The sequence below is a fragment of the Osmerus eperlanus genome, chromosome 4 (genome assembly GCF_963692335.1).
Source record: "Osmerus eperlanus chromosome 4, fOsmEpe2.1, whole genome shotgun sequence".
Lineage (NCBI taxonomy): Eukaryota > Metazoa > Chordata > Actinopteri > Osmeriformes > Osmeridae > Osmerus > Osmerus eperlanus.
Window position 1 is genome coordinate 3,532,488 of NC_085021.1, and position 144,137 is coordinate 3,676,624.

General features: G+C 41.7%; 2 protein-coding genes across 4 annotated transcripts; both read left to right on the forward strand.

Moving 5' to 3' along the window:
* The first annotated feature begins 9,753 nt into the window (after positions 1-9,753).
* On the forward strand, positions 9,754-109,927 carry LOC134018191 (presenilin-associated rhomboid-like protein, mitochondrial). 3 transcript variants are annotated; one of them, XM_062458074.1, is made up of 10 exons: positions 9,754-9,810; positions 70,872-71,091; positions 71,256-71,396; positions 71,498-71,546; positions 72,237-72,332; positions 87,443-87,592; positions 87,691-87,761; positions 109,300-109,401; positions 109,528-109,625; positions 109,715-109,927. In XM_062458074.1, exons 1-10 carry the CDS (start codon positions 9,761-9,763, stop codon positions 109,833-109,835), a joined length of 1,098 nt encoding a protein of 365 aa, XP_062314058.1. In that variant the 5' UTR covers positions 9,754-9,760; the 3' UTR covers positions 109,836-109,927. The 3 variants fall into 3 exon arrangements, with proteins under 3 accessions (XP_062314058.1, XP_062314059.1, XP_062314057.1); XM_062458073.1 differs by lacking the exon at positions 9,754-9,810 and having other exon boundaries at positions 70,197-71,091; XM_062458075.1 differs by lacking the exons at positions 9,754-9,810; positions 109,528-109,625 and having other exon boundaries at positions 69,346-71,091; positions 109,715-109,870.
* Positions 109,928-120,178: 10,251 nt separating this feature from the next.
* Positions 120,179-128,818, forward strand: LOC134018336 (uncharacterized). Its single transcript, XM_062458226.1, has 5 exons — positions 120,179-121,836; positions 126,021-127,034; positions 127,148-127,300; positions 127,383-127,475; positions 128,188-128,818. Exons 2-5 carry the CDS (start codon positions 126,870-126,872, stop codon positions 128,461-128,463), a joined length of 687 nt encoding a protein of 228 aa, XP_062314210.1. The 5' UTR covers positions 120,179-121,836; positions 126,021-126,869; the 3' UTR covers positions 128,464-128,818.
* The last annotated feature ends 15,319 nt before the right edge of the window (positions 128,819-144,137 follow it).

A 144,137-nucleotide genomic window follows, 5' to 3' on the forward strand; every position in this document is an offset into this window, starting at 1 on the left:
GTGGATCTCACCATCCTCGAGTCTGTTGCATCCTCTGTTGAACTCTGTTGAGCAGGCCTCTGCATGACCCTCCAGACCTGTCAAAGTGAAGAAAGGGTCCATGTCAGTTGTGAAAAATGAAGCTTTTCCCATCTACACTTGATACAGACTTCAGTTTTGACTGTGAAATGCAGTGTCATTACTTGAACTTGAATCCAAATGTGTTGACGTCATGGAGACCCATGCAGTCACTCAAAACACAGGTTCGATTCCAGGCTCTGGCAAGAGTATTTACCTCTAAACTGGTCAATATATACACATCTGACAAAAGACCAGCTCGACCTTTGCTTGTAAACAGTGATTCTGACTGTAAGAGACCTTTAAATAGCCTGACTTACCGAAATTGGCAAAACTAGCCTGGCTAACGTAGGTCGCTTTCTCAGGGCATATGACGAATGAAACAGGCTCGCCTTGAAAAAGTCTCCCTGCCGCATAGGCTTATTACAAAGACTTTCACGCCAAAAATCACCATTATGAGCCGACAGGTCTGTGGGGAATTGCTTTTTCTCCTAAAGGCTGCTCTCCTCGACCTTTTTGATGAACAATTCGCCGAGATGCAAAATGACTCACTAATTAAAAACACAGAGGAAAAAAGCTAGAGCTACAGTAGCTACTTTTCGAGTTTGGTTTTCCGTCACTTCAGAATCACGATCTATAAGGTCTAAAAGTGCTAAACCTTCACCATAATTCAAGAGTAGTGTACTTTCACAAACCCAATCATTAATTCTAGCTTAAAATGTGTAAAACCAGGACTTACCGAAAGTGGCTGCCTCCAACACGGCTTTCACGGGAGACGACTTTCACGGGACACGGGAAACAACAATGGCCGCCGAAAAATAATTTGTATTCGTAACAGCGAGCTGCGATTGGAAGCGAAATGAAACAGGGGCTAAAAAACGAGGGTGGGGGCTTGGTCAGCACACATTTTCAAGAAAGCATGCGTGTGTCAAGGGGCTCTGGCCCCTTGTGTGTGAGAGAATGTGGAGCACGCGCGCACAGGAGCAAAGGGAGAGAGGATTTGGGGAAACAGCCCTAGAAATTAGCCAAGCATGCATGTTTCAAATATTCACTAAAAATCGAGTTTTCATGTTACAGTCAACTTTTTCTCAGATTTGTGTACTCAACATTCTCAAGAGTCTTCATATGAACTAGTGATTGAATCAGAGTATCAGTTTTTGGCCGGCGGATGTGTAAAGCATTATTTTAGCATTAGCAATAAATTCAATTTGCTTTATATCAATCATTTTTAGAGGTATGAAGTTGCCTTTGCACATGGTAACATGTTGTAGTGTCTTCCACGTGACATACCAAGTTTGGTGTTGATATCTCAAAGATTTGCTGAGATTTGACCAAACGTCCTGTTTGGTTGCTTTGTTGCAGATTTTGATTGGCTCTACCGGACAAACGGTTTTGAAAATCAGAAATCCCTACGATAACTTTTGTGAGGCTCAGTCTGGATATCATCTATGGCAATTTTGAAGAAAATTCGACCAAAAATGTAGGAGGAGTAGGGAAAAAACGCGTTTCCTTAATCTTTATTGTACAGACAAATCCAATATGGCGGCCGTTATAGCTTCTTGAGGCTTTTTTATTCCTCATGAGAAATAAGGCATATGTAATGAATTTCAGAATTTTGGGACTTATGGCCTGCAAATGGCATCAATTTGAAAATTGACATATTGGGGCGTGGCCTGTAGCGCCACCTATTGTCTCACATGGCCCATGTTTGGTATGGTAGTTACTAATGGTCTGCAGTTTCAACATGCCAAATTTCACAACTTTTTACGGTACTGGTCTAGGGGCTGCCATTGACTCCCATGGGTAAAAAATAATAATACCACCAATAACAATAGGGTTCTCCTACCGGAGGAACCCTAATAACAATAGGGTTCTCCTACCGGAGGAACCCTAATAATAATACTAACAATAACAATAGGGGCCTCGCAGCTTCGCTGCTTGGCCCCTAATAATAATACTAACAATAACAATAGGTGCCTCGCAGCTTGGCCCCTAATAATACTACCAATTACAATAGGTGCCTCGCAGCTTCGCTGCTTGGCCCCTAATAATACTAACAATAACAATAGGTGCCTCGCAGCTTCGCTGCTTGGCCCCTAATAATACTAACAATAACAATAGGTGCCTCGCAGTTTCGCTGATTGGCCCCTAATAATAATACTAACAATAACAATAGGTGCCTCGCAGTTTCGCTGCTTGGCCCCTAATAATACTAACAATAACAATAGGTGCCTCGCAGCTTCGCTGCTTGGCCCCTAATAATACTAACAATAACAATAGGTTTCCTCCTTACGGAGGAATCCTAATAAGTTGAATAAAGATTCAAAGAACAATACTTGTTGGAATGCTGAAGCAGCATTCCAACAACTAGAAAGGGTACAATTTCTGGGGAAATTGTAGGGTGTGCTTGCTTGGGTCGGTTGCACAGGGGTCCGTTTTGTAATGACATTTTTACAACTGATATTTCTGTATATTTTATATAAAAATACATACTTATTATTTAAAGATTACATACATTTAAAAGCATCTTTTTTTTGCTGCTCATTTACAACTCAAAATACGAGTGAAGTGTAGAATGAAATAGATGTCTTCTCATTTACCCTGCAAGAGGCAGCCTCATAGTTGAATAAAAACGAATACATTTGGCAGACCGGTGTAAAAATTGTCCTAATCTCTGACTTAAACGTCCTTTTAAGTTATTCCCTTCTCGTGATATTTTCAGGCATTTGGCCTACTCATATTGCATTCATTCATTAATAAAGAACCCCCTTTGAAGATTATTCTACAACGTTACCGGCAGTAGAAGATGGAATTGCGATTCAAACAGTACCATCTGCTAACTGAAAATATGCCCCCAAAAACGTAAATAAGCTTGACATTTAGTGGAAAATCGCTCATTCATAAAAATCTCACTGGTAGCGATAATTGTCAGTAACAAGGCAAAATGCGATATAGCCCTGTGTGGAGAAGCTGCACCGGTAAATTGTAGGCTACTACTACAGTACAGTACTAGACTACTGCTGTGTTCGTCTTGGTAGCGATTGCGTTGGTTGAATTTGTTTTAATGTTCCATTGTACGGTTTAGGCTGAAATTAATTATTTTCATGAACAGATTGAGACAGTTTAGGCTGTGGCAATCAAGTTCAGGTTAGTAGTCAGATAGTTTCACCCATTGAAAGACTTTTGATTTAAGTAAGGGGAATGCCGAACATGTTCTGTCGCCGTTTGACTTCCTAAACAGCTGTGTAGATGTTTTTGTAGTGTGTCTCGTGTAGGCTACAGCGTTGCAGTGAGCAACACTGGTTTGAAACCACAGGTAATGATAATTTCACCAACAAATCGTTTACTTGTAATGTAATGTCATAATGAATCCTACAACGAAAATGTATTTGTGAGGAATGTTTATTTTAACGATTGAAAACAGATGCATCATAGACCACTGTAGTATGTGTTTCCCGGGCAACAGAGGCTAATGTCATGATGCTAATGCTTCAGTGAAATAGTAGACTACCGTTTCCGAAAGTAGATGTGGGCCTACTTCCTTAATAATATCAGCTAATATTGTACGTTACATAATTGTGTTTCACATCAAAGTAAAATGAGTAAATAGTTATCACCCTGGCCTCTTTGCTTGTCGCGTTTCTGCAGCTGCCTTGCAGTAAAGCTATAGTTAGCCTAGCTATCCCCCAAGTTACAGTTTTTCTCAATTGCTAAGACACATTTCTTGAATGTGTACTGTGTTCTCTAAACTCACATCTTCATACTTACAGTTTTGGCCAAACCCTTGACCCAAAATCAAACACTGTAGTCAAAACTATATTATCTGTCGTATAAACCTAACTTTGCATTCAAAATACACACAAAGCCCTCAAATAAAAACTACCAGCCCTCAAATAAACCAACCTTCTGAATACCCTTTACACACTGCTGGGAGGAATTGAAAACACTTATAAAAAGGTTTTCATGAACCATTGACTATAACGCGTCCCTGAATTTTAGTTACGGTATGTTCCACCTCATGAGTTTGACATGATTCATAAAAATCACAAACATTGCAAATGTTCTTCTTACAGGATGTTTATTAGCAAGTGCATTTTGAGCTCTTGTTTTAGTACTGTAGTGGTCACAGTATACAATACAGTAAATAGTAGTAGGCTACTGTTAGTCAACACAAATGTATTACTTTACTGTAAATTGGAATTTGCAGAACAAAGGCTAGGAAAACAAGGAAATAAACAAAGCATTTTCACTTGGGTAAGTTAGGGCTTGAGTAGGCTACAGTAGGTTACTGTTCATTGTGGGTCAGCATCCTGTCTCAGAGCAGGGTCAGGCCAGAGATTCTCATCCACGTCACAGGCAATGTTTTCTCTAGCTAAACAGCGAGGAAAGAATGCCCTTGAATGTCTGACCCATCCCTGACAAGACTCCACAGCGACCCATCCCTGACAAGACTCCACAGCAATGTCCCCGCAAGCTTCTTCCATGGCTTGGAGAAGGTCGATTTGAACATAGGGATTTCTGTCATAGACCTTCCAACGCCATGCTGAGAAGAACTCCTCTATCGGATTGAGGAAAGGTGAGTATGGTGGGAGGAACACATTTGTGAATCTTGGATCATTCATGAACCAGTTTCGGACAAGAACGTGGTGGAAACGTACGTTGTCCTAAACAACATAACAAGGCTGCACTTCTCTCTGGGCATGTTGAAAAAGAGCGTCCCGTAGGCCATCCAGAAAAGCCAGAAGACGTTGTGTGTTATATGGGCCAAGAGTAGCATGGCGGTGAAGGACTCCATGGTTGCTGATGGCTGCACAGAGTGTAACATTACCTCCACGCTGGCCAGGCCCATCCACCAGAGCACGTTGGCCAATAATGTTTCGCCCTCTTCGTCTGCGCTTTGTGAGGTTGAATCCTGCCTCATCCTGCCTCGTTACATCCACAAATATCAACTCATGCAAGGTGTCACTGGCATCAAGCTGGAGTATTGTCTGTAAGAGATTTGATGACATTACAATTCAGCTAATCCGGTATTGTTACAGTAAGCCATGGAAACTATTACAAAATGTAGTCTACACAGTCCAATAGTTGATATTTACACACAATTTATGGAATATGTAAACACATACCTGGGCATATTGAAAACGCAGCTCTTTTACTCTCTCGGAGTTCCTTTCAAATGGAACTCTGTACACTTGTTTCATGCGCATATGGTTGCGCTGAAGGATACGATCAATTGTTGAAATGCTGACACTATATTTTGGAATGTGTCATTGTCTTCAATTATTCTTGCCTGGATTTCTCTGAGGCGTATGAGGTTGTTTTCCAAAACCATGTTCACGATGGCATTGACTTGGGCATCACTAAACATACTTGGTCTACCACCACCAACTGGTTGTCTTTCAATTCTGCAAACAAACAACAGTGTTTGACATTGTCACACATTGACAATATACTGTAAATACTCAACTTCATGTCAATTTCTTGTATTTTCTACTTCTTTTACTGTAATGCATATAGGTTCATGGTAGATATCGGTAGTACATAAAAGTACAACTTCATAGTATGGTACCTGTTTTCATCCCTGAAAGTCCGGACAATCGACGCAACAGTGAAACGACTCAGGTTTGGCTGAACTCTCGGCCCTGCTTCTCTCATTGTCATTCCGTGTACTAGAACATGGTCCAATACAGTGGCACGAATCTCATTTGAGATGGATGTTCTTCCTCTGCCTCTCCCTCTCCCTTGTCCACCTCCTCTCATTCTGACATTTCTGCCGCGTCTTCTGACATTTGCTTCCATGATTTCAAAGTACAGGTGTGCTTACCTGTTGCCCTTTTTATTCAGTCCAAACCCCTGATTGCTTGTTGAGTACTTTTGCTCGTTAGTGCTTACACAAGGATAATTGGTTGTTAACCCTTGTGCTGCCTTCGGGTCACATGACCCAAAGGTTCATAACGAACCATCGTTGTGTTTACCCAATTTTACCCAATACAAAAACAAATAAAAATAATTTTCTTTTAACCTTTGCAATGTGGGGGGTCTGAGACAACCCGACGGTTAAAAGAAAATGCTTCACTTTGTTTTTGTATGCGGTAAAGTTGTCGCAATACGACGGTGGGTCACAATGACTGATGGGTCAGAATGACCCGAAGATAACACAAGGGTTAAGGGTGTTTGAATTGTGCTGGTTTGAGTTGACTATTCCAACGACAGTGTTTTCTAAATGACATAATGGTGACAATTGTGTCTTAAAGTGAGAGGTGTGTTTAGAGTTTTGCAAAGAAGTGTGAATGAACCTGAGCAATGTGTCAAAAAGGGTAAATTGTGTTTAAAAACTGGGGTGCATGGTCTTTCTGCTGTATGCTATGCTAAGTGTATGCTATGCACACTTTTGATTAGTGGTGGGCATAGATTAATTTTTTTAATCTAGATTAATCTCACTGTAATCTTGGCGTTAATCTAGATTAATCTAGATTAAAATGGCTCATTTGAATTCCGCCGTAGGCATTCAGAATATGTGTGCTAGCCAAATAATGACTAAAAGTAAGTCTTTGAGAACGGGTTTCTCAAGCCAGGTGGCGCATTAGACCAGGAGCTCATCTCCTGTTTCCAAAATGCATCACAAACTGCTTGAGAAAGCTGTTCTACTATGATAATTGGTGATTGGTGAATAAATTATGTTCAATAAGATGTACTTGTGTTTATTAACTGTTTATTAGATTAGTTAGCTTGGCTGATAGAGCTGTGCTGACGGGCTTGTCTCGGTTGCACTCAAACATCGTAGTTTGACGACGACTCTTCCCCTGCGCTACATCAGTGCTTGGCCCGGCATCTTCCGCATTAGGTAAGGGATGCTTTGCGTTTAGGTGGTATTTGAGACTGGAAGAACTCCTACAGTAAACTAATTCCGCATAGCACAAGGTGCAAACAACCTTAGTCTTGTCGAGGTTTCCATTGGGAAGCTTCTTGAAAATACATTTTCCCTGAAGCAAACCAGGCGGCTTCATAGCAGCATCCATGTTAGCACGTCACGTTTGATGTGATAATTTCATACACAAGGCATACACACAGGTTCGAAGACTCGTTCTCGCCCCCTACAGTGCAATTTGGCTACATCCGCGCTAAAATATCAAGGTGAAAGTCATCATAGCTTGCGTAGTATAGACCCAGCTCCCAACCCAACTTTGAGAATAGATTAACGGCGATAACTTTCGGAGCGCATTAACGCGCGTTAACGCCGATAACGGCCCACCACTACTTTTGATATACTTTTAAGTATGCTTTGAAAATAGTTCACTTTTGATATACTTTTAAGGAGTATACTTAGAAAATCATTCACTTTTTATATACTTTTAAGTATGCTTTGAAAATAGTTCACTTTTGTAAGAAGTATACTTAGAAAATAGTTAACTTTTGATATGCTTAGAAACAGAAAATGGTACACATTTCTTCTGGAGTAGGATGTACGTTTTCTATTTTTACACAGCAAAAACAGTCAAAATAATTTAAAAGTACAATACAGGTTACATTTTTTAGATCCATCTCATTCTAATTATTCATGTCTAGGAAAGTCTATTATGCATTGCACATTGAATCTTTTTTGTTACTGAAGCCACAACCTTAATTACTGCCAAAACATTCTGAAACCCTATACTCTTATACTAATAATTATCAATTGGAGTATTAATGGAAAAAACGAAAAAGCTACTTGAGAAAAAAGCAGACAGAAGGGTTGCATTTGAAGGTTATACTGTCAAACTGACTGAAGAATGAAATTACGTGAAAATATGAAGATAGCGTGGCTCATTGGCTGGTCAATTCCCATGATGCAAGGCGGTAAATAGAGTTAAAAATTGCTGATAAGTTTGCCGTTTGTTCGAAATACAAATGTGACTTCATGAATTTAGTTTTTTAAATGTGTCTGCTTAGAATGAAGTGTTTTGTTGAGTGGAAATTGGTCATTGTTGTGCTGGTTTGCCATTGTAGCCATGAGTTAAATGACTGTTACGTTTCATAAGAAGAGCTGGATTATTACACTATTAATGTTTAGGCAGTTATTAGCTTCTTTCAGCTAAGAATCTGCCGTGTCACTTTGTGAGGACCCGCCAAGAGATCATAGTAAATAGACGTTTATTAAGTTTATTCTTTAAGTACTTTCAATAATTCAAAGTGCACTTGAAAGTATTGCGAAGTATACTTCTGAGGCACTAAAGGAAGTATAGTTCATGAACTGAAAGTGCACTACACATATTCCTTTACAGTATTCCAAAGTAAACCTCAAATACACTATAAGTGTACTTTAAAGTGTACTAAATGACCTAAAAAGTGGGCCAATTCAGTTTACTTAGTACATAGTATATAAATAAGTACACTGCTAGTATACTTTAAGTTACATGATAATAATATACTTTTTTATACTAAGTATACTTACAAAATAAACTTGAAGTATACTTCTTTTTTGTAAGGGTTCTGTATTCAGATATTTACAACTCTATCAACTTTCATTCGTCCTACTCTGGAGAGTCTTTGAAAGCCTACAAAAGCCCGGAGCGATATAAATGGACGCAATCAACTGGATTAGTGATGAATATTCAGCTTTGAAGTCTACCGGCTACAAATTGCTATGTGTAACGTTAATGCAGTCAGTTTTATAACTTGTATAGCTAGCTAGCGTTAGCTAGTCTGTAACGTTCGTCAACGGTTAGCTACTAACGTTGGCTAACGTACATTATATCAGTGCACTTTTCATCACAAATATGCCATTACAAATTTATTACAGATAAGTCATTTCAAGAGACTGAATGATCCTCAGTTGAAGCCATGGGTGGTTGTCAGGAATTATGGGGTTCTTCTCTCTGGATCTTAGGAATCCTATAAAATGCTCTCTGTACTGTTCTCTCTACGTGTTGTGCTTCCTAGCGTCAACGTAGATTCAACAGCGAGCCAAACTCCTTTTTCAAGAGCCAGGAAAATGAGCCTTCTTGCTCCTTTATTGACTATTAGTCAAGCTGACAACATTGAAACGGAGTGAAACTACGAAATAAAAATAGAAAGTAGAAAAATGCTTAATTATAAAATACATACATAACTGATATGCAGCGATTGCGTTTGACTATTTACAACATCCAAAATCATCATCAAAGTTACAATATAACACATTGTATTTAGGTAATGTACATATTATGATCGTGTAAAACTTACAGTCATTGCTTTCTTTAAGATTCACACAACAGATTGAAAATACATAAAATTTATATTTTGCTATGTGACAGTTGATAGTTGCTATGTGAACGATGCCTGGTTTGTTTACAAACAGTTCCAAACATGCTTTGCTTCCTGTACACTCATATCAAACACATTAAATCACGTGAACATACAAAAGTTTCAAAAGTAACCCAATACATAAAACATATTATGGACAGAACAAAAACATATTATGGGCAGAACACTCTCCCTTTATCTTTTCCCCGATGGTTCAGGCATCCCAGCGCACAGCAGCTATCCACCATGTTGAATCAACGTTTATTTAAATAGGCAGCAAATTAAACTATGTATAATATGTATGTAGGTGTATATGTATGTACACTCTGGCGCTCCACTTGGCTCCCAACTTTCCTGCAAAAATGGCGATGACCGGTGCATGCTGGGATTGCGTGACGTCAACTCCCGGAGCTCTATTGGACCCTGTTGAAAAATGGCGTTGATGGGATGCATTTTAAGAATGACTACTAATTACATAAATCCAGGAAACAGGTATGTATAACATTTAATGTATAATACAAATATGTATCATTGACGAGTATTTTTTTTGACCGGGTTTATATAAGCAATTCATGTCTACTGAATTAACTAGGTAACAAATTGTCAAATAGTCATAAGAAACACGGACTACTGACGACTGAATCGCTTTGCACAGCCCTCTCAAGTAAATTTATTCTAGTAACTAGCTACAGTACTGTAGCTAATTATAAACCGTTGGCAACAAATAAATACGTGGTGACCTGTCCTGGTATTAAAAAACTGACTACTGGCCTGGCTAATGCTTACATAAGGTGCCTGTAGCCTAAGGGGACCGTACTGATCGGTTAGCTCTCAACCTCATGAAACTACATTTAGCCTACGTTTGATTCATTTATCAGTTGTAAATATCCGACAAAGCCCTACAAATAGTGCATAGAACGTGAATTGCATGAAGGAACTGTACTTCTAACAGTATTTCTGTGCATAGAGTCAAGTTACGGCTGTATACCAGGCATAATAATATCTCAGCTCGTACCAATTTGCAATTTGCTCGATTAGAGTGTGTGAAAGTAGTATTTTACTTAATAATGTATAGAAATAAAGCCATTTATCATTATACACTACCATGGGTAAAGAGTACTACAAAGGGTAAAGGGTGCGACAAAGACAGAATATGTTTATATCGGCAGGAACATGTTCTGGGTGAAATCTTTAAATAGATAAACCAGGGAAGAGAAAGACTTGTCAGACAGAGCTTCATTCTTGCACATATAAACAGAAAACTACATCAACCAATCTACCTGTATAGGACTAAATACATTTCAGTCAAGACACTTGTATTGATTTGACCATTTATTGATAACCATAGACATGGAAATAAGTTTGTCTTTGGTAGAGTGGATGCAAGGAAGCACTCCCTTACAATATGTGACATGCTCTGGTGAAAAGGGGCGGTTGTTGGCCAACTAATTTCTCAGTTTTTATACAGATTGTGAAAGTGCAGATTGTAAGTTTTCAAATGATGTGTCATACATTAAAATCTGAAGATGTTTTTTTTTTACCATGCCAATGTTTGGTATTGCCTAGTGCAAATATAACATATAAAAGGTAAAAATTGAGATACAATCTTACTAGGCATGGGCCAGTATCAGATTTTGACGGTATGATAACCTTAAGAAAAAATACCAGTTTCACGGTACAGTGTTTCCCACAGATTAGAAAGCATTTTGTGGTGGTGGGGGTTCAAAATAATTCCTTCGTTAATAATTTGTTACACAGAACTTTATTATGTTAAATATTAATAAAAAATTATTCACACCTTCACAAAATCCACACGCCCAACCCAAAATTCACACCCCATTCAAATGTCTTTACCTCTACAAAATCCACACGCGGTACCAAAAATCTACACACCTAACACCCTAAGAGAGCGAGACATGGTCCTCAAAACGTGCTTTTTTCAGTCGCAGAAAATACCTTTTAATACTCATCTGGATTGAAGCAGCAAACATTCAGCGTAAGAGTAAAAAAAAAAAGACATAACATTATTTATACGTTTATTTGATTCACAGCTGCTGTGTTTTGACCTCGACAACCCAACTGCATTTTACTGCAAACTTGCGATTAGTTAACTTTCTAAAGAAGGCGCAATCGCTTGTTTGCTAAGGGTCGGGACTCCAACATTAACACACTGACAACATTGTATTCAGAATATAAAATATTTTGTATAGCACTTTTTAATGTGTGATTGTGTAAAGGTGTTAACGAGATACCAACCTTTCGTGAACTTGTGAATTTTGCCAGCCGTCTTCTCTGCACCAAATAGGCCAAGCTTCCACGCTTCCAGGGATGATCTCGTTTTCATGGAGAACGACGCGGTGTGCACAGGGGAGGCGCTGTGTGTTTGTATGCGAGAGAGACGCGTGAATGACAGAGAGACGGAGGGAGAGCAGGGAAAGGAACTGGAGCTGAACGAATTTGCTGCCTGTTTTAAAGGGGTGATTGACTGGGTTTTTGGGGTATTTCACACTTTTCCTTAAGGTCTCCGAATAGGGTGTAAAGTCAATTTCCTAGTCCAGCCTTAGGTTGACGCGCTTTAAGCACTGGATCGACAGTCGGATGGTTCGTGGTTGATAACAGGGATTTATTGCAGCAAAGATTAACATTAATTTTGTACCTTGAATTGAGATGGTTCGAACAACCTGGAGGTGCGAAACAGCAGTGGATCAAACGATTTCCATTGTTTCAGAAACGTAGCGCTTGTTGCGGTCAAAAATCCTTTTGGCTGCATGCCTGCCAACTAGTCTAATGAGTATGGAAGCAAATCGTGACCAAAATTCTAATTAAAATGCATTTGCAGAAATGCTTTTTCATTTTAAGAATGTGTATGCATTATTTGACTCATAAATGAAATTAGTAATCAATCATCCTATTTGCATTTTAATTTTCTTCTTCAAGAGTGCTCAATCTTTCACTTAATTAAAATGAAAAAGAAATAGACATTTGAGATTTAATTTTCAAAACATGCCCCAGCAAATAGATACCAAAATTCAATTTGAAATGTAAAATTTGAAAATTAAAATGCATTTGCAGAAATGCAAAATGAACATACCAAAATTCAATTTGAAATGTAAAATTTGAAAATTTAAATGCATTTGCAGAAATGCAAAATGAACGAAAAAGCATTCTGAGCGGCACAGCAGAGTGACGTCAGTAGCCGCTCTTCTTCAGCTCCCTGCTGACCGAGCTACCCATCTTGTTCGGTAGGGGGCGGTGTGCACATCTGCATTGCATTACATTGCAAATGTGCCGGGAAATTGATTGAATTGCCGGGTCTTTAGAGGACGCATCACAGACTGAGCAACTTGATGTCAAACAATGACTAAAACAGTGGCAGAGCATGTGTAAATCTGTGACAGCAGAGTATGCATCCAAATCTGTGACAGCAGAGTATGCAGCCAAGCTCTCTATGACTTGTTCTACTCGGTCACGGGCATCAGACTCAGATATATTATTAGATTCTACCTGCTCAGCTAATTCTAACAGTGTTTGCACAATTTGAGGGAGCGCCATGATCTGTGATGCGTCCTCTAAAGCAGCGGTCCCCAACCTTTTTTGCGCCACGGACCGCTTTCATATAAGACATGTTTTCACGGACAGGGACGGACTGGGAGGAAAGATAGGCCCTGGACAGCTGCGCTGCTAATGCATGCACATTCTGGGTTTGATGTGATCCTAGTTAGTGACTTCCACACCTAATGTGAGCGCGCGGAGATTGACAAAACCATGTCTAGTGAATATGATGTATTTTTGTATCTTAATTTTTCAGCCCCATATTTAAGTTTCTTAGCCTGGTTTTCCATCGTTATATTGTTACTAGCTAGCTTTCGATGTGTCAGTCCCACTGTTGTGTGTAAACGAGACTATAAGCTACGATAGTGACACCCGAAGTGCGTTCCTTATATCCAGTTTAGGCCTATTCCATAATTTTGTTTGATTGTTTGATTGCTGTCACGGCAGAAAATCCTGCTTGATGTTGGAAATGGAAGCGGGGTTTTCAGTGCTTTAGTGGCAATCTCAGGATAGCCTTCATCCAAAACACCGATAGAGTTGTTGTCTCAAACAGGCTTCATTGAGTGGTAACTATCACTTGTCATGTGTCAAGAGGAAGTCATGAGCATGATACCGCTCAATAAAGCCCACAAACTTGCTAAAAAATGAGTAAACAAACGTCTTTGCAGAGCTTTTTTGCTCATGGGAAAAGGCCCGCGGAGAAGGAGAGAATCCGGTCATTTTTCTGCAAATGCATTTTAATTTTCAAATTTTACATTTGCTGGGCATGTTTTGAAAATTAAATCTCAAATGTCTATTTCTTTTTCATTTTAATTAAGTGAAAGATTGAGCACTCTTGAAGAAGAAAATTGAAATGCAAATAGGATGATTGATTACTAATTTCATTTATGAGTCTATATTTTATGAGTATTTATATTTTATAATACATTGCAACATATTTAACATGAATATATAATATATGTGTTTATATAAATCCCCAAATATATGCAATTTTATATTTACAAATACAACCATAATGTATTCCGATTTATATGGGAAAATGTATTGGTAATATATGTAAAGATATAGTGTCACATGTATGTTTAATATACGGTAGAATATATTTTAAATATATGTAAAAAAAAATATAGCTGCAAGCAGCAATGGTGGATTCCTCCTTCAAAATGGCAAAATGTTGTAAAATTGACATAGATAGTTACACCGGGATTACCCAGAAGACTAGTAACTATTCTGTCAACAACAACAAAAATGCCTGTCTGGAATTGAACCTGCCCTTCGTTTACCAGCAAAACTTCTCATCCTTGAGCCATTCCCAAGTCTGGGTTCAGTAACTGAATAATAAAATAAGACGTTTCTCCTATGGCAAGCATTGCCAGACTTGGTCCAAGCTCAAACAGCTGTAATTCAGTCATATTTTCACATATCAAGGTGAAACTTTGCAGGGTACTTCAGGGGGGTGTACTTTGGGGGCATATTTTCAGTTAGCAGATGGTACTGTTTGAATCGCGATTCCATTTGAAATACTGCCGTTGACAACATTATTGAAATACCTTCTAGATGGCTGAGCGGTTAGGGAATTGGGCTATTAATCAGAAGGTTGCCGGTTCGATTCCCGGCAGCGCAAAAATGACGCTGTGTCCTTGGGCAAGGCAATTCACCCTACTTGCCTCTTGGTATTTCCCTGTGCTTACTGTAACTCGCTCTGGATAAGATTGTCTGCTAAAAGTAAATGTATATATCACTATGTCCGTACATTGTATGTGCATGTTCTCATATATGTACAATATATATTTCCATATCATTTTCCATATATTTAAAATATATTCTACCATATATGAAGCATACATGTGACACTATATATTACCCATACATTTTCCCATATACAGCGGCATACATTATGGTGGTTATTTATAAATACATAATTCAGGGCTCAACATAAAAAAAAATTGGCACTGGCCCCCTCGGGCCAGTGGGTTTGAAACTTACTGGCCCCAAGTTTTTACTGGCCCCCCCTCCAAAAGTTGTAATTTATCATTGTTACAACAAAACCAAAGACTTATAAGTTGTGTTATTCTGTTAACATGTTTAACCATTTATTAAACACATCCTGGATATAAAAAGAACAAAAATGAAATCAGCGATCAGCAAAACAATTGACTTTTAACCTCAAACATGACGTGCTCTCTTCCCTGCTGACAGCCATCTCTGCACAACTGTCTGGCTGAAACTGAAACCTCTTGTCCTTCAATGCTAATATATAAAAGCTTCCATAGCATTTCATCAGTATGATACTAAGTACCCAAGTCGACACCATTCTTCTGCTGCAGTTCAATAGCCTGGGGGAACGAGACGAATGGCTGGCCCGTCTTAATTACGTGATATGCCGTTGTTATAAGTCGTGCAATAACACGATGGGCATCTACATTTAAAATCCTGACCAGCATGGTCAACGGCCTCGAAGATGGATTGTCAACCATCCACTTAGCTGTCACGCAAACCATGTGCTGTCTGCTAGCATGGCTGGTCAGGTATTGTTTTCAAAAATTGTCGGTGCCTGTTGAAAAATATCCACTTTTGTCTGCTTTAGACGGGAAGATACGACAGACGACACAGTGCATCTTCGTTCCATAAAAAAAGTTGCTTCCGTTCGAGCTCGTAGCTCTACTTTGCTGCCATCTTCACTTTATTGTCTCGCGCCAGTCTCGCGCCAGTTGTTAAAAAATGTATCGAGATTAGAGAATTACAATTTGACAACCAGTTGTCACTCACTCTTGATTTTCCAACTGTGCGCCCCACGAGCTGCAAAGTTATTTATTCATTTAGCAGATAGCAAAACATATGAAGGATGTTAACTTTTACAATGCAAATTTTTTTTCCAATCAATAATTTGCAGTGGCCCGATCGGGCCAGTGAGTTGCTAGTTTAACTGTCCCGACGTTACTTTTTTCTGGCCCCGGGCCATCGGGCCATCGTTATTGTCGAGCCCTGTAATTGCATATATTTTGGGATATATAACCACATAAATTATATATTCATGTTCCATATATTGTATTGCAATATATTACGTGAATATATATTATAGTGTATAATATATTTATATATATTTATCATCAATATATTATCCCATGTATTTCCATATATAATATATTGGAATATGTAATAGAAATTAATATATTACAATATATTTCAAGTCATATATTGGTGAATACATTTTCTTTACGTAAGGGATAGGAGTCAGCCAAAATTCTAAACATATCCTTATTGAGATCACACTTCAGGTATTACAGACTTACAACATTCAAATTATTTTTTTTGATAGTTCATCTGATAGTTCAAGTTCATAGTTCAAGTTCATCTCATAGTTCAAGTTCAAAGTCCTTTCAATAATATGTTAAAAAAATCAAAAATCTTCTTATAAAACGCACGCAGTCCATGATGGTATATCAGATGGTAAATCAGTATAGGTGAGGGAGAGAGATACAGAAGTAGAAAAGATGAAAGAGAGAGATCTTCAGTCAGAAGCTTCAAGGAGCAGAGCAAGCTTGGTGATGGGCCTGGTCAAGGTGCTGGTCTTGGTCTGAACTTGCACTTGTTTCACAAATCCTCTTTTGTCAGGCCGGGTTTGTGTGTTTCGGCCCATGACCCATTAGTTTCTGGGAGCAGCGTCATCTATTATGAGGACAATATCGCCAGCAACAAAGTTTCTCATTTTCTTAGTCCACTTTTGCCTTTCTTGCAGTTCTGGCAGGTATTCTCTTGTCCACCTTTTCCAAAAGAGGTCCGCCATGTACTGTACTTGGCGCCATCTTCTTTTGGTGTAGCAGTCCTCCAAGTTGAATACTCCAGGTGGCAATGAAGGCTTTCCTTTAAGGAGAAGGTGATTTGGTGTGAGAGGCTCCAGATCCAGAGGGTCATTGCAAGCTTTAGAGATGGGCCTGTCATTAATTATAGCTTCAACCTCACAAAGCAACATGCTCAATCCCTCTTTGTCCAGAGTCTGTTCCGTGGCTAAAGCTCCAAGAATGCGTCTGACTGTTCTTATTTGCCTCTCCCATATTTCACCGTGGTGTGACCCAGCAGGTTGAATGTCAATGATATGCCTTTCTTACGCAAGGTGGAATGAATCTTGAGATTGTCCAGATCTTGAATAGACTCTCGCAATTCTCGTTCTGCTCTTACAAACGAGGCCACTCAGTTTCTGGATGTTGCAGGAATTCAGGACCTTGAATCCACACTGAACTCAGGAAACGAGTGACTGATATGCCTCTGGACGCACAATCAGCAGGATTCAGTGCCACTGACATAACGCTAATGTGTAACGTCAGATAAAGCACGGATACTGGTCACCCTATTGGCAACAAAAGTGTTAAATCTAGAGGTTTCATTTCTCAGATACTTCAGCACAGATGTGCTATCCGTCCAGTAGACTGAAGGCATCAAAGAAAGTTCAAGTTCTGACTGCAGCATTCTATCCATTTGTACAGCCATGGTAGCTGCTGTGAGCTCAAGCCTTGGGATGGTGATGGGTTTTAATGGCACCACCCTTGCTTTGCCCATAACAAAGGCACAGTGAACTTTGTGCTCATCATGGATAAGAGCGTCTGCTAAATGACTAAATGTAAATGTAATGTCATCATCCTGAAGCCTTAGGTAGGAGACAGTGCCATAACCACTTTTACTCGCATCCAAGAAATTATGGAACTGAGCTGAAGTGAGGGTACCAAAGTTCTCTGGCAAGAGGCATCTCCTAACTTTGAACTTCTCCAGTTGGGACAGGTCAGTTAGTCAGCTTAACCTTAATCTCCTGTGTAGGTTTTCTGGTAGGGAGTTTTTCTGGGAGTTTTTCCTTGTCTTCCTTGAGGGTTTAGGTTGGTTGAGGGGCAGTTCTATGGGCATATGTGAAGCCCTCTGTGACATGCTTGCGTGTAAAAAGGGCTATACAAATACATTTGATTTGATTTAGGTTTTCTGGTATGGGATCGTCCCAAGCAAGCCTTAGTCCACATAATTCCTGTAGTATCTGCTTTGCAGAGAGGATGACTGGTGCCAACATACCCAAAGGATCGTATATGGAACTCACCATAGACAAGATTCCTCTTCTGGTAAGTGGCTTGTCTTGAAGATGGATTTTGAAGACAAACGAATCGGACTGGATACACCATTGCACCCCAAGAGCTCTTTCAATGGGCAATGCGTCTTGATTCAGATCCAGATCTTTTATCTCTTGTGCTAGGACCTGTTCTGGGATGGAGAGAAGCAACGACTTGCTGTTACTGATCCATTTATTCAGCTTAAAATCACCAGTAGTGCACAGCCTGGTGAGATTTATGGCGAGTAGAACGGCCTCTTGCTCAGAATTCATAGACTTTAGGCAGTCGTCCACGTAAAAGTGTCTGAGCAGTCTCTGTGACTTCTGGGTCAAAGTTGGCAATGTTGTCTCTCGCACATTGCTGTAAAGCAAAAGTTGCACAGCTGGGAGATGATGTGGCGCCAAAGATGTGTACCACCATCTTGTAATACTCAAGATCTTTGCACCATTCTCCATCAGACCACCACAAGAACCTTAAAAGATCGGAGTCCTCGTCAGGTACTCGGACTTGGTGAAACATGGCCTCCACATCAGCTATAAAGGCGGCAGTTCCTTGCCGAAACCTTGTGAGGAAACCAGTAAGACTGTTGGTGAGATCTGGGCCTTGTAGAAGCTGAGAATTGAGTGACAGACCTTGGTAAGTAGCTCCACAATCAAACACTACCCTTAACTTGTGCTTTTTTGGGTGATACACCCCATGATAAGGTATGTACCATGTGTTTCCCGTCTTGGTTTTCTTTTGCATCTCCTGTGGTGTTATTTGGATAGCAAAACCTTTCCTTAAATTGTCAGCCATGAATCTTTTGTATTCCTCATGAAATGGTGTGTTCTTTAGCAGTTTTCTTTTCAAGCTTATGGCTCTGCTCAGCCAGACAGCAGTTGTTTGGGAACTCAGCGTTGTCATTTCTCAAAGGCAAACCAATGCTGTAATGCCCTTCATTCAACTGTACTGAGTTAGAAACCTTTTTCAAGAATGCATGTTCTGAAAACAATTCACCGCCAGAAGAGTAGGTGGCGCAACGGTTTTTTGTAAGTCGTCGTTGAGTGTTTTTTTACCTAGGTTATCGAGAAATCGGAGCAAATGTACAAATTAGCCGTTTCATCAATAAAATACGCACATTTTCAGCAACTACACTGCCCATTTCTCGTCACATTTTAATTCAGATGCTGATTTACATGTACTGTTTAGCTGAAATACTAATTGTAAAAACTTACAGCAATGGCGGTCAAAGGATTCTGTTCGTCCTGTTTATCACGGCAACCCCGCCCCTGACGCAAGCGGTTCTTAATATGGACCAATCACAGCCAAGGGGTATCCATAAAATGACGGACGGACAGACGGATAGTCAGGAAAATCAGGAGGTGCACCTAGAGCTCTCAGAGGGGCTCGGAGAGGGCACGGAGAGGGAATTCCTCGTCGGAGAGGGCGTTCCCTGTGTCCGTCTCTGTAAAAACGGAGAAGTATAAATCGTTTACTCATCAATCTTCACCAGAGAGATCCTGTTTTCTGTGATGACCTTGCCAGTGCCCTTTGTGAGCGGCCCGTCGACCGTCCATCCAAGAGTGGTTTTTACTGCGTAAGGACCATTTCCCTGACTGTTAATTATCATCCACGGTTCCAAAGCCTTAGGAACGTTGTTCCCAATCAACATACTGACTTCCGCTTCAATGTGTGGAATTTTCACTTCATGGAGATACGGCCATTGCTTTACATCCTCCTGATATTGAATATTTCAGGTTTCACAGGAATCACAGTGTGGGAGTACACCTCGGGGAGTTCCAGATACTCATTGCTTTCAAGACCACTGATTTGCATACCTCTCACCAGGGACATCTTTACGACCTGTTCCTTGTTCATGGTTCTAAGCAGAATACTTGTTCTGCTTCCTGTGGTCTGCAACTGCCTGAGTCAATTAGGGAGTCTGATACTGTTTCGACGTTTAAAATTAGGTTAAAAATGTTATTGTTTAGTCAATTCTACGACTGTTAAAGGTAAGTATGTTACTAGTTGGAGGCAACGGGGGACGGGTTGTTTCCATCCTTATTCTTTAAGTATAACTTATTTTAGAGTTCTCTTCCCCTGGAACAGATTTCATGTTCCAAATGAGGGGGGCTGTCGCTGTCTTGGTGTGTGGGGTTGCATCAAATTCCCCTTTTTTGCTCTGTTAAATTGCTGCACCAGTCCACACTTGACCGGTGGGGATCTCATTCTATTATGACTGTAACTGTTAGCTGCTCCTGGCATTCTCTAATCCCTGCTCTCCTCTCTCTGTCCCCCCCCACACACATCCCTTGTGGTGTGGGGGGTTTGAGTTGTCAGCACCTGCCTGGTCGTCGGTCAGCCAACGCTGGACCTGGTCGCGAGTCTCCCGGTCCTGTCCTACATCTATAAAGTTGAATAATGGATTTTGGTGTTGGTGGGTGAACCCATCGACACTGTATGACTATGTTTAGCCTGTGTTCTGCTCCTCTCTCCCACCAACCGTCTCTGGAGGAGGGGATCCCTCTCTGAATTGCTCCTCCCAAGGTTTCTTCCATTTTTTTTCTCCTGTTGAGAGTTTTTGGGGAGTTTTTCCTTGTCTTCCTTGAGGGTTTAGGTTGGTTGAGGGGCAGTTCTATGGGCATATGTGAAGCCCTCTGTGACATGCTTGCGTGTAAAAAGGGCTATACAAATACATTTGATTTGATTTGATTTGAGTAAGGACTCTGTGCAGAATGTCGCAGAGCTTCCTGGGTCCATAAAAGCATAGGTATTAATCAACGTATCACCTTTTTTCATTTTGACTTTCACAGGGACAATAGCAAGTTTGCATTCTGAGTTACCGGCCCCAGTATCACTCCACACGTTAGTTTGATTTGCGTATACGTTTTCACAGCCATATCTTTTGAACTTTCACCTTTCTGATTATTGGTCTCTTTTTTGGGTGTGCTTTGCCTTCGGCAAGGGCACAACCTTTGTTCTCTCACATATATAATATTATTATTATTTTTTCCCCCCTAAAACTCAGTCAATATTTGGCCTACATAGACAACCTAGGTGTCAAAAGTTTCGTCTTGGTAGCGATTGAGTTGCTTGAATTTGTATTTACGTTCCGTTGCGCGGTTTAAGTAGAAATTGTTTTTTTGTGGCAAAAAGTGAAGCTAACGGTGGCTTACTTGCCAGCCACAGTCAATGACGCTACTTACGTCACTAACGTCACGAAAACTTGCGTGGCTACCTCTAGCAGAACATACGTTTAGCAGCTCGTTAACTTCTGGGAGATAGCTAGGCTAACTGCTTTACTGCAAGGCAGCTGCAGAAACGCCACAAGCAAAGAGGCCAGGGTGATAACTATTTACTCATTTGACTTTGTGATATGACACACAATTGTTATGTGTAATGTACAATATAAGCTGATATTATTAAGGAAGTACTTACTATAGTATCTATAGTATCTACTTTCGGGAAACGGTAGTCTACTATTTCACTGAAGTATTAGCATCATGACATTAGCCTCTGTTGCCCGGGCAACACATACTACAGTGGTCTATGATGCATCTGTTTTCAATCGTTAAAATAAACATTCTTCACAAATACATTTTCGTTGTAGGATTTATTATGACATTATATTACAAGTAAACGATTTGTTGGTGAAATTATCATTACTATTATCTGTGGTTTCAAACCAGTGTAGCTCACTGCAACGCTGTAGCCTACGCGAGACACACTAGTAGCTAACAAAAACATCTCCACAGCTGTTTAGGAAGTCAAACGGCGACAGAACATGTTCGGCACTCCCCATACTTAAATCAAGTCTTTCAATAGTTGAAACTATCTGACTACTAACCTGAACTTCATTGCCAGAGCCTAAACTTTGTCAATCTGTTCATGAAAATAATTAATTTCAGCCTAAACCGTACAACGGAACGTTAAATCCAATTCAACCAACTCAATTGCTACCAAGACGAACACAGCAGTAGTCTAGTACTGTACTGTAGTAGGCCTAGTACAATTTACCAGGGCAGCTTCTCCACACAGGGCTATATCGCATTTTGCGTTGTTACTGACAATGATTGCTACCAGTGAGCTTTTTATGAATGAGGGATTTTGCCCTTAATAAATGTCAAGCTTATTTACGTTTTTGGTGGCATATTTTCAGTTAACAGATGGTACTGTTTGAATCACGATTCCATCTTCTACTGCTGGTAACGTCGTAGAATAATCTTCAAAGGGGGTTCTTTATTAATGAATGAATGCATATGAGTAGGCTAAATGCCTGAAAATATCAGGAGAAGGGAACATTTTTTTTTCGTTGATTAGGTCAATTTTTACACCGGTCTGCCACCGGTCTGCCAAATGTATTCGTTTTGATTCAACTATGAGGCTGCCTCTTGCAGGGGAAATGAGAAGACATCTATTTCATTGTACACTTCACTCGTATTTTGAGTTGTAAATGAGCAGCAAAAAAATATGCTTTTAAATCTATGTAGCCTAATCTTTATAAATAATAAGTACGCATTTTTATATAAAATATACAGAAATATCATTTGTAAAAATGTCATTCAAAAACTGACCCCTGTGCAGCCGACGCAAGCAAGCACACCCTACCCTCTCTAGTTGTTGATATGTAGGACCGTTGGGTGCTTAAGAGAACACACTTGACAGGTAAGGTCTTTTGACAACCTTTGCTCATGTGACCAACTTCAAAGCATCCAAAACACACTCCCTTTTTTCTTAAGAACTCCTGTTTTTCCTCATGATTTTTCTTTCTCAGCTGCGGACATGAACTGAGATGATGGTCTTCCTTGCAATGCAAACACTCTTTACTCGCCGTTTCCACACTGGTGGCAAACCCACTGTATCCACCTTTGGGCCTCCTGTCCTTGGAGAGGATGGGCTTGCTTGCCTGTGATCAGGGTTCGTACGGTCATGGAAACCTGGTAAAGTCATGGAATTTTAAAATGGTTATTTCCAGGCCTGGAAAAGTGCTTGAAAAAAGAAGTAATGGAAAGTTGTTATAATCATATTTTCATGTTGTTCATTTACGCTGAGTTTGAAATAATTCACATGCTTTTAAAAGAAATACTTTCAAAATATAAGCAGGCATACGCTCTCATACTAACTGAAAAGTTCGATGGCCATAGCAACAGTAACTCAGGGAAGCCTGCGGGATCTTAAAAAATGCCAGGAAAGTGTACATTTAACAATGCTTGGCTAAGAATGGAAAGATATATGTGGGTTACAACAGACAAAGACCCGGGACAAGCTAAATGTCGGTTGTGTGGTGGAAAATCATTTGACATTTCAAACATGGGAGAGGCGGCATGAACTAGCCATTCCAAAGGTATCAAACATCAGAGCACTGCTGCTAGCAGAGCTACAGCAGCACCCATCACCGGCTTTCTCACCACAGCGAGGTCAAGTGCTACGCCTAGCAGCACGTCTCTCTCTTCGGCTACCAAACAGGGGTCGATAACCGATGCCGTGACAAAAAGTCCTAACTGCGGAGGTAATGTGGGCACTGAAGGTGGCTATCCATCCATCCATCATCTGCCGCTTTTCCGGGGGTCGGGTCGCGGGGGCAGCAACCTAAGCAGGGAGGCCCAGACTTCCCTCTCCCTGGCCACTTCCACCAGCTCTTCCTGGGGGACCCCGAGGCGTTCCCAGGCCAGCTGAGAGACATAGTCCCTCCAGCGTGTCCTGGGTTTCCCCGGGGCCTCTTCCCAGTGGGACGTGCCCAGAACACCTCACCAGGGAGGCGTCTAGGAGGCATCCTTATCAGATGCCCGAGCCACCTCAACTGGCCCCTCTCGACGTGGAGGAGCAGCGGTTCTACTCTGAGCCCCTCCCGGATGACCGGGCTTCTCACCCTATCTCTAAGGGAGAGCCCGAACACCGTGCGGAGAAAACTCATTTTGTCCGCTTGTATTCGCAATCTCGTTATTTCGGTCACTACCCACAGTTCGTGACCATAGGTGAGGGTAGGAACGTAGATCGACTGGTAAATAGAGAGCTTCGCCTTTCAACTCAGCTCCTTCTTCATCACGACGGACCGATGCAGAGCCCGCATCACTGCGGACGCCGCACCGATCCGCCTGTTGATCTCGCGCTCCATCCTTCCTTCACTCGTGAACAAGACCCCAAGATACTTGAACTCCTCCGCATGGGACAAGTGGAAGGTGGCTAATTCTCATTATTCTTTTAAATCATCCGAAGATGCCAGCCTGCTCTTTCAAAGAGTGTTCCCAGATAGCCAGAATGCAAAACAATTTGCTTGTGGAGAAAGAAAATGCGTGTATCTCTGCTCGTTCGGACTCGCTCCCCACTTTAAGAGTCTCACGTTGTCCAACGTGATGACTCAAAGGGCCTATGTAATGCTATTTGACGAAAGCCTGAACCACCATTTACAGTCCAAACAGATGGATTAGCATGTGAGGCTATGGGATGGCGCCGATGTGAAGACCAAATACATCGTCTCTGAGTTCATGGGCCATTCATCTGCCCTTGATGTCGTTGGGAAAATGACCAACCTGCTGTCAGAGATTGGATTCAACAACCTTATCCAAATATCTATGGACGGCCCGAATGTGAACTGGAAAGTGTTAGAAATACTCCAAAAGAGTGTGCAAAAGGATGTGGGAAAGTCGCTTGTCAACGTTGGTTCATGTGGGTTGCATACACTACCGTTCAAAAGTTTGGGGTCACCCAGACAATTTCGTGTTTTCCATGAAAACTCACACTTTTATTTATCAAGTAACTTTCAAAATGAATAGAAAATATAGTCAAGACGTTTACAAGGTTAATTATTATTATTAGAAATAATAATTTTTATTTGAAATATAAATTTTGTTCTTCAAACTTTGCTTTCGTCAAATAATGCTCCATTTGCAGCAATTACAACATTGCAGACCTTTGGCATTCTAATTCTACTCCTTCTAATCATCTATTAGTCTTCTAAGGCAATTAGCAAACACAATGTACCATTCGAACACATACAGTAATAGTTGCTGGAAATGGGCCTCTATACACCTATGTAGATATTTCATTAAAAACCAGACGTTTCCACCTAGAATAGTCATTTACCACAGTAACAATGTATAGTGTATTTCTGATTAATTTAACGTTATCTTCATTGAAAAAAACAGAGCTTTTCTTTGAAAAATAAGGACATCTTTAAGTGACCCCAAACTTTTGAACGGTAGTGTATACTCCACAACGCATTCAGAGATGGATGCAAATCTACAGGTTGGGAAGTTGAACACACACTCTCCAGCATTTACTGGCTGTTCCACTGTTCCCTGCTCGTCTCGAAGATTTTGTGACGGCAACTGGTTGCAGCACCAACATGCTTCGATTTTGTAATCACCGATGGATCGAAAATGTCAACGTGTCGGAACGAGGAATGCTGCTCTGGCCGCACGTAAAAGCCTACATTGAGATGGTAGGAAAAGGTGAACTACCCAATCCAAAGGTGAAGTCATTTGAGGTTCTGAAGGACCGCTGTGCAGATCCTCTCTTCACCGTGAAAGTGGCAATCTTAAATAGCGTTGCAAGAGAAGTCACTCCATTCCTCACCACCTACCAAACAGACAAACCCATGCTTCCCTTCCTCAGTGAGGACATGTTCAAACTGATGAAAGGTAAGCATAAACATATTTTGAAGGCATACATGTTCATATTTGTTTTAAGCATTGCAATAGAACAACATTCTATTTTGTCTTTTAAATGTCTTGTAACATTTTGACAATTTCAATTAGTCTTGGAGTAATATGTTGGATAAATGTAATAGGTTAATACAACACCGCCACATAACTTGATGATAAAAACTTATGATAAAAAAGATATTTCTTTGTAGAGCATTTGAACAACTTTAGAACTTTCTCTGTACTGTACCTATTAAAATGTAAAAGGTGGGTTGGGAGGGGCCGTCCCTCTTCTAGTGTAATGAGGGTTAATTTGAGTTAATCTGCATCTAGAAAATTAATTTATGAATTGGGTACTATTCACTTGTTTGGCGTGTCTGATCAGACAGTGTATCATACTCACACTATTAACACTATTATTTTGTGAATTTGACAATTAAGAGTGATCAAAATTAATTATTTAATTATTTTCATGTCAATATTTGAAGGGCTCATGGGACGATTTCTGAAGGAAAACACCCTGAGGGAGGCCATCTCCACACTGAAGCTCCTCCATGTTGCTTTTCAGGACAGCAGTCTGCACAAAGACTCTTCCAAGATTGACATTGGATTTGCAGCAGAAACCACCCTAAACCAACTCAAGTCTTCCAAGAAGATTTCAGAGAGCCAGGTGCTGGAGATCAAGATGGAATGTAAGAAACTCTTGATCACGCTCACTGAGTAGCTGCTAAAAAAGGGTCCAGTGCATCACCAACTGGTGAGAAGCATGCAGTGCCTTGACCCAGACGCATGGCCGTGTCCAAGGATCTGTGCGTGACCCAAATGAGAAGAATGTTGCACACACTTGTTGAGGCCAAACATGTAGACGAGTCAGTGTGCTATGACATCCTCCGAGAGTTCAGTGAGTTTTGTGACTCAGCTGCTCTTCAGGCCAACTTCAGGGAGTTTGACCCCAAGACAGACCAGGTGGACACCCTCCTGTACGAGACAATGGGGTCGAAACCATCATTTTCCAGAGTGTGGGATGTGGTGAAGGTACTGCTTGTCCTGTCTCATGGACAGGCCAGTGTTCAGCGTGGATTCTCAATCAACAAGGAAATGATCGTAGAGAATCAGAAGGAGATGTCCTGGTGGCTCAGAGGCTCATTGTCGACCATGTCAGGTCTGTTGGGGGCGTAAACAAGGTAGAGATCACCAAAGAACTGTTGCTTTTAGCTGCAAGAGCCAGGCAGAAGTACCATGGGTACCTGGATGAAGAGAAGAGAAAGAAGGAGAGGCAAGGAATTGACCTGAAGAGAAAGGCCCTCACAGATGAGCTGGATGACTTGAAAAAGAATAGGGCAAGAATGGAGACTGATATTAGCGCACTTCAGAAATCAGCAGATGAATATGCTGAGAAAGCAGAAGCTACAAGCCAACTGACCTTCATCACCAAATCCATCAGCTTCCGCCGAACTGCAAAAGAGAAGAAGGTATCTCTGCTGGAGATTGAAAAGCAGATAGATGCGAAGCTTACAGAAATGAAACGCTAAGCTGCCAAGTGACTGTTCAATTAAGGTCCCGAGGACAGTAAGAAAGCACTTTTTTTCTCTCATTACAACTTGGTCAGGTTGCCACCAGCTATTCTCTATCACTAACCTCTCAAGGGGACAGAAGTGTGTGTGTGTGTCAGTCAAACACAAAAAGAAAGCACTTGTTATGCAAATGTTGTTTTATAAACCTGTTTAAATGTGAAATTGTTTTTGTTGATTAATGGTCAGAGTTAGTTGCCAACTCAACATTTTGTTAAATTTTGCACTAAAAAAGAGAAAGCAATGTGTGCACTAGCTGGATGCTACTACATACTAAAGCTCTTATTGATGTGTCAGTGTTATGAATGCCTGTCAACCAGAGTACATTTATAAATGTTAATTTTTTTAATCAACTGTTGTCTCTCATTCATTTGTGTCATTTAAGGTATACTGTATGCTTTGGAATTCTCATTGTTTGTTTAAATACTACATTTGATAACTTTTTAACGTATACACCAAGATTTCACAAAAAGTTTGGTCATGGAAATTTGGTTTAAAGTCATTGAAAAGGGATGGAAAAGTGTCAGGAATATTAATCTATCAAGCATTGCACAGTCAGTCGGTGAACAAGTTTAAGAAAGCTTTATTGCTTGCGGCCGGCCCACAAGGAGACAAAAACATCACACGCCATTGTGCTACAAAGTTTGTCTGGTTCACAAGTCTTCAGGTAAGACCATTTATTGGTGAGAAGTCTCCTCCCCTGCATATCAGCTGTCAATATGATCGATCCCAGAGACAGAGTGCGCGTGCACGTGGAAACTTACAGAGTTCTCCGACCCTAGGCTTGACCATATGATTCACTCAACACAGATAAGGTTTATTGCACCTCTAGTATGATAATGGTCAACCTAGGTCAGTTTGTTTACGTAAGCCTAGTGTCATCTATAGGTCATGTGGGGAGAGGGCTCTCTACTGACAAAGGAATGCTAGCACCAGTATTTTCAGAATATAACCTTACATTCTAAATTTCTCCGACAGCTCCCCCCTGAATATACTGAAACATACAGGTGATAACATGAAACCATGGTTAATAAAAAGTAAAACATAGGTAAAAGAAATAAAGTCATCCAGTTAAATGGCAAGAATGCTTTCAGACATACCTGGAAAACTCTATATCACTTAATCCAGTGGTCATTCGACGTCTATGCACCTTATAGCAACCATATTTCAGATGTCTTTTAACAACACAACTATGCCTGAAGTCAAGCTTTAAACAAAGAAATGACTACAGAAAAGTAACATAATATAAGAATGTAAAATAAGTATGAAACTAAACTCACATCATCATAAAAAAAATGTTTGTACTTCTTCAAGCCTGTCGGCAATATAATTGTTTAACACTGTCAGATTTTCATTAAACGAATCATGGTGAATTCACTCAACATTTTTGATCTTCATACATAGGCATCATCATAGGTATCATGAGCATGATCATTCATCTTGTCATAGTCATCATCAGCACGGTTCCTGCAATTGCTGATACATGGTCATCATTAAAACAATCAACCATTCAGTAAACTGTCAGTCAGGTTATTCTAGAGTCATAAACCTCGGTTAACCAAACAAAAACCTGTTTAACCCTTAAGTCACCCCAGATTTTGTCGCCAGATGTACTCCCCTGCAACTTATCTCCATTTTATAGATGGCAAAAGAAGCTCACCCTCCTCCGAAGGTGATCTCCTACAGAGCGGTCAGGACTTTAGATCAACAGACATTTCTCTCCGGCCTGTTGCTAACTCTTTTACGACCTCTGCATGATAAGACACATCACTTTGGCACAAATCCTGAAATCTCAGTACATATTCTCAATTTCTGTTTCTTTTCAAATTAATATCAACTTTCTGTAGTACAAACCGGTTTCTCAAAAAACAAAACATTAAGCTTTAATGCAACTCCCAAATAATACTTCATCAAGTCACATAAATGAAACAGTATTGTTATCTCCTCTTCCGACAGTCTATAACTGTTCTCAAAACATTCAAACTTCTGCCCTGGAACATAACAAATCAACTGGAACATCTTTACGTTACTGGTAGAACGTATCATGATAGGAGTGTTTGTACCTAAATTGTATTCCACAGACAACGTTGTTTACTTATATCGAGATTAAAGCTTCACTTCTGGATCTATTTACCATTTGCATTGTTACCAATGAAACAGTTAAATCATTACATCCGGAATCATAGCACCATTTAGACCATACGTATTTCAACATACAAAACAGAATGTCTTCCCAAGACAATTCCCATTGTTATCACAAAGTCTAATTTGCTGAAACGGATGCCATGATTGTGTGTGCATGGTGATCTCCTCATAGAAAATGTAGTCTAGTTGATTAAAACGGCAACCTCAACGCAATGTACTATAGGCACAGCGCTGAGTTTTCCTTGCTTTAACGCCATCAAACAAAGTGCACGCTTTGCAATGAATCACGTGTACCATGCCATCTCCTCGATTATCACCTCTGAAACTAGCTAGGAATGACCCCGTTCACCTCGGGTCATTTCCAGGACTTTGTGTCCAATCTGTCACCACAATCCAGTCTCCTTAGGTCAGCAGACCTCTCACTGGATTGAGAGAGCATCTCTCGCCTGTCTGTGAATTTCAGAATGAAGTAGACTACACAGTAATTAAAATTACATTCTCACAGAGGTCAGTTGAAAGCAACTGACTCGTCGTCGCCCATTCCTGAATCTTTACAACATTTCTTCAGCTCAATAAAGTTCATGCATATTATGTTTTTTCTCAAATAGGGTATGCTAAAAAAAAAAATTCTTAAAGTTTTTCTTGAATAGTTTGTAAATCTATGTGCTGTAAACACTCTTTCATTATCTCCATCCCTCCTGTTTGAGACATGATTCATCCCATGGCTCAAATCAATACATAACGAAATAGATTCTTAAGTAACATAAGTTCCTCCTGTTAATTTACATAACCCATCATTTTGGTGATACTTCTTGCATATCTCTGAAGACAGTCTCATCCACATTTCCTAATGTTAAGACATCCTGTATGGCTGCCTCTTTTGCCCCCACATCTGCTGTAGCATTCCCAGAAAAATAAAATCAATGTTATCAGTATGAACTTCTAATAGAGAAAACTAATTCTTTATAATCAATATCTTCCCTTGTAGCTCATTATTAGCCTTATTCATCATGCAAGACCAATTCCCTTTTCAAACCATAGTATAGGGAAGACTATTATGAATATTAGCAACAGTAACCTACATATGGTACCACGGATGTCACAATACTACGGACAAGGAAATAGGTCATCCATCTTTTCTACCTTTCCCTGCTTACTGTCTCCTATCTTTTTAGCCTATTTAGTCTACACCCTATGTCTCTGTTGGCCGTTGGTTTCTTCACTGAGGTTGAGACGAGCCTCTCAATTTAAAGAAAGACTCCCCTTTGTAGTCAGACTTGTGCCTCAAGACTGTGGTGAGTAACTAATCTGTCCCTGTATCAATGTCCCTTACTTTCTTACAATGTGACAAGCGTCTCCAAAATGTCCTCTCTGCTATTTTGACTCCAGTGGGTGTGGTGATTAGTACCTGATATGGTCCTTCCCAACTTGGGCTGGACCAGTTCTTTCCTTTGATAACTTTAATCAATACCCAATCTCCTGATTTGACTCCTCCACTCTTTGGTTTACTGCTTCACCTGGAACAGAATTTAGCAGAAGATATCTCTTTTCTAGTTAGCATTTTTTTATAGAATTGGTTAACGTTTTATCCGCCTCTTCAGGAATTTTGACTACTTCTAGTAGAGCCAACACAAGTTCTTCATAATTCTTATCTTTCCAGGTGATCATTGCCCTATTTATCCATTGTTGAGCAAACACATGTAGAACAAGACAATACATCATCATTTGATACTAAACTCCTACATTAGTCATGCCTAGAAATCATGACAATATTTCTTTGTTCCCTTATTTAAACAAAATCAACTGTTAGTCTCATTTCTTTCACTCCAAAAAACCTTTTCTTTCTTTTCAAACAGTTAAGTTTAAGTCCTATATTGTTTCAGAATACTCCTTTTTTTTTATCAAATCACAACTCTTTTTGTGAAAGATAATACAACCATTGTTATTATCCCAAACCAAAATTTAATCTGTATGCTTCTTAAATGAAATATAGATCAAATAATGTTCTTAATGTAGCTATTAACCAAACATATTTCCCCAACTATATATATTTTTTATAAAGGTCAGATAGGTAGAACTTCATAACTTGCTTTGGCTGCAGTCCAAAACAAGCTAATTAGCACAAACCATCATAACCACAATTTCAGACTTGATGAGTCTTCCCAAATTTATTTCAGAACATAGGTTATAATAACCCTCTTTATGCACTAATACAACCATATCACAGCCTAACTTTATCCCAAACAGTATGCCAGGCTCTTGATAAAACATCAAAATAAAACTTAAAATCAAAATGACAATCAAACTCCAAATAAAAGTACATTGTAGTTATTTTCTCTTTCTCATTTTTAACCAAATTGTATCTAATACCTTTAGCAAAACTCTTAAAAACCATAGATTTTACTATTTTGACTTAAAATGTTAGCCTATATACCTTCAAAGTATATGCATAGTTCCTTTTTTAAAACATCAGTGTTTAAACCAATCATCTCTTCACATCCACAAAACGTTCTCTTGCTTCATTCCATAAACTTTCCATGATCCACTCTTAACCAATCTTTTATGTAACTTTCTAATCGCTTCCTCATAATATTTCACATTTCCTTAAACCAAAATAAAACATTTGTGAAAAACACAGCTTCAAAATAACACAACCTGGAAAAGTGCCATCAATTGATTCCATGTCAATGGATATTTGATGTGCACATGGTTATTAGAAATCAGATGTAGTAATAAAGTTACATTTTCAAATAAAATCAAACCCGTAAACAAACATTCCTTCGCCAAATAAAAATAACCTTTCTGTCTCAACACAAAAACTTCCCATAAGTTCCCATAATACTCAATGTTGCCATTATTGACTGAATCCCGACGTTTGATTTCAAAATTAACCTTCTACTAATTATCTGACCCTTATTTGAATTTGCTTTAAACTATCGTTATCATAGGGCCTATATCATTCATTAAATCCATGTTCGGACAGTTAAAACTGCACTTAGAATAAGTCACTCATGCTAGAATTACGCTATGACTCGCAATCACGTCAATCAAACAATGCCCTTAAGACAAAAGAAAATATAAATTCTCCCTTTTCCTTTCTAAGCCCTTAAGTTCACAATTTAACAAGTGTAACATAAGCCCGTAAAACACAAAACCTTATTCTTTAACTTCTCAAAAGTCTTATTAAAGCATGTAATACAATACTCCTTTGAATATTCCTATATTGGCCGGGTTTCCCAGATTCGTTAAGAAGCTCTTACGCGCTAAGAGCTTCTTAGGAGCGTTCTAAGAGCGCTGTGAAAGAAGGACGTGTTTCCCAGAGTCGTTCTTAGCTTAAGAAGATCTTTCACTAAGAAGGAAATGTAAGATCAGCCTGACCCACTCTTAACAGCCTTCTTAGTGACCAAACGCTCACTGCAGCTGCATCAGGGAAAGTTATATCTGACACTCAAAGGAATACTAAAACCATGCGTGATGATAAATGTGCGCCCACAGCTTCAGAACAAGAAAAATAATAGCATAAGAAGAAAAATAAAGATATAAAAATAAATAATTGCCCATGTGTTCCTGTAGCACATAAATAAAATGAATCATCATTACTATCACTCATTACGTTTTCACACACATTCGGCATATGCATATGAGTTTACATTAGCTATAAAAACATCAACAACCCTGTGGTATTTCACAGATATCAGGGAAACTGACAGGTGTAATTGAACTCGGCTGGAACCTCATCAAGAGAGGCTCCACCTGCTAGTCTATATAAAGGCGTTGCTGAAGTCCACGCGTGTGAGACACCATGGCTGCAATACAGCATATTCTCGCTGCTATCAACAGCGTCGCCGTGCGCGAAGCCAGACAGTTTATATAAATGCCTATGTGCGTCAGCACTTCTCCCCACTGAATGTGCTGTCGGACCGGGCTGTCCAGTCCAAGTACCGGCTTCCCCGTGTGGAGATCCAACGCCTCGTCAGAGGGCAACCCGATGCAATTTTGCCCTCAGCCCGGAGGTGCAGCTCCTGGCCGCGCTGCGTTTTTACGCAGTGGGGAGCTTCCTGGAGGTGGTGGGGGACGGCACCGGCCTCAGCAAGGCATCGGTTTCACGGAGTGTGGCAGCCGTGACACCGATCCTCCTGCGCCATGCCCGGACACACATCAGAATGCCCACCATACGGGACGAGGTCCGCCAGGTCCACCGTGGATTTCATGCCATGGCTGGGATCCCCCGGGTGATTGGTGTCGTGGATGGCACACTGATCCCAATCCACAATCCCTCCCTGGTGGATCCGTGCTGGATTGGGAGGAAACATTTACATTTAGTCATTTAGCAGACGCTCTTATCCAGAGCGACTTACAGTAAGTACAGGGACATTCCCCCGAGGCAAGTAGGGTGAAGTGCCTTGCCCAAGGACACAACGCCAGTTGGCATGACCGGGAATCGAACTGGCAACCTTCGGATTACTAGCCCGATTCCCTCACCGCTCAGCCACCTGACATTACGCTGCCTTCAACATAGGGTGCCACCCCCCTACTCCCAACATTAAACCCACTACCATCACACAACCCATACCAACTATCATGTAGGCTATAGGGCTTGAAAGCTAGGAAATGACACAAAATGATCCACAGAACACATAGTTGAAAAGGAAAAGTAGTTTATTTTAAAAAAAGAAGAGAAACAGGGTGTTGTGTGTGATTTATGCGCTGATAAAGTGGTGGGTGATCGATTTGCCTGGCATCGATTGACTTAGTTTCAGCACCACGGCGGTGGGCAGCTCCCTCTAAGAGCTTCTTAAGAAGCTTCTTTGGCGGGATCTTAAGAAGGCAGTTAAGAACGCGTCTGGGAAACACCCCTATCTTAGCGCTCCTTCCTAGCCGAACCCTTCTTAAGAGCCTTCTTAAGTCCTTAAGAACGATCGAATCTGGGAAACCCGGCCATTATTTGTCAGCCATTACTCAGCATGCGTAATGCACGGACAATTCTTCAAATCTCAAATTTGCGGACCAAAAACCCCAAATGAAAATATTTAATTTGAATATTTAGTAGTTTGTATATGATTTCGAGGGTTACCGGTTACCGTTACTCGGTGGTGGACGCCGGAGGTGAGGGAAGCCGTCAAGCTGAAGAAGGAGGCCTATCGGACTTTGTTGGCTGGTAGGACTCCAGAGGCAGCTGATGTGTACCGGCAGGCCAAGCGGAATGCGGCTTTGGCGGTCGCGGAGGCAAAAACCCGGGCGTGGGAGGAGTTCGGCGAGGCCATGGAGAATGACTTCCGAACGGCTTCGAAAAAGGTTCTGGACCACCATCCGGCGACTCAGGAGGGGGAAGCAGTGCACTGTCAACGCTGTATATGGTGGGGATGGTGCGCTGCTGACCTCGATGGGGGACGTCCTGGATCGGTGGAAGGAATACTTTGAAGACCTCCTTAATCCCACCAACACGCGTTCCGACGTGGAGGCAGAGTCTGGGGACATTGGGGGGGGCCCTTCTATCTCTGGGGCTGAGGTCGCCGAGGTGGTTGAAAAGCTCCGGTGGCAGGGCCCCTGGGGTGGATGAGGTCCGCCCGGAGTTCCTTAAGGCTCTGGATGTTGTAGGGCTGTCTTGGTTGGCACGACTCTGCAACATCGCGTGGACATCAGGGACAGTGCCTCTGGACTGGCAGACCGGGGTGGTGGTTCCCCTCTTTAAAAAGGGGGACCGGAGGGTGTGCTCCAACTTTAGGGGGATCACACTCCTCAGCCTCCCTGGGAAAGTCTATTCAGGGGTGCTGGAGAGGAGGGTCCGTCGGATTGTCGAACCTTGGATTCAGGAGGAGCAATGTGGTTTTCGTCCTGGCCGTGGAACTGTGGACCAGCTCTATACCCTCGGCAGGGTTCTGGAGGGTGCATGGGAGTTCGCCCAACCAGTCTACACATGTTTTGTGGATTTGGAAAAGGCGTTCGACCGTGTCCCTCTGGGGCTCATGTGGGGGGTGCTCCGGGAGTACGGGGTACCGGACTCCCTGATCGGGGCTGTTCGGTCCCTGTACGACCGGTGCCAGAGTTTGGTCCGCATTGCCGGTAGTAAGTCGAACTTGTTCCCGGTGAGGGTTGGACTCCGCCAGGGCTGCCCTTTGTCACCGATTCTGTTCATAACTTATATGGACAGAATTTCTAGGCGCAGCCAGGGCGTTGAGGGGGTCCGGTTTGGGGACCTCAGGATCGGGTCGCTGCTTTTTGCGGATGATGTGGTCCTGTTGGCTTCATCGGGCCGTGACCTCCAGCTCTCACTGGAGCGGTTCGCAACCGAATGCGAAGCGGCTGGGATGGGAATCAGCACCTCCAAATCTGAGGCCATGGTTATCGACCGGAAAAAGGTGGAGTGCAATCTCCGGGTCGGGGAGGAGATCTTGTCCCAAGCGGTGGAGTTCAAGTATCTCGGGGTCTTGTTCACGAGTGAGGGAAGGATGGAGCGCGAGATCGACAGGCGGATTGGTGCGGCGTCCGCAGTGATGCGGGCTCTGCATCGGTCCGTTGTGGTGAAGAAGGAGCTGAGTCGAAAGGCGAAGCTCTCTATTTACCAGTCGATCTACGTTCCTACCCTCACCTATGGTCACGAACTGTGGGTAGTGACCGAAAGAACGAGATCGCGAATACAAGCGGCCGAAATGAGTTTTCTCCGCAGGGTGTCCGGGCTCTCCCTTAGAGATAGGGTGAGAAGCTCGGTCATCCGGGAGGGGCTCAGAGTAGAACCGCTGCTCCTCCGCGTCGAGAGGGGCCAGTTGAGGTGGCTCGGGCATCTGATAAGGATGCCTCCTGGACGCCTCCCTGGTGAGGTGTTCTGGGCACGTCCCACTGGGAAGAGGCCCCGGGGAAGACCCAGGACACGCTGGAGGGACTATGTCTCTCGGCTGGCCTGGGAACGCCTCGGGGTCCCCCAGGAAGAGCTGGTGGAAGTGGCTGGGGAGAGGGAAGTCTGGGCCTCCCTGCTTAGGTTGCTGCCCCCGCGACCCGACCCCCGGACAAGCGGAAGATGATGGATGGATGGATGTATATGATTTAATGTAATACTCTTCTCACTCTCAATTACTCTTAGTTTTTACCCAATGAAAAAAAAAATAGTTACTAACGCTGCTTCCCGGTCTCCGGCACCACATCTTAGCAGGTATGACTCAGTGATTAGTCTTCACTATCTCACAACTGGATCTGAATTAAGCAAATGTAGGTGATAGAACTGCACGTCTAATTTAACTTAAAAATCGAGAGTTCAAATTCTGCATTGTACACTGAAAAGTCCTATCTTCTGTTCACACATATATCTGAGTCCTGGTCGCCCAGGCCTTGTCAACCTGTTCGTTTGGCTAGGATTTAATAACACATGTTTGTAAGGCACGTGTCTACCACCAGACCCAGATCTATCAAAACAAACACATTTCAGCAACAATAAACGCACTAATGCAGAACTCTACCTACCCTCTAATGGCATTCAAACCCTTTTAACATGTGTAAGTTATAATTCCCAATTCATCAACAATAACAATCAGTTATTGTGTCAATTTCAACCAATATACATTTACAGGTCAGGATCCATTGTGAGTTTAGTGCACAACTTCACAGCGGAGTTTTTCATCCGACTATATATTAACCAGTGATTAGTCTTTAACGACGTCACTGCAGAGTTTTTCATCCCTCGCGGTAAATACAAATAAAAAACGAGTATTCTTCGACTATATATATACAATTTATTCTTACCTTGTCCATCGAAAGCTGTGCCTCTTAAGATAGTCCAGAATTCCGTCACCTTTCCACCATCCACCCCCCACAAAAAAATGGGCCTCTTTTTAAACAGCCATATTTGCTGCGAGGTTCTCCATTGTCATGCACGTCTGCACGATTTCAGGTCTTGGTTCTGGATGATGGAAAGGGTGTTGGAATCCGGCCTTCGAAGGACCAAAATGTCAGGAATATTAATCTATCAAGCATTGCACAGTCAGTCGGTGAACAAGTTTAAGAAAGCTTTATTGCTTGCGGCCGGCTCACAAGGAGACAAAAACATCACACGCCATTGTGCTACAAAGTTTGTCTGGTTCACAAGTCTTCAGGTAAGACCATTTATTGGTGAGAAGTCTCCTCCCCTGCATATCAGCTGTCAATATGATCGATCCCAGAGACAGAGTGCGCGTGCACGTGGAAACTTACAGAGTTCTCCGACCCTAGGCTTGACCATATGATTCACTCAACACAGATAAGGTTTATTGCACCTCTAGTATGATAATGGTCAACCTAGGTCAGTTTGTTTACGTAAGCCTAGTGTCATCTATAGGTCATGTGGGGAGAGGGCTCTCTACTGACAAAGGAATGCTAGCACCAGTATTTTCAGAATATAACCTTACATTCTAAATTTCTCCGACAAAAAGTCATGGAAATCCATTGGTCAAAATGTGTATGAACCCTGTGTGATGAGCCGGCCCTTCTTGCCTGTGTGAGATTTAAGTTTTAAAAGCCACTGAACTGACGTCAGTTCAGTGGCTTTTTCAAAACCTACCGTTTTACAGCTACATTTTTTAATTGTGAGATTTGCATAGGAAAGAGGTGTCAATGGACTTTGGTGTTCACTGTCCATTTTACCCACTGAACTGTCGTTATTCAACTGTGACAAGGTAAATTCGGTTCTGCAATCAACGACCCCTTTAAATAGCATAAAAAAACGAAACCCAATATGTGGCAGCCAGTGTTGATTCTGTGGTGCACCGCCACTAATTTGTCTATGTGTGGGAAACACTGCGATATTGCGATTACAGCTCTAAAATATTTTTGTTGAACACAATATTTTTGTTGAACACAATATAATTTTTAAGCAACATATAAAAAATGTTAACAGCAGTAAACATGTCAAGTTAAATAGTCAAATTCTTAGTTGTTTTTTTTTACTAAATCGCAGAAATGTAGGAGCAGGGCTCTCAAGTTTTATCAAAAGTTTGGCGTGAGAGAACCACACCATGTTTCTTATTGTCTGGGTTTTAACTCTGTATAACTCGAGACAACTATCTACTCCGCAGAAATCTGCGCTTCTCAGCGTGAGAAATTGTTGAAATGTGTGAGTCTCACAGCAATGATTGCGTGAGATTTGAGAGACCTGTAGTAGGCTAATCTGCTCTTCCCCAAATAAATATTTATATATGGCTCTGGTGTAGTGTAACGTGAAACTAGCTGATGCTTAGTAATTAGCCATGTTATCTGCCTCAGTCGGTAACATGCCAATAGTACTGTTCAAAGTGTATTTGACCAGTGCAAAACACGCTTACTCTCTTAACTTGTTGCAAATGTTCATTTCAAGACACTGTTATCTTGAATTTTGCGAATAGTCACGGGTGGTGCTCCCGTAGATGGGATATCATACACATTAGTGATGGGCATTCCGGCTCTTTTTCGTGAGCCGGCTCGTATGGCTCAGCTCACCAAAAAGAGCCGGCTCTTTTGGCTCCCGAACGGCTCTTTAAAAAATACATGTTTTAACTATGAATTGACTATGATGGGTGTGAAAACAATTTTAATTAAATTATGAAATGAAATCATACTCGACCGTAACCACATATCTTTAAATCTTTATCTTAATCTTTACTCTCTGACTTTGTGTGAGTTGGCTCGGCCCTCCCTCATGCAGGATTGACAGGAACAGAATGTGAGGATGATCGTGTGCGCCTTTAAGCATACAAGTATTTTTTTGCTGTTCTTTGAATTAGTCAATTATTTAAATACAATTAAAATTCATTATTTCATAATCATTTAGTTTTCATAGGCTGTATTAATCTATTAAAAATAGTCGGCTCTTCAGATATGCGAGCCAGCTCCCGACGTTCACCTTCAAGAGCCGGCTCTTAGAGCCGGATCGTTCACGAACGACCCATCACTAATACACATTGCCTCCTCGAGCAACCACTCTTAACCCTTGTGCTGCCTTCGGGTCACATGACCCAAAGGTTCATAACGAACCATCGTTGTGTTTACCCAATACAAAAACAAATAAAAATCATTTTCTTTTAACCTTTGCAATGTGGGGGGTCTGAGACAGCTCAACGGTTAAAAGAAAATGCTTCACTTTGTTTCTGTATGCGGTAAAGTTGTCGCAATACGACGGTGGGTCACAATGACTGATGGGTCAGAATTACCCGAAGATAACACAAGGGTTAAACATGTCTTACAAGTTGTATTTTCTTCATCCGTGGACGTCTGAAGACCCGAAAAAAATTCCCATTCTGCAGGGAAAGGTTCCAGAGGTGCATCTCCTTCGGCTATGCTATACACCTGGTGGTGACTGACTGCTTGCTCGCACCAACCGGAAGGTTACCGTATTTTCCGGACTATATATCACACTTTTTTTCATAGTTTGGCTGGTCCTGCGACTTATAGTCAGTCAGGTGCGACCTATATATCAAAATATATATAATTTAACATGTTTTTAAATGTTAATTCATACTGACTGATATGAACCAACGAGTTCAACGGATTCAATGATGTGGAATGAGATCAGGAGTTTGGTGAACTAGCTTACTGGTAACTTGCTTGTTGGACTCGCTAGCTTATGTTAATTTAGCCTATTCAGCCTCCCATGTTCTTTATGCTATTGTGTAGCTGAATAACTGTTAATGTGTTACGTTAACATACTGGACACCTATTCAGCCTGTTGTTCTGTGTGCTATTGTGTAGTTCAATAACTTGCCTTTCCAGATTAAATGTTCTTGGTCTTGGATTTATACATTTTGAAATACATGCGACTTATATATGTTCTTTTCCTCTTCATGACGCATTTTTTGACTGATGCGATTTATACTCCAGAGCGACGTATAGTCCGGAAAATACAATACTTTCTCCGCAGCATAACACCTGAGGGATTCCTGCACTTTGATGAGACATAAAAAAAAACAGCTCATACCGCAGCAACGGTATAACAGAAAATTACAGAGGTATTGAAACCGTGACTTTTTCAAACCGCGGTATACCTTGAAACCGGTAACTGGCCCATGCCTAAATCTTTCTATATACAGCTATTTCTAACAAAAAGCAGATGTGGCCATGGACATTTTTTGGATGTGTTTATTTGTGCCACTCCTCGTAACAGTTTCTGTCAACAATGACACAGAGGGCTACATCACAGGCCTTGCATTTCCATGGTGTGAGGTTCCTTTTCTTCTTAACTTGGCAGCAGTGTTGGCAGATCCTGTGGCCTAGCATGGCTTTCTCTTTCACATCTTCAGCCAGAGCTCTTTTGGATGGGAACTCCTGTCTGGTCCACTCCACACAGCTGGGACACCAGTTCTGTCTGGAGGTTCTTGTGTGTCATGTGCTGTACCTGTTGTGTGTTGCTGATCTCTACTAGATCTCTCTCTACTTACTAGTAGCAGCATGTAATTTTAATGAACATTCTCTTGTGTTGCACTAGGGGTCCACTGTTAGCTAAATACGTTTCACATCAACATACCTTACTTAGCAAATTACTCTAGCTAGCTAGAGACTAGCTGTTAGTCGGCATTAGAAGGGAAGCTTACGAAAAAATTGCCATAAAACGAATAGCAGTCTACAGTAGCCTATTGCTAACACGTGTCTAGATTATCTATTGAAAGAACTGGAGAAGCAGGTGCTCTTGTGTTAGCAAGCTAAACTAGTTTACAGGCTACAGTAGGTAGTCTAAATGTTTTCGCTATCTAGCTGTTCTTGCATTCCTTGCAAATCAGCGTTATTAAAAAGCAGATGAGATAGAGCTAGCTAGTCTAACTAACATTGACATTTGCTTGTTGCTTAATCGGTGATTTAGAAGACGGTACTATTCAAACTGTCTAAGAACATTTAATGTAGCGAACTAACACGTTAGCATGTTCGCGCAGCTAGCCCAGAATACCGTATTTCTTCGATTAAACATCGCCCTCAAATAAACGCCGCCCTCGAGTAAACGGCGCACCACAAATGAACTGTGTAATAAATTGAAATTTTATCGAAGAAATACAGTAATTAAGAAAAAATAATAACGACGCTGAGGGGCCCCCAAATAAATTCTGCTTAAGGCCCCATAAAGGCTTGGGCCGGCCCTGCCTCACAGTGCAGGATGTAGTTGTTGCAATGTCCACAAAGTGCAATGTACGATACCAGCGAGCAGTTTTGTGGTGGGTGGAGTAATATTGGAGGAGCTGGTCTGACAGGTCAAACACACCCATGTTTTTTTTATAGTTGATGATGGGGGTGGGGCAGGGAATGACTTTCCCTGCCCAATGTCCATCTCCACCCTTCACTTTCCTCTGGACCATCTCACCAGAAAGGGCTGGATGGATTGTGGAGCACGGTGACACCTCCGCGTGTCCATCCACTTCACAAAGACAAGGGGGTCCTCTGATCAATCTCATGGTGCCTCTCTCTGATTTTTGGGTGAATGCATTTGCTCTGCCACTGTGACACCCTTTCTTGTTGTCCCTGTAGGTACCACAGCCCCCAAACTTCATGCTGGCCAAATACAGGAGCAGTTTGGGACTAGTATAGAAATGTTCATGTAAATATGGTATCCAGTCCCAAGATATGATAGCTGAATGAGGTTGTAGACAGCATCATATGACAGTCCATGCACACTGGGTGTGTATGAGTTTCCCATGTACACATAAAAGTTGATGGTGTAGCCATTGCTTGACTCAGCGAACACAAACAGCTTGATCCCCCATTTTGTTGGTTTGTCCATGTATTGAGTCATGCCAGTTTTTGCCTTAGTTGCCACCATCCTGTCATTGACTGCCAATTCCTTCCTTGGGTGGTAATGAGCCTGGCAGGCATTGCGTATGTCATCAATCAGAGGCTTGATTCTGGTAATCTTGTCGGAGTGTGGTTGTTGGGGCTGAAGTTATCGTTCTCTTTGTTTTAGGGGTGGGTATCTTTTGGTACCTCACGATTCGATTCTGAATCAGATTCTGAATTCGAATCAATTCTTGGGGTCACGATTCAATTAAAAATCGATTGACGATTTCTTTGATTTTTAAGCAAAATTATTTTTTCAATAAAATAAATAATAACATGAAAAAAAAACGAACAAATGTGAATTGATTTTTTCCCCCACCCCTAGTTTATTTACTTGTGTACCTTCGTTTGATGATGTAATGACTTCCACAGAACTCCAATGCAAAAGGAATAAACAACATATTTTATTTGTTCGTGTCTTCGTATTTAGGAATGTTCTAAATTAAGTTGTACAAATCATATGAATGGTACTACGTTAAGAAAACCGTGTGTCTCGATCCTTACTTGAGCCCCAAAACCCCAAAAACGTGCTTCCTACAATTTAACGTTCTTTCTCTTAAAGAGACAGTTACCAATATAAAAAGTTTTCGGTTCCCACATACCGGCCCCTAATTGTGCTCTTAACTGGAGACAATGAATATATAAACATAACTTGGAGCCAAAATAAATAAAAACTAGAGAGGGTACAATTTCTGGGGAAATTGTAGGGTGTGCTTGCTTGCGTCGGTTGCACAGGGGTCCGTTTTTGAATGACATTTTTACAACTGATATTTCTGTATATTTTATATAAAAATGCATACTTATTTATAAAGATTACATAGATTTAAAAGCATTTTTTTTTTGCTGCTCATTTACAACTGAAAATACGAGTGAAGTGTAGAATGAAATAGATGTCTTCTCATTTCCCCTGCAAGAGGCTGCCTCATCGTTGAATCAAAACGAATAAATTTGGCAGACCGGTGTAAAAATTGACCTAATCTCTATGACTTAAACGTCATTTTAAGTTTTTCCCTTCTCCTGATATTTTCAGGCATTTAGCCTACTCATTGCATTCATTCATTAATAAAGAACCCCCTTTGAATATTATTCTACGACGTTACCCGGCAGTAGAAGATGGAATCGCGATTCAAACAGTACCATCTGCTAACTGAAAATATGCCCCCAAAACGTAAATAAGCTTGACATTTATTTAGTGGAAAATCGCTCATTCATAAAAAGCTCACTGGTAGCGATCATTGTCAGTAACAACGCAAAATGCGATATAGCCCTGTGTGGAAAAGCTGCCCCGGTAAATTGTACTACTACGGTACAGTACTAGACTACTGCTGTGTTCGTCTTGGTAGCGATTGCGTTGGTTGAATTGGATTTAACGTTCCGTTGTACGGTTTAGGCTGAAATTAATTATTTTCATGAACAGATTGACAACGTTTAGGCTGTGGCAATGAAGTTCAGGTTAGTAGTTAGATAGACTTTTGATTTAAGTAAGGGAAGTGCCGAACATGTTCTGTCGCCGTTTGACTTCCTAAACAGCTGTGTAGATGTTTTTGTAGTGTCTCGTGTAGGCTACAGCGTTGCAGTGAGCTACAGTACACTGGTTTGAAACCACAGGTAATGGTAATTTCACCAACAAATCGTTTACTAATGTCAGAATAAATCCTACAATGAAAATGTATATGTGAGGAATGTTTATTTTAACGATTGAAAACAGATAACGCTACATCATAGACCACTGTAGTATGTGTTGCCCGGGCAACACAGGCTAATGTCAGTGTTAATGTCAATGTTAGTAACGTCAGTGACTGTGGCTAGCAAATTAGCCACCGTTAGCTTCACTTTTCGCCACAAAAACGTAACTTGAGCCTAAACCATGCAACGGAACGTAAATCCCAATAGAAGCAACTCAATCGCTACCAAGACGAAAATTTTGACACATAGGTTGTCTATGTAGGCCAAATATTGACTGAGTTTTAGGGGGGCAAAAAGAATAATAATAATATATATGTGAGAGAACACATATATACATCGCCTTAAATACATAGTCAAAAAAAAGCGATATCCGCCGTGTTACTCTGTCCTGTTTCATTCCAAACTAGGGATGGGAAGATTCACCGGTTTACATCGATGCATCGATGCCGATGCATCAGCATAATCCTCCTCTCTAACTGTTTCTTAAGCGCGCTTTAATCTCCACTGCTGTCAGTGACCGATTCTCGTCAAGTCTCTCGGCCAAGTTTGGCGCGAGTTGGAGGCGTGTTCTGGCGAGTGTTATCATGGCGAATTACACGTTCCTATGAATTGCAATAAATCCAAGGTTTGGCAACACTTCGGATTTTTCCCTAACCGCTCAGCCACCTGACTCCCTGACTTTTACAAAAAAGATGGGCAAAACCCATGCAATTGGCAAGATATGTCGTGCTGCTATAAAGTACACAGGGAGCACGGCTAATTTAGGTAGTCACCTGAAGAAGCTACATGGTATTTGTGTGGAGACGGCTGCCTCCCCCTCGTATTCAGCAATGGCTACAGTCAGTGGCTTGCTCCACCGGTACCCGTACAGGGTTTTTCCTGGGTCAAAATGGGTCTTCGGTGCTCAAAAAAAAAAAATATATGTATATATATATTGTTTTTTTTCTTGTTTTTTCTAATCAATGTATTTATTCCCAGGTGTTTTGCATCCCCCCCAACCCCCCGACCCCCCCCCCCCCCCGCCGAAACAAAACCTATATTTTGTAACAGGTTAATGTAATAGCTAATGTAATATTGCACATATTTTCGTTCTATTTCCCCTAAAGCAATAAAGTTAGGCTACTTAAGGACACCTAACACTCATAAAGTATGTTCTAAATGCCATAAATGCTGCCAATTAATAATTGACGTAACAACTTATTGTAAATGGTCAGTAGCCTAGTCTATCGATTACGGTAGGCCACTCTGAAGCATGTACACTGCCTGCTTCATTTGATCTTGATAGGCTAAGCATTCTGTAGCAAATAATAACAATAAACCCACTTTTTATTAATTAAAAGTACTTTAGCATAATAATGCACCTAAAATACAAACCTGAGCAAGGGCAGCAATCGCTATCGAATCAACAGACATGTGCAATTTAGCAAGCAGGGGAAGAATACAAACAACGAAAATCGCCAGTTAACTTGATTTAAATTAGCAAGAACTATAGACTTATACAATAACAGGCTTAAATGAACTGACAACATCAGTTCTACGACTTACAGTTCTCAAGGACGCACACACGCAATCTCAACTGCGGTGTGAAGCGCATGTCCGTGCAATTCTAGGGTTGCACTGACCTGTACTCTAACAATTACTGCTGATAGACGGCCAAAAATGTTGTCTGATTTCTGATACCGTGGCGGCAGAAATTTAGCCATAGAGGAAACTATATATTATCATTCCAGGTTAAGAATACCAATGGAGGCTGCGTTGGAAATCGTAATTCAAACTTTTGTCAGAATTTTGAGTGCACGTCGGGCTGGCCCTCGCAGCGGAACGACAGTTTAGTGGCCACTCTGTCCATTTGTGCAACTCACAGTTGCGTATTGATCAGACAAGAAGACATGCTTATCAACTCGATTACTATTGATCAAAACAGAACGAAGGTTCGGCTGTAGCCTACTTGAAGCATACTATTGAGAACATATTCGTTGACATGCATTGCACGCGTGATGAACACAGCTTTTTTTCTTTTCTTCATCGCAGACTTTTTTTGCCTTTGGCGCTCGGGATTTGTCATTGGCGCTCGGGAAAACGGCTTTGGCGCGCGCCCAAATTTTCTCTATGCAGGAAAAACCTTGCCGTAGCAAGAATAGGAAGCTATTCTCCAAAAAACAAATCCCTGTTGTGTATGACAAAGTAAGACAAGAGATAGCTGAGTCATTGAGAAAAACCTTAAAGTAGGACGTATGAGTTCAATTTAGTGTGTGGTGTTATGACAGTGTTTACAGCAGCTTGTGACTGCCAGTAATAGTTTACCCTTTTTTACATTCAGAGAACACATACAACAGGAAAGAAGGACTGGTTTAAGGCAAGGTCCAGGCCTGATGTTATTTTATCTTTTGTCAGAGACTTTGTTTAATATGTGAAGTAAACCTTTAACTTGTTTAGTTAATTGATGATCGTAAGAGTTCAGTAAGTATCGGTGAGGAAGTCCAGTAACCAGTTGCATCGTGGGGTGCTGATGCCTATTGGGCCGAGTTTATTTACCAGGGGTTGGGGGATGACTGTATTGAAGGCGGAGCTGAAGTCAATAAACAGCATCCGCATGTAACTGTCTTTGTTTTCCAGATGAGCCAGGCATAGGTGGAGTGCTGTTGCTATGGCATCATCGGTGGAGCGTTTTGATATGCAAATTGGTATGGGTCAAGTGTAGTGGGGAGACTGGATGTTATATGGGCCTTGACCAACCTTTCAAAGCACTTCATCATGATGGGGGTGAGTGCTATGGGCCGGTAGTCATTCAGTGTTGATGCAGGGGATTTCTTGGGTAGTGGTATGATGGTGGTGGCTTTGAAGCATGTTGGTGTGATGGCTTGACTCAGAGAGGTGTTATAGATATCCGTGAGGACGTCTGTTAGTTGGTCAGCACAATCTCTGAGCACACGCCCAGGTATGTTGTCAGGTCCTGCAGCTTTCCTGGGGTTCACCTTGAGTAGGGTCCTCCGTACATCAGCTGGGTCCAGGGGGGTATTCGTCGTAGCTCGCTAAGCGGTTTAGCGAGCTAATTTTCAGGCTAAGATAAAAAATGCCCCTCTTTTTGGTTCGTGGAAGCAACTTTCGATAAATCACCATAGTAACATATCAATTAGCACTAACCTACTCCAGAGCAGGCTAACGTAAGTGTAGCTGGATAAGCTTGCCACACCCCCGGAAAATAACATGGCAGCTCCCTTTTTGAGAGACCCAGTTGACCAAGGAGCTATATTTTAGTTCGATTAGCTTTCCATACCAATAGAGTTCTTTGCGATTGCCAAGATCCTTTATTTCACACGGATGAGTTCTTGTTTGAGCGATATCGATTCAGCCGACAAGGACTCATTTATTTGCAAGACCTTCTCAAGCCGTACATTGCAAATATCACACGCCGCAGCAAGCTTTATGCTTTATTATGAGCTTATGCTGCTGTATGTGAATATGTAACGCTATGTTTTACGTAATGTCTTGTCTTATCTGTTGTGCCTGTGCTTTTTATATGTTTCACTGTGGGAGAGTGGGAAACGTCATATCGATTCCTTTTTATGTCTTGACGTGTGAAGAAATTGACAATAAAGCTACTTGAAACTTTAACTGTGCTTCAGACTGCATAGCCTTGAGGATTTTTGCGTCAGGTATAGGCTACATTTTTATACAGTATAGGCGATGCAGAAAACATTGGCAAAGCCGCAGCATGCGTTGCTGTAAGAAAAGTGTACTTGGCGCTTAACCAGCTGATGAATCAATTCATCATATTCCCTGGCCATGTCCCAGTCAATGAAATCAAAGAGGGATTTACACATAGGCCTACATGCATATACACATATATAGTACATGATATAAGCGCAGTAGCCTACATATATCCTCATAATTGTCTATGAATTCGTATCAATTAGATAGATACTCTTTGGCCTTGTTTATATCTAGCCTACTTATTCTGAAAGAGTTGAGATCATTATTTTCGCTAGCAAGATCTCATTCGATTATTAATTTCCATTAAGCCTATACCAGCAGGCACATTTAAAGAAATGTAATCTGATTGATTGGGGTAATGAGGCACTTAAGATGAGCCTATACATTTCCCCAAAACTTTCGCATTTAGCTTATCGGCAATTTTTTGCCAAACTGCTTGTCTTGCTCTGGCAGCGGTGGCGGTGTTTGACTTAGCCATGATAATATGCTTATTGTCTTCGTAGAGACTCATTATAATAGTTTGCTCGGATGGCGAGAATAGCCTATCACCGCTCTCTTTTTCAACTTTTCCGCCATCATACCGTTAGAAAATCACGGTTTTGGTGATCGACCTTTCCTGCCTTTTGAAGTAGGACGTGCACATGCAATTTCCCTGATAAGTTTAGCCTGATTGAAATTAACCACATGATTTGGATGCGGATCAGCCGTTGACGAACCGATATTTGCTGTTCTCACTCATCTCGTTAACAGGCTAAAGGGACAATTGATTAACTTAGCTTCAACCCTTACGACGAATGTGGCCCAGGTGAAGTGTTTCATCGTCCGGGCCGGGAGGGGCTTTTGTTGGTGTGGTGGTGTTATTTTCTAGAGATGCTCCGATCAGGTTTTTTGGTGCCAATCACCGATCACTGAAACCAGTATCTGCCGATCCGATAATACCGATCACCGATCACTGTGTCGATTGAAGCATTCTATTTATTGTGTAGCATTATTTATGAAATTAATTATTCTTAACAACATTGGTATTGTATTTTAAGTATTTATATTACAAGACGAGAGAGTATCATGAATTGACAACCATCTGTTCTATTGCAGGGAACGTGCAACATTCCAGTGTAGAAGCTCTCTCGCTTACTATAAAATGTGTAAATAATATTAAATATTAAAATAATAATAAAAATATAAATCTTTAAATAAAAATCACAACAATAGAATCACATGTGCAACATTCCTCTCTCTAGAGGCTCTAAAGAGAACTTGGAGCTTATACAGTAGCTTTCCTGTGGAAAAATAATACAAACTTAACTGCAACATAAACAGGCTATAGCCAAATATCCAATATGTTTCAAGTCAGTCAGTTTCAAGTCAATTTGTCTGCATTTAGGAGGAGATAACAGACTGAATAAAGATAAAAGGTGCACAGGAAGTCAGCAATTAAACAAAAAAACAAAACATGTATATCTATTTGTATAGTGTCTCACTCACTCACTCTCACATCCTTTACTCACTCTCTCACTTCACGCACGCACTCACTCACTCGGAGAGGGGGCATACTAGAGTATTCAAACCTTACTTCTGATTAAGCAGCATCACTGGAAGATTTGCCTTGATAAATATAAGCATATCAGCATTTTTAGGAGTCAACCTGTGCCTTTTATCATCTAAAATATGTCCTGCTGTGCTGAAAAGTCGCTCGCTATCTACACTTGTACAAGGTGCGGAGAGGAAGACTCGTGCTGCTTGTGCGAGAGCAGGAAAGGGGTCTTTATTGGCCTTCCAAAAAGCAGTGGCTGTCCGTGACTGTTTTCGTTCGAATGCGGGTCTCACAGAGTAACGTCGCACATGTGCGATTCTGAAAATTCCAACCGACTATTTTCTGATAGGCAAAAACTATGACAAACGCTATAGTATGGCTTCAAAATGTACAATTAGAGGCTAACAAGTAACACTGGCAGGTAGTAGCATTGCTACGAGTATTATGCTAGGTTGCTAGGTAACAGAAGCTTACTAAAGCTAGCTATCTTCCGTTTTGGAAAACAAACTCTGGTGGAAGCGTCGGAAATATTTAGAACTCACGCATCTAAAGGTTAAAGAATCATTTCTTACCATTGGCGGCCTGAAATGCCTATCTAACGTTTTATTGAAACGTCTCTGATAGTAGTTCTCGCAGATTTTATGTCATCTGATCGGCCATGTTTGATCGGCCTTTTTGAGAACGCCGATCAAAACCGATAATGGGAATATCGTCCGATATGGATCGGCGCCGATCAGATCGGAGCATCCCTATTATTTTCCTCAAATCTGCACTTAACACCTGCTAAAGTAGGTGTTAAGTGTGTTGAGGAAATCTTTGTTGTCCTTGCACTGTGGGGGTGTTGATCTGTAGTCAGTGACTGACTAGATGCCTTGCCACAGGCGCCTAGGGTCCTTTGTGTCTGTGAACCATGCTTGGATTTTCTGTCCATGGGCACACTTGGCTGCTCTCATGCCCCGGTTCAAGTTGGCCCTGGCAGATCTGAGGGTGTCTTTGTCCCCAGACTTGAAAGCAGCATTCCGTACTCTCAGGAGCTCACGTACCTCCCTGGTGAACCAAGGTTTTTCGTTGGCTATCGTGGTGATGTTTTTGAAGACGGTCACATCTTCCATGTTCTTGGATATGTAGCCCGTCACATACTCAGCATAATCCATCAAGCTGACATGCTGGTTGGTAGTGGCAGCCTCTCTAAAAACATTCCAGTCTGTGCAGTCAAAACAGTCCTGTAGGGCTGAGGTAGCTCCCTCTGGCCATGCTCTGATCTGTTTCACAGACTACTTGTTATACTACTTGGCATAACAGAGAGATGGTCCGAGTTCCCCAGGTGGGGGTGGGGGAAAGCTCTGAATACCTGTTTAATGTTAGGCCGAATCCCAATACTACCCCTTACCCCTAGCCTTTAGTGTTTAGTTTAGTTAAACCTGTAGACATGCTAGTCAGAGAAATGCAGGACTGTTGTGCAAATCAGCAATGTAACGTTAGCGTAGCACCCTTTGGCACTTACTTTGGTTGTTCACAATGTGTGCTTCATGTTTTGGCTACTCGCAATGTTTTGTGGCTATCTTGTTGTTATGATCAGTGACCTATGCACTTTGTAAAGCTCTCTCTTGGAAGTCGCTTTGGATAAAAGCGTCTGCTAAATGAATAAATGTAAACTAGCGATTTTTAAAAACTGTGAATAGCACAAAACAAGACAGTCATAATTTTGTAATAATTATTTAAGCCGAAATTATTACATTTATCGGACTCTGGATGATCTGGTCGCCATTGTTGCCGGTCGGGCAGGATTCACATAGCCCTAGGTTTCAAGTAAGCTCCCGTTTTAAGGGGTGTATACCCCTTCGTCTTAGCCCTACCCCTAGCTCAAAAAGAGTATTGGGACACCTAGCTCTCACGTGAACGCGCAAAACTAAGGGCTAGGGGTAGTATTGGGATTCGGCCTTAGTGTAGACCCGGTCAAGAGTGTTTTCTCCCCTGGTTGCAAAGTTCACGTGTCGATAATAGTGTGGAAGTACTGTAGTGGAATAATTCTAGTGGCACTGTGTAGATTTGAATAGTCAAGAGATGGCGGTTTCAATTTAATTTATTTAGCTTGTACAAATTAAGAATTAACAAAGTACTTTGTGATCAGTCTAACGAAGGAGGTGCTAGCCACAGATCGTTCGCAAGAGTGATGAAGAACAACCCTAAAACCCTGCCTTATATAAACTTTAGATCAAATGGTTCTTCTGATGGTAAATCCATCAATGTAGCAAACTCTGTGATTGGTCAGCACTGCTCAGTGACAGTTTGACTCCATACCAAGTGTCCCACAGTTCTTTGATGTGGCATCTCTCCCCAAACCAGTAGATAGTAAAGCCACAGGAGTTCATCAGTCAAATGGTCAACTGTCCTTTGTGTGGACATCTTCAAACAAGTATTTAATTAACACCACCCATGAAACAGGAAGGGTCAGAGCAGCTTGATCAGTTCATCTATCTTAAACTGCTCCCTCAGATCACAATAACAATACAATTGAATCCACATTGTCTCCAGACCAGCTGTCTCATCCTCCCCAGGTGTCATAAACTGCAAATGGCATCTCTACCAAATGGAGTTGATTCAACATTCATTGTATCAAGCTTCTTAACCAACTTTAGACTTCCATTAAAACACATTCCTCATATATAAAACACACATATTATAACTGTATTCCAAATTTCCACCACAGTACTGTCTTCAGTTTGGCCTGATTAAATTCTCCAATAATTATGTAGACAGAGTCCGGGTTAGAATTTGTAATGGAGGAAATTCAAGCGGCACTGTGTAGATCTGAGTAGTCAAGAGATGTGGGTTTATTACAATTTATTTTGCTTATACAGATCATGATTTAACAAAGTACTTTGTGATCAGTCATAACGAAGGAGGTGCTAGCCACAGGTCGTTCGCCAGAGTGATCCAGAACAACCCTAAAACCCTGCCTTATATAAACTTTAGATCAAATGGTTTTTCTGAACTCTGTGATTGGTCAGCACTGCTCAGTGACAGTTAAGACAATATAACCCCCCAGGTCAAGTGACCAAAGTCTTTTGATGTCACGGCTCTTTCTCTAAATGAGGACAGTAAAGATACCCTTAATGAAACACAAACAGGACACAGGACACAATCTCCTCGGCCAAAAGGTCAGGGCTGCTAGATCAACTGACCCATCTCCCTTTAGGCCACAGAACTCAAACATCCCCCAACCTCCGTGCCCCTAGCTTCTCAATCAGGCATCATAACCCAACACCATAAATACCTTAAGACCAACTGCAACATCCATTTGTTTAAACACAACCTCAGTCTTTTAAAAATACATTCTTAGTAACTATATCAAAAAATGCCATCACAAATTCTGCATTGAGCTAACCGACTGATACAGTGCGTCTTTTGTGTTTGCACTGGGTGGTATGTACACAGCTGTAATGTTAATGGCTGTGAATTCTCTTGGCATGTAGAATGGTCGGCATTTTAGCGTTAGAAATTCTAAGTCCTTAGAACAGTGGCTTGAGACAAATTCGGCGTTAGTATGCCAGTTGTTGTTAGTAAAAATACACACACCACCTCCACGAGATTCAGCTATCATACTGGAAACCATACATTACCAATACAAATAGTGGATAACATAGGCACAGTCTCACTTGGCCTCCTGGAGGAGGCAAAGTTTTGTGATAGACCTGTTCAGTGTGCTGGTCTTGGTCTTGACCTGACCTACCAGCCCAAACCTGTCTGGGACTGTGTGGATAACCCTTCTGTCACCCAGGAGTTGCGTAATTGACCAGAATGCCCCTTCATGCAATAAATGATAGTGTGCCCTCTAGATTTTTTTTAAATAACATGTCATAATGAGTGCCCTTATAGTGGAGAAAACGTGATGCAATGCCCTATAAGGTGCCCTTAAAATGGTCTAAACTTGACTGTTCCCGTGCCTTTAATTCCAATGGAAAAGGGTGCCGTTATGAAGCGCCCTTTATGCTGCCCCTGCACGAGTGTCCCAAATTGTGCCCTTTCCACAGGAGAAAATTATATGCCATGCCCAACAGTCTCTACTACAATGTGTCCACTAGGGCATGCTTTCCCAAAGTGAGGCCATGTCATGCAGTAGCAGCCCTTTTAATTTCCGCCCCTGCCCAAACAGCCATAGTCTGCCGCTGTCCAGGCCCCGTGGAGCTGGACCTGTGGAGGCACACTATGTTAATTGGAAATATTTCCATAGGCTAAATGTAGGTGTACATTTAGGTTATGGGGCAGCTGTCCATACACTGTCAGGCAGAACAGTAATAATTGGATTTGGATTACATGTGCGCATGTAATCATTATAGATTTTTAGTCATGCTGAGAAATTTTAAATGAATGTTCTGCCAAGCAAAGTGTGCTACAGTTTGGGTCACCTTCTGATCTGGAAGTCTGTGCTGGATCTGTGCAATAATACTTATTTCAGTGAATCCCCATTTTAGTCATGGTCATCTTTCCCTATTATTTTAAAGCTCAACAGTTACAAAATGTGCGTGGCAAAGTTATTCAGAAGTAATTTATTAATTTTGTTCAAGATGTGAAGACAAAAACATCATTAGCCCACATCAAATCCAAACCATGGCCTTCTGCAGTGTTCATTCATACATAACCTACATCCAAATGCAGATGCGGTTTCAGACACCTCATCAAATTACACTAATTAGCAGTAAATGCATACATAGTTATGTTAATAAGTAGTTAGGCCTACAATTTACACATTTAAACAGTCAGCCAAAAAACTCTGCCAAAAAAAAAAAAAAAACAAGTTACGCTGCTGGAAATAACACCGCTTTCCTGGTTTACGCTCTGCTTTTTGCAACATAACTCTTCTTTTTGACGATCACCTGATCTGGGCTGCTTCTGTTCTCCATGTACGCGAACAATCTAAGCTTATTGATGTTTAGCTTGAATTAGTGGGTTTAACTCTCTGCCTGCACAATGCAAAAGTGCACAGGCCCCTCGTCGATTGTCAGTCTCTTATTTATGTGAATGCGATATATACAGGGCTATTTTACATCACTGCATTGCACAAAGGAAAAAAATAAAATTGTTAATGTAAACATGGCAAACACCCCTTGGGCAGAACTGTACAGGCAGCGCTGTATGGTGAATTAGGAAAGAAAATGACAACTAACTCAACCCTGTAGTATAACTAAATGTGTAGATGTTTGTGGGAGCAGGACCATCGCATCGCGGGTAAAGGTGGATATGATTCACAGGGCCCATGGCTTGGAGGGGGCCCATTACTGTGTGTTTTCATATGTCTGTCGTAATTATTTGTCAATCAAATCAATATTTCAAACCAAAATAATTCACTTGTGGAAAAATGTTTAATAATTTTTTTCTAAATTAAAGGGTCAGAAGTTTCTAGTGTCCCCCCCTCCTCCCCGCTCTACTAAATTATATGCTCCAACTGCACATTACCAATTCCCAAATATTGTGCGACTCAGTGTGACAGTTGGATTGCGTTAGTAACGGATGGCAGGAATATTTAGTCGCAACATAAATCTGGGGCACAAAACAGAAAGAAAGCATAAAGAAAAGAGAGTCAATGCTGAGAAATTGCTCTTAACCCTTGTGTTATCTTCGGGTCATTCTGACCCATCAGTCATTGTGACCCACCGTCGTATTGCGACAGATTTACCGCATACAAAGACAAAGTGAAGCATTTTCTTTTAACCGTTGGGCTGTCTCAGACCCCCCACATTGCAAAGGTTAAAAGAAAATTATTTTAATTTGTTTTTGTATTGGGTAAAATTGGGTAAACACAACGATGGTTCGTTATGAACCTTTGGGTCATGTGACCCGAAGGCAGCACGAGGGTTAAAGATCCTGTAAAGCAAATTCCATGATTTTCTTCTCAGTGCATTATATACGTGTGAAATTAGTTCCTGAAAGCATGTGCAAATCGCGTAAACTGTGTTGCACTGAAATGTGGAGTTGGACCGTTGAACAGTTTCTCTTCCGTTTTCAGCTCAGGTTTTTTTTATAGGCAGAGCCAAACTCGGCCGATGTACTTCACAGCGACCTATCTACGTCAGATCACAGACGCATTCTGTTACTCAGCTGGTACGATGCAAAGACAAAGTAATTAATACATAAAACACTCAGAGACTGCAGGTAGGTCTGATATCTGCAATTGGTTTAGCTAGTGTTGCTGTTGTTGCTAAATTCAATACATTTGAGGGGGCGGAGATTCAACTCCTTCAGGTGACACGCCCCCCCAGTCTCAAGCAGAGAAGACTGCTGATCTTACGATTTCAAAGCCTAATTAAACATACTTGTCTGTGTTTTTTTTCCAAGCGATTTTGGATGGGTAGTTAACAACACATTCTTCTGTGGTGTGATAAACTTAGAACTCGTTTTCAATTCGACTTTAAAGGATCTTAAAAAAAAAATCACAACAGCAGAAGATTTGAGAGGTGAACCAACAGTACACTAGTAGCTATCATGATGTAGTGGCAGCCAGGCACACAAGTTAGTGAGGGAATTTTTGGGGGATCCCCTGCTGATTTTGTACGTTTGCCCACTGACAAAGAAATGATCAGTCTATAATTTTAATGGTAGCTTTATTTGAACAGTGAGAAACTGTTCAAATAAAGAAAAAAAAATCCAGAAATACGCATGTCAAAATTGTTAAAGATTGAAATGCATTTTAATGAGTGAAATAAGTATTTGACCCCTCTGCAAAACATGACTTAACACTTGGTGGCAAAACTCTTGTTGGCAATCACAGAGGTCAGATGTTTCTTGTATTTGGCCACCAGGTTTTCACACATCTCAGGAGGGATTTTGTCTCACTCCTCTTTGCAGATCTCCAGTCATTAAGGTTTTGCGGCTGAGGTTTGGCAACTTTGAACCTTCAGCTCCCTCCACAGATTTTTGATGGGATTTAGGTCTGGAGAAGCCACTCCAGGACCTTTGTGCTTTTTCTTGAGCCCAGGGCTCTACACTAACCTTTTCCACTGATGGCACTTGCGCTACTAACTTTTTCAGTTACTGGCGCAAAACATGATTTGGTCGCACACATTATTTATAGTAAGCTGCTGTGGATAATAATGAACAATAATGAACCTGTATTGTGATATGGAAAAATTCTAGCGGCACTGTGTAGATTTGAATAGTCAAGAGATGGCGGTTACAATAAATTTATTTTGCTTGTACAAATCAAGATTTAACAAAGTACTTTGTGATCAGTCATAACGAAGGAGGTGCTAGCCACAGGTCGTTCGCCAGAGTGATACAGAACAATCACAAACGCTACCTTATATACACGTTAAATCAAATGGCATTCTATAAGGTCAATCCATCAATGTAATCAAGTCTATGATTGGCTTACTCAATTCAGTGACAGTTTGAAACAATACATCTCTGTACCATTTGTCCCACAATCCTTTGTGCGGGCCACTTCAAACAAGTTTTTGATTAACCCCACTCAATGCAACAGGAAGGGTCAGAGCAGCAGATCACAATAACAATACAGTTGAATCCACATTGTCTCTAGACCAGCTGTCTCTTCCTCCCCAGGTGACAAGAACCCTCTCAGATCACCCAGACTTCCCGTCTCTTAGACTTCACATCTCCTAGTTATAAAACTGCAAATGGCATCTCTACCAAATGGGTTGAATCGACTGTCACTGTATTAAGCTTCTTAACAAACTTTTAGACTTCCCTTAAAACACATTATAAAACACACATATTATAACTGTATTCCAAAATTTCCATGACAATTGCTTACAGATGAGAATATTAAAGCTCAAATACTCCGATCTGGTTACCTCCCCTTTTTCTGCTTTGCCCGCACAGAGAATTTGGCCCACCAATGAGAAAATGAGCGACGACCGTGCGAACGCGATATTGTTTTTTCCTCGGGAGACATCATGGCCTGCAATGGCAGTTAGCCCTGCCTCTCTCTTCCTCATAGCATTTAAAGCTACAGACACAGAAGGAAAGCTCATTGTGGGACTGCTCGTAGTGGCTGTAATTCTGCACCAAGGCTGAATTTTGGGAAAGAGACTTCAGATACAGTATTAGGTGACCACTAAGGCCTATATAAAAACATCCAAAAACAGCATGCCATGGGACCTTTAATTGCCATCTTTTAAACCACATGCCTTCTTTTCTTTTACATTGATTGGGTTAGATTTACTGCAATAGAAAATACAGTAGGCCTACATTATGAAGTGCAAAATGAATTTACTTTAGATTTCAATGGTTGGGGCACAGATGGGCAGACTCTTGAACTCTTCAGGAAAAATAACGCCGAAATGCAGTCGGGAGTGCTGCTGCGTTACGGGATATGTAGGCTACCTGTCTTTACACTTCGCGTATTTCATACTGTCATTGTGAAGCTTCAATGTTTCGTGTTTGAATAGTTTTGACGCTGTTACAAATTTGGACAGTCCTGCAATTGAAGGCCCACAGAATTTACAGTACCCAGTGCAATACTACTTTTGAAACAAGTATTGCCTTATTTGCCTGGCAATACTACTTTTTGCAGACCTTATGAAGCTTGCGCAAGTTCAGTCAGGCAAGACCGATCTCTGCACTCGGGCTTAATCGTAGTGTACACTTCTCACTCCCCCCGCTAAGAACGCCCTACCTTCCCCCCGTTTCCCTGGTCGGGCGGTCACTAGGGTTCAGGTCGATTAGCGCTCCCGCTATCAATTAATGGTGTCACATGATCCGTGCCTTTAAATATGATTCTCTCCCTCTGTAGTTTGTCCATGCTATCAAGTGCGCGACCTTACCTGTTTTGGTTTTGGAGGCTATGTCAGATTCCGAGTTGGAGTTGTTCGAGGAGGTCGTCCCTGTTCCGGGTTCCGCCTCCCCTGCTGCTCGACGCAGTTCCCGGCTCGCTGCTCGTCGGGGCTCCGACGGGTCTGCGTTAGAGGCGGGTCTGCGCGCCGTGGGCGTCCTTCCAGCGCCCGGGTTGGGGCTTTCCCAGCTCCGCGCCCTGGCCGTAGGGGTGGACTGCGTGTCTCCTTGCCGAGTCCCGTCGCCCGAGGTTCCCCCTGTCTCCTCCGCTGCTCCAGGTCGGAAGCGTATAAGGAAGTCGCGCCGTCCGGAGGTGCTTGATTCGGACGCTGGGCCATCTACCGGCCCTGCCGTCGCTCCTCTGCCTGTTCCCGTTTCGGATCGGCCCGGGGAAGCCCTCTCGTCCACCCTTCTGGTCCTGGCGTCTTCCCTCCAATCCATCGATGCCCGCCTGCGGTCTCGGGAGAACGCCGGGGTTTCCGCTCCCGTGGCTGCGCCGCTCCCAGCCTCGGCGCCCCTCGTGCCCATGGAGGAGCCACTGCACACCCTGGCTTCCGCTGTAGCTGTTCTGTCTGCAGGTAGGCCTTATATCCCTTCGGGGGCTGACATTACCCCCCGCTTAAGATCCCACATCCTGCAAGGCAGGAATATCAATTTGATACGTCTGATCCTCCCCTCGCCCGAGTGTGACGCGAGCGTCTCCACCAGCGATCAGTATAGCACGGTGCTCCGTTCTGCTGACCCCAGGTTGGCAAGGGACCTGTCTATCGGGGAGTTTCTGGTGGCTTTCGGGATCTTCCGCAATGTGGTGTGCTCCGTGTTTCCCCTTAGACGGCAGGAACTAGACGGCTACATGGCTCTGATAGGGGACCTGAATCTGCGCTACGGGAGGAACCTGTTCTACCAGTATCATAAAGAATTTTCGAGCAAGGCTGCTCGCTACGTTTCCCGCTCGAACCTGTTGCTGGACTGGTCCGTGCTGGATACCGAGCTGTTGGTAATGCTGGTCGGGGGCTCCCAGGCCGTGTCTTGCGGTACGTGCGGCGGCTTGGGGCATCCTGCTCCTCTCTGTCCACTGGTTCCGTTTCTCCCGGGGGATCCCGGCTCCCAGCCTCGCGCTCGCGGGCTTGGTGCTGCCATCGGGAAGGCGAACGTGGACGTTCGTGGCCGCAAGCGGCTGTCAGGAAGCCCATCCGTGGTCGGTGTGTCCACGTCGGGGCCGCCCTCAGCGAGGGCGTCGTGGTGGTCCGAACTAACGGCCGAGCACCCATCCACTCCAATAAATGTGTCTGCACTGGCTTTCGAACTCTCGTCGCATCCCGATTCCGTGTTCGTTGATCACCTACTCACGGGGCTGACTCAGGGATTCAGGGTGGGGGTTTCATGTCCGTTGTCGTCTTCCCTTGTTTTGAGCAATCTCCAGTCAGCGGTGCGGGAGCCGGCTGTCGTTTCCCAGCTGCTGGCCAGAGAGTGCGATAAACGCTACGTCATAGGCCCGTTCGACTCGTCCCCTTTTCCACTGTTTCGCAGTAGTCCCCTCGGCGTCGCTACGCGGAAGTATTCCGGTAAGAAACGTCTTATCCTGGACCTTTCTGCTCCTCGCTCCGGTCCGATTCCCGGCATTAACAGGCTTATTCCCCTCGAGCCTTTTTCGCTTCACTATGCCACCGTGGACCACGCCATTAAGCTTATAAAGCTGGCGGGGCCCGGTGCCTGGCTTTCCAAAGCAGACATCACTGACGCGTTTAAGATCGTCCCCGTTCACCCGTCCCAGTGGCACCTGCTCGGGATGAAATGGGATAACCGGTTCTATTTCGCCGTGCGTCTCCCGTTCGGGAGCAGGAGCAGCCCCTCCATCTTCAACCGGGTTTCCGAGGCCCTTTGTTGGATCCTGTTAAACCGGGTCCGGGTCCCCGCGTTGCTCCACCTTTTAGATGATTTTCTCTTGGTGGATCCTCCGTCCGATGCGTCCGGCGCTTCCCTGCTGCTGTTGAAAAATCTGTTCCGCGGACTGGGCGTCCCCCTTTCCGACGAGAAAACTCTCGGGCCGGCCACTCGTCTGGAGTTTCTGGGCATTACGCTGGACACGGTGGAGATGAAGGCTTCCCTGCCGGTTGAGAAGCTCGAGCGAGCTTGCAGCATGGCCCGGTCGCTCGTGGCGTCTTCGGTCATGTCCAAGCGGCAGCTGCTGTCTCTCCTCGGGCACTTCAATTTCGCCATGTGCGTGATTCCCCAGGGCCGCTCATTCATCTCCCGGTTGCTCGTCCTGGCGTCTTCCGTGTCTGGTTTGCTCGATCCGGTGTGCTTGGACGATGGTTGCCGGTCCGACTTATCGTTCTGGCTGCAATTGCTCGAGGGTTGGAACGGCGTGTCGTTCTTTTACGACGACGTCGTTCGGTCTTCGGACTCTCTGCGGTTTTTCACCGACGTCGCGCCGTCCGTTGGTTTTGGGGGGTTCTATCAGGAGCAGTGGTTCGCCAGCCCGTGGCCCCATGACTTCGCTGCGCCCGGTGCCTCTTCCGCCCTGTACGAAATCTACCCCGTCGTGGTCGCTTGTTACCTGTGGGGCCAGTCGTGGCGTCGTAAGCGCATAGCTGTGTTGTGCGATAATCAGGCTGTGGTGAGCATCATAAATAAGGGGCGCTCTAATTGCCCACACATAATGTCATTCATGAGACGCATCACTTGGCTCTCCGTAACTCATAATTTCATCCTCACAGCACGTCACGTGCCGGGCCACGATAATGTCATAGCTGATTCCCTGTCCCGTTTCAATTTTCAGGTGTTCAGGGATCTGTGCCCGTACGCCAGCCAGTGGCCCTTGGCCGTCCCCCCCCTCGCGTCACTGGTCCTAGATTAGAAGAGCACTCCTTGCAGGCATATTTAGAGATAGCCAAGGGTTATATGAGGAAGGGGTTGGCTGCTTCTACCCTTAGATCGTACGATTTCGCTTGGAGAACGTACGCTATGTTCTGTCTGTCTTTGTCTGTCCCGCTGGTACCCGTGTGTGTTAATGTGGTGTGTGCTTTCGTGTGTCACTGCACTGATGTTCGCCACTTCCAGCCACGCTATATTAAAGGTCTGGTTGCGGGTATTCAATTCAATGCCAGATGCCATGATCCTTCGTTCCCCAGCCTTTTCACGAATCCAGCAGTCAAACTCCTGTTCAAAGGCATAGGCAAAGCTTTCCCCGCTAAGGTGGACGATAGACTCCCATTCACTCTGTCTATTCTGCACGCCATGCTCTCGGTGCTCAGACGCGGTTGCTTTTCCCCCTACATCGATTCCCTCTTGGATTGCACGTTTTTAATGGCTTTCTATGGGTTCTTACGGTGCGGGGAATTCACTACTCGGGCAAACGTGTTCAATCCTACCACTGATGTGTGTTTTTCTGACTTAACGTTTCACCCTGATTTCTTCATTCTGCTTCTCAAACATTCCAAAACCGGAGGCTCTTGCTCAATCATCATTGCTAACACGGGTGGTCCTTTCTGTCCTTTCTTATCCATGCTTAGGTACGTAAAGAGGAGGTGCCCTTCCGATCCACTCTCCCCCCTCTTCTTAACCCCTAGCAATAATCCTATGTCCCAATCCTGGTTCAGCCACCATCTAGCGCAGGTCGTAGCCAAATGCAACCTTCCCCCTGGACGGTATTCAGGCCATTCATTTAGAATAGGCGCTGCAACGTCCGCTGCTTTGCAAGGGGTGTCCACTGCGTCTCTGCAGCAGCTGGGCCGCTGGTCTTCATCAGCGTACTCTTCGTACGTTCGTCCAGATTCTGCTGCCATCATCGAGGCCCAAAGATCGCTACGGCCCTAACGGCTCTCTGTGAGTACTTGCAAACAACTGGTGGTCGGTGTTGTTACTGTGTCTCTCGTTAAACTGTCTCGTGTTTACAGGCTCAATGCTACGTTGCCTGCGGATACAGCGACTCGGTTCTGTATGCAAACAGAGGGTCCCTGGTTCCTGCCTCTCTTGCTAGCACAAGTCACGAGGGTGTCGGTCCTCCTACTACAAAGGCTCACGTACACTCCAGCCGGCAAAGGCTGCTCACACACTCAAGGGTTTCGGCCCGGTAGCCTACATAGGGTCATCAGTATGCGGGGACGTCGGTCCTCCAGCCGGCACAGGCTGTTCACATAGACTCAAGGGCGTCAGCCCTATAGCACACTTAGACTCACGTACGCGGGGACGCCGGTCCCCCAGCCAGCGCACAGGCTGTTCACATAGACTCAAGGGCGTCGGCCCCCTAGCCTACATAGGTCATGTACGCGGGGACGTCGGTCCTCCAGCCGGCACAGGCTGTCCACATAGACCCAGGGCTTCGGCCTCTAGCCGACCAAAGCCGAAAAGGCTATCACGTTCACTCCTGAGGGCGTCGGGCCTCAGCCAGCCTAGGCAAACACCGACAGCATGAGGGGGTCGGCCCTCTAGCACATAACTCATTCATGCACTAGGGCATCGGCCTCTGGCCAGGAGGCTACCGCCTTCAATCATTGCTTCTCTTTCCTTTGGGTTCTCGGTATAGGAACATGTCTACGGATCTGTCCGTGCATGGCTTGCCATCTCCTGCAGGTTCCGGCCCGGGTATGTATGCTTTTAGCCTAGGTCCTTCTGTACGCTCTCGCACTGATCACGGTCGCTCCGATCGGTGCGGTGCACCTACGTCGGTCGCTTTCCGTGTCGTGTTTGTGTTGCTTATTCCCCAGCGGTTCATGGTTCCTTCCTGTTGGTGAGTATGTTTTCTTTTTGTTCTGGTCTTAAATTCCTACCTTTTTACTTTTGGGGGATTCTTCTTCGGGCGTTGGGCAGGCGCCCGTTGATCCATATAATTCCCCGTGGGGTTCAAGCTCCAAACACCTTAGTACATTTATTAGTCTGTAATAAACATCTTTCACTCATCCCAGGTCTCTCCTGATTGAAATGAAGCTTGCGCAAGTTCAGTCAGGCAAGACCGATCTCTGCACTCGGGCTTAATCGTAGTGTACACTTCTCACTCCCCCCGCTAAGAACGCCCTACCTTCCCCCCGTTTCCCTGGTCGGGCGGTCACTAGGGTTCAGGTCGATTAGCGCTCCCGCTATCAATTAATGGTGTCACATGATCCGTGCCTTTAAATATGATTCTCTCCCTCTGTAGTTTGTCCATGCTATCAAGTGCGCGACCCTCCACCACCCCGTCGCCGCCCGGTTCCTGTCTCAGTCTTCGGCTCGATTGGTCGTCGGCTGCCGCCACCGCCACCAGTGTCTGGACTCCGTGGGGGATTCTTCTTCGGGCGTTGGGCAGGCGCCCGTTGATCCATATAATTCCCCGTGGGGTTCAAGCTCCAAACACCTTAGTACATTTATTAGTCTGTAATAAACATCTTTCACTCATCCCAGGTCTCTCCTGATTGAAATGAGGTTTAGTTAATTTAGAAGACTTAAGTAAACTGTAATGACAACCACATGTAGTGAGGAATCTGAAGCGAAACGAAAACATTAGACTATTCAATAGGCTACACGTTGCGCTTTGCGCTGGCGAAAAAGTTTGGCAATACTAGAGCTACTTATACGATGGCACCTATGACCACTGGTATTCTTCGAGCCACTGGTTTCGAAATTCATATGTCCGTATCATTCTCACTCACATGCTCCATTTGACATGGCAAATTGTCCGCTTCATTTTAACACGTCAGATTTGAGTAGTTACATATGCGATTGCTGCGTGCATCTTGACGAGAGGTTGATTTTTTTTTAACGTTAGGCTACACCATTCCGGGAGGGGGTCGCGGGGCTGAAGCCAACTTGATGTGTTGAATGCTCAGAGCACGTTTAAAAACATATTCTTAAAATACACATTACTGTTTTAATAAATGCTCATAATAAATGATAGCATATTGCTTAAAACCTAAGGTAAGCACAAAAATAAGTGATACATTTGCGAACCATTAAAAATTACGGTCGCAATGGCATTTCAAAAGGTCGCAAATGCGACCATTTCAGTCGTAGTATAGTGCCCTGCTTGAGCCACTCCTTTGTTGCCTTGGTCGTGTGTTTTGGGTCATTGTCATGCTGGAATATCTATCCACGACCCATTTTCAATGCCCTGGCTGAGGGAAAGAGGTTCTCACCCAAGATTTGACGATACATGGCCTCGTCCATCGTCCCTTTGATGCGTTGAAGTTGTCCCGTCCCCTTAGCAGAAAAACACCCCCAAAGCATAATGTTTCCACCTCCGTGTTTGACGGTGGGGATGGTGTTCTTGGGGTCATAGGCAGCATTCCTCCAAACAAACACGGGGAGTTGAGTTGACGCCAAAGAGCTTGATTTTGGTCTCATCTGACCACAACACTTTCACCTAGTTCTCCTCTGACAAGTCAATGATGTTCATTGACAAACTTCAGACGGGCCTGTACATGTGCTTTCTTGGGCAGGGGGACCTTGCAGGCGCTGCAGGATGTCAATCCTTCACAGCGTAGTGTGTTACCAATTGTTTTCTTGGTGACCATGGTCCCAGTTGCCTTGAGATCATTGACAAGATCCTCCCGTGTAGTTCTGGGCTGATTCCTCATCGTTCTCATGATCATTGCAACTCCACAAGGTGAGATCTTGCATGGAGCCCCAGACCAAGGGTGACAGTTATTTTGTGTTTCTTCCATTTGAGAATTCTTGCACCAACTGTTGTCACCTTCTTACCAAGGTGTTTGGCGATGGTCTTGTAGCCCATTCCAGCCTTGTGTGGGTCTACAATTTTGTCTCTGACATCCTTGGACAGCCTTTGGTCTTGGCCATGGTGGAGAGTTTGGAATCTGATTGAGTGATTGCTTCTGTGGACAGGTGTCTTTTATACAGCTGAGTGCTCCTAATCTCAGCTCGTTAGCTTATAAAAGACACCTAGGAGACAGAAATCTTTCTGATTGAGAGGGGGTCAAATATTTTTTTCACTCATAAAAATGCTAATCAATGTATACAAATTTTGACATGAGTTTATTTGGATTTAATTTTTGTTATTCTGTCTCTCACTGTTCAAATAAACCTACCATACAAATATAGACTGATAATTTCTTTGTCAGTGGGCAAACGTACAAAATCAGCAGGGGATCCCTCACTGTAGCTAGTACTTCTCACGTTTCCTGAAACACTGTCATTGCCCACGGTGAAAACCAACAACAGACAATCGGCTGATATCTCCAAAATGAATTACTTACTGTGAAAGAAATGTTGGGCCTATGTACAATGAATGTGTTTTAAGAGAAGTTTACAATTGGATAAAAAGCTTGATACAATGAATGTTGATTCAACTCCATTTGGCAGAGATGCCACCTGTAGTTTTATGACACCTAACTAGGAGACGTGAAGTCTAGAGACGGGACGTCTGGGTGACCTGGGAGAGTTCTTGTCACCTAGGGAGGAAGAGACAGTTGGTCTGAAGACAATGTGGATTCAACTGTATTGCTCTAAGGATTTAACCAATAATAGAAGAGATTTGGTATAGCTGCATGTCTGTAGGATGAGTTTTGAGAACTGTCGTATCTATAAAATGGTCTGTTGAAGAATGTTCTTGGAGGTTCAGGGCCATCAGCTGGGTAGTGCTGGTGGGCTGGATTCTTCTGGTTCCATTCTAGAATGCTAGATGGAGCTGTATGGAATTGTCTTTGTGTTATTGTCTTATGTTTGTGTGTCGATGATGTTATGTTGATAACGTTATTATGTTTACGTCATACGTCAAATAAACATTAACTCTGCACTTCTCCCGACTTCAGCTTTACGATTGATTCTCTCAAAAACGTCCACGACATTTACTAAGTTACCATTCAACTAAAAACATTAAGTTATTAGTTAGTGTACAGACAGGGTTTTTCCTGCATAGAGAAAATTTAGGCGCGCACCAAAGCCGTTTTCCCGAGTGCCTATGACAAATCCCGAGCGCCTAAGGCAAATCATCACGCGTGTTCATCACGCGTGCAATGTATGTCGGCGAATATGTTCTCCATAGTATGTTTCAAGTAGGTTACAGCCGTTCTGTTTTGATCAATTGTAATCGAGTTGATAAGCGTGTCTTGTCTGATCAATACGCAACTGTGAGGTGCGCGAATGGACAGAGCGGACAGTAAACTGTCGTTCCTCTGCGAGGGCCAGCCCGACGTGCACGAATACACCTGTACAAATGCAAATTAAATTTCCACTCAAAATGCTGATTAACGATTTACAATGCAGCCTCCATTGGTAGGCTATTCTTAACCTGGAATGATAATATATAGTGTAGGCCCAAAGAAAATAAAAGAAAATTGCAAAACACCTGGAATAAATACATTGATTAGAAAATATATATAAAGTTCTATGTGCTCGCTATAACTTCTATTGGAGCCGTCATCGCAATTAATCACTCGTGCAGTGCATGTCCGCGAATATGTTTAATAGTAGGTACAGCCGAACCCTCGTTCTGTTTTGATCAATAGTAATCGCGTTGATAGAAAGATCGAGTGTGTCTTCTTGTCTGATCAAGACGCAACTGTGATGTGCGCGAACAATAGCTTGCTTCTAAGCAAGCACCCAATTATCAACTTGCGGAATCCTGACTTCATCAGTTGGCGGTTAGATAGTTAGATAAACAGTTAGATAAACTTGAATTTTATAATTTGTGTGTTCCATTTCTGACCACTGGTTCTAGATTCTATTGATATACATTTCAGTAGTTTGCATAAAGCAGGGCTCGACAATAACGATGGCCCGGGGCCAGTAAAAAGTAACGTTGGGACAGTTAATCTAGCCACTCACTGGCCCGATCGGGCCACTGCAAATTATTGATTGAAAAAAAAATTTGCATTGTAAAAGTTCACATCCTTCATATGTTTTGCTAAATGCATAAATAACTTCAGCTCGTGGGGCGCACAGTTGGCAAATCAAGAGTTGAGTAGTGAGTGACGAGTGGTTGTCAAATTGTAATTCTCTAATCTCGATACATTTTTTTACAACTGGCGCGAGACGATAAAGTGAAGATGGCAGCAAAGGAGAGCTACGAGCTCAAATGGAAGCAACTTTTTTTAATGGAACGAAGATGCACTGTGTCGTCTGTCGTATGTTCCCGTCTAAAGCATACAAAATTGGATCTTTTTACACAGGCACCGACAATTTTTCGAAAACAATTCCTGACCAGCCATGCTAGCAGACAGCACCTGGTTTGCGTGACAGCTAAGCGGATGGTTGACAATCCATCTTCCAGGCCGTTGACCATGCTGGTCAGGAATTTAAATGTAGATGCCCATCGTGTTATTGCACGACTTATAACAACGGCATATCACGTAATTAAGACGGGCCAGCCGTTCACCTCCTTCCCCCAGGCTATTGAACTGCAGCAGAAGAATGGTGTCGACTTGGGTACTTAGGGCCTCATTTACTAACAGGATTGCGCCCATTTCAGGCGTACAATAGCGGGTAAAGACATAAAACCGTATTTACAAAGGCAGCGCACTTGAGTAAAAAGGGTATAAGGGAAAGTGGGCGTGTGCCGCAAAGAGATGGGAGGAGAGGTGTATTTCTTCCTTGTAACATGTTTATGTTACAAGGAAGAAATACCTTCTTTTTCTTTTCCTCGTATCACCCATGGTGGCAGTAACATGCAGGCGATTTCTCCCGTCTTTTAACGGCACGCTAATTAACACTAAAGGGCGGAGTAAGGCGCTGATTCCCCGACGAGGATCTGGTTTGATAAATACCACGCAAAATGCGGAAATACACCGTGCGCTATTTGCGGTTGGGCAAAGGCGCAGATTAAGCTGCGGTCGCAATGTTAGTAAATGAGGCCCTTAGTATCATACTGATGAAATTCTATGGAAGCTTTTATATATTAGCATTGAGGGACCAGAGGTTTCAGTTTCAGCCTGACAGAGTTGTGCAGCGATGGCTGTCAGCAGGGAAGAGAGCACGTCATGTTTGAGGTTAAAAGTCAATTGTTTTGCTGACTATTACCTTTTTATTTTTTATCACTAGAAATGTGATTTCATTTTTGTTCTTTTTATATCCAGTATGTGTTTAATAAATGGTTAAACATGTTAACAGAATAACACAACTTAGAAGTCTTTGGTTTTGTTGTAACAATGATAAATTACAACTTTTGGAGGGGGGGCCAGTAAAAATTGTCTTGGGGCCAGTAAGTTTCAAACCCACTGGCCCGGCGGGGCCAGTGCCAATTTTTTTTTATGTTGAGCCCTGTAAAGAGGTAAACCTTGATCATCTTTGAACCATACATGAATGTTGTATTGTTATAATCTGAAGTTTAAGCATTCCATGGACATTTGAAATAACGGAACTCAAAGCTAGCAGCCACTTCACACCTCTAGGCAAATCTCAGGATGACGCCCAGGTGGGGAATAACTGACCAATGACCACATGGATACCCCCCTGTTCTTTGGAGTATAAAACCCCCAAACGTACAATCACCCCCGCTTGTTCGTAGGATTAAACTGAAGTGAACGCGTCATTTCTGCCTATTCCTCTAAACCTGCACTTTCACTGAGCGCACGGAAGTTTGACGAGATATTCCGCTTTCTATTCGTGGACATAACGAACCATTGACTCCTTTCTTCAAACCGACAAAAGTAACTGCGATTTGCAATATTTCTTACTTGTGACATATTGGCATGTTGTGATTTCATTGTTGATGTTTGATTGTATTTTACAAATGATTTAACCTAACCATCGTTAGGTCAGTTGCCATTGATCGTCCATTGTTGCTATAGAGGCCTACCTCTTCCTCTCTACTTTCTCACTATTTCCCTTTGCCCTCCCCACGCGCTCTCCCCACGCGCTCTACACAGCCATTGTGTAGCTCGCTCTCATTAGAATCTAGGCCTACTGTACTGCTTTAGCCAAACTAACCCATAACTTATCTGGTATTTGTTCATTATAATTACATTTTCCTAAATAAATCATTGTGTATAATACTCACGTATCTCTCAAGTTATCTGATCTGCTCTACTTTCATAGAATTCACTACTTCAGATTAGACTGATTATTACGAAGGCTATTATTCAATAAAGGTTTCCCCAGTCCCTTTTTAACAAATCCTGTCCCGTTAACTAAATACTTTATTCTAGATTAACCCTTGTGCTGCCTTCGGGTCACATGACCCAAAGGTTCACAACGAACCATCGTTGTGTTTACCCAATTTTAACCAATACAAAAACAAATAAATAGCATTTTCTTTTAACCTTCAATGTGGGGGGTCTGAGACAGCCCGACGGTTAAAAGAAAATGCTTCACTTTGTTTTTGTATGCGGTAAAGTTGTCGCAATACGACGGTGGGTCACAATGACCTCAAGATAACACAAGGGTTAAGTATTCCTAATCTTAAACGTGTATACCCCGCTACAGACAACAGACGTACATTAGTTATTTTGCTGCTGCTCAACAACGAAAACGGAGATTGCCAAAGTAAGGGAAAGTTGCTAGATTTGTCGCTAGATAAGATTTTTTGACGCTAGGGAAGGTAAAAAGCTACACTGCCTCTGTCGCTTTCTCTCAAAAAAAGATCGACTTTTTAAAACTGTCAATGACCCCTTTAATGCGTGCAGGTTGTATACCGGCAGTTTCTTAATCTTAAATGTAACATTGCGGTTTAAACAAGATGATCCTTTGCAGTTCAAACTTTTTCCCAAAATGTTTATAACAACTACCAATTTTAAAGGGGTGATTGACTGTTTTTTGGGGGTATTTCACACTGTTGCTTAAGGTCTCCGACTAGGGTATGTAACATTGGTTGTGCTGAAAATGGCCCGGATGCTGTTCTATGCCCCCTGATGCTTCCAGTGAATTTGTCCCGGGAAAAAACAATAGGTTTTTCTCCTTTTATGGTATGCTCATGAATATATAGATGAGCTGCGCGCTGATTGGTTGGTTTACGAGTGAAGCTGCGAAGCAAAGACGCAACGCGGCCAACAGCACTCACTGAAACAACGAAGGTGGAGACTTGAAATAAAAACATACAAATAAATCTATTGTGTCTACACAACACTTTTCAACAGATTGACTAGATATCATTTGAAATGATTACGTTAGTTGTTTCCACTTCTGTTGTCGAAGCAAACAGGATCGCCTTAGGTGGGTAACATTAGCGCTACAGCTTAGCAAACAAACTATCGTGATTCAACTCAGTTTCAGTTAGCTCTAGCTATATTGCTGAAAAATAGATCTGGACAAACATGCATCTTGAATTGTAGATTTACATGACAACAGAGGTTATTTATTTAAATGAAACACAGTCAGGAACATGAAATAACGTTAGCCCCATTGCCAGTAAACAAAATCATCACACATTCTACCGATGTTAGATACAGGCAGGATACGTTAGCATTGCTAATAATTGTTAGCGACAACATCATACTACAGCTTGCGGCTGTGATGAACATAAGGTCGGAACAGCACCTCTTTTCAGCATCAGCTTCATAGCAAATCCTGGTTTTCAAAACTGTCCTCTGTGAAATGGTTCGAGCAAATGTGTAATTGAAGGTCGAACTGCACAGGGATCTTCTCATACTATGAGAAGATCCCTGTGCAGCTGTGATGTTTGTCTATGAGTCATAGACAAACATCACAGCCCGTCGAGTGTTTGTTTCCTTAGGAAGACTCTGAAAAGTGTCAGCATTCCCTGTATAGGCTGGAACACTGCATTTACGACCGTAGTCCATTTTCAATATCCTTGAAAAACGTTCTTCTTTGTAATTCCGTTGAAGTACTCAGAGCAACGCGCAGCAAATTTTGGGGCGTGACAAAGGTACAGACCAGAGCCAAAAAAGGTGGGGCTTTTTCAAAACCTACCGTTTTACAGCTACATTTTTTAATTGTGATAGGAAAGAGGTGTCAATGGGCTTTGGGTTTCACTGTATGTCCATTTTACCCACTGAACTGTCGTTATTCAACTGTGACAAGGTAAATTCGGTTCTGCAATCAATGACCCCTTCAAACAAAAGTTTAAACTTTATTTAATGCACTTTCATCAGTGCCTGTAATACACCTGTGTGGAAGCATCAGTACTTATGTTTTTCAGGTTTTCTTCCTCTAATTTGTCTTTAAAGCTTTATTTCAGATTTTCCAATTACTATGATCTGGTCTACAGATTTATCATCAAAACCCAACAGAGATGTGGCTTCAGGAAAGCAGTGAAGAAGCCGGAGATCAAGAAAGGGAATGTAGAGCAGCTGAGCAACTTACCGGCGGAGTCAAGTGAAGGACTCATCCATAGGAGGGGGGCCTCCCCCAATGTGGAGTCACATGCCCCCTATACACATCCCAGGGTCTTAAACAGGCTGGTCAAGCCCCTGTTTTTCTCAATAGGGGTATGGTTAGGTCTACAATATTTAAATGAATTATCCAGTATCATGTCATTCAACATCCACCAGCATGCCTACTCATTGTCCTGAGTTACTGTGAAACTTTCGTCTTCATCACATTCACATCAAGTTTGTTGTTTGGAAATGCAAGGGGACTAACACCATGGCAGTTTACAGGCTGTGCCTTTGGAACTGCAGCCATCTGGCAGTATGAGTCACTGAAGTCACGGGTGCAAAGTTACTTTAATGAAGTTCGGGCAGACTGGCTTGAGAAACTACGACCACAGAAACAAGGGCACATTCGCAAACAGGTGAAAGAACTGACAAGGCCACCCGGTCACTGATCCCTTATGTTGCTGGTTTCAGTGTGAACTGACAAGATTGTACATGTCTATTTATTAATCTTTTTCAGATCAACCAGTGGTGGAACAGTTTAAGTGAGGGCCAACAAATTGTTTCAGGTAGGTCTGAGATCAGAAAAATGTACTGTATGTATTTGTTTATTTGGCTTTGTTGACTTACATTTTCTGACATAGACTTACTTCATTTTATCCCACAGAAAGATAGTAGTGTCAACGGCTGGTTGACAATGACCTTTGGGTCTTTTGAAACAAACTCTTTTTTATTTAACCATGGAGAAAGGTTTCTGGATAAGAAATTCCAGCAACATATTAAACATACTATAATGTAAATGTGGGGGGAAGGTAACAGCTTTGAGAAAACATGATGCAACAAAATAAATGTTCAAGGCTATTTAGCCTCTGAACGTCTGAAATTGTATCCAAATCTCAAATTTAAATTTCTTGTTAAGACAAGACTAATAGCCAGCTCTCCATGAGTACCAACATTAAGGATTGAGTCCTGAACCCAAACAGAAAAAATAGCTTCTTACAGAAATGTAACAGTCCAAGACTATTCCATAATTCTAAATCCTTAGGAGTCTTAATGGTGGATAAACTGGGTTGACTTCGAAGTGTCCATTGAGTGGAAGAAGTTATGAGATTTGCAAAGTAAACATGGACTAAATGGATTGTGGTAAATCTCTGTACAGGGCAAATTTTAAAGCAACTTTCATTGCTCTGTACTTCAGAAGACAATGTTGCCATATGTTTTAAATGCCATGTCATCTCTTTCTGTATACTCTCTTTTAGGGATAATCGCTGCTAATGCTGTAGTCTTCTGCTGTTGGAGAGTACCATCCTTGCAGCAGTCCATGATCAAATACTTCACATCGAACCCTGCATCAAGTGAGTATGGGTCACAGGGCCTCATGTACGTACATTCGCAAACGTAGCGTTATTAGCGCCATGGCCAACCCGCAGATTGCGCACTCTGTGATACTTCAGTTTACGTTGTATTTACGAAACCTGCAGGTCATCAGGTAATCAGCGCCTTTCTCCGCCCACTATACCGTACATTGCGAGCATTTAAACGCGCAATTGAATGGGCCTCCTTCTTTCTATCATGGATCAGCCACCAAAGTCAAAACAGCAATGACTGTTTGAAGTGATCCTGATGCCAATATTTGTAATGTAGCGAAGAGTTTAACAACTGCTGGAATGGAATGTGAACGCTGAGTCGGAGATTCAATGTAATCTTTGATTTCTTCCAGTAACTGTAATATTGCATGGCTGCTTAATCTGTAACGCGTAATGATTTCGTGTTCACTCAACTCAAAAAGTGTGATCCTTGAGGCAAAAATTATTTTGCCTATGTCTTCGTCTTGCTCGGGTTACACCTGCCATTTCACTAGGAGGCATATGCGCATCCTGGTTTACGCCTGCTTTTAACAGGCGGAGAATTTTCACCGCAAAATAGAGTTGCGCTTTCACAATCGGGTTTTGTACATACCGCGGAATACATAATTTGGCGCACTTTACGCATCCCCTCCCATCTCTTTATGGGAAACTCCCACTTTCGCATTGACCCTCCCGTGAATGCATATGCATGACACGGAAAAGCGCAATTTGCCATTTTCAGTTCCCGCGACAGGCAGTCTGCGCTTTTACCTCAGTGCGGCATGTTTGTACATACCTCGCCATGCTTTTACGCGCAAATTGCGAAACAAATACGCCTGAAGTGGGCGCAAAAGCGTTAGTACATGAGGCCCACAGTCTTTATTTTATTATGTTTTATTAGGGATACAGTGGTATTAAATCTTTTGGGTAGTTTTTTAAGTTACACATGATTTGCAGTCAACTCTGGAATGATTGGCACACATGGGAAAGATGAGTAAAAAGAGTTATAATAAATAAATCACTTGCTGGAAATGTTGCTTAATGTCACACTGAACTTGTTTTACCTATCCAACCAAAGAAATTCTGTCATCAACAAATAAATGTTTTTAACAAAACCACGTGCCACAATCATTGGCATCCCTGAATTTAATACTTTGTACAACCTCCCTTTTCAAATCAAATAAGGTTGGAGAATACACAGCAAGGGATCTAAAATAATTTTCTTTACAGAATCTTTTCAGATCATCCAGGGTCCTAGCAAACTCCAGTTGTTTTGTTTGTGGTGAAATTACAGAAACCGCTTTCTTTCTCTGGCATGCCTTCCAAATAATTTGTTGGCATGGAGATGGCATCTAAATAGTAAAATAGTAGTTTTGGAGACTTGGTAACCCCCATATTCTATTTTATTTTCCTCTGTAGTTCTGCAAATGTGAATCTTTTTTTTGCCTCTCTTACCATCTTACCACTTTACATGGGGCCAAAATAAACTTGGGTCCTCTTCCAGGCAAGTTTGTAACAATTTCATTTGCTGTGAACTTTTTGAGTACTTGTGCCTTACATAGTGCCCGTGAAGCAGTCGATGATAAAGATTTCGTAGAGACATACACAGATATTCCTGGAATTATAGATGTATAGTGCTGTGCTTGTGATGTTTGTGACTTTGATGCAGCTGCAGTTTTTGTCTTTTGTTCCCACATTTCTCAGATCACAATTGAATTTCTCTATACTACTTGTTCAACCTCCACATTATCAAATCATTTATGCATATATCATTAAAGCATTTACTCCTTACAAATAAATTGGCAATGCGTTTTTACATTCACCCAAATTTACGTATACTACAATATCCTGGTGTATCCTACAAAATTGATAGGATGATGTCTGTCGGTGGCCGGAAAGATGCACGACAATTAAGTGTTGACTTCATTTATAAGAACGAGCTCGGATCATGTAACCAGTCAGAAGAGAATGGTCATATGAGTGAAGCACAGAGATCACAAACATCCCTTATATACAATGGATAGACAGTAATTATAGTGTCCACAGAAAGTGTCCTTACAAGGCACAGCAAATGGTTAGCAAGTTTGTGACAACATCTTAACTCATAGAAGTTTGTTTCTGCATATTTTCTTACGGTCTCCAGTGAGTCTGGACACTTGTTCATATCTATCAGTGGACTGTAAAGGGGCCTCAGAAGGTGACCTCTCAGAAGGACACAAGTCTCTCTTATACAAAAACTCTGTATCAATAATAAATTGCTAATGTCATGTTTATCCAAATGTATTTTGGTTTTCTGTTGAATAGCCTTACCTCATCATTGTCATCAAATCCTTAGCCATATTTTAGATCAGAAAATACTTAAAATAGGCTACTATGTTATAGCATATTGAAAACATGTTTAAGAATTTTAACTTTATGTGAGAGGTTAGGAGAAAGGGTAGGGGGGACATAGGAAACAAACTCGGGTTAGGGATACAGGTGTGAAAGTAGATGGTAGGGTTGGAGTGTGATGTGTGGAATGGTTGAAAGGTGCTGTACCTGAGGTGTTTTCTGTGTATGAGGTGGCCATAATGTGTGGTGTGTGTGCTGGCTGCAGTGAGTGGGACATCAGGTGTGTAAGGTTTGTAGGATGTGTTTTGTCTGCTGTACCAAGTGCCTCTCTACTTTATCTTGTCAGCACCTCTTCATAAACAACATTGCTGAGAAACTTCTCATCTTTAGCAAGAATGCGAAGCCTGCTTAATCTTCCAACCTTTTTGTCTGCCACATAGAACTGACCACGGCTGAAGAAGTCACTTGTGCCAAATACCCCAACATGGTGTAGTGACTGACCTTGAGATTTATTCGCAGTCATGGCAAAGCAGGGTCTCACTGAAAACTGCAGACGCCACAGAGTGAATGTGAAGATGTTGTCAGCTGGTGACAGGGGGATGTGTGGAATGAGGTGTGCGTCTAGCGTTAACACCAACCACAGATTTTGCAACCAAGAGATGTGGTAGGATCTGATCGATTAGATAACTTGACCCATTGCAGTGTCCATTTTGCTGCTCCAAGTTTCAAAAAAGCATGATTACCATTTCCACCTTCAGAGTGAGGCAGTTTGGTAGAAATTCAGTGGGGTATACATGATAACCTTCAGATTCTGCCATGTCCACGCTACTACAAGTGTGCTCCTCTCCAGGAAACATCTTTGTCATGTACTTATTCAACTTCAGAGTTAATTTGGGTACAGTATAACACACTCACATAGCCACTTGGGGTTGGCAATGTTGGTGTAGATGTCCTTATAAACCCAAGTACCTCTGTGAACTTAGCACCCCATGATAATAATTAACACTAGGTTTTTTGTGCAAAAATGTTGCAGGTGACTTTCAGAGCCCAAGGAAGTGCAGTGCCACGTTTGACATTGTTTGGATAAGCGCTTCAAGATCCCCCCCAAAATAATTTGCCACAAGTTTTGCCATGAAACTCTTTCAGCCATGTGACAAACTCATTAAAGACAAGCAGACTGCGAAGGATTGTGAACACTAACTAGAGAGGCTACAATTTCTGGGGAAATTGTAGGGTGTGCTTGCTTGCGTCGATTGCACAGGGGTCCGTTTTTGAATGACATTTTTACAACTGATATTTCTGTATACTTTATATAAAAATGCATACTTATTATTTATAAAGATTACATCGATTAAAAGCATTTTTTTTTTGCTGCTCATTTACAACTGAAAATACGAGTGAAGTGTAGAATGAAATAGATGTCTTCTCATTTCCCCTGCAAGAGGCAGCCTCATCGTTGAATCAAAACGAATACATTTGGCAGACCGGTGTAAAAATTGACCTAATCTCTATGACTTAAACGTCCTTTTAAGTTTTCCCTTCTCGTGATATTTTAAGGAATTTAGCCTACTCATAATGCATTCATTCATGAATAAAGAACCCCCTTTGAAGATTATTCTACGACGTTACCGGCAGTAGAAGATGGAATCGCGATTCAAACAGTACCATCTGCTAACTGAAAATATGCCCCCAAAAACGTAAATAAGCTTGACATTTATTTAGTGGAAAATCGCTTTCATAAAAAGCTCACTGGTAGCGATCATTGTCAGTAACAACACCAAGCGCGATATAGCCCTGTGTGGAGAAGCTGCCCCGGTAAATTGTACTACGGTACAGTACTAGACTACTGCTGTGTTCGTCTTGGTAGCGATTGCGTTGGTTGAATTGGATTTAACGTTCCGTTGTACAGTTTAGGCTGAAATTAATTATTTTCATGAACAGATTGACAAAGTTTAGGCTGTGGCAATGAAGTTAAGGTTAGTAGTTAGATAGATTTTGGATTTAAGTAAGGGGAGTGCCGAACATGTTCTGTCGCCGTTTGACTTCCTACAGCTGTAGATGTTTTTGTAGTGTCTCGCGTAGGCTACAGCGTTTCAGTGAGCAACACTGGTTTGAAACCACAGGTACTGATAATTTCACCCACAAATCGTTTACTTGTAATGTAATGTCATAATAAATCCTACAACGAAAATGTATTTGTGAGGAATGTTTATTTTAACGATTGAAAACAGATGCATCATAGACCACTGTAGTATGTGTTGCCCGGGCAACAGAGGCTAATGTCATGATGCTAATACTTCAGTGACATAGTAGACTACTGTTTCCGAAAGTAGATGTACTTCCTTAATAAAATCAGCTTATATTGTACATTACACGTCACAATTGTGTGTCATATCAGAAAGTAAAATTAGTAAATAGTTATCACCCTGGCCTCTTTGTTTGTGGCGTTTCTGAAGCTGCCTTGCAGTAAAGCAGTTAGCTTAGCTATCTCCCAGAAGTTAACGAGCTGCTAAACTAATGTTCTGCTAGAGGTAGTCACGCGAGTTTTCGTGACGTTAGTGACGTAAGTAGCGTCATTGACTGTGGCTAGCTAGTTAGCCACCGTTAGCTTCACTTTTCCCCACAAAAACTTAATTTCCACTTAAACCATGCAACGGAACGTATATCCCAATAGAAGCAACTCAATGGCTACCAAGACGAAACTTTTGACACCTAGGTTGTCTATGTAGGCCAAATATTGACTGAGTTTTAGGGGGGCAAAAAGAAATAAAAATAATAATAATAACTAGAGAGGGTACAATTTCTGGGGAAATTGTAGGGTGTGCTTGCGTCGGTTGCACAGGGGTCCGTTTTTGAATGACATTTTTACAACTGATATTTCTGTATATTTTATATAAAAATGCATACTTATTATTTATAAAGATGACATAGATTTAAAAGCATTTTTTTTTTGCTGCTCATTTACAACTGAAAATACGAGTGAAGTGTAGAATGAAATAGATGTCTTCTCATTTCCCCTGCAAGAGGCAGCCTCATCGTTGAAACAAAACGAATAAATTGGGCAGACCGGTGTAAAAATTGACCTAATCTCTATGACTTAAACGTCATTTTAAGTTTTTCCCTTTTCATGATATTTTCAGGCATTTAGCCTACTCATTGCATTCATTCATTAATAAAGAACCCCCTTTGAAGATTATTCTACGACGTTACCCGGCAGTAGAAGATGGAATCGCGATTCAAACAGTACCATCTGCTAACTGAAAATATGCCCCCCAAAACGTAAATAAGCTTGACATTCATTTAGTGGAAAATCGCTCATTCATAAAAAGCTCACTGGTAGCGATCATTGTCAGTAACAACGCAAAATGCGATATAGCCCTGTGTGGAGAAGCTGCCCCGGTAAATTGTACTACTACGGTACAGTACTAGACTACTGCTGTGTTCGTCTTGGTAGCGATTGCATTGGTTGAATTGGATTTAACGTTCCGTTGTACGGTTTAAGCTGAAATTAATTATTTTCATGAACAGATTGACAACGTTTAGGCTGTGGCAATGAAGTTCAGGTTAGTAGTTAAATAGACTTTTGATTTAAGTAAGGGGAGTGCCGAACATGTTCTGTCGCCGTTTGACTTCCTAAACAGCTGTGTAGTGTAGATGTTTTTGTAGTGTGTCTCACGTAAGCTACAGCGTTGCAGTGAGCTACACTGGTTTGAAACCACAGGTAATGGTAATTTCACCAACAAATCGTTTACTAATGTCAGAATAAACCCTACAACGAAAATGTATATGTGAGGAATGTTTATTTTAACGATTGAAAACAGATAACGCTACATCATAGACCACTGTAGTGTTGCCCGGGCAACACAGGCTAATGTCATGATGGTAATACTTCAGTGAAATAGTAGACTACTGTTTCCGAAAGTAGATGTACTTCCTTAATAATATCAGCTTATACTGTACATTACACATGACAATTGTGTGTCATATCACAAAGTAAAATGAGTAAATAGTTATCACCCTGGCCTCTTTGCTTGTGGCGTTTCTGCAGCTGCTATAGTTAGCCTAGCTATCCCCCAAGTTAACAGATGCAAAACGAATGTTCTGCCAAAGGTAGTCACGCGTGTTTTCGTGACGTTAGTGACGTAGTGACGTTAGTAACGTCAGTGACTGTGGCTAGCAAATTAGCCACCGTTAGCTTCACTTTTCGCCACAAAAACGTAACTTGAGCCTAAACCATGCAACGGAACGTAAATTCCAATAGAAGCAACTCAATCGCTACCAAGACGAAACTTTTGACACCTACTTTTGTCTATGTAGGCCAAATATTGACTGAGTTTTAGGTGGGCAAAAAGAATAATAATAATAATAATATATATGTGAGAGAACAAAGGTTGTGCCCTTGCCGAAGGCAAAGCACACCCAATAATATATATGTGAGAGAACAAAGGTTGTGCCCTTGCCGAAGGCAAAGCACACCCAATAATACGGCTAGGTTAGCAGGGTTTTATTTCTGAATGAAATGATTGTTAAAGTGGATAGTTTATTTCAGTATAGATGGAAGATTAGCTAATAATCTTCCATCTATACTGAAATAAACTATCTGGGTACAGTTGTTGCTGTGTAGACTACACATCCAACTCTATGGTTTAGCCGGATTTCCACTGCTTTAATTGGGTGTGCTCAAGCCTTCCGCGAGAGCACAACCTTTGTTCTCTCACATATATATTATTTTTATTTTCGCCCCCTAAGGATCAGTCAATATTTGTACTACATAGACAACCTAGGTGTCAAAAGTTTCATATTGGTAGCGATTGCGTTGGTTGTATTTTTATTTACGTTCCGTTGCATGGTTAGTAGAAAGTAGAAATTGCATTTTTGTGGTGAAAAGTTAAGCTAACGGTGGCTAATTTGCTAGCCACAGTCACTGACGTTACTAACGTCACTACGTCACGAAAACACGCGTGACTACCTGTAGCAGAACATTCGTTCCGCATCTGTTAACTTGGGGAATAGCTAGGCTAACTATAGCTTTACTGCGAGGCAGCTGCAGAAACGCCACAAGCAAAGGATAACTATTTACTCATTTTACTTTGTGATGTGAAACACAATTGTGAAATGTAATGTACAATATTAGCTGATATTATTAAGGAAGTAGGCCCACATCTACTTTCGGAAACGGTAGTCTACTATTTCACTGAAGCATTAGCATCATGACATTAGCCTCTGTTTCCCGGGCAACACATACTACAGTGGTCTATGATGCATCTGTTTTCAATCGTTTAACTAAACATTCCTCACAAAGAAATTTTTGTTGTAGGATTTATTATGACATTACATTACAAGTAAACGATTTGTGGGTGAAATTATCATTACCTGTGGTTTCAAACCAGTGTTGCTCACTGCAACGCTGTAGCCTACGCGAGACACTACAAAAACATCTACACAGCTGTTTAGGAAGTCAAACGGCGACAGAACATGTTCGGCACTCCCCTTACTTAAATCAAAAGTCTATCTAACTACTAACCTGAACTTCATTGCCACAGCCTAAACGTTGTCAATCTGTTCATGAAAATAATTAATTTCAGCTTAAACCGTACAACGGAACGTTAAATCCAATTCAACCAACGCAATCGCTACCAAGACGAACACAGCAGTAGTCTAGTAGTACAATTTACCGGGGCAGCTTCACACAGGGCTATATCGCATTTTGCGTTGTTACTGACAATGATCGCTACCAGTAAGCTTTTTATGAATGAGCGATTTTCCACTAAATAAATGTCAAGTTTATTTACGTTTTGGGGGGCAGATGGTACTGTTTGAATCGCGATTCCATCTTCTACTGCCGGTAGAACGTCGTAGAATAATCTTCAAAGGGGGTTCTTTATTCATGAATGCATGCAATAGAGTAGGCTAAATGCCTGAAAATATCACGAGAACAACTTAAAAGGACGTTTAAATCATGGAGATTAGGTCAATTTTTTACACCGGTCTGCCAAATGTATTCGTTTTGATTCAACGATGAGGCTGCCTCTTGCAGGGGAAATGAGAAGACATCTATTTCATTCTACACTTCACTCGTATTTTCAGTTGTAAATGAGCAGCAAAGAAATAAATGCTTTTAAATCTATGTAATCTTTATAAATAATAAGTATGCATTTTTATATAAAATATACAGAAATATCAGTTGTAAAAATGTCATTCAAAAACGGAAGATGTTAACAGGGTTAACAGTAGATGTTAACAGGGTTATTATATGGAAATTAGTTTGTTGAATGATTTTCATTATTGACTATGGTTAACTGATTATTATTCTTTTACAACATTTAAAAGCAGATGCAGAAACAGAGAAAACAAGGAAAAAGAAACTAAGGGAGAATTGCCATATTCATTTTTAGATACTGTATTAGATCTAATTTTGTTAACAGTCTTCGATAGCACTGCATGATACTTTATTATTATATAGCCTATTTGTATTAAGCAACTGTACACAGGTCGCGGGCCGGTCTGCGTTTCAAAATCCCGGGCTGTTTTTCGGTCCGTCCGACGCTGCTAGGCATGATTTGAAATTCCCTTCCATGACAAGTTATGGCACCCCAAACAACCTTTTAAAAAAACTAAGAGTAAGCTATTCTTTACAGCAGCAACCCAGTCATCCCGTTGTCCTATTTTTATAGGAAAAGTACAAGACAATATGGCTATTCATAAACTCTCAACAGTTGATGTGTAGCAGAGAGGCTGACTTGCAACCTCATGCTCTTGAGTTTGAATCTCCATTCAGCCTGTTGTCGTTGATCAACATGAAGTAATTTTTGCTCTGTTGTTGTCCAACTCTTGATCTTCTACAATGTACATTTTTATAATATTTTTCCATTTTGCGGAGGAACCCGCATCGCCGCTTGCGGCTTTATTTATTATTATTATTCTAATTTATCTCATGAACTCATTGGTAAAAAGTTTTGAAATTTGGCATATTGATACAACATGCCACAACTAACGCCCAAACAAAGATGGTATTTCCACCCCATTGCTCCAATTCTTCTGAAACTTGGTGTACATGTCTCATTTTTCATGAGGAACAAAAAGGCCTCAAGGACCCATAAGGTCCGCCATGATGGATTTTCCTGTACAGTGATAATTTGGGAAGACCTTCAAAATCGATCTCCTCTTAAACAAAAGGTCAAATTGACTTGAAATTTTTTACAGATATGTATCATTGATGTATTTATAAAACGTTACTTAAGACAGTTGAATCAAATACAAAATGGCTGAAAGAGGTGTATTTATGTAAATGTCCACATTGCCTCAATTTCTTTGTGTCACTAAATCACATATAATTTTGACTGATGGTTTTTCAAACTTAATAGGGTTCAAGATGACATCACTCTGAAGTACCATGAACAATTTCACCTTGGTATGTCAAAATATGATTGAATTAGAGCAGTTTCAACTTTGGCCGAATCTAACAACGCTTACCACAGGAGAAACAGCTTACTTTTTTATACAGTAACTGAACTTTACAATATTCAACACTAAGAATAGCTCAATGGGCTGGGATGGTGACCTGCAAAGCACAAGGTTGTAGGTTCGAATACATCCCAAAAATGTTGGCCTTTCATAATTTTGATTATCTGTTTAGTTAAACAGGATGACATCATTCTGAAATACCATGCACAATTTTATGCAATTTCACCTTGAAATGTCAACCGTTTCTTAACCCTTTTCCCAAAGCTGACCAAAGCTAATAGTTTGCCCTTTCTATTCATACAATCTCAATAGTTGGTGTGTATCAGAGAGGATAGAGAGACTGACTTGTAACCTTATGCTCATGAGTTCAAATCCCCATACCGTCTATTGTTGTTGGCCAAACATGAAGTTGTTTTGCTCTCTTGTTGTCCAACTCTCGATCTTTCACAGTGTACATGTTTATAATATTTTGCCATTTTGCGGAGGAACCCGCATCGCTGCTTGCAGCTATATTTTCCTCATTGTAATCATATGGTCATGAAAATAATGAACAAAGCAACTGTAACTGCAATGAAAGTAACATGAAAATCAAATACAACTAACTTGCTGCCTCATTAAGATCACTTCCTGTGGGACTTTCTGCTGACTGCACCAAACAACGCAAAACAGGTGTTGATGACAGCCTCTTAGCCTCTTCTATGCCATTTGGCTTGAAGAACACATCCCATTTCTGAAGCAGCCTGGAGGACGTCTCGTCATCAAATAGGAGAGTGAAGTCTTGATCCACCTTAAAGATAATATGTTAAACAGGAAATACCGAAATATGTAAACCCATCTAAACATCTCATACCAAACTTACCAATCCTTTGGTATCCAGGAATCTTGGGAGGATGTTAACACTTCTGCCTTGGTACAAGGCATTTACAAGCTTCTGACGGTGCTTAAAGGTTTCTCTCATCTTCTGAAAGATCATGGAATTGTCAGTGGTATGGTTAAGCAAAGACATTGTCTCTTGGCAAGCATCCCCATGAAGCTGCCTTTCAGTCTTAACAGTCCTTTGGACATGTGGGCCTCCTAAAGACAAATCCACAGGGCTATTTGGTAGTGGTGCAGTTTCTTTGCAAATCTTTCTTTGGATAGTATAGAATTCAAATGTCATGCACAGAGCTTTGTGTCACAACATGCATTTATGACATGAAAGTGTCATGTAAACAATAATAAATGACTATTACATAGCCTTTCTTTGCATATGGATCCTTGATGGAAGGGAACAGCATCACTATCCCAAGAGAATACTTTTCTCTTATTGCTTTAGTGGTGCGGTGCCTAAGAGGAGATATGTAATTAGTAATCTAAATGTATGCAGTGGCTATGCAGTAATTCGACACAAACAAAAAAATATTAAGCACACATACCCATGATTTTCAACCATGCGAGTCACCAGTATGTTCACCATCTTTTTTCCCGTGGCATCTGTCAGGGTTTTTGTTGTTTGGTACTCATCACCTACTTCCTCACCACCAGACTTGCCTCTTAGCACAATTTCAACGAACTAATAAAAAGCAAAAACACGATAATGCAAAAAATGCTGATAAACAGCGTTTCAAGTAACTTAGTGTGATTAGTGTTAAGAAAATTATGAGAATCAAGCTTTGTTTCAACCTGTTTAGCAGACACATCCTCGTTCATTCGTTGTGTCTTGCTAGGAACCTCATCTAGCGTAACAGTTGATGCACTTGAACTGAAGCTTGTGTCAGACAGCTCAGAAGCAGATGAGAGAAAGCAATCTGAAAATTCTTAAGAAATATAAACGTGTTTAACCCTTGTGTTATCTTCGGGTCATTCTGACCCATCAGTCATTGTGACCCACCGTCGTATTGCGACAGATTTACCGCATACAAAGACAAAGTGAAGCATTTTATTTTAACCGTTGGGCTGTCTCAGACCCCCCACATTGCAAAGGTTAAAAGAAAATTATTTTAATTTGTTTTTGTATTGGGTAAAATTGGGTAAACACAACGATGGTTCGTTATGAACCTTTGGGTCATGTGACCCGAAGGCAGCACGAGGGTTAATAAATAGGCATACATTCTGTAGAGTGTAAAGTGCTTGATTATTTCCTGCCTTTATATCTCACCATCGTTCAAGAAAATGGTCAGCACCACATTGCCCAACAACATCGCTGAAGATTTCTGCATCAACTTCTGTCCCTGTTGCTACTTGTACATGACCTTTGCATCAGGTGGTAGACATAATCTCTCAATGACTGGAAAAGATAGTAAGAGATAGAAAAAGATAGTTGCCTCACAGCAAATGACAGTTCACTTCAAATGTATTTATCCTCCACTGTATTATCATTAAATAGACCTGGAGCACCCCCCCCCCACACACACACACACACAAAACCCATTATTTCTCATTTCTCTTCTTTTTCTTTTTTTTGGAGTTGGAGTGTATATTATGCTTCACATATGTCAGCCACATATTGCAGATCTGAAAATGTTGAGCAATGTATCCCAGTTCATGAAAGAGTGTGCTAAAGACATGTCAAAAGTCTACATTATAAGGAGCTTGTAGAATGAGAAAATAATATGCCTGAATTTTAAACCCTTTTCTTAACCCTTGTGTTATCTTCGGGTCATTCTGACCCATCAGTCATTGTTACCCACCGTCGTATTGCGACAACTTTACCGCATACAAAAACAAAGTGAAGCATTTTCTTTTAACCGTTCGGCTGTCTCAGACCCCCCACATTGCAAAGTTTAAAATAAAATTGTTTGTATTTGTTTTTGTGTTGGGTAAAATTGGGTAAACACAACGATGGTTCGTTATGAACCTTTGGGTCATGTGACCCGAAGGCAGCACAAGGGTAAGCAAACTGAAAACAAATTAAACACCCTTTTCATGGAATTGCAGAAAGTCAACCTGTCCATCAACCTCATCTAACTCACATACTTCTGCTGTTGGCTGTACTTTACCTAGACCAGCATTTTTACTAAGACGCATGAAAGTTAGAAAAAGTTCATTAACATTTAAAGGAATTAAATGTTAGGTCTAGGGTGTACTTAATTCTACAACTGATATTTCTATATCTTTTAAATAAGTATTTATACTATTATTTAAGAAGATGCATAGCCAATTTTTTAACTAACCCCATTATCGTCCATTCAAACTCTCCAATGTTCAATACCTCTTATCGTCCATGACCGTTTATTCCGTATTTTTTTAAAGAAGATATGCAGCAGCAACAAAAGAAAGCAACTCATCGATGTGTACACACCTTATTTTGCTGCACACCAAATTACAGCCTCTTACTTTGAGATTTGAGTATGTAAACACTCTCAAACTGTATGTGTAGCTAGCATCTGCCTTGCGTAGCGTCAAACTTGACATTTCTCCATTGAAAGTGGTTGGACGGACGATAATGGGACCCCCTGGCTAACTGCTAAAATTTTGAAAATAAAATTTCTAGGCATGTCCTTATTGGATTTTAAAAACTTAATGTTATAGTATAGGTGTGTATCTATAGATTAAAGTACAATGCTGTGACACAACAACATTTTGCAGTTCACAGCATAAAGGTTTTAATTTTTTCAGCAAGTTCGACTTAATTGCACTTACCGTGTAGAATATCTGCAAGACATGAGGTAAAATGGCTCCAACTTGTCCACTTGCCTCCAACTGAAAAGATGAAAAACTTGGGCAGAGCTAAACTAACTGTGCAGAGTTTATATGATCAACTCTGACAATTAACTTCCACACAGAACACCAATCAAATCAAAAAGTGTTCAAATTACACTTTGGTAGTGGAAATCAACTCGAAATGTTTAACCCCGAAATTATAACTGTAATTTTTGCTGTGTTGTGTGTCTCACCAACATCTTAATCACTGGCTGCATCACATGTGGCAAACACATCTATGTTTAGTTCTCGCTGACCTCTCATCCAAGCGTCACACACACACACACCCATGTCATTGGGTCCTCAACACCTTCCGAATTTCAACATTATACCTTACCCGGTTCTCAAGATATTCAACAGACACACAGACAGACATACAGAGATTTCTGCCTTCATAGTTGGACTAAGCAACCAATAGATAGGAGAAAGGCAGGCTAGATTAGTTTTGCGAACCTAGCAATTTTAGCATTAGTTTGAAAGGATTCAAACCTAAATATCCTACTCCCTCTATTAAAAGCCACTCCTCCAAAACACATGAACCTGTTGCCTGACTACTGCCGGGAGGTAGGTAGACACAGACAAGTAGCCAATCTCAGAATGGCGTCCAATCATTAGTGCTGGTCTGACCTTAATGATTGGTCATGTTTATTACAGTCCTGTGCAGCCAATAGATATCAGTTTGATTTAATTTTACTGTCAAACCTTTAGATCTATTGGTTGCTATCAGGATGTGAAGCTTATTTCAGCAAACATGACAAAGTGCTTCTTAACAACATTGCTTACCCTGCCTTTAATCTAACACAATAATGACCCGTTCAAAAACACAGTGAAAGGTGCAGAGTCTTTCTCTGGTACATGAAGGTCAGAGGATGGTTTTTATAGTGAATAGAGAAAACAAAGATATCATACAGCCAACAAATGTTCATTATTCAATCAGGCAGAAACTACATGAGACCACCACCGTACTTTAGAAAAGATTACTGGTGTCATTGATTACTGGTGTTTTAATTCTCTACAGGATACACAGTATCCTTAATACACAGTATACATGACATTAGTCACATTAAGAATACAATTATGTGAATGATTATTTGAATTTAATACATAAACAGATAATAATGCAATAGGTTATCTGCTGAATGTGATTAACATGAGCACAAATAACTGATTTCTCCCACTACAGATCATAGCTAGGTACCAGAGGTTGCTAACCATTAGGTTTGATCCTACTGCCACATGCTACAGTGATGATGACTTGTCATCGGACCGACTTCTAAAAGTTCACCTTATAGAGTCAAAGTAAAACCTAATGTTTTAGTTTGTTAATTGTTGCTCTTTTGTTCTACCAAATCTATAGTCCCTGGTGAGTGCCTGTGAGTTGAAACTGAATTGAATTTGAAAAAGGAACAAAGTTGAAAGCAATACTAGTTTAATTCTGTTTCCAACCATTCAATTACATTTCAGTCAGTGAAATACAAAAATGTACCATACAACATTAAGTTTGAAAATGTAAAATTACGAAACTATTCATTCAGTTTAATTTTTTCTTGGCACTAAAACTCCATAGGTCATTCTGTTGTTTGTAGAGAAATTGTAAAAATGATGTGGGTGTATCTATTCCATTTTCCTCTCTATATCAACAGAGACCCTGTGCTCACCTATGTTGCTGTCGACATTCAGCCACTACTCTGTCTTCCACATGGCAGCCAACATGTATGTGCTTTGGAGCTTTTCCAGCAGCATTGTGTCAATACTCGGGAGAGAACAATTTGTGGCTTTCTACCTGTCAGCAGGTTTGTTTTCAAATGTGTAATTATAATGAGTTTGGACCTAAAAGTGGTCTCTACAGTAAACCACAGAATTGTCATGTTTGTCAATTTTTCATCCTTAGGTGTCATCTCCACGTTATTCAGCTACGTGTGCAAGACAGCCACTGGGCGTTTGGGTCCTTCTCTTGGAGCTGTAAGAACATTGACAGTATTATTAATGTATTTATTTAATATCTTCTATTTATTTAGAAAAACAGAGAGTAGGAGCTATTATTGTGCTCTAATGTAGATTCTTTTCTCTGGTGTCTGAGAAAGTTACTCACTGTAATTGTGCACCTCACTGTCCCTGGAGGCTATATCTTGGTTTCACCCAAATCTTCCCGCTAAAGCACCTGGGCGCTATTCCAGAAGGCGGGTTTGACAAAGTGTGAGCCTAACCCTGAACTCTGAGTTGATTTACCCTAAAATGAGAAACTCTTGACTTTTCGGTTCCAGAACAGCTTATTTTAATTAGTCCACTCTGAGTTAATCACACGGATGAGGACTATAAAAAGCCAACATCAATGGAACTCCGAAACTAGGATCCACCATGTTACCCGGCAACAAAAAAGCCTCCTACTTCACCCCACTTCAGTTAGAAGTGTTAATAGGTGTTTATGGTGAATCTGAACACATATTCTGTAAAAAAGCAACACGGCTGTAGCAGCGAAGGAGAGACAATAGGCTTGGGAGATAATTTCTGGTCGAGTCAATGCATATTAAATGCAATAGCCTAGTCCATACATTGAACATTTATCCACACTGTCCATTAATATTACAGGTGAAAAAGTGGTGGAATGTAATTTAATAAAATATGATGTTCCCATGGGCGCAAAGCACACTTGGCAGAAGCTTACATAAAATTAAATATAAAAACATGCTACGAACAGGTAATGCATATTTTGCTTAGGCCTATAAGATTGTGTTTGTAGCCTACGTCACTTTGGTTTTAATTATATTTGACATGATACAAAGTAAATATTAGTTTATCTCAGTTTCCCTGTTTCAACTTGTAGTAAGGCTGCAACAAACCATTATTTTGAATGTCAACTAATCAAACGATTATTTGCGATTAACGATTAATCAACTAATTGCCAAGAGACATTTGCCCATGTCATTCATCATTGTATTAACAAGTAACTGACTGATGCTGCCTAATAACTCCTTTTATATGTCATATGAATATGAAACAAAACAAGAGTGAGTGATGATACGTTTTATTTTTGGATAAACTATAAAAAATGTAAGTCACAACATTTTGGGGATCTCATACCGTAGTGTTACAATCAAAACTGTCCCGACTCCTATGCTAGATCACTTTAGTGTATGCAAACCAAACTATCACTTAACTGCAGTAGCCTACTGTTTTTTCTTATTATAATTTTTTTCTTATTTGTATTCACTAATAAAAAGATTTAACACGAGGTGCATTCCAGTTGTAGGCCTATTCCGAAGTATGAATTTCGGAGTGTAATCAAAATGGTTGTGCACTACTGTCTAACCGCTGTCTGTGGACATGTTCCTACGGAGTTAGTCAACCTATGCAACATAATATGCGTGAAATACGAGAGGACACATACAACTACCGTGTTTTTATGAACTGGTGTCACTAACAACGGCTATCCTGGCTAGTTGCATGTGTCCTCTTGTGCCGGGATGTTTCTGCTTTACATGCTCCAACATGCACGTTGTGCTCCCATGAAAGACATGTTCCACCCTGCATGTATGCATAGCAATGCTCTGCTAGTTTGACTTCGTTTGCACCCCAACATTCTCGTAGTAATATGAGATCAAACGACTACTCGACAACAGATATATTTGGCAAACAGAATGTCAACGATAATGTCGACAAATCATTTCAGCCCTAACTTGTAGCAGTAATGCCCAACATAATGCTTTTTAACACAGGATGATGATGATTATGATGATGAACAGACATTGACTGTTGCCACAGAGCGGGATGCACAGAGGCCTACATGTATGGCAGCTACTGGTAGTTCTCTCCCCATGTACTTTAATTTACAGTCTTATGTGGAATTGTCCGTTTTTTATGTACACTGAAGTGAAGAGAATAATGAATGGAAAACAAATCGCACATTCTGATCCTTTTGAACAGAGCATGGATGGGCATTGCGAGGAGGGGGGGGGGTCCATCAGCCTGCAGAGCTGCACACAGTGATATGTTCATTTAATGGCAGGTGAATTCTGCATTTAGAACTGTGGAATTTAATGTGATCTAATGTATTCCCAGTTACCAGTAAAGAAGTTGTACAAACTGCATCTCATGAAGCAAGTGCCAAAAACTAATCAAGAGATGGTGTACTTAGGGCAGAAGATTAGGAAGGCTGATCTTGAAATGTATTTGCTGGAACACGAGTTACAGGTGGGTGCATGGTTACAGGTGAATAGTGTTAATTGTAGGAACAATATATAAATACTCATTGTTGGATTTCTGTTTGTTTTCAAGTCTCTTATTGTCACATGCACAGAACAACGCAAAGTCAGACTGGGCACTGAAATTCTGAGGCAAAGACAATGCAAAGCAACCTGGCATAACATAACATATAAGTACTCTGAATATAGATTACACCTATGATAAGCAAAAATATAATAAACCTCCTAACCGCCCTGCTTCAGGACAAGCTCTCCCAGCTGAACGTGGCCGACTCCACCTGCAGGTGGATCACAGACTTCCTGTCTGTCAGGAAGCAGTGCGTTAAGCTGGGAACACAAGTCTCTGACTCCTGGTCCATCAGCACCGGACCTCCTCAGGGCTGCGTCCTTTCTCTTCGCTCTTCTGCCTGTACACCAACAGCTGCACCTCCAGTCATCCGTCCGTCAAACTCCTGGGGCCTCATGTATAAAGGATTGCGCAGCTTTCATACCAGAAGATGGCGTACGGCCTAAACTCGAAAAGTACTTACGCACAGAAATATTCACGTATAAAACCGGTCGTACGCCAGGTCCTGCGCACCTTTGCTTTATAAATCACAATCAACGTGAGATTGACCGCACGTGAACGAGCCACTGACCCCGCGTTGCCTCCTCCCATAAATGAATATGCAGATGGACTATAAATGCGCTCCTGAGGTCATGTCTTTGTCTGAATCACCGTACTTCTTCGAATAAACGCCGTCCTCGAATAAACGCTGCACCAAAAATGAACGTTAAACGCCGCAACATTTATTCGAAGAAATACGGTGACTTTGAGATTGAGGTTCTGACAACAGAGGTGGAGGCGAGAAAATGTGTCCTGTTTGTTGGCCTGTCATCAGGTATTAGCGACAAAAGAAAGTCGGCAGAGTGGAAAACTGTCAGTATTTAAGCCCTTTCTTGTTTTTAACCTGTAGCACTTTGAGATTTAGCTAAATGTAAAGTGCATTACAAATAAAATTATTATTATTATAGGGCCATAAATGCTGTGGGTTCAGAGAACCGGACCATGGCAGAAATTAAGAAGAAATGGTCCGATATAAAACTTTAAATGAAGAAACGAGTGGTGGCGCATCGTAACAGCATGGCAGCTATAGGGTTAGCGTGACATGCATTTCCTGAGTGATTTTGTCGTTTGTTTGACACCCTCAAGTTTAACAGAAGTTATTAAGTGGTGGCGGATTAAACAGAAGGCTATAGCATTTCCCGTTTTGGGTTTTGGCATTTTGATGTGATCATCCACATTAATGATCAAACTTTTATTTTTATGTTTTTTGAATGGTCAACGTCATAAACGTAGTAGTGGAAACTTTATTTTGTAATGTTTGGTGAGTTTCGGCACTTTTCAGTTAGAATTCGCCATGTTACAGAGCCAGACAAGACTTTGCGTACGGTCCGCACATTCTCACGTCTGCTCAAAAGTTCTGTGACGGCCCGCACATTCTCACGTCAAGTAAATCTTTATACATCACAAAGTGTGCGTGAAAACCAGCGTACGCAAGTGTAGCGGGGTTTGCTCGTTTAAGATTAGCAATACTTAATTTATAATAAAGTATGTAGTTCTTGTGGGCACCACCTCTTATTGTTAAAGGGATAGAGGAAACCTTATTGAATAATATTTAAATAATAGCCTTCGTAATAATCAGTCTAATCTTGAGTCGTGAATTCTATGAAAGTAGAGCAGATCAGATAACGTGAGTGATACGCGAATATTATACACAATGATTTATTTAGGAGAATGTAATTATAATGAACAAATACCAGATAAGTTATGGGTTAGTCAGAGTAGTACAGTGGCTGGATGCAAATGAGGGCGAGCAACACAATGGCTGTGTAGAGCGCGTGTAAACGGGGGAGGGAGAGAGAGAGAGGGGTAGGCCTTTGGGAACAATGGACGAGCAAGGGCAACAAACTTAGCAAGGGTTAAGCTAACTCATTTGTAAAATACAATCAAACATCAACAATTTAATCACAACATGCCAATATGTCACAGGTAAGAAATATTGCAAATCGTAGTTACTTTTGTCGGTTTGAAGAAAGGTAGAGTCAATGGTTTCGTTATCGTCCAACGAAAATAGAACAACGGAATCTTTGGCCAAAGTTCCGGGCGCTCAGTGAATTTGCAGGTTGAGAGGAATAGTTTAGAAATGTAGCTAGCACTTCAGTTTAATCCTACGAACAAGCGGGGGTGATTGTACGTTTGGGGGTTTTATACTCCAAAGGAAAAGGGGGGGGTCCCCGTGAAGGTGACCTCTTTCATTGGTCAGTTTCCCCCCACCTGGGCGTCGTCCTGAGATCTGCCTAGGTGTGAAGTAGTTGTACCTTTTGAGTTCCGTTATTTCAACTGTCCATGGAATGCTCAAACTTCAGAATATAACAATACAACATTCGTAAATGGTTTTGTTAGTATGGTACATTCATTTTGATATCAGGATTGGCTGACTTAACTATACTTGAAGGGAAGTTATAATCAAACCTCAATTAAACAACGTTCTAAGTAAATGGGAAAAACACACATTATAACACATCAACTACTGTCATTGAAATAGTGTCCATGAGCCATGTAGTCCTTGAGAATATGTTTGTAAATCCTTTAAGAAAGTTATTCCTTGTAAATCCTTTGTTCTGATACTGTGGGCCGTGTGGCCTCTGTATCTGACCCCATGCTGGGTCAGAAGCTTTGAAGCTTCTCCTCTGGGAGAAGGACAAAGGGGGAAGACCCTTTCCTTGTCGGGGGTAGGAGAAGGTGTGATGGTACCGTGCTTTGTCTGTGGACTGTGCTACATATCCCCCTGCTGGCAACGTCCGATGATTCGACGTCGTCGGGCTGTTGGCACGTAAGAAGAGCAGAGAACAGACAAACACGACAGTACGATAGCACTTCTACTGGACACATTGGCATGAGTGGACTCTAAACAATGTAGGAATCAATGGGGCTAACTTGGGTCCTATTACTAAGTTTCTCTGGGCTAAGGTTCTATGCCTAAAAATGAAATGAAATAAAAGGAAAAAGGAAAGGGAAAGAAAGGAGAAAGATTAAAATAAAATAAAATGATAGGAGTGGAAGTGGACTTTATAGGTCAGGGGCTTGGGTAGGTTGTCTAGGGGGGGTCAGGTGTAAGGCGTGACTCGCCATGATGACGTGGTAGGAGGCTATACTACGTCTTAATTCCCGGTTGCGCCAGTAGAGGGCGTAGGCTAGGGAGGCAGTGATTGCCCATCCTGTCACGATGGCGCCAAATAGGAGTGTGTCAGACACGCTCCACGAGTGGGTTACAGATAGGTGTCTAGACCTTGGGTTGACAGGGGAAATTCTAAGGGAACCATCGGTTAGCTGTAGTTTGATAAGTTTAGTTCTGTCATAAAGTATTTGATCCTGGATGGTGTCACATATTTCAATAGGGTGATTAGCAAACGCATTGGGAATTTCAATTTCGGATTCGTATTGGTTTGAGGGCAGGTGGAATAATACCATTTCGTCAATGTGTAATATAGCATTTTCAGGAACTGTGATGATCATTGTTTGATTTAAGAGTTTGAGTGTAGTGAATGTGTCATGACGGTCGTAGGTCAATGTGGCATAGGCAGAGGGTGAGTTGACTAGCCAGCTTGTGCCTAGAATTTCTACTTGGGTGCTCGACATGTCTTCTTTTGCCATCACTTTAGCTTGGCAGTGTTCATTGTCTGAGAGAGGGATGATGCCACATAAGCGTTTGGCGTCGTTTCTGAGGAAAGGTTTCCCAGGACACATCCAGTGGATGTCTTTGGTCATCGTACACATTTGTAGATTGGGTGTCAAGTACAGGTTAGGGTTATCCTCTTGGTAGGCAACCGTTGGGGGGGTTTCAATTTTCACGTGTGTGTTGTTTTGCCAAAACCCCACGTTGAGTACAGATTTGAGTCGGTATACATTTGTTGTTTGTATAACAGGGATATTGAGAAGGAATGCTATTTCTCTTGTCTTTGGGTCGACATGGATAGGGATTGCGCTTCCGAGTGAGTATGCAAGTTGGACTTGTAAGGATTGGGCAGAGGTTTGCGTTGCAGACAGGAGTATTTTCTGAACTAATTCCAGAGAAACTAGGTAGGAGGGGATTCTGCCCATGGCTAGGTTGTCAACGGAAGAGCTAACTTCCCGAAGTAGGTCCTGCATTAGGGATTTGACTAGTTGGGCGTGGGCCACATCATGGTCGAGGGTGTGCAAGACCGAGTCTACAGCGGTGAGAGTGTGGTTCAGGATTACAGAGTGTGTGTTGACTAGGAGAATGGTATTATCCAATATGTTACCGACGTTCTGTAGGGCGTGTTGTTGAGCCACGATTCTGCTTTGGATCTCTGGCAACTCATCATTGAAGGCTTGCATTTGTTTCTTTAGGGACGATATGCTCACCGTATTAGCTATGGAGGTTCCCAGGGAGAACAGGGAGCCAAACACCGAGGCTGCGGTTAGTAGGCCCCCCAAGAAACGTTTGGGACGTTTTACTCCATGGAGTTGGGAACGAGTGACAGTAAACTTCTGTAGCTGTTGTAGCATGTGCACAGTGTCTATTTCTGCGTGGCGAACGGCTTCTTCAGACCATTGGTTTTCTAACCTTCCTGTGGGTCTAGTTTTAATGTGTTTCCGGTAGACGTCTGCTGGGTCTAGGCGTACGTAGATTCTTTGGGAATGTACTTGACAGCCTGTTATTAGGAGGCCAGGGGCTTCCTGGAGAGCAATGCCAGCCGGGGGTCCCGGCTCCAGCATCCTTAGTGGGTCAGCTGCGACGCTGGTCCCGAGGATTATTATCACACCCAGTAGTTTCATCCTATTTGAAAGGGATAGCAGTATTATTCTCCAGTAGTGTTGTGGGTTAGGGTTATTAGAAGTTATTTAGGGTGCGTGCATGTCATGCTGGTTTAGTGTTTGTGCAATGTTAGCAAACTCCTAGCCTATCTAATTGTTCCAGTTAGTAGGTAGAGTTGGGTCTGCTATTTTCTCGAGAGGAGTGTGCAATTTTATTTGATTGCAGTGGACCCATTTGAGGTGTAAGGTCTGTTGCCCTTTTTTTATTTTGATGCGATAGGCTACTGGCGAGAGTTTGTCTACAATCTCGTAGGGGCCTGACCAATTTGGGAGGAACTTCTTCGAGACTCCCACCGGTTTGGTGTAGTTGTAGTACCACACCTTGTCTCCCGTTTGGAGTTCTTTGTGGGATGCTTTAAGGTCGTAGAAGGCCTTCCTACCCTCCGCACTTTTCTCCAGGTTGTGTTGGGCAAACGCAAAGGTTTCTTTGAGGTGATTGCGTAGGTCTGTCACATATTGATGTGCAGTGTAGGCGGTGGCAACAGCGGCATCTCCTGGTTGGTATAGGAGTTGCAGGGGCAGTGTCATCTGTCTCCCTGTCATCATTTCAAAGGGTGTCACGCCTGTGGAGTGGTGGGGCGTGGCCCTGATGGCCATCAGGACCAGCGGGAGTTTGATATCCCAGTCCTTGTGGTTACAGGACACGTACTTCTTCAGGATGTTCACTATGGTTCTGTTGGCTCGCTCCACTTGTCCGGACGATTGGGGGTGGTATGGAATATGGAGTTTTGTTTGGATTCCGAGCATTCTCCATAGTTCTGTCATCACTGTTGCCGTGAAGTGTGTTCCTCTGTCGCTGTCAATTGACATCGGCAATCCGTAGCGACTGAAGACATGGTTGATCAGCAGGACGGCGGTGGTTTCTGCTGTATCGTTTGTGGCTGGGAGGCACTCTATCCATTTGGTGAAAGCACATGTCACCGTGAGAAGGTACTTGTGTCCTCTTGAGGACTTTGCCACTGGTCCAATCCAGTCGATTTGGATGTTCGACCAGGGGAATGTTATACCTTTCCTTTGTAATGGTGCTCGGTGAAGAGGTCTGGAAGGTTGGAACTGACAGCAGACCAGGCATCCTTTCACATAATCAGACACATCTTTTTCCATGTATGGCCAGTAGACAATGTGGCGGAGAGTGTCATAGGTGGTCGTGGCTCCTTGATGCCCCCCACAGGGTTCATCATGTGCATGGGCCATCATCACCCCCCTGTGTGCGGTGGGGACCACCCACCTGTGGGACGGGTACGCATCTGAGACATGTACCAGCAGGCCCTTTTCGATTCTGAGGTGATGTCTGTTATTGTAGAGGGTGTTCAGTTCCGCCGAGCTTGCCATTGCTTGAGCAGTAATTGGATATTCGTCTGGTTTCATCAGGAATAGGAGTATGGCGTTGGTCGCTGGGTCTTGTTGTTGTATTGACACTAGATCAGAGTCGTGAAGTGGGCTTGCGGGGTTGGTCGTAAGGGTAGCATTACTGTGGTTGGGAGTGATGTGTTTGTTTTTGCTTCGTGTGACAGCATGAACCTTTTGGGAGGCCATCGGTGGCAGCCATTCTTCTTTGAATTCCCATGGGGTGCCTGTGATGGCTCCTGCCTTGGCCAGTCTGTCGGCTTCATCGTTCCCGGACTTGTCTGGTCCTGGGACATGTGAGTGACCCTTCACTTTCTTCCAATATATCATCATGTTTTGTTCTGTGACGATTTTGTCGCACGCCAGGATCAGTTCTGGGTTCTTCACCTCTTTTCCGCGTGCATTCTTCATGTCGTTTTGCTTCCAGTGGGGCAGATGACATATGAAAGAGAGTCTGGCATAGTTGGAGTCACTGCAGATCACAAAGGTTTTTAGGTGGTTTTTAGCGGCTTGCTGAACCGTGATGAGGATTCCCGCTAGTTCTGCATATTGGCTGGTTTTGGTTCCCAGCTGGACCTGTTGGGTTTTGAGTTTGGGATCGTTTTCCCAGGTTATTCCCACTCCAGCTTGGACATGTTCTTCATGATGGAAGGAGCATCCATCAACGAAAGCTGTTGGTAAGCCATCGCAGGTGTTCTCATCGAAGTAGTGGTGATTTGATGGTGGTGACGGTGGTGCAGTGGTTATTGCTGGTGATTCCACGGAGGTGTCCTCATTTACACAATGTTGGCATGCAGCCAGGCCTTGGCCTAGGGGCATTTTGTTGTTTTGTCCATACTTGACTTCGACGTCATAGCCTTGGAAGGCCATCATCCAGGTGGCTATTCTGCTGTTGGAGACCCTTCCTTCACGTAGTCTTTGGCTGTTGAGGAAGGTGACCGGTTGGTGGCATGTTTCGATGATTATCTTCTGCCCTCCAACATAGTTCCGGAAATGCTCTACTGCCCACACCGTGGACAGCAGTGCTTTTTCGCAGTCTGAGAACTTGTCTTCCACAGTACTGAGATTCTTGCTTGCGTAAGCGACGATACGTTTGTCCTTATCATAGATTTGGTATAAACCTGCACTCATGCAGTGTTTAGAGAATCCAGCTTCCAAGTGGAACTCCTTGTCTTTGTTGGGGTAGGCCAGACATGGAGCAGTGCACAGCCGGTTCTTGAGTTCTGTCATCGCCTGGCTGTGCTGTTCACTCCAGTGGAAGTTTGTTTCTTTTTGGAGGAGTGAGTTTAGGGGTTTGGAGATGTCTGCATAATTTTCAATGAATTGCCTTGAGTAGTTGCAGATTCCTAGGAAGCTTCGTAGTTCTGATATGTCGGCAGGGGTTTTGATGTTCTGTATCGCCTCAATTCTGTTTGATTGGGGTTCGATCCCGTTGGGTCCTACTAGGAGGCCAACGTAGTTCACCTTTTTCCTCCCCCATTGTCCTTTTGACAGAGCAAGCTTCGCTCCTGCTTTGGAGAGTTGTGAGAGGACATGGTCAATTTTCTGGAGGTGATCTGACCACGACTGGCTTCGCATCAGAATGTCATCCACGTAGATTAGATTGCCTCTGGTGGCTGCGTCGGGCATTGCCTTGTGCAAGAAGATATTGAATTCTGCAGGTGAGTTGGAGTAGCCGAAGGGGCATCTGTTGAAGGTGAATTGGCGGTTCGCGAACGAGAAGGCCAGTTTGTGTTGGTCTCCTGGTGCTACCTTCATTGTCCAGAATCCGTTGGCGACATCTACTGTTGAGAAGTATTTTGCTTGAGAGATCTTGGCCAGTTCTTGGTCAAGGTGGGTCATTGGCCACCGTGACAACGGGACTTGCTTGTTGAGTTGTCGATAGTCAATGGTGAGCCTCCATTTTCCAGTAGGCTTGAGCACCGGCCACAGGGGGGCGTTGTAGGTGCTATTGCATTCTCTAATGATCTGTTTCTGTAACAGCGAGTCGATGATTTCTTGTACTGAGTCGTAAGCAGCCAGTGGGATTTTGTACTGTCGTACAAACGTTGGGGGTGCATTTGGGTCAGTGGGGATGCGAACAGTGTGGATGTCTGTTGCTCCACAGTCCAAGGAATCCTTGGAGAAGATTGCACTGTGCTTGTAGAACAGCTGTCTCAGCTGTTGTCTCTGTGTGTCCTCTTCCAAGGCATCAGCTTTTCCCAGTTGCTGTGTCACTTCTGTGTCGAAGCCCGGGTAGGGCTCTGGGAGTTCTGATTTGTCGGATGACTTTGGCTGGTCCGTTTTCTTCTGGGGCAGCGTCACTTCTGTGTCCGTGACTAGGGTGTGGACCACCATTTCATCTTCCTGGCTCAGGTCAACTCTACACACATGAGGATTGTGCGCCGTTTGGTGGAGAGTTATTGCAATGGCCTTCGTTGGGCTGGTGAAGATGGTGTCTTCATTTTGGGGTTGGCCGAGGCCAGCTGGTAGACGTCCTATCACTGGAATGGTCAGCTCAAAGTCATGGAATGAGCTGTCTATCAGTGTTCCCAGAGTCGTCTTGGCAGGCACTTCGATAGTGCCTTGTGTAAGGTTCTGTACCAGGAGGTATGATGATCTATTGTCCACCTCCAACAAGGGGTTGCCGTTGATTGACAAGCCTAAGTCGAAGAATTTGGGGTTTGGTTGGAAGAACGCTTGTTCGCTTTTCAGGTGTTGGCCTCTCTTTAGGTTTAGCCTGATCGGGACGTCTACTGTTCGAGCTGGTTGGAGTAGTTCAAATTCATTCACCACTTGACATGCTTGAGGGATTGTCTGTCCTGAGTCCATGTGGGTTGGGTTGAACTGGCAGTCATTTGGCTCTACCTTCGCCATGGACCAGATGGCATTGTTGATGGTGTCTAGTTGTGCTCCTAGTCTTACTAGGATGTCCGCTCCGAGGTAGACTTGATGAGGCAGGTCAGGGACCACTAGCATGTAGTGATTGAGCTGCTTGTGTCTGAGGGAGAGGGATGGTGCGCAGATTCCTATGGAAGTTGCCGTGGTTTGGGGCTTGGTCCCGAGCAGGAATCTGTAGGTCCCCTTCACGAGGTGGAGCTCGGAGGGGTGTTGGCTCATGGAGTCATAGAGTTCTTTGCTGATGGCTGACTTCTCTGACCAGAGGGCGATGACTACATCTTCAACTGTAGTGTTCCCTATTTGTATTCCTTCCTCCACTTTTGGGCAGAATACTTCCTGTTCAGAGGGTCGCAGGGCACACAGGAAAGTGTGTTTGCTTTTTAGCAGGTGGATTGGCGGCCATTCTTCTTTGAATTGCCCTCCTTGACTTTCGTATGGCAATGGGTTGGTGGTCTCATCCTGTTTTCGTTTGGAGCGGTGGGGACCACGTGCTGAGTTCTCTTCTGGGGAATGTGGTTCACTCGTAGGATGTCCCCCCCCCTCCACTGTGAAGAGTGAGTTGTTGGTTTCAGGATGTGGCAGTGGATGGGGTGCTTTGACGTGTGTCCACATCTGGTTGTGGCTGCAGTCTATGAGGGGTGCTAGTCTGTTGAGCAGGTCCTGTCCAATCAATAGTTTTTCCGTTTCGATTGGTGAGACGTGAATGGGGTGGATTAGAGACATCTCTCCGAAGGTTAGGTTTAGGTAGAGTGTTTCTTTGATTGGGGCTTTGTTTTGTGTGAAACTTGTGATGTTGAATTCACAAGGTTCACTTTTTATCCATTTTCCAGTCGACATTGCCAGGTCTTTTAGTTGGGCGGCCATGGTGGGTGCTATTAGGCAGATTTCTGCACCTGTGTCCAGCAGTCCTTCGCAGGGGACTACATCTTCAAGGGTGACTGACACATAGATCCGGTTTGCTCTCCCTTTCCTGGAGAGGTCTCCCAAAAATTTGTGTAACTGTGGTGCTTGCAGGGGTGTTGTTGGTTTTGGGGGACGTGTCCTTGTGGGTTTGTGTTGTTTCTGAATCGTTATTCCTTTTTCCCATCCAATGAGGAGCACCTGGGGTGAGTATTCAGTGTCGGGGCCTTCTAGTCATGCTGGCTTTGATGGATCTTTTTTGTTTGCTTCATCCAACTTCCTTAGTATGTCACTAATGTTTTTCTTCATGATGTCCATTTCCTCGTCACGTTTACTTCTTCTTTGTTGATACTGTTGGGGTTTGTCTCTTTTATAGTTGTCCTGGTGTCGTCCAGGGTTGTTGTGGTGTGGCCTGTCATATTCGTTTTGGTACTGTTTGGTTCTTGTTGAGTGGTCTCTTGTTTGGTGGCTGTGTTGCTTGTAGGCAGGTTTTGGATCCTGGGGTCTCTGGAGTTCTCTTCCTTCTAGTTGGAGGTGTGAATTTGATTCCACCACATGGACATTTGAGTCTTGGGATCGATTGTTGTTCGCCCATGATTTATATGCCATGTCCCTCAGCTGCAGAGACGTCATGGTTTCCTGGTTCGCGAAGGTCGTCATGAAGGGCTTTATGGATTGGGAGAGGTTGTTGATGAACACTGACTTGAACATGGGAGTTTCTTCTCCTCCGGGTTGGTTTTCTGTTGCGAAATAGGCTTTCCGGAGCCTCTCGTAGAATGTCTTTGGGTTTTCGTTGGCCTTTTGTTTTGTGTGCAGGGCGGTAGTGCAGCAGGCGCCTTTACTTTCTGAGTGCCAAGCCTTGAGGGTTCGGCAAGCCATGTCATAGCTGTGGCGTTCTCCAGCAGGTTGCCTGTCAAGCAGGGCTCTGATTGAGCTGGAAGAGGTGTTCTTCAACAGGTACAGCTTGTCCGCGTCTGTAGCTGTAGGCAGCCGTTCCAGGTTGTAGTTCAGTTGTTCTAGATACATCTCAATGGGCTGAGTGGGATTGTCCGGATCAAACCTTTCTATGTTCCTGCTAATTCTTGATAGCTGCTCTAGGGACACTGCTGATTGCAGTACATGCGATTTCCTTGCATTCTGTTGTTGGGCTGGGCTTGAGAGTTCCTCATCATCCCATCTGTTCGGGGCGGTGGTTTGACCGCGACGTTCAGGTTGGAATTGTTGCTCCATTTTCTGGTCATCCAGTCTTCTGCTCTGCTGCTCCACATCTTCTGTTCCCCTCGTTCTTCGTGGATTCGTGTCAGCTTGGTACAGAGATTGGCTGGGAGGGGATGTCTCCCTATATGGTCGTCTTGTTTCGTATTCTGAGTGGAGCGGTGCTTCAGGTGATTGCAGCTGTCTTGGGTTTTGGTTTCTTGAATGTCGATCTACTTCTCTGTCGTCTCTTCCCCACCTTCGGTTGGTGTTAGGGTCTTCTGTGGACTGGATTGTGGCGTTCGCCTTGTTCAGCTTACGAATGGTAGATAGCAGTTCAGTTCTTGTTTCCTGTAACTCCTCCTTCATTGTCTCCCTGTCAGCTGTGATGTGTGAGAGAACTTGGTCCAGGTGTTGGAATTTTGTGTAGAGAGTGTGCAATTCTTCTTTTTGGTGGTCGTAGTCTGCTACTTTTTCATTAGCTTCATCCAACATCTTAATAGTGTTTTCCATGAGGGCGGTTGAGTCCTTTTTGCTTTTCTGAACCCCCTGCATTTCTTCTTTTAGGTCTCCCAGTTCCGTAGCGAGTTCCTTGTTCTCCTGTTGAAGTGTTTCCCGGATATCTCGTTCAGTTTCTTTCGCCTTGAGGGCATCTTTGAGGGCATCTTTGAGGGTTATTTCCTTTTCCATTAGTTGTTGTCTAGCTCTATCCAGTTCTCCAGTCAGGTCACTGGTTTCTTGTTCCATTAGCTCCCGTCGGTCCTGTTCCTTTTCTTTTTCTTTGAGGGCATCTTTGAGGGCATCTTTGAGGGTTATTTCCTTTTCCATTAGCTGTGTCTTAGCTCTTTCCAGTTCAACAGCCAGGTTGCTGGTTTCCTGTTCCAATCGTTTCCTCTGCTCTTGTTCTCTTTGTGCCGCCTTGGTAGCATCCTCTCGATCTTGAAGAGCTTGTGCCCATTGTGTTTTGACATCTGCAATTGATAACCTGAGTTGTGCAGCATAGTTAAGACCGAGGCTGGATATGCATTTGATGGTTTGGGGTTTGTCCAATATTTGGCCCACATTTTGTGCGACAACTTCATGCGTCTTCTTGGTGATCTCTTCGAAAGGTAGTCCGGTCAGAGTTTCCACATATCCTGGGTTTTCTTTCCTGGATAGGTAGACCATCAGTTTCTCAGCTTCCGTGAGGTGAGACATGTTTGGTTCGGCTATTTTGTTATTAACACAACGCTATTGTGATAATGTTGATAGGCACTTTAGTTTTGTAGTGGTTCTCTTTTTGGCAGCAATATATATACTTTTCTTTTCCTTTTTTTTTTTGTTTACCAACTTAATATTAAAATTAAAATCAGAAGTTAATATTCAAAGATTAACAATCAAAAACTGAGATTAATATTCAGAAATTAAAATCAATATTAAAGTCACCATCCAGGATCAAAGATTCAGAAAATAAATAAAATTGTTTACCAAATTAATATTAAGGTTAAAATCAGAAGTTAATATTCAAAGATTAACAATCAAAAACTGAGATTAATATCCAGAAATTAAAATTAATATTAAAGTCACCACCCAGGATCAAAGATTAAAAAAAAAAAATGTTTATCAAATCAATACTAAAATTAAAATCAGAAGTTAATATTCAAAGATTAACAATCAAAAACTGAGATTAATATTCAGAAATTAAAATTAATATTGAAGTCACCTTCCAGGATCAAAGATTCAAACAAATTATTTATTCTTGTAGGCCTATATTAAATCTTAATTTCAGTAATCTTGTTATAGTATCTATAAACGATTAGAGAATTTAGATTGAGTAGCTGTTGATTTGTTTTAGCCTAAACTGGACTGAGAAAGTACAATGTATTTAAATACTATAGCACATTAAGTTAGCCGGTTTAGCTTGTAGAATCAAACAGATAATGAACTAAATTGTTGCTGCATCTATAATGTAGCTTTAAATTGGGCAAGGGTTTTACATTCACCTCGAATTGAATGCGAAACAGTGAAGCTTCTTTTCGAAAAGCTAGTTTATCAATTTCGGAATTGTTTTAACAATATTGTGGCAGTACAGGCTGCGTTGTTCGGCTACTTCCAAACAAAAGTCCTTTTGGACTGATCGCAGATAGAGTGGGCAAACTAAAAATAATACACTTTACGTTTAATTATTATTTAGCGATTGTTGTTAAAGTTGTATATTGATGAGGGATAAATAGGATTACAGTTCAGTATGGTCAACAACGCCGATATTCTGACAACTTCCACTTTTAAGTGCGCGGAATGAAAATCAAATTACAGGTCTTTGTTCACGAAAGGTAACTATTTCCGGTTAAGCAACAATAAAGGTCCTTAAATAAGCAGCTTCTCCTGTCTCAATAATTATTTTACTGTTACTTTACTGATTCTAGAGGTTGAGTGTTTACATTAATGTTGAATTACATGCAAAACAAAGTGAAGCTTTTTCCGAAAAGCTAAGTTAATCAATTTACCAATTGTTTAACAAGGTAGAAGCATATAGCTTAATGTAGAGAGCTGCGTAGTCTCCTTCAAAATCAAAGTCCTTTTGGACTGATCAATGTCTGTTATCTACCTCTAACTAGACAATGGCAACTTATCAGTTGCTTGGTTGATTTACTCAACCCAAATGGCCACACTACTATAATACACCTTTCCGAAGCGTGTATGGTACCAAAATAGTAGTGTTGTGACTCTATAAAAAGGATCTTATGCCTTCATGTAGAAGCGCTGCCTTTGTTTCACAAGATGAAATGAGACGGGTCGCAGTGTCACTGCGCACGCGCGTACCTCCGCTCAAGTCTAGCTTTTCCGAAGCTAGTTAGCTACACACAAATAGCCAATTGTTCACGACAAAGCCAATTCAATGAGTACACAGCACAGTATTCAAACAGTGTTTAAAACCGTAGCTATCTGGGGGAATAGTTAAATACAACGGAGCGTTAATTTAACCAAAAGGGTGGGAGGGTGGGTTTCAGACGGAAAATGTATCTCCGTTATAGATCGCTCATTTCAATCTGTTTCAAAGCCTGTCACGGGGCTCCAATATGTAGCGGGGTTTGCTCGTTTAAGATTAGCAATACTTAATTTATAATAAAGTATGTAGTTCTTGTGGGCACCACCTCTTATTGTTAAAGGGATAGAGGAAACCTTATTGAATAATATTTAAATAATAGCCTTCGTAATAATCAGTCTAATCTTGAGTCGTGAATTCTATGAAAGTAGAGCAGATCAGATAACGTGAGTGATACGCGAATATTATACACAATGATTTATTTAGGAGAATGTAATTATAATGAACAAATACCAGATAAGTTATGGGTTAGTCAGAGTAGTACAGTGGCTGGATGCAAATGAGGGCGAGCAACACAATGGCTGTGTAGAGCGCGTGTAAAGGGGGGAGGGAGAGAGAGAGAGGGGTAGGCCTTTGGGAACAATGGACGAGCAAGGGCAACAAACTTAGCAAGGGTTAAGCTAACTCATTTGTAAAATACAATCAAACATCAACAATTTAATCACAACATGCCAATATGTCACAGGTAAGAAATATTGCAAATCGTAGTTACTTTTGTCGGTTTGAAGAAAGGTAGAGTCAATGGTTTCGTTATCGTCCAACGAAAATAGAACAACGGAATCTTTGGCCAAAGTTCCGGGCGCTCAGTGAATTTGCAGGTTGAGAGGAATAGTTTAGAAATGTAGCTAGCACTTCAGTTTAATCCTACGAACAAGCGGGGGTGATTGTACGTTTGGGGGTTTTATACTCCAAAGGAAAAGGGGGGGGTCCCCGTGAAGGTGACCTCTTTCATTGGTCAGTTTCCCCCCACCTGGGCGTCGTCCTGAGATCTGCCTAGGTGTGAAGTAGTTGTACCTTTTGAGTTCCGTTATTTCAACTGTCCATGGAATGCTCAAACTTCAGAATATAACAATACAACATTCGTAAATGGTTTTGTTAGTATGGTACATTCATTTTGATATCAGGATTGGCTGACTTAACTATACTTGAAGGGAAGTTATAATCAAACCTCAATTAAACAACGTTCTAAGTAAATGGGAAAAACACACATTATAACACATCAACTACTGTCATTGAAATAGTGTCCATGAGCCATGTAGTCCTTGAGAATATGTTTGTAAATCCTTTAAGAAAGTTATTCCTTGTAAATCCTTTGTTCTGATACTGTGGGCCGTGTGGCCTCTGTATCTGACCCCATGCTGGGTCAGAAGCTTTGAAGCTTCTCCTCTGGGAGAAGGACAAAGGGGGAAGACCCTTTCCTTGTCGGGGGTAGGAGAAGGTGTGATGGTACCGTGCTTTGTCTGTGGACTGTGCTACACAAGCTTTTAATGCGTACGCAACGTTTATACATGAGGCCCCTGAAGTTTACGGACGACACCACCCTCATTGGGCTCATCTCTGGTGGAGATGAGTCGGACTACAGGTGGGAAGCTGACAACCTGGTGACCTGGTGTAGCCAGAACAACTTAGAGCTCAATGATCTTAACCCTTGTGCTGCCTTCGGGTCACATGACCCAAAGGTTCATAACGAACCATCGTTGTGTTTACCCAATTTTACCCAATACAAAAACAAATACAAATAATTTAATTTTAACCTTCGCAATGTGGGGGGTCTGAGACAGACCAACAGTTAAAAGAAAATGCTTAACTTTGTTTTTGTATGCAGTAAAGTTGTCGCAATACGACGGTGGGTCACAATGACTGATGGTTCAGAATGACCCGAAGATAACACAAGGGTTAAGACAGTGGAGATGGTTGTGGACTTTAGAAAGAATACAGCCCCACTCACCCCATCACCCTGTCCTGAGAACTGTGGTATTTATAAAATGGTCTGTTCCATTCTAGAATGCGAGATTGAGCTGTATGGAATTGTCTTTGTGATATTGTCTTATGTTTGTGTGTCGATGATGTTATGTTGATAACATTATTATGTTTACGTCATACGTCAAATAAACATTAACTCTGTACTTCACCTGACTTCAGCTTAAACAATTGATTATCTCAAAAACCGCCATGACAGTCCCCAAATCCAAAAGAGAGATGCAAACTAAGAATCTAGGATGTTTAACCCCCTGGCTTAAACCAGAGGTGACAAGTCTCGGTGGTATTCCTGGACTCAGATTCGAATTTCAACTCTCACATTAATAAAGTGATCAAAACAGTTTTCCTTCACCTCAGGAATATAGCGAAGGTACGACCATTCATAAACCAAAATGATGCACAGAAGCTAATTCATGCTTTTATATTCAGCCGGCTGGACTACTGTAACACACTTTTCGCTGGTCTTCCCCAAAAAAACACTGAAAGACTACAGCTCATTCAAAACTCTGCAGCTAGATTATTAACCAAAACTAAAAGGAGAAAACACATTAGTCCTGTCCTAGCTACTTTACACTGGCTCCCTGTTACCTTCAGAATTGACTTTAAGGTCCTTTTCCTCACATACAAAGCTCTCAACGGACAAGGACCTAGCTACATTTCTAACTCTCTTATTAACTACACACCAGTTAGAACACGGAGATCATCAAATGCAGGCCTATTAGAGGCCACCAGAAGCAGTCAGAAGAAGATTGGTGATGCGGCCTTTGTCAATTACGCCCCAAAACTATGGAACACATTACCCATAAATATTAGGGAAGCAAACACGCTAGACATTTTCAAAAGACAGCTTAAAACCTATCTTTTTACCAAAGCATGTCACTAATTTTATCTCAGAAGGGTTTTATTACTTTTATTTGTTGTATTGTTGTTTTTATTGATTGTTTGGATTCCCGCAAAGACTGCATCTTGTGCTTTGACTTGTATTATTGATTTTATTGATAGTTTTTGATTCCCACAAAGATTGCGGCCTGTGTTTTGTTACATGTTACTTATATTGGGAAACCACAAAGACTGTGGCTCGAGATACCGCAAAGACTGGCTTTTTTCACACCTGCCTAAACCTTTTGCACAGTACTGTATATATAAATGGGTATGTAGTGGGAAATCTTTGAATTGCTGCCACAGAGCACTTGATTAAATATTGTAAGCATGCATCACATGCAATTAACACTCTTCCAACCATAATTACAGGCTCTGGTCTACAATTTTCCTGCACTCCAGTGCTTGACTACTAATCCTAGAATATTGTATTTCACATTGATTTAGAATTTGGAAACAATGTGCTATATCTTTATAATATCCATTCACTTGTTGTTGACTAGGGATGGGCATTCGATTAAATTGTCTTCATCGATCGTCGGGAGAATTAACGATCGATTATCGATTAATCATTAATATTTTAATATTAAAATTAGTGGTGGGCATAGATTTTTTTTTTTAAATCTATATTAATATCACTGTAATCTTAGCGTTAATCTAGATTAATCTAGATTAAAATGGCTCATTTGAATTCCGCCGTAGGCATTCAGAATATGTGTGCTACCCAAATAATGACTAAAAGTAAGTCTTTGAGAATGGGTTTCTCAAGCCAGGTGGCGCATTAGACCAGGAGCTCATCTCCTGTTTCCAAAATGCATCACAAACTGCTTGAGAAAGCTGTTCTACTATGATAATTGGTGATTAAAATAAATTATGTTCAATAAGATGTACTTGTGTTTATTAACTGTTTATTAGATTAGTTAGCTTGGCTGATAGAGCTGTGCTGACGGGCTTGCCTCGGTTGCACTCAAACATCGTAGTTTGACGACGACGGCGCTACATCAGTGCTTGGCCCGGCATCTTCCGCTTTAGCTAAGGGATGCTTTGCGTTTATGTGGTATTTGAGACTGGATGAACTCCTACAGTAAACTAATTCCGCATAGCACAAGGTGCAAAAAACCTTAGTCTTGTCGAGGTTTCCATTGGGAAGCTTCTTTAAAAAAAAATCCCTGAAGCAAACCAGGCGGCTTCATAGCATCCATGTTAGCACGTCACGTTTGATGTGATAATTTCATACACAAGGCATACACACAGGTTCGAAGACTCGTTCTCGCCCCCTACAGTGCAATTCGGCTAGGTATACATCCACGCTAAAATATCAAGGTGAAAGTCATCATAGCTTGCGTAGTATAGACCCAGCTCCCAACCCAACTTTGAGAATAGATTAACGGCGATATTTTTTTTATCGCCGATAAGAGTCGCAGCGTTAACGCGCATTAACGCCGATAACGGCCCACCACTAATTAAAATTCCCTATTTATAGGCTATATTAAAATGCAGTGAATACTGCGTGTTTCCTCATTGAGATCTTTATTACAAGATGAACAACTCTTTCTGTACTCCTAAGCAGCGGAGCCGACAGCTAGAAGCCGGTGTTCAAACACAACTGACCTCGTTTTGTTTTTTTTTGACTGACAACTAACAATGAATTAGGCTAATTTACAAAGCTTCATAAAAACCTTCGCCCTCAACAATACTTAAGGGTAGAATATCCATCTCGATGAACTTGCAGATCCGTTGTGTAATTGTCTCTGCTCGTTGTGCATTGCAGCTCCTCCGTGCTAACACAGAGTTGATGCTCGGTTGAACTTGAGACCGAGAGCAGGATGCACCGCCACTAACCAGGGTGGTTGTACGTTTTTCAAGTGGTACATCATTTGAGTCGTGGAGGAGTTATTATTTATACTCAGCTTTGCAGTGTTGGCAATGAATAAAGTCATTTTTTACGTCAAAATTGTCCCACGGTACACTTCGCCGTGACCTCTTCATGTTTACTTTTGAAATACATGGAAACTCGCAGGTATACTGAGTAGGCCTGTGGCGTTTTTTTCAAACATTGCCTTTCTGTGGTAAAATGTTTAATTGCTGCCACATAGCGAAATCCATCACTTTCCTTCAATACTCACACTACGCAACAGAACATGCATTAGTTTTATCGATGAATATCGATGAAAATAATGTAATCGACGAAATTCTTAATGATCAATTAATCGATCGTCTATTAATTATGCCCATCCCTATTGTTGACCAAATTGAAGTCTCAAAGTTGAGGTCACTTGTGGTGTTGGCCTTAGCTAAATTATACAACTGTAGTTAAGGTCTTGTTGCGCGATTTAAAGTGAATAGTCTCTAATATTATTCTCAATCTAGTCAGGAGCCATCATGACGGTTTTGGCTGCAGTCTGTATCAAGATGCCAGAGGCCAAGCTTGGCATAATCTTTCTCCCCATGCTGTCTTTCACTGCAGGAAATGTAAGTGAATACTTAAGTTCCTCATTAAAACTCCATGACCCTTGAGATAAAACATGAATATAAATAATTAAGGCAACATGTGAGAGGAGTGTTTCTTGTCTCTGAACAATTGTCCACTGTTGTCAGGCATTGAAAGCAATTGTGGCAATGGACACAGCTGGAGTGCTTTTAGGATGGAGGTTCTTTGACCACGCTGCTCATTTAGGGGGAGCACTTTTTGGCATGTAAGGAACATCTTTTCCTGTCCATGTACTTGACAGTTACTCAAATCTGTACATATTTCTCATCTCTACCTTAATTTTTTTCCCTACAGTTGGTACATTATGTATGGCCATGAGCTAATATGGAAGAATCGGGAGCCCTTGGTGAAGATCTGGCATGACCTGCGGACCAAGGGTCCAGGAGGGGGAGCAAATGGAGGAGGCTCTCTATAGATTTAATTTGTATAGACTGGACCACAAACATCTGTTCACATTTACAGATGCATTTAATACATATAAAAGCCTTCCCTATCATATCCTCTTAAACACCATACTGTTGTCTGTCATACATTCTTACAGTCCATATCCGTACTCCTGTTTGGGAAAATAACTTGGATGTTTTTAAAGGTTGTATGTATAATGTATAAAGTATCTAGAGATAGATAGATACTTTATTAATCCCGTGGGGAAATTCAGGTGTCTCTCACAGCTCCCATATTAACAATAATTACAGTTACAGACAACATGTACAGATAACACGATACAATACAAACAGACAATACAACACAATAAGGCCATGCACAGGACCTCCCAAGACGCTGATCAATCCGAGAACGTGTTGAGCCGCACGCTACGGAGGCTGCTGGACTGTCCTGCCAGGACATGGCGGAGGGGATGACCGACAGCGCCCACGATGACCAAGAGCCTGCCCCACATCCTTATCTCCACCACAGTCACCGCCCTCCTGACCAGCTTGTCCAGCCTGTATCTCATCCTCCGTGTTGCCAGCCTAGCCCTCCGCTTAGCTCCGGCTCTGCACCCGTGGAACGGCTCTCGAAGCTCCGTTGGGATAGGGCGCTTTATTGCCAGTTTAGCAGTCCCTCGTAGCGCCACAAGGGCTGCCGACATAGAGCTGCTAAAACAGACTGCCACTCGCCGCGCCATGGCAACCAACTCAGCCATCCAAACAAACCAAATCAAATAATGCCGGCGGTGTCCGCCGCTCCGGCTGGCCTCAAAAAACAGGTCCAACTGGCCAGCGAGACCACAAAAAAAACATTCACCTGTAGGTAGATCAGCACACTATCCAACACAAACAAACTCATCACAACAGAACAGAAACAAAGTGAAGAAAAATTTGAGAAAACAGCAGAAAAATGAAGAGCTGTTAACCCTCGTGCTGCCTTCGGGTCACATGACCCAAAGGTTCATAATGAACCATCGTTGTGTTTACCCAATTTTACCCAATACAAAAACAAATTAAAATAATTTTCTTTTAAACTTTGCAATGTGGGGGGTCTGAGACAGCCTAGCTGTTAAAAGAAAATGCTTCACTTTGTCTTTGTATGCAGTAAATCTGTCGCAATACGACGGTGGGTCACAATGACTGATGGGTCAGAATGACCCGAAGATAACACAAGGGTTAAGACAGCTGCCACTCAGAGCGGCGCTTACGTCACAGACTAGGGACACCACCTCGGAATTAGTTTAAAGGGAAGAGGAAACCTTGGTCTAATATGTAATAAACATTATTCGAAGTAATTAATTATTTAAATATAGAGCAGATCAGATAACATGAGGGACAATGCGAGTGATAATATACACAATGATTTATTTAAGAAAATGTAATTATATAATGAACAATACTATTTAACTTATGGGTTAGTCTTGAATTTGAATAGTAATATGAACAACGGGATACACAATGGATATGTGAAGAGCGCCGCTTTTACGGGGGTCGGGTCGCGGGTGCAGCAACCTAAGCAGGGAGGCCCAGACTTCCCTCTCCCCGGCCACTTCTACCAGCTCTTCCTGGGGGACCCCGAGGCGTTCCCAGGCCAGCTGAGAGACATAATCCCTCCAGCGTGTCCTGGGTCTTCCCCGGGGCCTCTTCCCAGTGGGACGTGCCCAGAACACCTCACCAGGGAGGCGTCCAGGAGGCATCCTTATCAGATGCCCGAGCCACCTCAACTGGCCCCTCTCGACGCAGAGGAGCAGCGGTTCTCACCCTATCTCTCTATCTCTAAGGGAGAGCCCGGACACCCTGCGGAGAAAACTCATTTCGGCTGCTTGTATTCGCAATCTTGTTCTTTCGGTCACTACCCACAGTTCGTGACCATAGGTGAGGGTAGGAACGTAGATCGACTGGTAAATAGAGAGCTTCGCCTTTCGACTCAGCTCCTTCATCACCACGACGGACCGATGCAGAGCCTGCATCACTGCGGACGCCGCACCGATTCGCCTGTCGATCTCGCGCTCCATTCTTTCCTCACTCGTGAACAAGACCCCGAGATACTTGAACTCCTCCGCATGGGACAAGATCTCCTCCCCGACCCGGAGATTGCACTCCACCCTTTTCCGGTCGATAACCATGGCCTCAGATTTGGAGGTGCTGATTCCCATCCCAGCCGCTTCGCATTCGGTTGCGAACCGCTCCAGTGAGAGCTGGAGGTCACGGCCCGATGAAGCCAACAGGACCACATCATCCGCAAAAACCAGCGACCCGATCCTGAGGTCACCAAACCGGACCTCCTCAACGCCCTGGCTGCACCTAGAAATTCTGTCCATATAAGTTATGAACAGAATCGGTGACAAAGGGCAGCCCTGGCGGAGTCCAACCCTCACCGGGAACAAGTTCCACTTACTACCGGCAATGCGGACCAAACTCTGGCACCGGTGGTACAGGGGCCGAACAGCCCCGATCAGGGAATCCGGTATCCCGTACTCCCGGAGCACCCCCCACATGAGCCCCTGAGGTTATTTTACTCGTAATCTAAATCAAACAGACATTTTATACCACAAATTACGCCAATGTCACAAGTAAGAAATGTAGCTGGTCGCAGTTAATTTTATCATGTGAAGAAGAGGGGTCTAAGTTCCGTGGTCATCGTCAAACGGTCTGTATAGAACAAACAAAGGGATCTTTTGTCACGGTTCCTTGAAATTCAAGTTTGCTGATAGAAGAATAGGTTAGACTGTCGCGAACACTTCAGGTGAATTCCTACAAAAAAGAAGGGCCGATTGTTCGTCGTGGGTTTTTATAATCCACAAGAAAGAGGGGTGTCATTGTGAAGGTGAATCCTTTCATTGGTCAGTTACTCAAGCTGGGCGTTGAAATGGACGGTAACTTTGGGTTCAACGCCTAAAGTGTTCATGCATCGCTTATACTTCAAAATTAGTGCTGTCAGTTTAACGCGTTATTAACAGCGTTAACGCAAACCCATTTTAACATAGTCAATTTTTTTATCACGCGATTAGCGTTCTTTTTGGCCTAGCAAACGTTTTTTTCACATGCTGTTGCAACAACTACTGCCGTTAGAAAAACTACAACACCACACCGGATCTGGCTAGACCGGAAACAAAACAGCAGGCACGCCGCACTCACTTGTTTGGGATTGCGAGCCGGCTAAAGAGTAGTAGGCTAACGTTACGTTTTGAGTGGATGGCGAGCGCGAGACACCGAAATGGATGCCAATAAGATTCTGAATGTAAAGTTTACTTTTAAAAAGTTGCCAAATGGTTCCATTGACAAGACCAAAGTGATCTGTGTGTTTTGTCGTTGTGAACTGAGCTATCATCGCAGCACGTCCAGTCTGAAATACCACTTGATGGCCAAGCACACAGCTGATGCGAATTCTCCGCCCCCACGTCAAAGCCAGGCGATTGATGTTGTTTTCAATTTAAAAAAAACATTTTCACCAAGCAATCCAATCCACTTTTCCATGTTGATGAGAGCATTAACATGAGAAAAAAATAATTGGACAAAAAGAAATCAAGGGACATTTAAAATAGATAAAAATGTGCGATTAATTGCGAGTTAACTATACCATTAATGCGATTAATCGCGATTAAATATTTTAATCATTTAACAGCACTATTCAAAATATAACAATACAACATTCGTAAATGGTTTTGTTAGTAGGATACAGTTATTTGGATTGACTGACTTAACTCCACCTGAAGGGAAGTTCTATCAAACATCAACTAGAGAGGGTACAATTTCTACAATTTGTAGGGTGTGCTTGTTTGCGTCGGTTGCACAGGGGTCCGTTTTTTAATGACATTTTTACAACTGATATTTCTGTATATTTTATATAAAAATGCATAGGGTCTACTTATTATTTATAAAGATTACATAGATTTAAAAGCATCTTTTTTTGCTGCTCATTTACAACTCAAAATACGAGTGAAGTGTAGAATGAAATATGATGTCTTCTCATTTCCCCTGCAAGAGGCAGCCTCATAGCTGAATCAACGAATACATTTGGCAGACCGGTGTAAAAATTGACCTAATCTCTATGACTTAAACGTCCTTTTAAGTTTTTCCTTCTCGTGATTTTCAGGCATTTAGCCTACTGCATTCATTCATTAATAAAGAACCCCCTTTGAAGATTATTCTACGACGTTACCGGCAGTAGAAGATGGAATCGCGATTCAAACAGTACCATCTGCTAACTGAAAATATGCTTCCAAAAACGTAAATAAGCTAGACATTTATGTTGTGGAAAATCGCTCATTCATAAAAAGCTCACTGGTAGCGATCATTGTCAGTAACAACGCAAAATGCGATATAGCCCTGTGTGGAGAAGCTGCCCCGGTAAATTCTACTACTACAGTACAGTACTACACTACTGCTGTGTTCGTCTTGGTAGCGATTGCGTTGGTTGAATTCGATTTAACGTTCCGTTGTACGGTTTAGGCTGAAATTTATTATTTTCATGAACAGATCAGAGTTTAGGCTGTGGCAATGAAGTTCAGGTTAGTAGTCAGATAGTTTCACCTATTGAAAGACTTTAGATTTAAGTAAGGGGAGTGCCGAACATGTTCTGTCGCCGTTTGACTTCCTAAACAGCTGTGTAGATGTTTTTGTAGTGTGTCTCGCGTAGGCTACAGCGTTGCAGTGAGCAACACTGGTTTGAAACCACAGGTAATGATAATTTCACCAACAAATTGTTTACTTGTAATGAAATGTCATAATAAATCCTACAACGAAAATGTATTTGTGAGGAATGTTTATTTTAACGATTGAAAACAGATGCATCATAGACCACTGTAGTATGTGTTGCCCGGGCAACAGAGGCTAATGTCATGCTAATGCTTCAGTGAAATAGTAGACTACCGTTTCCGAAAGTAGATGTGGGCCTACTTCCTTAATAATATCAGCTAATATTGTACATTACATTTCACAATTGTGTTTCACATCACAAAGTAAAATGAGTAAATAGTTATCACCCTGGCCTCTTTGCTTGAGGCGTTTCTGCAGCTGCCTTGCAGTAAAGCAATAGTTAGCCTAGCTATCCCCCAAGATAACAAACGCGAAACGAATGTTCTGCTACAGGTAGTCACGCGTGTTTTTGTGACGTTAGTGACGTAGTGACGTTAGTAACGTCAGTGACTGTGGCTAGCAAATTAGCCACCGTTAGCTTCACTTTTCGCCACAAAAACTTAACTTGAGCCTAAACCATGCAACGGAACGTAAATAAAAATACAAGCAACTCAATAGCTACCAAGACGAAACTTTTGACACCTAGGTTGTCTATGTAGGCCAAATATTGACTGAGATTTAGGGGGGCAAAAAGAAGAAAAATAATAATAACTAGAAACGGCTGTTCCTGCGAAACAGCAGTGACAATGCTTTAAACCTGAATGGGGATAGCTGACCATGCTAAAAAGCGGAAATGTTTTGTAGAAAGTTATAAGCTGAAGCGCCTGAAAGGTATTTTTGAAAGGGGCTGGAGCTGGACGAAGGTATAAAACTACAGAAAAGAGAAGAAAAATGCAAAAAGAGAAAGAATTCTGAAGAATTAGAAAATTTTGCAGAAAATGATTTGCTGGAGTTTCAAAAGGCCTGAAATGTATGTTAGAAAGGACCTGCAGCAAGATGAAGACAGAAAAGTACAGAAAAGAGAAGAAAAATGCAAAAGTACTGGCAGTTGGAAGGTACTGCTGTGAAAGGTATTTTTGAAAGGACCTGGAGCAAGATGAAGGCAGAAAACAGAAGAAAAGAGAAGAAAAGAAGAAGAAAAATGCAAAACAATAAGGGCAAAAATTCAGAAAGATGAGCTGCAGGAAAATGTGAAAATTTAGCAGAAAACCAGTTGCTGAAGTCTGGGTTGAACGAATTTGATGGTAAAAGGACAACACTGGAAAGACTTGACCTTGCTGGAAAAACGTAGCAACGGTTGGTAATTGGCCACAGACTGGCAACATTTCTAACCTAGAATCTAGGTTTCAGGTTCAAGACGGAGGAGAAACTAATCATGTGTATGGAAGCAAATCGTTACCAAAATTCAAATGCAAAGCATTTCCAGAAATTCATTTGCATTTTAAGAATGTGGCTGCATTATTTGACTCATAAATGAAATTTGTAATCAATCATCCTATTTGCATTTTAATTTTCTTCTTCAAGAGTGCTCAATCTTTCACTTAATTAAAATGAAAAAGAAATAGACATTTGAGATTTAATTTTAAGAACGTGGCTGCAAAATCGTGACCACAATTCAAATTCAAATGCATTTCCAGAAATGCATTTTCATTTTAAGAACGTGGCTGCAAAATCGTGACCACAATTCAAATTCAAATGCATTTCCAGAAATGCATTTTCATTTTAAGAACGTGGCTGCAAAATCGTGACCACAATTCAAATTCAAATGCATTTGCAGAAATGCAAAATGAACGAAAAAGCATTCTGAGCGGCGCAGCAGAGTGACGTCAGTAGCCGCTCTTCTTCAGCTCCCTGCTGACCGAGCTACCCATCTTGTTCGGTAGGGGGCGGTGTGCACATCTGCATTGCATTACATTGCAAATGTGCCGGGAAATTGATTGAATTGCCGGGTCTTTAGAGCAGCCGGTCCGTGGGTCATTTCGTACCGGGCCGCAGAAAAAAGAATTAAGTACATTATTTCCTTTTAATTGATTATCAGAGTCTGAAAGACGTTTTATTCTGAAAAATTACCTGATTCTCTCCTTCTCTGCGGGCCTTTTCCCCTGAGCAAAAAAGCTCTGCAAAGAAGTGTGTTTACTCATTTTTTAGCAAGTTTGTGGGCTAATAGGCCTAAACTGGATATAAGGAACGCACTTGGGGTGTCACTGTCGTAGCTTATTGTCACACACAACAGTGGGACTGACACATCGAAAGCTAGCTAGTAACAATATAACGATGGAAAACCAGGCTAAGAAACTTAAAGATGGGGCTGAAAAAAGAGACAAAAATACATCACATTCACTAGACATGGTTTTGTCAATTGAAAAAACGGCTGTTTATTTTACATAAAACTCCAAAAACTATTTTTCGCTAAAATCAGCTAAACTATTTTTCTTGCGCGCTCCGCGCGCTCGCATTAGGTGTGGAAGTCACTAACTAGGATCACATCAAACCCAGAATGTTCATGCATTAGCAGCGCAGCTGTCCAGGGCCTATCTTTCCTCCCAAGTCCGTCCTTGCCGGTCCGTGAAAATATGTCTTACATGAAAGCGGTCCGTGGCGCAAAAAGGGTTGGGGACCGCTGCTTTAGAGGACGCATCACAGATCATGGCGCTCCCTCAAATTGTGCAAACACTGTTAGAATTAGCTGAGCAGGTATAATCTAATAATATATCTGAGTCTGATGCCCGTGACCGAGTAGAACAAGTCATAGAGAGCTTGGCTGCATACTCTGCCATCACAGATTTACACATTAATAGTAGCTCTGCCACTGTTTTAGTCATTGTTTGACATCAAGTTGCTCAGTCTGTGATGCGTCCTCTAAAGACCCGGCAATTCAATCAATTTCCCGGCACATTTGCAATGTAATGCAATGCAGATGTGCACACCGCCCCCTACCGAACAAGATGGGTAGCTCGGTCAGCACAGAGCTGAAGAAGAGCGGCTACTGACGTCACTCTGCTGTGCCGCTCAGAATGCTTTTTCGTTCATTTTGCATTTCTGCAAATGCATTTGAATTTGAATTGTGGTCACGATTTTGCAGCCACGTTCTTAAAATGAAAATGCATTTCTGGAAATGCATTTGAATTTGAATTGTGGTCACGATTTTGCAGCCACGTTCTTGAAAATGAAAATGCATTTCTGGAAATGCATTTGAATTTTAATTGTGGTCACAATTTTGCAGCCACGTTCTTAAAATGAAAATGCATTTCTGGAAATGCATTTGAATTTGAATTATGGTCACAATTTTGCAGCCACGTTCTTAAAATGAAAATGCATTTCTGGAAATGCATTTGAATTGTGGTCACAATTTTGCAGCCACGTTCTTGAAAATGAAAATGCATTTCTGGAAATGCATTTGAATTTGAATTGTGGTCACGATTTTGCAGCCACGTTCTTAAATGAAAATGCATTTCTGGAAATGCATTTGAATTTTCAAATTTTACATTTCAAATTGAATTTTGGTATCTATTTGCTGGGGCATATTTTGAAAATTAAATCTCAAATGTCTATTTCTTTTTCATTTTAATTAAGTGAAAGATTGAGCACTCTTGAAGAAGAAAATTAAAATGCAAATAGGATGATTGATTACTAATTTCACTTATGAGTCAAATAATGCAGCCACATTCTTAAAATGCATTTCTGGAAATGCATTTGCATTTTGGTAACGATTTGCTTCCATACATATGTGCCTGCACACCCAGTCCTGTTCAGACACTTAATTTAAGATGACATCAAAATAATAATTCATAGTGCAGGGTTGCCAATGTTGTCGTTGTCCCTGGTGAGTTTTTTATACTTAAATAATAAGATCATGCTACATCTAACCAGCGGATCATTTCTTGCAAGTGTGTCAAAGTGGTATTTTTACAGACTGTATTAACACCGTAGGCTTGAATAATAACGGAAGGCGTGAAGCTAGAGAGAGGATGCAATGGAAAATTTCCTACATAAGCTAGATACAGGGTAGGAAATTTACATATTTCTTGGGGGGCAATTTTTGCCCCCACTGACTGAAATCCAGGGGCATTTAAAAAAAAATGGGGGCACTTTTTGAAAATTGTGAAATAACATTTAACCTTTGTTCAAGATAATAAATATGCTTATTTAGGCTAACAGTATATGAGCAATTGTCACCAAATGGCAAGAATAAGACTATTAAGCAGTAGTCTACAGATTCAAAGTGTTTTCTTAGATTCTTTTTACAAAGAAAAAATCAGACAATCATATTTGTTTTGTTCTTATTTTAATTTTTTTACAACTCTTAAGTTATAATTATTTATTTTTTATAATTTCATGTTGTTCCTACTTAGTACAGGAAATACAGATAGGACAGACTAAACAAAGAACAACAACAAAACACAATAAAAGGGCTATACATGGATTAATTAAATTAAATCTACAAACAAAACGCTCAGCAGTGCTGAGGGGAAAATGTCATTTCAGACAATTAAAAAGTACATATTAGGTTATATGTACAGTGGACAAAAATAATAAATATGTACGTATATATAAATGAGTGGCTTATTTGTCAAATACATTTATTCATTTAGTCAAATAGCACCAGTTCATCATCGTCGTCATCTGTGTCACTGCCAGCCATTGGAGAAGTTGCTGGTCTGACCTGCTGCCTTTTCCCATAGGGTTTTATATGGGGCCGCCTTGCTTTCTTCCCACTGCGGAACCATTTTTTCACAGCAGATTTGGCACATGCAGCAGCAGCTGCATCTTCTTCTTCTGGTCCCTCCAGTGAGATCATCATTAGGTCTTCCACTGTGGCTGTGTTGAGATTGATCCGCCAGTCAGTTTTGACTCGATTCAGAAGAGAAAACGCCCTCTCTACCTTGGACGTGGACATTGGCATGACTTGAATTATTTCAATTATGTGGAGTATGTTGGGGAACTCCTCAGGCCACACCCTTAGAATCTGTGCCCATAGTTCCCCCCACTTTAGACCTTTGTAACTCCTGTTGATGACCTTCTTAAGACGGGTCCACTCTGCCATTACGTTTTCTACATCACAGCCGTTTTTCATTAGTATTTCCTTGAAATGCTCTAGGAGCAGCAAGACCTCCTCATTACCATACTCAGTCAGATCTTCAGGCCAGTGCTTAGGGTCCAGTTTACACATGGCCATGAGGATTGTGTCTGTTTGATACCTTTCATCCAGGCAGGCCACAATGTCATGGATGAGCGGCTCTCTGGAACTCTTCAATCTTTTCTCAGCATCTGCATAAGTGTCAGAAAGCGCTACACCTCTGTAACTACCACACCGACACTCCACCTTCACTGCTCTCAGCTTTGGGCCATCACCTTTCGCCATGTCTTTCAGCACCTCTTTGGAAGTCTCAATAGCCTCCACAGCTGTGGGGAGAGAAATGCTGTCTTTCTGGAACTGTAGAGATAGATGGGACAACTCACCCAAAACATCCATGTAGTCCTACATGGAGGAGGAATTCATTGGACTTGACCTTCTTGAGCCATCCTCTCACTCTTGCAGCATCTGCTTTCTTTATATCTTGCCGCTGATCACTTCCCACCTCAGTTAGATGAGCGATGACTGCAGGGATGTTCGTCTCGAGTGCTTTAAGGGCTCTTCTGCGGTGATCAACCCATCTGGTCCCATCTACCCTAGTGGGTGTCAGGACAGACTCGTCTAGCAGTTCAGCCAGCCGGTCCAGCTCCCGTCTTCTTTTCCCTGACCCTCGATAGAAGGATGTATAGAAAGATAGGAACCCATCAATCTGAAAAAGGAAAAGAAAAACACAAACAAGGCATTGAGAATCAAAGTCCCCACAATTTTTATACTGTTGGCTTTAGGGTCCAGCAATGTTAATAAATACTATGTTTTTTATAATATGTTTTTTTTTATATCAAAAGTTAAAATATCACACAAACCTCTTGATTGAAATATGTTCCCTGGAAGGCATTCTTACAGGCTAGCTCTAAACGATGAGCTAAACAATGAATGCACTGAAAAAAAGGAAACTGGCTGGTTATTGAATTTACAAAACTTTAACATGTAATTTGAACAATATTGTTTCATGTTTCAAATGTGAACGTGATTAAATCATGTACGATTTGCATAAAATTCAACAACTTAACAGTTGTTAGATTCAGTCGTGTTGAGATAACGTGATAAAATCTAGCCAAACTGATGTTGCACTCTATGGACTCGTGAGATCACGAGATAACGCGAGAACACAACCCATCTGCCCGGGAAAAATAACGGCAGTTGGAGAAGACGGCAATTGAGAAGACGAAGTCTGGTTGCGCGAGTTCAGTTTTGATAAGGTAAGATTAAATCTGTTTTTATGCATCAAAATACTAACGAAACGACGTACCTAAAGTAATTAGCAGCTTGTTCATCATATGCAGCAATATTTGGCTTTTTTTTAATTTATTATCAGCCTTTTAATGTCATGTTGGCTAACGTGCTGGTGTTAGCCTAGCTAGCTAGTTAGCTGGCACTTAACTAATCACGGTGTTCTCTACCATTTGCTGCCCGTCGACCCATGCACAGAGTTTTAGTTACACATTTTGCATCTCCTAGGCATCTAGGTGTCATGCCGATTATATTTCATTTTTTTCGCCTAAAGTGGCTAATCGTAGGCACAAATGTCACGTGTGGCGTGTGGTAAATTACAGCCGATGCGTTGCTAAAGCCCCGGTAAAGGTAGACTAATCAAAATGTCTGCTAAAATATGGGCAAACTTAGGTCTCACAGGGTCTCAAACGGTAGTCTGTTGCATTTTGCTGCTTGTGCTGGTGTAAAAATGCATATGATTTGTAGTTTCAGATACTAGTTAAGAAAGTATTTTTAAGTTGAGTTATGTTTCCTTACATGCTCAAGTTGTCCGCTGTATCATGCTTTCATTGCTCTAGTTTATCTGTATTGTCCATAAATCATGGTGATCTTGCATGTGCAATGCGCCATTGTTCTGAACACACGTGCTTGTGCGGAGGATGCTGACATGAAAATTTATCGGGGCAACTAACGTTAGCACAGTTCATATAATTAAAAATATTGTATTTTATATTTTATTGTATAGTTTATTTTAATCTAATTCCACTTAGTATTGCTAGTTATGTACCCTTAGTATAGTTAGTCCTCATCTTTAAAATTTAGATTCCTATATGCTTAATGTTTGCACCTTCCTGCCAAAGCAAATTCCTTGTCTGTGCAAACTTTCATGGCGAATAAATCCCATTCTGATTAATGGGAAGTCTTTGTTTTGGTTCACCTCACTGATTCTAAATATTTCCTTTCATATAGGATCCTATTTGAACAGCAAACAATCAAATACTTTGGTAAGTGTCATATTTATTTTCTTTTGTGTTGCTGTTAAAACCCCAAATACGCTTTTTTTAATGTATATTTCCCAAAATAATTGAAAGTTACAGATGGAAAAATCTAGTATGTTTGTTTCTCAATTGTTTATACGTGAAAATGGACCTACTCTCACAGACATTGCCATTTTAAACAACCTTTAACAGTATCAGAAACATTAAAAGATGATGTCATCTTGGATGTGTCATTTGATCTCGGATGTAATAAGCAACATACGAAGGACAGACCCCTGATCTTAAATGATAAGAAAAATGACTGTCAGTAATGTTGAGCTTGATATACTTTATGATACAGGGCTGGGTGGTTGGAATGTGGAGATGTAAGGGGTGTCAAGCAACTCTGTCAAGTAGACTCAAGCTTTTGCATCACTACAAGTTAAAGCATCCACATTTTGGACGTAGTTCTCGCTTTCCATGTACATACCTGCACTGTCCATGCACATTTAAGGCGTGGAATGCCCTTATTGTCCACCAGAGTAAAATCCACTCAACAGAAGCCACTCACAAGGAGGAAGCAATATTCAGTTGTCACCTTTGTGCTTGTAGTGATTTAGCATCAGAGAGGGATTATTTTGCTCATATATACACACATCTCAAAAGAAATGAGACAGTCATTTGTATGTTTTTAGGCTGTGACTTTAAAGCAAACATTTATTGTACGTTTAAATCACACAAAAACCGAAAACACTGCCATCATACATTGGTTGATTTTAAACCTGGAGTAGTTAGTACTACTTGGATATCATCTGTGAATGAATTGGAGACAAATAGTCAGGAGTGTGTAGAACAGTCAGATACTGCCATTGCTTCAAATAGTTATCATATTGAGGACTTACAGAAGGTCATAGAGCAAAGATTTGCAGCTGCTTTGCTGAACTTGGAGCATTTGGTCCATGTGCCAAGCTCAGCTGTTGATGTTTATTTAGGGGAACTCCATCATTTGATTGGTGCACCTGTTTTGTTATCTTGTGACATTGTAAGGGAAATATTTCATCAGCGAAACATCCCTGTCGATGAACTTATAATTACAGAAACTGTTACTGCAATTTGTTGTGGTAATCCTGTGCAAAGGTCCATACAAAAAGGTGGCCCTCTAAGTACCGCATATCTGCGTCAGCAGTATTACAAGGAGAATTTCAGTGTTGTAGAGCCAGTTGAATATATTCTTGATGCAAAAAACAAACGCAGTTTCCAATATGTCCCAATATTGAAGTCCTTACAGCAGCTGTTAAGTAGAGGGGATATCATTGATAAAATTGTTGAGGGCCATCAAAGACAGGAGAGCACATATTCTGGCGTGTCATATAAGTACAGGTCCTCAAGAGATGGTTCCCTATTTAACCCTTGTGCTGCCTTCGGGTCACATGACCCAAAGGTTCATAACGAACCACCGTTGTGTTTACCCAATTTTACCCAATACAAAAACAAATAAAAATTATTTTCTTTTAACCATTGCAATGTGGGGGGTCTGAGACAGCCCGACAGTTAAAAGAAAATGCTTCACTTTGTTTTTGTAGGAGGTAAATCTGTCGCAATACGACGGTGGGTCACAATGACTGATGGGTCAGAATGACCCGAAGATAACACAAGGGTTAAGGAAAATAGTTTCTTCTCTGGAGAAAAGCCAAGAATCATCCTAACTTTTTATGTGGATGACTTTGAAACGTGTAATCCCCTTGGCACCTCGCGGAAAAAACACAAGCTTTGTGCGGTATATTGGGTATTGGCTAACTTGCCTCCTGGGTCTCATTCCTCGTTATCATCTATCTACTTGTCAGTTTTGTGCAAATCCGATGATGTTAAAACCTATGGTTATGATAAAGTCTTTGAACCTCTCCTACAAGATCTGAAAACTCTGGAGGAGCTGGGTGTTTATGTCCCGCTGTTAGGTGAATCAGTTAAAGGTACTGTACTCAGTGTAGTGGCTGACAACCTGGGAGCGCACGGAGTTGCAGGATTTTTGGAGAGTTTTTTGGTGGAACACTGTTGCAGATATTGCACAGGAAAAAACACTGATTTTCAGCTACATTCTGTTGCATCTGGTGCGTTCAGTCTGAGAACAAAGGAGCTTCATCAAGCCCATGTCAAACAGGCCCAAGATACAGGTACACATTGTTGTGGGGTGAAAAAAGAATGCTTCTTCACAAAACACCTGTCTCATTTTCATGTTATCTTTGGCTATCCACCTGATCTTGCCCACGATGTTTTTGAGGGTATAATCCCAGTCGAGCTAGCTCAATGTTTAACGGTGCTTATGTCCAGAAAGCTTTTCACATTAGGTGACCTGAACAATGCCATTCTGAAGTTTCCCTACAAATGGGTTGACAAGACTAACAAACCTCATGTAGTGTCACAAAGTTTCTCCAGCAGAAAAACGGTGGGGGGAAATGCTCATGAAAACTGGAGCCTGCTCCGGTTTTTACCTTTTTTGGTTGGATCACTTGTACCTGAAGATGAGCCTGCGTGGCTTGTTCTCATGGACCTGAAGGACATCACAGAGCTTGTTGTTGCCCCTGTGCATAGTGATGACTCGCTTGCATTTTTAGAATGTAAAATCGTAGAGCACCGGCAAAGATACAAAGAGTTGTTCCCTGACACCAGGCTGCGACCAAAACACCATTATTTGGAACACTACCCTCAGATGATTAGGCTGTTTGGTCCAGTTGTCAACCAGTGGACAATGCGCTTTGAGGCTAAGCATAGTTTTTTCAAGAAGGTTATCAGACACACAAGCTGCTTCAAGAACGTGCCCCTCTCATTAGCCTCGAAGCATCAGATGATGATTGCTTACCATCTGAGCTCTCCATGTCTGAGCAAGCCTGACCTAGAGGTCTCAGCTGTATCCACTGTACCAGTACACTTACTCAAAGAGGAGATAGCACAAGCCATCAGGCAAAAGTTCCCTGACACACCTGAGGTTCACCTCACACAGTGTGTGACAACTAAGGGCATAACCTATAGGAAGGGAATGATACTGGCCCACAGAGCAGCAGGCGGATTGCCTGAATTTAGTGAAATTGACCAAATCTGTATTTTACATGAGAGTGTATTTTACATTGTGAAAGAGCTCAGTGGTTGGTACAGAGAGCATTATAGAGCCTTTGAACTCAGCCAACCACACATCAGTACATTCACTTTTGTGGCACCCAGTGAACTCAGTGATACTTATCCACTTGTTGAGTACAAGATTGGATCAGTCCGCATGCTGACTTTAAAAAGGCATATAGAAATACAAGGTGAGCTAGCAATGGAGTTGGAGGGGTATGATGATTTGCTTTTGTCTACGTTGGTAAATGTGGTTATGTGATTGTGCAGCTTTTTATATTCTTCCTGCATATTGTTGTGGAAAAAACATCACACTGTTGTAATTATGAAGATGGGTAATGATTATGGATTCATATGATTTAAAATGAAACTCTTAATCACCTCTTTATGCTATATTACTGGAAATAATGTGCAAAGCTGTTGACTGATTTATTATTACCACTAAAACTTCGAAGATATTAAGCCCAAAGTGTGAAGATCTGGATAATTAGGGGCTGAGTGGGGTCTAGCTAGCTTTAGTTAAGAAAGTGCTACGAACATGTTATTAGCCTACGTTTAGCTTAGATTTACCAAAATATTTTCGAAGAGGTACAGGCGGTATGTTTTCCTTAATTTTTTTTACTTTGTGTGTTATTTTGCTGACTGGAGATCAGTAGTATATATCTATATTTATTAATAATAAATAATATAATAATCGCATATTAAATCGCAATTGCAATATTAGTAAAAATAATCGCAATTAGCTTATTTTTCTAAATCATTCAGCCCTACCAATAAGTATTGTACCAATGGCAGAACAACAAATAATAGGGAAAATATATAAGAGAAATGTCCGGAGAGAAATTCCAGTCTGATCCCGGGATCTTGCTCACGTTTGTTGGAATCTCTGTCAGTCTGAATTCTAATAAACACTTTGCATTAAACTTTGCTGAGTTCCAGTGCTGTTTCAAACTTTGAGAATTGGTTGAAGACGTAGATTTTGTCACTACAATATCTATCTAATGCAATACTTGTTCTAACCTACTATATTTCTTAATTGTATCACAAGGTGTTCGCAGATCCTAAACATGTCTGAATTTTTTTTGTGTGTGTGTTTGCAGAGTAAACGGCTGTGAAGATGGGGACTCCTGTGATCCTTAAGATCCACTTGACTGATAGCAGCTCTCAGAGGTTGACTCTCCCCCATGGACTCCCTGCATCTGTTGATGAACTTTTAGAGAATGTGAAGAAACAGTGTGGACTTCAGGGCAATTTTCGACTTCAGTTTATGGATTCCTTGTTCGGAAATGAGTTCCTTAACCTTACCTCAATGTCAGAAGTACAAGACAGAGGTACTCTTAAAGTAATTGACATGTCAAGGCCCACCACTATGCAGCATGATGATGAGAGGTCTACAGTTCTCAATCCAGCCTTAAATCCACAAGCATTCAGTCCTTCCTGGGACTCTTCGTCTCTTTCAGGTGGATCTGTAGATACAGATATACTGTCATCGAATGAGTCTACAAGCTCACGGTCCACTTGGCCTGCTGTCTTTCATGTGCCTAAGTTCTCCTACGATTCAGAAATAAAACTTCAGCAGGCAAGTTTAGCTTATATTGAAAATGGCACAGTACTTATTCCAGATCGTAAGTTGAAGTCGGCCATTCTTGAAAGTTTGGTGCAGGAAATTGTGCAGTATAAAGTTTATGTCACTGATAAGGAGATGGAACAGGTAGCCCAGAGTCTCATCAAGACACATCCATGTTTAACTGAGAAGGGGTCCTCTTCTGGATGTGGTGGATGGAAAACCAGTTTAAAATACAAACTATCCAACTACCACACACAATTGAGAAAGCTAGGCTGCCCGGAAGTGACAGTGAACTCTTTAAAAAACAAGCCTGCAGGGAAGCGCAGTGCAGCCTTTGGTGTCAAAATATCCATCAGCAGAAACTGAGGAAAGTCTGGAGGCCATGCAGAAAGCTCTACTCTTGGATGTAAAGAAGAGAGACAACAGAGAGGTTGTGGAACTCAAGATGGAAAATACTTTTGCACACAGAAGACATGAAGTTGTTCGTGATGCACCAATGGTGGAGGATTTCATGGCAAGTTGGCCTGCTCTGTTTGACGTCAGTGAGGTAAGGCTTATCATGCAGTTTTTTTTATCTTTGGTCTACTGTATGTGTGATGGCTTTATCCCTGATGATTACCATTTTAACCTAATTCCTTTGTGCTTATTATCTGTTTTCAGATCAATGCTGAATTCAAGAGAATCACCACTGTCCCACTTCAATCCAAGTTTCTGTCTCAGCTTGACCTCCACTCTGACAAGCTGATGAAGCTCTTCGAAAAGAGAGGACAGCTAGGGGAAAGACTCAAAACAATCAAAGCACAAATGGCTGATGTAAGTAGACAGTGTACACCAGTAGTTGACTTCAAAATGAAGCAAGTGCTAAACTAAGAAGCTAATAAAAAAAATCTTTCAGTTTGATGATATAGATGCCGGACGAGAGTGTATCATCAAGGGAATCTGTATCTACATGGGTGAAGATCCAGAAAACCTTGTGAAGAAATATGTGGTATGTGTTGTGTGCTTACGACTCCCTTTTTGTTCTCCTGATTGATCACTTGGGCTGAAATGATTTATTGATTCATAGAAAATATATTGATTTATTATTTTGATAATCTATTAAAATGATCTGTTTAATAGTATTATACAATCAATATTTAAAGGTCCCATGGCATGAAAACTTCACTTTATGAGTTTTTTTAACATTAATATGAGTTCCCCTACCGAAGCATGTCAGTTTGCACCGCCTCTCTCCTCCATTAGCATTTAAAGCTACAGACACAGAAACGGCACGTCCTAAGGAAAGCAATTGTGGGACTGGCTCGTACTGGCTGTAATTCTGCTCCAAGGCTGAATTTCGGGAAAGAGACTTGAGATACAGTATTAGGGGACCACTAAGGCCTATATATAAGCATCTAAAAACAGCATGCCATGGGACCTTTAACAAATCTGAGACATGACTTTAGACTGGCTAGTTGTGATGGGTATGTGATTATTTTCAATGTATTTTCTTTATAAGTCATTGACTATTTACCATTTGTCACATTATTTAAATAAACAAGAAAACATCCCAAGTTTAATTGTTTAAATTAATTGTAGTTACAGCACTATATATCTTCCCACACTCAACTACTGTTCTGTCAAAAAAATTGTCTGTGATTCAATGTTTATTAATTTGTTTCTCGATTGGTCTCATTTACTGGCCTTTTTTTTTTTTACAGGGCATGGGTGAAGACGCGTTTAATGAGGCCATGGAAGACACGACTGTGGGAATTTATGTTCTGAAAGAACATCCTTGTGATGAACCAGAGGACATCGGCATTGTCCTTGAAGGCATCAAGGTGTTGCAAGAACTGGACAATGTAGCATTAGCGGTTGCAATGCTTTTTGGACTAATGTATGCCCTTAACTTCAGCTACCCTGCTGACCTTCGTTATACTTTTGAGGTCATTCAAAAAATTCTGATGGAACTTGATGGAGGGAAACCTTCAAACTAAGCACTTGCTTTAAAAAATAGTCTCTTACAGTAAAAGGGTCAGAGAGACTGTGCCGTCAGCCAAATGGTGTAGTTGTTCCTAAAAGCATCGTTTAGGCTAGTTTTGTTTGTTTGAATTAACTGGACAGGAACTGGACAGGATTTGCGTCTCTTTTTTCTCTCTCTAGAAAACAGGCTCTTTTAGTAAAGACTTACCTGTCAGCAATAAACCAAAAGGCATCTTTGGTACTGCTATACCAGATGAACCACTTTTTCAAGAACCAACATTGTTCTCTTTGTGTTTATTCCTCAGGAAAAACCTGAAGGTACCCTTTAAGCTTCTTCTTCTGTATTCTAAATTGTAATACACAACTTGAGTACAAAACTCTGACTGCCTTTTTTGTCAATGCAAATCATTTCAACATACAACTGTATTTACATACACACGCAACAAGGAACCGATGGCTACAATACATTTGGATAGAGCTAACTTTTACAAATCATGTTAGATTTAAAGACCCCACTCGGGTACCAGGGACATGATGCAATTGCCTTAAATTTACGTAATACCTTTACATAATACTCACTTACAGAAATCAAGTTGCAGTTACACTCTAAAATCAGGTATCCTGGACATGATGCAATTACTCAACATTACACAATATATTCATATTACTGTGACGTAAAAATAATATGTTAAATTAACATATTATTTTATTATTAACATAATTATGTTAAAATTATTTTACAACTGTCCCCATGTTTTCGGTCAGCCCTGTCACGTTACATAAAAACGACATACAAAGAGTGCAATATGCCTTTAAGGTTATGACTCAGAGGATGTGACATCATTTGACTGAGTTGACGCTGCCACTGATAAAGATTAGTTTTTCTCAATGACTTATGATTTAAAGCCTGTTTTAGCATGTTTTTTTGAGGAGGACAAGCTACAGGTTGCTTGTCCTAGAAAAGAATAAAAGTTTTGGAAAACCAAAACGATGCTAGGAAGCTAGCATGCTGAGGCCCTGTCAGGGCCTGACAGCCCTAGGCTATGACAGGGCCCGACAAATGAATGATGAAACGAATGAAGTTATCACTCACCGTAGGCGATTGCGTGTTGCTTGGTCGCCTGGTGACGAAAGGCCACGTATTTCTTGATATTTTCACTCCCCTTGATGAAATCAGCGGAAGAATTTGCCTGTGCTGGATTGACGACTTTGGCAGCAACTCGTTGAGCACAAGATCGACAGGCTTTACAAAAAATATGTCTTTTTCTCGTTATTTCCCTCCACCCTGAGCCAATCTAGCTTCCATTTTTCTATGGTCGCTGGGTGAGTTAATTTAGTCTTTGGAACCAGAGATGGTAACGGAGACTGTGTTTGATTAACCTCAGGTGTCCTCACACTCGCAGGTCTGATCAAGAAGCGCATTTTTTCTTTCTTTTTTTAGAACGTTCTATAATATACGCACCCGCAACATAGGTCAAGGCGGGAATCCAAAACATTCTATGGCAGGGGTGTCAAACTCATTTTAGGTAAGGGCCCCTTACTTGAGATCAAAGTGGGCCACAAGTGGGCCCAAGGCCACATACGGCCCAAGTGGCCACATACAGATACACATCTCAAGTGGGCCAGAGCAGTAAAATCATAGCATAATAACGCATACATATAGTCATTTTTAGCAGACGCTCTTATCCAGAGCGTCTTGATGTTTAAATAATTGGTGAAGGTTTTTGATGATAAACCCTATTTTAAGGTCTTTCTACAATAAACTAGAAACATAAAGACCAAAAACTCAGAACTGAAAGTTACGATTAACTTAGTTACGACTAGTGCACCAGTTAGACTTAAGCCCTTTATGTGCTGCACGGTACCTCACCTGGGTGTACATTTTACGCCTAGTGGGGAGCAGGTGTAAGTTGGAAAATCGGACTATAGGCTACATGATAATTATAATGTACAACAGTTTGATCGCACATGCAGCGCGTCTTGTTTATAGGCAACATATGGAAAGGGCTGTTATCCACTGTTAATTTTATTGGTGATCGATTTCCAAGCTGATTGTTTCTGTTTGTTTGTGTTGATAGCCTATTATTACATTTCCCCGTGAGCACGCTTCTATTCTGAGTAAACAACTCTAGACGTTTTCTAATTTCTCTATCAGAAATGTATTTTCTTTTTCTTTTGTTTTTTTAATCCATGGCTTGTTTTGAAGGGAGATAGGCCAGCTATAGACAAGTTTATGAGCCGTTTCCGCTCTACTTCCTAAACTCCTCCCTTCGATGCAATTCACTTCCGTTCTGGCGGGCTGGGTTTGTTTTGCTAGCTAGCTCCGTTGTCCCGACAAAGCACTGATATCGCAGTGACAAAGAGGATATACAATTTACAACATGAAGAAAAGTGGTTCGGGAACGACGTGTGCGGTAGTTGGTTGCAAACACTCGAGAAAGCACCTGAACGAGTGGTTAGATAGTGCTACGACCACCAGTTTTAAAACCTAGAATCGCCTCTAGCCTGTTACAGTTATACTACAGTAGTATGCTTATTGTTTGTAGGCAATTCACATCTTGTTGGTGTTCCTTTGTCCTATTGTTGCAGTGGATTTGATAATTATACATTGATATGTGGATATAATAATTCAAACCTTTCAAAGTGCTAATACACACATCTGTAAAAGCCCGGCATGAGGTGTGTAGCCAACCGGTGCTTGTTTAAATCAGTCATAACCGGGTTCATAGGAAGAATAGATAGATAAGTAGGCACTTCAGGCAGTGACAAGCCACTTAAATAAGGATAACAGTGTACTGCCTGTCTTGTCCTTCTGAAGTTGTTAAATTGAATAGGCTGAACATCAACATGTAACATCAATAGCCTAGAAATTCCAAACGAATTAGCTTTCAATGTTATGTATACCTAGGCTACTTGGACCGTGTCCTGGCAATAAATAAAGAACATTATGCTACATGTTTTGCCAGGATAACTGGCAAGACCATTGAATGTTCATGATGTTCCTGTGTGTTTATTCCTTTGACTGGGTACAACAACGCGATCAATCAACCGACTATAAATGTTTTTAATGTCGGGCTACGAATTTATAGAACAACTTCTGTCTGATACGTGTGGCATCCTTTAGCCAAATAATTAGCCTACATTTTGCTGAGAGATTGAAGAGCTAGACAACAAATGTTCTAATGAATCACCGACTAGACATCTTCTGACATTGCCTTTGCTCCATGTTAAAAGCTACAAAATGATGGACTGGCAAAAGCTTTATAACTATAAATCTACTCTAAAATGTACTTAAAAGTATGGCGACGACGTTGGCAACTTATCCAGTAGTAAATGTCAAACGACAAGTATGTCAAAGTAGTAGAACCGTGATCCCAAGCTAGCATCAACATCGCTGTGTTTACACCGGCAGACGCTTTGCAAACCACTTCCGGCGGAAATTAAATGCATTTGTGTAGAGTTATGGCGGCCCCCTGGGATTTGGCGCGTAAACTTGTCTATTCATAGATGCCACTTACGTCACTTCCAAGCAGACCGCCGCCATATGCACTACCGATCTCGCCCAGTATGGCCGCCCACACTGCCGATTTCAATGAGAAAGTGAGACAGAGATATGTCGGAAAAAAATCAATTTGAAGCTCCGATCCTTAGCCTATTTGTTACCCCCAGTTTTCTTTGGTTCCTTATTATCTGCCCCAGGCTTGTCCCAATTGGCTTTCCATGACAGAGCTAGCTATAAACACTTACCTTGTACATAACCCTCCCCATACAGTGGGGATTGCTTGAAGGCTTTCAAGAGTACGGATGTTTATCAGTATGCTGTGGCTGGATGGGTGAATGACGTGAAAGTGCGGCACATGGCCACCAAGGACTTATATTTAATCATGGGAAAGTTATTTATTATTTGAAAGAAATCAAATGTATGTTTTTGGTCGTAGTTTACTCTGACTAGGTAGCGAGTTGTTAGCTAAGTGGCTAAGAGCTAGCTAGCACTCATCTTAGTGCCACTTAAGCTCACGGCAAGCTGTCATTAATCTTGACAATGTTCTTTAATGTCAGATGCAGGGCTTGAAATTTTGAGGCACTTTGAGGCACTTACGTTCTATGGACAAAAGTCATTTGTCCGAAACCTTTAAATAGCCTGACCTAGTGAAACGGTCAAAACTAGCCTGGCCACTGTCCCACTTCAATCCAAGTTTCTGTCTCAGCTTGACCTCCACTCTGACAAGCTGATGAAGCTCTTCGAAAAGAGAGGACAGCTAGGGGAAAGACTCAAAACAATCAAAGCACAAATGGCTGATGTAAGTAGGCAGTGTACACCAGTAGTTGACTTCAAAATGAAGCAAGTGCTAAACTAAGAAGCTAATAAAAAAAATCTTTCAGTTTGATGATATAGATGCCGGACGAGAGTGTATCATCAAGGGAATCTGTATCTACATGGGTGAAGATCCAGAAAACCTTGTGAAGAAATATGTGGTATGTGTTGTGTGCTTACGACTCCCTTTTTGTTCTCCTGATTGATCACTTGGGCTGAAATGATTTATTGATTCATAGAAAATATATTGATTTATTATTTTGATAATCTATTAAAATGATCTGTTTAATAGTATTATACAATCAATATTTAAAGGTCCCATGGCATGAAAACTTCACTTTATGAGTTTTTTTAACATTAATATGAGTTCCCCTACCGAAGCATGTCAGTTTGCACCGCCTCTCTCCTCCATTAGCATTTAAAGCTACAGACACAGAAACGGCACGTCCTAAGGAAAGCAATTGTGGGACTGGCTCGTACTGGCTGTAATTCTGCTCCAAGGCTGAATTTCGGGAAAGAGACTTGAGATACAGTATTAGGGGACCACTAAGGCCTATATATAAGCATCTAAAAACAGCATGCCATGGGACCTTTAACAAATCTGAGACATGACTTTAGACTGGCTAGTTGTGATGGGTATGTGATTATTTTCAATGTATTTTCTTTATAAGTCATTGACTATTTACCATTTGTCACATTATTTAAATAAACAAGAAAACATCCCAAGTTTAATTGTTTAAATTAATTGTAGTTACAGCACTATATATCTTCCCACACTCAACTACTGTTCTGTCAAAAAAATTGTCTGTGATTCAATGTTTATTAATTTGTTTCTCGATTGGTCTCATTTACTGGCCTTTTTTTTTTTTACAGGGCATGGGTGAAGACGCGTTTAATGAGGCCATGGAAGACACGACTGTGGGAATTTATGTTCTGAAAGAACATCCTTGTGATGAACCAGAGGACATCGGCATTGTCCTTGAAGGCATCAAGGTGTTGCAAGAACTGGACAATGTAGCATTAGCGGTTGCAATGCTTTTTGGACTAATGTATGCCCTTAACTTCAGCTACCCTGCTGACCTTCGTTATACTTTTGAGGTCATTCAAAAAATTCTGATGGAACTTGATGGAGGGAAACCTTCAAACTAAGCACTTGCTTTAAAAAATAGTCTCTTACAGTAAAAGGGTCAGAGAGACTGTGCCGTCAGCCAAATGGTGTAGTTGTTCCTAAAAGCATCGTTTAGGCTAGTTTTGTTTGTTTGAATTAACTGGACAGGAACTGGACAGGATTTGCGTCTCTTTTTTCTCTCTCTAGAAAACAGGCTCTTTTAGTAAAGACTTACCTGTCAGCAATAAACCAAAAGGCATCTTTGGTACTGCTATACCAGATGAACCACTTTTTCAAGAACCAACATTGTTCTCTTTGTGTTTATTCCTCAGGAAAAACCTGAAGGTACCCTTTAAGCTTCTTCTTCTGTATTCTAAATTGTAATACACAACTTGAGTACAAAACTCTGACTGCCTTTTTTGTCAATGCAAATCATTTCAACATACAACTGTATTTACATACACACGCAACAAGGAACCGATGGCTACAATACATTTGGATAGAGCTAACTTTTACAAATCATGTTAGATTTAAAGACCCCACTCGGGTACCAGGGACATGATGCAATTGCCTTAAATTTACGTAATACCTTTACATAATACTCACTTACAGAAATCAAGTTGCAGTTACACTCTAAAATCAGGTATCCTGGACATGATGCAATTACTCAACATTACACAATATATTCATATTACTGTGACGTAAAAATAATATGTTAAATTAACATATTATTTTATTATTAACATAATTATGTTAAAATTATTTTACAACTGTCCCCATGTTTTCGGTCAGCCCTGTCACGTTACATAAAAACGACATACAAAGAGTGCAATATGCCTTTAAGGTTATGACTCAGAGGATGTGACATCATTTGACTGAGTTGCTAACGGAGGTCGCTTTCTCAGGCAAATGACGAATGAAACAGGCTCGGTTAAAGAAATCCAATATTCTGGCTATCTTCGGTAGGCTTGTATCTACCAAAAGCAGTCCTCCCTGACGTTTGTGGTGTAGATTGGAGTGAAATACAACATTGTGAACACTGCCAGTGAGCGCCCGAGTCTGACTCTGAGGCTAACGTCAAAACCGGGGGACCAAGTCATGGTTGCCGCCTACTACTATGCGGGCGACGCATTCTCACTCAAATTGCAAGACTTTCGTGACCCAAATCAAAATTCTGATGCGACAGATCAATGGAGAATCGCGTTCTCTCTTAAAGGCTGTCCTCCTCGACCTGGGCAGAATTCACCGAGATGAACTTCACCGAAACAGAGGGAAAAAGCAGGCATATTGCAGGCATTTCTAAGGCCGAGTAGGTAGGTAAGATGGCGGCGCAAAGCTACAGTGACGTCATGTGAATCAAATCAATAGAGTGCGCTTTGGATAGGCTCTTAAATGGGTTGCTTGGCAACGATCGACGCTTTCGCATTTTCAACAAGGACGTGCATCTTAAAACCAGGCGTAGCTACGACCGTGGTCTGTCAAGCTTGGTGCACTTGGTGTAAATTCAAATCACAAAGTCGGACGTAGCTAAGACCGACGTAGGAGTTAAGACCAACTTTTTTACGCCCAGCTGGTGCACTCGGCTTATCTGCCTGGGCTCTCCTCTGCTGAGTCCCTTGCTTTGTGACGCGTTTGACGTCAAATGCGTCACAAAGCGAGCAGCGAGTGCTGCTGCCGGTGGCAATGAGCGCTTCTGCCTCCGGAGCAAACATCGCATTTAAGTTGTTTTTGAAAATTACAAAAAAATTACAAAACGCTTGTTTTGGGGGCAATTTTTGCCCTTCTCCTAGTGATATGAGGGGCAAAATGATATTTCTTAGGGGCATTTTTGCCCTTTGCCCTCGTGTATTTCCGACGCTGGCTAGATCTACTGCTTCAAATTGAAAACAGAGACCATCTTTTGATTAAAGACAAGTTCCTTAACCTCTGTTGTCAATATCGCCAATAAAAAGTAAATACTCTTCAGTTACGAAGCATTTGTTTGTAGCTAGGTAATGAATGATAGTTATTAGACCGTATGTGACCTGGTTTCGCCGTTCTATTAGCAGCCATGATGACAGTAGCGTCACTAGAATGGCCATAACTAACAAAAGATCAAATATCGAATCTGTCCGCTGTTCTACATTGCCCACATAATTACGTATATTTCATTCCAAGACTCTGCCGAAACCATAGATATCCTTTATGTGTCTGTGCGGTCAGAAATACAAATCCTTTGGCAGTTTCAAAAACGTTCATGGTGCGTGTCTGTTTGGTTGCCACGGTGATGGCGCAGCTGTGATAGCTAACGAGCTAGGCAGAGAGAAAAACGAACATTTACCTAGCATCCACACCACATGTTTTCCGAGACCCAAGACTCTGCCGAAACTAGAGATGCCCTTTATATGTCTGTGCGGTTAGAAATATGCCTCTACCGGCAGTTTCGAAATCGTCTTCCTTCTTGCTTTCTCTGACGGATTTTACCCACCTCTCCATTGAAGTTAGTGAGAGAATTTGAAAGGCTGCTCTCGCTTCAAGGCTCATAGCTGAAAATCTGTAAATGTGAGCTCTTAGTGGTTACATTGGCTGAAAGAGTACAAATGTCCCTACATTTTAAGGTATAACTTTTCTGTAAGTTAACCCTTGTGTTATCTTCGGGTCATTCTGACCCATCAGTCATTGTGACCCACCGTCGTATTGCGACAAATTTACCTCATACAAAAACAAAGTGAAGCATTTTCTTTTAACTGTCGGGCTGTCTCAGACCCCCCACATTGGAATGGTTAAAAGAAAATTATTTTTATTTGTTTTTGTATTGGGTAAAATTGGGTAAACACAACAATGGTTCGTTATGAACCTTTGGGTCATGTGACCCGAAGGCAGCACAAGGGTTAAACTATATGAAAGTTAAAGGAATTTGTTTGACAATTGAAGGATTTACTATCTATGTGTCTATTCCAATATGTAATGATGGTATTCAATGACACAAATCTGTGTTCTAGAAAGAGTGGTCTGGAGTCGCAGAGGTCCGATAATATCAGCTTTAATGCAGCAGTTGGAAATCAACAAGTACAGAGCTCTGGGGTTGTCTACGTTTCCCTACCCGCAACAGAGTTTGGGCTGGTTCACGAAGTCCAACTGGCTATCTTTCCCTGCCCCAGCATATTATATACAATGCAATTGAAACACAAGTATCAAAAAGGGTTCAGCTTGTTCTCTCGTGCGTCAGGGAGTTGTTCTTGCCTACGCGTCACACCTGCTCGGGTGCCATCTCCACCCAGTTTCAAGGTTGTTTCTGAAAATGAAGAGATAGAGACACAAAGAACAGCCTGCTTCCCACACTCAGTGTGAGACCCAATGTTTATGCCTGAGCACACTTCTAAGTTCATAAGACATAACTTTAATAAGCACAATACATAACTTTACTAAGCACAATATGTTCTTTACAATTTAGTTGAATATCAGAAAAAGAGCAGGCAGCAGAGTGCTCATTCATAAAAATCAAGAAGTAGCAAACATTTTAATGTATTTCAAACTGTCATAATTCAAAATTGGCTGAATATTTGAAAAAGCTGAATCATTTGGGAATAGCTGAATGTCTTGTGAACATTTTAAAGGTTGAATGGTGTCTCTAGCTGTATGCTGAAGTAGTTACGTTTGAAAGAGGAGGAAGCTTTTTAATGATTTGAAAGGATTTACCATTACTTTTAATGGGAGAATAATTTGCACAAAAACATTAATATCTTAAAAAGTATAAAAGTGAGAAATACCAAAAGACATAGCACACATCTCCTGAAGGAGCTGAACGTTACGATACAAAAATTGTAGGAATAGGTTAAAGTGTGCAGGACTAGTTAAAAGACAAAAAACGGCGGAAGAACTAAGAAGTTGGAAAAACAAACAACTAGAGAGGGTACAATTTCTGGGGAAATTGTAGGGTGTGCTTGCTTGCGTCGGTTGCACAGGGGTCCGTTTTTGAATGACATTTTTACAACTGATATTTCTGTATATTTGATATAAAAATGCATACTTATTATTTATAAAGATTACACAGATTTAAAAGCATTTTTTTTTTGCTGCTCATTTACAACTGAAATTACGAGTGAAGTGTAGAATGAAATAGATGTCTTCTCATTTCCCCTGCAAGAGGCAGCCTCATCGTTGAATCAAAACGAATAAATTTGGCAGACCGGTGTAAAAATTGACCTAATCTCTATGACTTAAACGTCCTTTTAAGTTTTTCCCTTCAAAGAACCCCCTTTGAAGATTATTCTACGACGTTACCGGCAGTAGAAGATGGAATCGCGATTCAAACAGTACCATCTGCTAACTGAAAATATGCCCCCCAAAACGTCAATAAGCTTGACATTTATTTAGTGGAAAATCGCTCATTCATAAAAAGCTCACTGGTAGCGATCATTGTCAGTGACAACGCAAAATGCGATATAGCCCTGTGTGGAGAAGCTGCCCCGGTAAATTGTACTATTACAGTACAGTACTAGACTACCCAGCTAACAGTTACGTTGCCCTTACGTTGCCGCAACGTCACTCGACGACCAAACATACGTTGCCGCAACGTCTTCGGCGACGTTGCGGGACCGTGCATCTGTGGGACGCCAGAAGGTAACCGCAACGTAATCTTGTGACGTTGCCAGTCCATAACCGCAACGTCGTGGCAACGTTATTTTCCGACGTTGCCAGTCTGTAACCGCGACCTCCTAGCAACGTAATTTTGTGATGTTGCCAGTCCTGCAACGTTAATTAATTCTACTGCTTATATTGGGGCGGTTCATATGCAGACCTCATTTGCCCAAAATGCTACTTGTTCTTGTATAATAGGCTACATGGTAGCCAACTTTAGGAGGACTTTGTTTGTGTGATGTGTAGCCTAACTCAAGCTAATCATAAACGAGGCAGCATTACCATGTAACATTCAGTCATTTTATTTCAAACAAAGTGCCAAACAGAGAATTAAAATCTTCTGCCAGTCCCCGCTACTGGTCCTGTCTGTTGTCCCTGACAATGAAGCACAAAATAAGTCAGTGTCCTATCAACATAATTGCATGTGTGAAAGGGGCTATACAAGTCATAAAAAAATCACATCTAAAATAAGATACATAATAAAAATATTATGGGATTCTAGTTTTTTGTCACATAGCCATGTGAAAGGTTGGATATGGAAGCTGCAATCATGATTCATTCACCTTGCTTGTTTTGAATGGGCTGCCGGGGCGTGTTTGAGTGTCTCCGCTATGACGAGCTACACAGCCTTCTCTCCCAGTCCCGTCTTCCACTTCATCACAGTGTCTGCAATTAGAAGTCATGAACTTACTGTCAGCACCAATTTGAACGCTGCTTATAAGCCATAGTTCATGGCATCTCCAAACACCTACCACTCTCTTTCGGAACTCCAGCACCTTAAGGCGCTCCTCAAGGTCTTGGAGTTCAGCCTGTGTTTGGGCCACCTGTAGGTCCATAACTGGCACCTCTTCAGTGTGTCTGCCCTGTAGTCGCCTGAATAGGAGAGCCTCTCGCTGGTTCTCCTCCAATGTCTCCATCTTCCGGAGCATAACCTGTAATGTGTCTGTAATTAAGGAGAAGTAAAACAAGTTTACAAGAGTTTACATGATTGGCATACACTGTGGTTCTTCTAGATTATCTGTAACATTGATGTACATAACAAATGTTACCTTGAATGGTGTTTGCCCAAGATGGTACAGCTGAATGGGGTATACAAAGCATTAGTATGACAACATTTGCTGTTTTGACAAATATGTTTCCCCCCACAATCAGAACAACTTAGGTATGCCTTACAATGAGTTGGCAATGGTTTGAGTATTTTTTTTGAGTTTTATATTTGCACTTGCCTGGCTGCCAGCTGTTTTCCTGGCCCCCCTATGGGTTCTCCTCCATCAGACCACAGTTGACACCTAGGAGTATGGCATCTGGTGATGCAAAAGTTTTAAGTCATGCTTTTGCTTCAAAACATAGCCTTTAGGGTTGCCATGGCTCATACAATTATTGTCACTGTTATATACGGTCATTCATTACTTTACCATCATTTCCTAGGGACACAGTGCTAGTGATGGTGGTAGGATCATCTGTACAGAAATGAAAGTGGAATGTAGTTTATGTACATAGTATTAGCATATTGATATTAAAGGAGTAGCACCGCACATGTGATCGTTCGAAAGCAGGGCCCCACAGCGTAGCGTCGCACATGTAATTCTGAACATTCCAACCGACTATTTTCCGATAGACAAAAACTATATGACAAACGCTATAGTATGGCTTCAACATTTACAATTAGTAGGCTAACAAGTAACACTAGCAAGTAGTAGCATTGGTACGAGTATTATGCTAGGTTGCTAGGTAACAGAAGCCAATTAAAGCTACCTAGCTTCCGTTTTGGAAAAATAACTTGTGGAAGCGTCGGAAATATTTAGAACTCACGCATCTAAAGGTTAAAACGAATACACTTACCCAAAAACAGATGTCATGTACAAATTGGAAGAATTAGTGACGTGATACTTTTATAGACGCCATTGCTGTGCATGCCATGACCGACTGTGATCAAAACGTGATCAGCCAAGCGCTAGCTCCAGTCTTTGAAAATTCCGGGCTAAATAAACTATTTTGGGACAAGGTTTTCTAACAGTTCTGAACGATTATTTTCACTGATTCTTTTGTGGGTGATTTGTGAGACGCTAAACTTTGATAACATGTAGGCCTATGCATTTTCAGTATTTCAACATAACATTCTGGAGGGTTTAACCTCTAGCTAGCGAAATCCTAACGTAAACAATGTGAATCTGATAGCACATAAACAGGCTAAATAGCCTCAATTTCAAACATATACGTAATAGCATGCCCCATCCAATTTTTGAAAATATGTTTATATATTTAAAACTATTTCTGTAAAGAAACTCACCTATGAAGTAGCTAATTTCCAGTTGAAATCCAATGCGTACAAGACGGTTGAACCCCTGCAAAATCTCTTCTGAAAACCCAGTTTCAGCGATGCGTTGAAATGGAATGAAGTTGTTGCTCAGGGGCAGACTGAGGGGCAGGTTTGCTAAGGAAGAATTTTAATATTCTGTGATGACTTGTCTTTGGAAATGAAACTCTTAAGAGTCGCTTACCTTTTGGTCACATTTAACAATTTTGTATTACAAAATTATTGGAGCACAAATTTGCATTGTGTGTCATACAGCTTTGGTGTGTTATACAAAGAATGTTTGCTTAATCATGTTACACATCACACATTGATTGCTTTTGTACATGTTTATAGTAAAGAATGAAAGACAATTATATTCCAAATTCAGTCTTTTATTTATTAAAGCTATGTTTCTGCATATGAGAAAATTGATGACCAATGACATGCTGGGGCTGAGCTGCACATGAATTACATGCATTGTCTACATTTATACATGCTGGGTGCAACATTTAATATTGTGTGTGATTGAAATTCATATAGACTATGGCTACATTGCAAAAGTGTCAGAACTGAGAGCAGTCCAGTGTGATCTCTCCATCTCGGGATAAACCACTATTGCACTCCTGCGACCAAAGAGCGACTAACGGCAACTTAACCCATGGTACCAAAATTAATGTATCCAGCCGACCAAGGTACAACGTCACGGCAACGTTGTCCACGGGACCAAAAAATAACGTAACCAGCCGACCAAGGTACGAATTATGGTGAAGGTTTTAGCACTTTTATACCTTTAGATCGTGAGTCTGAAGTGACGGAAAACCGAACTCGAAAAGTAGCTAGCTCTAGCTTTTTTCCTCTGTTTTTAATTAGTGAATCATTTTGCATCTCGGCGAATTGTTCATCAAAAAGGTCGAGGAGGGCAGCCTTTAGGAGAAAAAGCAATTCCCCACAGACCTGTCGGCTCAGAATTTTGATTTGGGGCGTGAAAGTCTTTGTAATAAGCCTATGCGCCAGGGAGACCACATAGGCTTAGGCGGCAGCCATGTTTTGGCCGCGTCATGTTCATAAGTTCACCATTTTACAGTTAGGTCTACACGAAAAATATCGAGGAGGGCAGCCTTTAGGAGATGTGGGAATTGTGCTTTTAGCCAGATGCTCCGATTATTTTTGTGATTTGTGGACTTGCAATTGGAGTGATACTGCATCCCGAGGGTACATTGTTTTGACGTTAGCCTCAGAGTCAGGCTCGGCTCGTCCACTGGCAGTGTGTAAACAATTTTGTATTTCACTCAATTCTACTCCAAAAACGTCAGGGAAGACTGCTTTTTGTAGACAAGGGCCTGCTAAAGATAGCCAGTATATCTGATTTTTCAAGGCGAGCTTGTTTCATTCGTCATATGCCCTGAGAAAGCGACCTACGTTAGTCAGGCTAGTTTTGCCAATTTCAGTAAATCAGGCTATTTAAAGGTCTCTTTCAGTCAGAATCACTGTTTACAGGCAAAGGTCGAGCTGGTCTTTTGTCAGATGTGTATATATTGACCAGTTTAGAGCTAAATACTCTTGCCAGAGCCTGGAAACGAGCCCGTGTTTTGAGTGACTTTGCATGGGTCTCCATCAGGTCAACACATTTGGATTCAAGTTCAAGTAATGCCACTGCATTTCACAGTCAAAACTGTAGTTTATGTCAAGTGTAGATGGATGTAACTGAACTGACATGGATCCTTTCTTCACTTTTACAGGTCTGGAGGGTCATGCAGAGGCCTGCTCAACAGAGTTCAATAGAGGATGCTGAGAGCAACAACAGAGAATGCTGGGAGCATCACAGACCCCTTGCTGGACTATCCCTCTCTAGCTGGACAGCTTCATTCAGCTGGCCTGCCCTGCCCTGCCCTGCCTGCCTGCCCCTGCCTGCCAGCCCTCCAGAGACAGACAGTCACCCCACAGACACAGTAGCTCTGCAGACTGCTTTTTTGAGGACATTGATGAAAAAGGACAAACCAGCATTTTTTACTTTGATGAAAGTCTAAATGTTTAATCCTTTCCATGTCCCAGTATGCCAAGCTGCTGACTTTTAGTGTCTTAAGTGATGAAACCAGTTCAAGTGATAGACTTTTGACCTGAATCCAATGATTATTCATCTGAATAAAAACCAGTCAAGAGAAGTACTGCTTCTTTATTAATCTAGCACCTCCTCAGCACCTGTATTAAATATTCTCTGGCGCCGTCCCTGCCCAGAGTTGATTGTAACTGGTGTTGGAAAACACATGTAGTAGGGCAGAAGACTGGACAAAGGGTGCTGGTGTGGAAAGTCCCCAAAAACAGAATGGGCAGAAAATATTAATGACATTGTATCGAGGCCCAATTGGAGAAGAATCCATTTACATTTACAAAAAGATATTTACAATTGTAGTAGGCCATTAGATCTGTTTTAAAAGTTCAGGAGTGTAATTTGTTGGATATGAAGCCCCCACCCTCCACTCCAGAGACAGTTGGTGACAGAGAGGTGCAGACATTAAGTTAAACATAGGCATGCGTTAAGAGTAGTAGATCCCCCCCTTTCTGAATAAAGTTCGACTGATCTGATTTGTTGATTTCTGTTGCTATGAAAACCAGTTTAGCCAAGCTAACTAACATTGTTTTAGCTAGCTTGCATTACCATTCAATAGCTAATAAAACATTAGTAAAAATAGCTTGCTAATCGAGCAGAACTTGTTAATGCAGGAGACTCAGAGACCTTAGCGCGTCACTAGCATCTCGTCATATCACGCAGTCGGCGCACAGCTAGATAATCAGCTGTCAGCGCTCTTGAGTACCCAGCATGCAGTGCGGCATGTCAAAAAACGCAAAGACTTGTGGATAATAGTTTGGTTACAACGACCATGCGAGGGATTTCAGTTGTTGTGTTCGTTCAATTAGATGTTTGTAATGTTATTGTTTGTTAGTTGATATAATCTTGTTGGTCACCCTGAGTGTGCATGTCGTGTAGTTTAATCGGAACAGAGAGTCGGCTATTTTGCTATCAGAGGCGACACTCGCAAGGAGCTGGATGTGGACTGTACCTGGGCTGCACCCTAGCCAGTTGCCTATGAGGCTATTCTTGAGATCTACTAAAGGAGAAAGTCAATATCTGTGGTTTTCAAGCGATCTTCGAGAAAGTTTGAAAACAATGTTGCGGTTGATATGTATTCATTGTGGGAGGTAGTTTTTGGACTACATCTAAACCTCATGCGGCTTCTGCAGCATTTCCGCTTTGGCATGACCTGCGCTCGGAGAGGGGGAAACAGCATGGATGGGGATAGTGTGCGGGCAGATGTGTCTTTATATAGGGTGAAATGGAATGAGAAATGCA

Coding starts and splice junctions, on each gene's coding strand:
- LOC134018191 (XM_062458073.1), top strand. CDS start 70,792: ATGTTTTTCAGGTTTTCTTCCTCTAATTTGTCTTTAAAGCTTTATTTC. Junction 71,092..71,255: donor CCCTGTTTTTCTCAATAGGG/GTATGGTTAGGT, acceptor ACACCATGGCAG/TTTACAGGCTGTGCCTTTGG. Junction 72,333..87,442: donor CACATCGAACCCTGCATCAA/GTGAGTATGGGT, acceptor CTATATCAACAG/AGACCCTGTGCTCACCTATG.
- LOC134018336 (XM_062458226.1), top strand. CDS start 126,870: ATGCAGAAAGCTCTACTCTTGGATGTAAAGAAGAGAGACAACAGAGAG. Junction 127,035..127,147: donor CTCTGTTTGACGTCAGTGAG/GTAAGGCTTATC, acceptor ATCTGTTTTCAG/ATCAATGCTGAATTCAAGAG. Junction 127,476..128,187: donor ACCTTGTGAAGAAATATGTG/GTATGTGTTGTG, acceptor TTTTTTTTACAG/GGCATGGGTGAAGACGCGTT.